Genomic DNA, 144,179 nt, shown 5'->3' on the forward strand with positions numbered 1-144,179 from the left:
TAAAGACAGAGTATAAAAGGAAAAGTCCATTTTCCTACCTCTCCTGGATTTCCAAAACTTGTGTCATCCTTGCAGCAGGGATGTGACACTCCCTTGCATTTGGGATTGTGCAGCACTTTGAACAGTACATTTGTTTAAGTAACTTACTCCAGGTAATTAGTTTCATGCAAGTTAGCAGAACCTTCTCTCATGGGTCTCCTAGGACTATCTGAGAAAAGACCAGTGTTCCTTCCAAAAACTTATATTAACTCTTGCAGTTACAGAAATTAGTCTATAATGTGTATGTCCAGCAATAAATAAGGGGACATCTTAGGACGTATTGGAGATTTGTGGGCAGTTGAAACTGTAAAACCCATCAGCTTGTCAACAAACCCTGATTCTGTGTTGGCTTTGATGTTGAACCTTCAACATCTTAGTTCTTCTTGCAAGCTCTACCCCTGGAACCTCCCAGTTCAAATCCACATGAATTTTCATGGATCTCTGGAGTGCATTCCTACCCATAATACTCCATATCCCCCCAAGTTGGAAAATATAATACTCTCTCGGTGTTATCTGAGCTAAATTATCTTTCTGACAAGAATTCTTAGGCTCTTGATTCTGTGCACAAGTCACACATTTTAGAATCATTGTAATATAAAGTACTCAGAGTGGAAAACCATTCATTTTTTTTTTGGGGGGGGGGATGGAAGAGCTGTTTCTGTCCTCTGCATCTCCCTGAATAATTATTTTAGATTTTCCTCGGCTATTCTGGAAGGTGGTCCCCTCAGAATCTCTCTGTACTAGGTCCCTACATTATATCTCATTGGAGTTGTTGATATATCCATTTTCTGGTTTCCTTGAACACCACAGAGAAGCCTGAGTTTATCAGAGGAATCCTTTTGAAGCTCACAATCATATTGTAAGCTGCTGGAAAATAGAGTTCATATCTGCTGTTCATGGTGTGTCCCCAAGGCCTTAACTATGCCTAGCATAAAGTAGGCATTTAGTAAATGTTTGTTCATTAATTTAACAAATGCAAGTTGATTACCTACAATGTGTCAGGAATTAGTTTAGATATTTGGAACATAATAGTCAATGAAAAAGATAAAGTCCTTGTTTTCTTGGAGTTTAAATTCTCATCAAGACAGACAATTTTAATAAAAATTACTTATTAATTTTAATAAAAGTTACATGGCATGTTAAAGCATGGCTTTATTGAAAAAATAAAGCAAGGGAACTAGTTAAAAATGCTGGAAGTTGTCATAATTAATAGGATGGTCCAGAATAGGTGCTGTTTAAGTAAAGACTGGCAGGAAGGGAGGGATCAGTTATCAGGGTGAGACACACAGTTAGGCAAAGGTCCTAACAAATTCAGAAAACAGCAAGAAGATCAGTGGGTACACAAAACTCAGAGGGAAAACACTAGTAGATGAAGTCAAAGTGGAACAGCTGAGAGGATAAATTTTCCATTGGTTTGAGACAGAGAAACTGCATACAGAGCAAGTGTGTTGTGTTATGTAGATGAAAAGATTCACCTGGATGTCTTAAGTTTGAGTTGATTGTTAGACATCTAAGTAGAGACGTTGAGTAGGCAGTTGGATATATGAGTCTGCAATTTAGAAGAATGAGTTGAGCTAAAGATGTGAGCTATTTTAGTGGGTAGATGGTTTTAAAGCCAAGAGACATGACTTCAACTGACTGTGTATATACAGGAAGTGGAGGGACTAGTGCTGGGGTCCTGGTTCACTCCAATGGTATGAAATCTGGGCAAAGAGAAGACACCAGCAGGGAGACTGAGAAGGAGAACCAGTAAGAAGGAATACCAAGAAGAGATCACAGTGCCTGGAAGCCAAAGAGAGAACAGATTAAATGAAGGCATTTAGCACATATCTTCTGAGTTTTTAAACTCATTTTCTTTCCTTATGAGTTATATTTTTCTCACTTTAGCTGATTGTTCATAATGGTTTTTACTTCTGATTATTTTTTTCTTTCTGACATTTTTTATTATCATCATGGGTCATTTATAATAAAGGTATTGTTGGCTCCAACAGCTGGTTTCCGGAAAGGTAACTCCTGGACCCCGTTCCATTTGTGCTAACATTCTCTGGTTTATAGGGAAGCGAAACAATAATGTGAGCATAAAAACCAGACTGACTGAGGCACCTACACAGGGCACAGAGATAACTCTGAACATTAAAAGAAACCTAGGAGCATTGTGTCTAATATATTTCATCCAAGTCTCTTTATGAGATGTGAACCTTCATGTATCAGATCAATTGCTCATTCTTAGGAACTGAATAACATACAGCAGAACAAAGCCATCAATAACAAATGTTAAGATTTTTATATTGATGAATAATATCAGTTAAATGATAATAAACAGCACTTTGTGTTTAATCTATAATTAATATAATTAGACTTACTATAAAATTTTTAGATGAGAAATTCAGCCCAAAACACTAATGAGAGCAACTTTATTGTATAAGTCTTTATAATAGATATGGGGGCACTTCACAGATATGTATGACATGGTCAATGTGCCCTGGGATACAAAGAAGACCTAAATACTGTGAAGAAAGAAAAATGATGCTTATTTCTTTCTCACAACCAATTCTGAGGTGAGTGGTCTCGTTGGCAAAGAGGCTCTGCTCAAAGAGTCATTCAGGGAATCAGGTTCTTTCTGTCTTTTTGTTCTGCCCTAATTAGGATATTGTCTTCACTAATGGTTGAATCTAGGAAGCAGATGCATCCTTGATCCAGCTCATAGGATGAGGAAAGAAAATGTGGAAAAGCATACCTCATATTTTAACAAAGTTTAGAAGTTTCAGGCATCAACTCAATTCACTTTCCACAGAAAAACATAATCACATAGACTTAGATGCAAAGGAGTTTGGGAAATGTTGTTCCTATAGGCACCTAGCCACTGCTTTCTGAGTATGGGGGAGGTGAAGACTAGGTTTGGTGGATAACTGCCCATCTCTACAACTGTCTCTCAAAGTAATTTATATATTGCAAAGAATATAATAAGATTCTATGAAATTTCCATGAAGGCTACTGTGAGGTTACAGAGGAGAAACTAAGAGTACCCCAGATGGGGAGATATGGGAGACATTTAGGAAGAGATGGAAATCAAGCATGGTTTTGTATTAGTAGGCAGATATGCACAGAGGATCCAAAAGAACATTCTGAAAACAGGTATGAAGTTGGGGATGTGAAGCAGAGACTTTTTACAAATTAAGAAATAATCCTATTGTCTAGAGGATAGGTGATTTGATACAGAGCAAATCTTGGAGACCTTAAAATACCAAGTTATGGTATTTGGAACTTTTGCACAAGCACCAAAATATAGTAGAACTTCTTTGGATGGAGAATGACATGATCCAGACCAAGAATTTTTACATGATGTTCTGAGGAGCCTGAGGTTTTTGAAGATGGGCCTCTGGGACCAGGGGAAGAGAGCACTTGGCTCTTGAACTTACAATTCTTTCATTTGCTGATATATCAGGGATGTACTGTGGGCAGTGGTTCATTGATAAACGGGTTCTGTTGTCAAAGAAAAAGCAACTGAAAACTCTTGCTTTAAGCTGAATATTAGGAAAAGTTATATAGTGGTATTGGACCAAAAGCAATAAAATAGGAAGTATATATGAACACAATTGTATGTGTGTAGGTGTGTGTGATATTTTTTTTGTGTGTATGTGTGTGTGTGTGTGATTGTGCATATGAAAAAACATGCTGTGGTTTAAATGCGAAATGCTTACCCAGGCTAAAGGTTTTCCAAATTAAAAGTATTTTGTAGATAAGTGACATGTTCTTGCAGTCTATTTAGTTCGTATCTTTTGACTACAAGAAATGGGAACATGTTACTCTTCCCAATAAACTCCAGTAATAATTAACATCTCATGAAGAGATATGTAGCCGTTCTTGGCCGTAGTATTCTCTCTAATACACGAGTAAACAAGGTTGTAAAGTATGGAGCAGGCCTCTTCTCAGCACTGTGGATGCAGAGATTCTTGGCTTCCTATGGAATCATCAAAAGCTAACATTTACAGAATGGTTTAGAAATTACCTAAGAGCTTTATAAGCTCCATAGGCTTTATCTCATTTAATCCTCTTTAAAGGGATTAGGTACTGCTTGGCCTTATTTTAAGGATATGAGTGTAAATGCCTTGCCTATATTCCCACAGCTAGTAAGCAGGGAGCTGGAGTCTGTCCTGATGCACTGTTCTTTGACTGCTCTTGATCTGTAGGCACGTTTCCTACCCTTTTTAAAAAATAAATATACTGCCTCCAATGACTTGAGACTCTGATGACATCATCATGGAAATAACAATGCTTTATAATTTATTGGTGGTGTTTTCAAGCTTAGTTATCTTATTTGAAATTCACGACTACCCTGTGAGGTAGGACCAATCATTTTATAAATGAAAAAGTAAATCAAAAGGAACTCAGTGACTGACCAAGTACACATAGATTGTTATTAGCTATTAGAACCAGAATGCACATCTCTAGATGTGCCTTTAAATTTTGCTCCAGAAATCTATATAGAATCAATAAATACTTGTTAAAGTTGCAGTGAATGAATTAAGTAGGAACAAATTCTAAGCAAACTGTAATTTTCAGTTGAGGAACTGAGGGATGTAATCATTCCGGTTGATTTTATAATATTACAGTTTTTAGCAGAAACTGTTTACAGTGATTGGGGTGTAACTACTGTAGATCAACTCTTAGATAATATGGGAAAGGGTCCCACCTTTCATATTGTGATTGCTATTAGTTTCAAGTAAAAAGGTGTTGTCTTCACACAAGACAACTTAGTGCAACCACATTTAAGTGGTTTTTAATGCTAAAGACACATTTATGACCACTTGGGGGCTGAATCATGAGGAGAAATTACTCAGTGTTACAGCAGATGTCATCATTTATCTCCCACTTGAGGTGATGAGTCATAAATTGGACTAGAATTGAAGATTAAGGCAGAGTGTATGTGTGAGACTTCACACAAGTCATAAATTCAGAGGAATGCCAACCAGACTGCCTAACAGACTTGTTATAATTGAACTTAGTGGGTCCAACACATACAGCATAACCAATGACCCTCTGTTTTTCTTCCTTAAAATTATATGCCATATATATTCTATATAATATATATTCTATATATAGTACATATATATATATAAAATGTATATATATATTATGGGCATTTCAATATGGAAATTTAGAATGAAAAAATTGGCAGCAACAAACTGAATATTATTGATTCTAGAGAAGAAGCCTGCATTGACACAATTCTTTGGACTATTTTGGGGTATAAACTTTGCCCCAACCAGAGTAGTGTAACATATACAGTTTGCCTAAATAAATTGGGAAATTCCTTGGATGACTGCAGTGTAACACAATTACATCCCTGTAGCATGAGCATGCTTAAGTTATAATTAGAGGCCATGCAAATGGGGGATGTGGCAAACATTTCATGTGTTGCTTACAAAGGTAGGGGGAAGAAGAAATCAAATTTCACGATGAGCTCAACTACTGGAAAAATCCTGTTAACATGTGTGAAGTAGTTATTGAATTCAGACAAACAATTATCCAAGCTTATACAGGTATTGTGAAAGGCCATTGAATAAACAGGCTGAAGCCATGGGTGATGGGGAGCAGAATGCATTTGGTCCAAGAACATCACCTGTTAACCCGTTAGAGGGCTTGGGTGGGAAATATCAAACTTGTAGGAGGCCTGAAATTAGCACAACAAAGGGAAAATGTATACAACATTATTGTTGGCCATGCTCTGGACAATGATCCACTTCAAGGAGTATATAATACCTTAGCACAACTTCCCCAACCAGGGGTTTCAGAACTGTACAACAAAGCTCAAAAATTCCCTGAGGCAATGTATCATATCAGAGCACCTGTCTAGAAGCCAAAGATCATAACATCCTGGTGTTACTGCTGATTCCTAACATAGATTTAAATATCTGCTTAATGAACTGTACTGGAGTTTTTGCCTCCTTCACTGAGTCCATGGATGCTGCGCTGCCATCTACTCTTCTTATATAAACAATGTCAATTTCCCATTAGCAAACATGCCTGGGAAAGAGGTTAATTGGAGATATGGAGACAGTTTGGAAAGGCTATTACTTGGCAGTCTTACAAACCTTTTTTAACATATTGCTATGGTATGAATATGTCTCCAAAATTTGTGTATTTAAAGCTTAATCCCCAGTGCAGCAGTGTTGAGGGTGGGATTTTAAGAGGTTGCAGAGCCCCTGTGAATGGATTAATATCAAGATAGTGGAAGAAGGTTCCTTATTGTGACAGTGGGTATGTTATAAAATCAAGTTTGGCTTCCTCTTGCTGTGCCAGACTCTCACCTTCTCTTACTTTCTAACCTTCTGCCCCTGGACCATGAGTCAAAAGTCCCTCAGATATGGGTGTCATGCTGTTGAACTTCCCAGCCTCCAGGAAGGTAAGTGGTAGATTTTATTTCTTTATAACTTCCTCAGTCTGAGGTGTCAGGAGCACTAACAGGACTAGGATACCTTTATTTAGAAAGAACACTGGGTGCAGTCCCCATGAAGGCATAAAATAAGTGCCTTTCTGCTGTGGTCGCACCCAGTGGTTCCCCAATTGGGTAGAACTCTTTAGCTCTTAAAAAACCTCCGTACTCTAGCCAGTCCAATGGCAATTCTGCAGCTACACCCCATACTCCTCAAGGGTGGTAAGAACACCTGTCATGGCCCCTGAAGAGTCTTACTTTCCCTCTTCCAGAGAGTTTATGAAAGTCTCAAACTGCATGCAGTAGTTTTCCTGAGAGGGTCTCTGATGAATCTAAAAATTCCTTTCTAGTACATTATTTAGCTAGTGATAGTTTAGTGTCCTTCATAGTAAAAAAGTAAATTCCCAGTTGACTTTCCTCAAAGGGCTTTGCCTACAAGTTCTCTTATATAACTGAAGTTTTAAAATTTACTTCACACATTCTCACTTGCTCCACAGATATTCAGGGTTTGGTACCAGTTTACACATGCAAAGAATGAGGCTCAGAGATGTGGACACTCCCAGGTATGTTGGGAAGAGAAATGGGAAGCCTGCTGTGACCCTTTTGACCACTAGGGGTCGTCTTGTAACCTGACGAAATACTTTGTTCAATCTGCAAACATTGAAGACACATTCAGAGACCAGAGCAAACTGACAAATGAGGGTTTCTGGCAGAAAGGGATGAGATGTGGATGTATTTTGGGACCCTTTGTGTTCTTTTTTATTTCCTTTATTTTTATTTATTTATTTTTATATAGTGTGGGGATTGAACCTAGTGCCTCACACATGCTAGGCAAGCACTGTATCACTGAGCTACAGACCCCAGCTCCCCTTTGTGTTCTTGAAGCAAAAAAAAGCAAGAAAAGATGTAGAAATCCACATTTAAACTTGGAAAAGGCTGAAGCTTTTAAAGTGCTTTTCATCATTAGGGTGTGTTCTGGGATGACATGGCTTAGAGGAGACAGAAGAGGCCTGTATTGTGTGCTTCCAGTTTTGAGTGGATACAGAGTATGGGGAAACATTGGTGAGGAATGAGGCCCCAGGGAACTCTGCAAAAATTAAAGAATGAGACTGAAGATAGCTATGAATAGCAAGGACTTGTTGGAAAGACAAACTGCTGTAGGGTGCATCTGAACAGAGTCCTAGTTTCCAGGCCCCTCTGGTCTGAGTGAGAAATCCTGGAGGGAGGCTTTGGTATCTCATTCCTGGTGTACCTAGCTTGTTGCCTTTTCCAAAGCCAGAGTACAGTCCCCAAACAAGGGTTCAGTGCATGGTAAGAAAGGAAGATAAAGTTTCCTAAGAGAACCCCACTGGGAAACTACAGGAGGAGTAAGAGCCCTCAGGGGTCCCCGGGCATTTCACTCTATATTATTAAAAAAAAAATCTATTAGATAAGGTGTGAGCTTCAACAATCCTTTGAGTCTTGAAAATCTTCTCATTGCAAATACACCAGACAGGTGTTGTGTTACAATAGCCATATGCCTGGATTTTCTGAGACAGTCTCTTGTTTCAAGTCTTCTGTCTTGAAGTCTTCTGTCCTTGATTCAATAAAATCTTCCAGTAATGCCATTATGTGATTGATGGTCTAAAAATAAGTAATATTTCTAGAATCCTCATTTACTCTTCACCAGGTGTGCTACCAGGGACTAAGGACACAGAGCAGAGTTTTGGATGCCCCTGAGCATAGTATGGGGAGGTCAGGCAGGACAAACAATTACAAAAAAGTGTGATGGGCATAGGATTGTGGGGTGCACCCAGTCTCTGAGGGAACAAAGGGGGACTGCCTAATACAGGCCATAGTCTGGAAAGATTTTACAGAGCAAGAAATACCTATCTTGAGCCTTTCAGGGGGAGTAAACCCACTGCCCAGGTAAAGGAAGATCATCCAGGAGCCCTGCACAGAGCAAAGGTGGGGGTATGGGCAAAGTCTGAGATTAGAGATCAGAGTGTTCTTGGGGGCTATCAGTGAAGTTATATTCAATTTAGGAAACAAACAAAATGCTTGTATATGGTAAGAGACTTGTATGGATGGGGAGTTTGAAGTCTGACAAGAAGGGCGATAAAGTTAAGAATGTTTATGCTAAGATTGATGAGAAGCAGGGAAGTGTTTTAAACAAGAGTATAAAATGCTCAATTTCATATTTCACCAAATCTTTGTGGTCAAGTGTGGATGTTGGGGCAAGTGAGATGGGAGGCCAAGAGTTTCTCTAGAAGACTAACTAAGCCAGGTGAGAAGGGAAGGGACCTGGATCTAAAGTGTTAGTGCCTGGGATGGAAGGAAAGGCTGTAGAAGAGCTGTACAGCAGGACTCAGTCCATCCTTCTTTGCCTTGTCCCCTTCCCTGTGCTTTCCTTGTCCATTCAATCCTGGATTATGCTGAGACAAAGAGCATAAGAAGAAGGGCAGCTGGGGAGGGCGGGCATTGTTTCCTTCACTCTGGGTCACATTTCTGCCAATTCCTTGCAAATCAGTACAGCACTGGTGAAATGCCAGCCTTCCTGTGGCAGCCCAGGAGGTTGGCAACAGGGTGTCTGCAGTTCACAAAAGCACCAGCAAGAAGACGACAAAATCCAAATGTTTACCTAACAAGGATTACACAGAGTGGGAGCATAAACAACCTCATTTTTACAAGGAGCACAATGTAGAACTACCTAAAGGAGGAGCAAGTTTTACCCCAGAATTTCTCTGGGGAATAACAGCAGACAACACAGCTGTAAGTAGGAGAAAATTACTTCAATAAGGGGAAACTTTGGCATGAAGGGATAGTCTTGGATTGGAGTGGTGGAAATAATCTCTGGACAATGTAAATGTTGAGAAATAAGGTATTTGTATGTTACCTAGATTGATATCATCTGCCCATAAATCATGAGAAGCCTTGGAGCTGGTACTTATCAGGTCCTAATAGCTGATGGCAAGCGGTAACTCACATCATCGGACAGGAGAGAGGAGGACCCCAGAAGCCTATATAAGCCCATCTTCCTCTTTGAAACCTTCCTGATACTCCCAGGGGCAGTGTTAGTCACCCAGAGAACATAGATGTCCTTTCACTATGTCACACATCTTACCATATGTATGTATGGATCACAATCAAGTCTCTTTCCTCCCCAGGATTGTGAACTTCTCTGAGGCAGGGGCTGACTCTTGTTCATTTGTGCCTACCCAGTGCCACCTACTGTCCTGGAGGAGTTTAGTAAATGTATTAAATAAATAAAGGGCACATCGTGAGGCGCAAAGAGAGAGCTGACATGTAAATTGACTGTGGTATGTATTTTTATGGGCTGTGAAGAAAAGGAAACCTTTGCGGTGCTCATCTTCCCTTTACTTTTCCAACTCTGCCTTGACCGCAAAGCATGTTTGCCTATGTTAGTTCATTTAATCCTCCTATAACTCTTGTGTCGTAGGGAGGGACATCAATTGCCTTATTATATAGATCATAAAACTGAAGGTCAGAGAGTTCAGGTGTTCACAGAACAGCAGATGACATAAGGAGCAGGAGGCAGGGAGGCAGAGTGTGACACATGGTGGTTCCTTCCTTCTATCTCTCCCTACCTCCCCACACCTGCCTGCCTATCAGCCTTCCTTCCTTCTTCTTTCAACCCTAGAGTTGAATGAATCCTGTCCCAGCTTTCAGTGTCCATATGTGATTGCGAGTGATCCTTCTGCCCCTCTCTAACCTCACTCTCCTTATCTGGATTGGAGATAACTATTATGCAGGCTTTCTTTGGAAATAATGTAATTATAATAGACGATCAGTAACAGGTACTAGTTACCATTTTCCTAACACTTTTGTTTCCCTCAATAAACATCTATGTTAGGCCAGTTTTAGATTTATAGGAAAAACCATGACAATAGTAAAGAGAATTCTCCGATACCTCAATCTTATCTAGTACTATTTTTTTTAATTATTGTTCTTTTTAGATATATGTGACATTAGAGTGCATTTTGACATATTACACATAGATGGAATATAACCTATTCTAATTGGATCCCATTCTTGCAGTTACACATGATGTGGAGTTTCACTGGTTGTGTCTTCATAGATGAACATAGGAAAGTTATGTCTGATTCATTCTACTGTCTTTCCTATTTCCATCTACCTTCTCTTCCCTTCATTCCCCTTTGTCTAATCCTATGAGTTCTATTCTTCCCTTCCCCTCCCTTATTATTTTAAGTGCTTCACATGCATTTTATTTACATAAGACTTATGATAATCTGGTGATGAATCAAACTCATTTTACAGACAAAGACATTTAACTGAGAGGCAAGTGACATATGTCCTGCTGAATGACTGTGGAGTGGTGGAATCAGAATAAAGAGGGGACTCTGATTGCAGGACTGCATCCTAACTACTCCGCTCCATGGGAGGTGAGAGTCTGGGCCCACTGCGAGTATATTATTAGACCTAGAGCCTGAGTCTGTTTAAATCCAGTCTTGCTGTTTTTCCACATCAATGATCTTCTAGGCACAAGTAATAAGATTGCTTCTTGCCCATCCTACCTACTTTTTCATTTTCAATTTAAAATTGCCTTTGTATTTATTTAATGTTGACTTCCAAATGCAAATTTGGGAAACAGTAGAACTTACTATGGATTTTGTTAGCATCCCTTTGGGGAGAAACAGCCCATAAATCACCAAATTTTATTGTTTCCCTTAGTAATCTTTAGTGTACATTGGACCTAGAGAATGACTTGATGAAAGAAGTCTATTTAAAATGTAGTGAGGTCAAGTCTATTAACTAATGTGTCCACACGTAAATATCCTCTCTTTTCCAATAAAAAAGGGTAGCAGAGGGCATAAAAGTCACTAGCAGATTCTTAGGAGGGCAGTAGGGAGACTGGGACTTCATTTTCCTGAGGATTGGAAAGAGGAGAAGAGAAGCCATGTAAAATACAACCTTGAAACCAGTGGGGGAGAGATGGTTATTTCTGGTATAGAAAATTCTTTTCAGGGAGGTCTTTTGGGTGTGAGAGGAAATAGCTGTTTTATTTCAGGAAAGGGTAAGGAAAAGAAAATTTTGATATGTTAAACATTTTGACGACTCTCTTCTTTTACTGATGTGAGAATTCAAAGGGAAAACCTGAATTACTTTCAAAGGACTTGTCTCTTAAAGTGTGCTTGGTAATACACCATGCTACTCAGAGATACTGTAAAATATCCTTTTTCTTTTTATTTTATAGAACTTTTACAGGAACTGTTGTCCTAAGTGGACTCATCCTACCCAGTTTTTGTTATTCTAACTAGAGATTCTTTAGCTGGGTCTTTGGAATGGTAATAAAGAATGAATACATAAAAACTAAATTCTTTATGCATTGAGAATTCTGCATTTTAGAGTTAATTTAGTATAAATACATAAACCCATTATGAAGATAAACAAGGTGTTTCTGCTATTGATTTCCAGATTCTTCTTCCAATAGGATGGATGAGAAACTATTTTGCCCTGTCTACTATGAAATTTTTTCCTGCTTGCTTCATATCAGTTCTCATGGCTCATTGCTTTGTGATCTGTCCTGTTCCTATTTGCTATTTGAATGTTTGTGTCCCACTGAAATTCATTATTTTTGAAGCTTCTACCTCCAGTGTGATGGTATTTTGAGGTAGGGTCTTTGGGAAAAAAATAAATTTATATTAGCTCACGAGTTTGGGGGCTCCATGATGGGATTAGTGCCCTTATAAAAAGAGAAAGTCCAGCGGTCTCCCTCTCTCCACCATATGAGGATACTGTGAGAAAATGGTTCTCGGAAATCAAGGAAGGGGGCCATCACCAGGAACCAAACCTGCTAGCACCTTGATCTTAGATTTCCAGCCCACCCAGCTGTGAGAAATCTATTGTATATTGTTAGAGCAGCCTAGGGTCCTAATTCAACAAGTCTGTGCCTGGATAATGGCTTTTTGAATCAAGGATATTATTTTCATTGCCTGCTTATGACATCCCAAAGTTAATTTCCAGTAAGGTTGGACCTCATAAAAATTGTCAACCTGAGAAAATTTTGCTTTCCTTCTGTGTGATTCAATAACACCTGGCATGAATCACCCTTCACATTCTAACTCTGGTGGCCCGTGTCCTGCAGTCCATGGTTGCTTCTCTGTCTGTTATACTGTGGCTGTTATAAAGGGAAAGTAGAGCTATTTTGTTCCTTTTAATGAGGAACAACTACTTCTCCAACGGACTCAGCAGTAAAGCTGGCTTTTAATGCTGGACAGAAATATGGAAGCCATGAAATTTCCTTTGTAACACCATTAGATATTCCCAGTGTGATTTGGATAAAGTGCCACCAACCATTTCATGTCCAATGTCCTTTCATACACACATGTACACACATACACACCATTAGAAAAATTAAGGGAAAAGGTTTTTTTTTTTTTTTTTTAATTTTCCTACTTGTGTTCAGTGTTGAATTGAGCTTTTTCCTAATACCTTAGGAGAATGGGATAATTCTCAAAGTTGAAGATAGTATGTGATGATTACTTCAAGTTTTAAAGACAATATCAATAATGTTCTGCATGTTCTCTTCAGGCTGCCTCATCACCTAGTGCCCTATCTCTCAGATTATTTTAACTGAGGATTAAAATTAGAAGAAAGTTCATGGAGGAAGAGAACTTTCACTTGGATGGTGGAAAGAGTTGATTATTTTCCTTTCTAGTTGGAGGTGGTAAAGGGATGCTTTTTCCTAGTCCCAAACCAGGTCAAAGTATGGTGTTTTAGTCAGCTTTTCATCATTGTGACAAAAATACCTGACATAACTGACTTGAAAGAGGAAAAGTTCATTTTGGCTTATGACTTCAGAGTGTCAGTCCATAGTCAATGAGCTCCATTGCTCTGGGTCTTGAGGTGAAGTAGAACAGCATGGCAGAAGAGCATGGCAGAGGAAAGCTTCTCAGCTCATAGCAGCCAGGAAGCACAGAGACAGACACCAGGAACAAGATATAGTCCCCAAAGGCATGTCCTCAGTGACTTACTTCCTCTAGCCATGCCCCATCTGTCTGAAGTTTTCATTATCTCCCAGTAGTCCATTCAAACTATTAATCCATCAAATAGATGAATCCACTGATGAGGATAGAGCCCTCATGATCTGTTCATTTCTGAAAAGCCCCACCTCTGGACATTGCTACATTGGAGACCAAGTCTTCAACACATGAGCTTTAGGAGGACATTTCAGATCCAAACCATAATATGTGAGTAGTTTAAGAGAATCATTCATCAAGATCATAGATGACAACCTAACCAAGTCTGCAGAAAAGGAAATTCTGCAAGAAGAGGAGAGTACATCTGAATTTCAAGCTGTTTGCTAAGAAGGAAAGATTTATTGGCCTACCCAGTGCACCAGGACAGAGAATGGTGGGAAAGCCTTTAGGAGAACTTAGCACAGTCTCCTCAGTCTCTTGTATGTTCAAGAAACATACCTTTCTCCATCAGCTTCTAAAGGTAAGAGCAGAAAAAGGACAAGAAAAGGCTAAAGCAGAACATTTCCTTCTGCCATTAGTTGACATAGTCAGGATGTGGTACTTCCTAAGGGCCAAATGGATGCTGAAGATGATAACTGGGCTCAAGCTGTCTTGTAGGAACCCCACCCAAGAAAATAACCTCAGAGAAAAAAGGCTGGATTGACCTCCTGGGAGTAGGTATTTTGAGGTTGGTAGGAGAGTCTTTCCTCCTTGTCAGGAAACTGTAGTGTACAGGGACCTAATAGGGCTCTGAAGCACCCACAGCTATGTCTCATGAAATGGCCAACGTTTGACCATCCATTACATATCTGCCCTTTTAACCGCTCTATCTTTCCTCTTATCTGATTGTGATGAGCTCATTGTAGAAGAGATTAATAAAGACAGAAAGAAGAGCATCTTCAAATTTTCTCAGGGTGAGCACCTAAGCTATAAGTCAATTCTGAGCCAGGAGAAGAATAAGAGAGTAAATTTTATCTGAAATCAGAAGGTTTCAATATCTGAAAGTCAGTTTTACTTACTGAAATGAGGTGTAACAAATGCAAGACTGGTGAGGAACCCGGAACCCAATGTGGAAATAAATACAAGAAACACCACCCACCGTTTTATTGAAGGATGCTCCCTGCAATTAAGTAAAACAAAAACAGGATCTGAAATGCCTGGAAATGAAAGGATGCAATGAGCAGCTAACAATAAAAATTAAGAACCAAAATTATGTCATATTTAAATACAATAAGTCCATATAGGTATTTTAATGCATAAAATATTCTCTGGAAAAAAATAATTGTGATTATGTAGGAAAGATCTGAAATGATTATAGTGAATGGAGAGATAAAAGTAAAGAGAGAAAAATAGAAAAATTGATAGATTTGGAGAGTACAAAGTAGTCCAACAAACGTAAATTTGATATTTCTGATTAATGAAACCCAAGAAAATGAATCCTCCAGTGGTATATTGTTGGAAAAATACTTTGATATGAGAGAATAATTTCAACTACAAAGCAAAATATTGAATATCAGGAATATTTAATTCAGAACAATAAATACATGTACATATTTTGACTGAAAGAGTCAATGTAAATGATCATTTTTTTGAGAAAATGGATAGGAGAACTATGTTATCAACAAGGAGAACAAAATTCAGGCTTAATGTTTCTCTGCAGCACTTTTCAGTTGCAGAACACATGGAGGTGTGACTACAAAGTTATTAGGGGAAGAAAGAAAAAACATTCTCAGAGTCTTATATCCATTTAACTGTTGTTCAAATATAAGGAAAATTGCTAATCTCAAATACATGTGAAATCAGGCGATATGGCATTCGTGAGCACTTCGTGAAAATTGACTTTGTGATAATATCTTGCTCTAAAAAAATAAACCAAAATAAAGAACTCAGGAACAGAAAATCCTTGGTAATTCTAAATGTAAAATTAATTTAAATGTAAAGGTACAGCTACATCTTAGCAAATTGAGCAAAGATAGCTGGAATGGAATGAGAAAGAGTTAAACTCTGGCAAAGTAACTATGTAATATGGGGAGAGAATGAAGGGTGAAGGGAATCAGAAACATGTCAATCAAATGGTAGTATAAGAGATACAGTTCCTAAGTTCAAATATCAATTAAGATTTTTTTAAATACTCTTAAGTCTCCATTTGGGATCATATAAACGGGCATCTTATAATGCTTTTTGATTGCATAAAATACATGATTATATAGGAAACTAATCATATTGAAACGTAGTTATCAAATGCAAAAAGAATTTTTGAAACAGAAATAAATGTGTTTTTATTAAGGCCTGAAATAACAAAATATAATGGTGGGTTTAATAATTACTATAATTTTGACGTAGTGACAAGTACTAATGATATTTTGAAATATCCATAACACATGTAATGTTATGTAAAAAAAAACCTGTCATAGATACTGTTAATACTTCTAAGGTTTGTGATCTACCTTTGTAGTGGAAAGAAATGCTAAATTCCAGTTAGGGTTTAGCAAAAATGGAGACAATTTTTTTTTTCATTAAAATTCCCAGACCTTCTGAATTCTTTCTCTCTGCAGATTTTGAATAGTCGTTGGATTTCCATATTAAGAAATTCTCTCCTGATGGTAATACAATTCAGGATTTTATAATTCTTCTATACTAGATGAAAATACTTAAATAAATGAATAGATGAAATTATATTTCCTCTGTTCTTAAATGGTGGTAAAATGAGTCACTATTGGGGGCAGGGTGTCACATTCAACTACAAATGTCTGGTTTGTAGTTATGTGTAACTAATTAAAACAAAACAAAACAAAAAAAGAGTATTGATTTTAAGTGTCCTTGTTATAGTACATTTAGATTATGGAAAGAAGGAGAAAAGGTTAGGAGAAAATGCTGTTTCCAGTTTGAATTGCCATAGGTAGGCCCAACTATGGGAAATAGGAGATGTGGTTTTGGCTCTGACAGTGTGTTCTTCCGGTTCGTTGAGGACCCTATGTTGGTTAAATGAGAAATTCCCAATGAGTTGTACTTATGGCCCCTGTAATTCCTAGTAACATGAAACATTTCAACACAGTGGAATTTGAAAATAATACATCAATTAATAACTTGCCTAAAGTGAAACTGTTGAACTTTGTCAAGTAGAGGAAGTCCCACATGATCAGGTAACAACCTGACTCTTACTGAAGGAGTAACTTTAGAGATAAATGAAGGAAAGGAAGGCCAGGGGAACAAGGCAGATGTTGGTAAAGTGACTCCTTTCTCAAATGAGAGCCATGGATGGTAGATATTCGTTTTCTAAATAATGAAGATTCTCTGCAGGATGTGGGATAAAAAAACTTCGACTTTTTGCTCAATGCATCTAACCAGTCTTCCACCCACACATTTTTGAGATTCACTTGAACTTGATGCTGTCTTCATACTTCCGTGGCCACTCCAACCTCCTGTTATTATGAGCCAATGGGTCTAACATGAATCATTTTCTTTTCCAGATGGCCTGAATACACTGATCACTCTTATACTCCATGTTGGGCTTGCTGACTGAGTCACAGATAGGTTATTTCTTAAGAAAGCGGCCTCCCTGGTGGTCAGTTGGTCTCTAGGTTTATATGTAATAATGTAAGATGAGAAATTGCTACCGACATGCTGAGTTATTTGAGGAATGTTAGTGAAAAAGTTTATATTATAGAAAGGAATGGTTCCTTTTTCTCCTTAGGACTCCTCAAAACTTCCTCTGAAAACACTTCAATGAGAACAGGAGTCAGGCAGCTTTTTAAATAAACAAAATGAATTGAAACTCAGGCTGCAGGAATCACATGGTTTCTTGACTAAGATTACCCACTGGCCAGGAATTTGTTTTCAAATATTCATCTCCAAGAACAAGGACAAAAATCTACCATTAGACACCACTAGCTGTCTATTCTACTAGGCTTCTGCCAAAGCAATGGATCAATTACCCATAGTCAATAAGGTTCTGATATGCATAGAAGATTCCTTCATAGTTTGGCAGGAAGCTAGTATTTTATAATTAGATTTGTCAAGATCTTTGATGCACAAGTCTGTGTAGTGTAAATAATAAAATAATTCCAAATGAATAAAGTAGTACTCTTAAATCTAGGAGTAGCTAGAATCTTTTGCACTCATGAGATCGAAGGAGACTTTCTGAAAACAAAGGCAGGCGTAAGAGACCCTGAGTTCACAAGTTCTTCACCAGAATCTTCTTTAGAGATATGTAAATTACTTTTCTGTGTCTCCTGATGAGCAGATCCTGTGAGGGTAGACATAGACTTATTTTTATGAAATAAATGCATAAAAGAAACTTGGTGATGAGAAAATAGAATTCTTTTGAGAAGGAAGAAAGGGGAATGCAGAAGAAATGGTGACTCCATAAGAAGAGACTGGCAAGTGCCATAGAATGCCCACGTCCTCATGTAGGGTTTGGCCAACATTGCCTGTGAGCAAGTGATGATGTTTTCCACATTAGCAAATCTAGTTTGTTGAAAGCAATCTACTTAAATTTAAATACTGCAAAAATTACATCAATTTTCTACTCCCAGTCTTCTCTGCTATTGTTAATGTTTTTGTTTTTAATGTGAGATCAACATTGAAATCAGATTTTGAGCAAATTACTCTCCATAGTGTGGGTGGGCCTCATTCAATCAATTGATGACCTTAAGAAGAGATACCGACCTTCCTGGAGGAAGAGGAAATTCTGCCAGCAAACTGGCTTCAGTTACTCCTTCTACAGTGTTCATTCTTCTGTAGGTCTCCAGCCTCCTGGCCTCCTACAGGTTTTGGTTTTGTGAGTCTCACAATTGTGTGAGCCAATTCCTTGAATAAACTATTTTCTGTCTTTGTCTCCTTTTCTCATTCTCTTTCTGGAGATCTCTGACTTACTACAAGTCATTACCAGAATCTCTTTCAAAAGGAGAGGTAGCTGGGCACAGTGTTTCATGCTTATAATCTCAGCTACTTTGGAGGCTGGAGCAGGAGGATGGCAAGTTCCAGGTCAGCCTGGGAAACTTGGGGAGATCCTAAAATCACTAGGGGATGTAGCTCAGTAGTAGAGCATATCTGGGTTCACCTTTAAAAAAAAAAGGGGGAGAGTGGGTATAGATCTCCAACTCCAGACTGCCCTCAGCATGTATATTTGATGGATGGGGCCAAAACTGGAGATTGTAATTGGCCCTATTTTTTTAATTTGAGAACTAGATGGAAAGGAGTACTAGTGCAGAGTCTGTTAATTAGCAGTGGTCTTTGTGGTTCTGGGAAATGGAATCCTGGGCCCTGCACATTCTAGACAAGTGCTCTCCTGTTGAGCTATGTCTCCAGCTCAGGGAGTAGTTGTGAATGTAAATGGAGTTGGGTACAAGGAAGGTTGTGCCATCTGCCGGGAATCCTTGTTCTCCCTGTTTTCTGTCTACCACTGGGTCATGTCATCCCACTCCCACACACACTGACTTAAAAACTTTGGCTCCCAACCTTGATTCTATCATCATTTTGTGTGACTTCAGCATCTACAGTAGATGGCCCACTCAACACAGTGGCTTTTCAGTCCCTTCCTTCCTCATATCCAACTACATTCTGTTTTCTACCCCACCACTGCCAAGTTTTACCTTGGGCCTTGTCTTCACCAGTAACTGCTCCAATTCCAAAGCCTCAGTTTTGAAAGCCACTCACACCATGTACCACCTTCTATTCCTTTAGCTTATTTCCTATAATATCCTTGTGTCTTAGTTATTTGATCAGGGAGACCCACAAATTCCTGTTCCCCTGCTGCTTTCTCACTTTACAGCCATGCCTTCCTGTTTCTCCTGCCCTCAGACTTGTTCCAGGTGCATCCATGAAAATGGCGGCACCTCATGGGCCACTGGAGTGTACAGATTCTTTAGGTACTGAGCCTTCATTATTGTGAAGGGCAGTATATTCTTGGGACAAATAATGAGGTGGCAAGGGTAGTTGAAGGCCTTGAAGGGATTAGAAAACAGATTTTTCAGCAGGTGAAATTAAGTTATATTTTCAAGTTTATCAGGTTGGATGCTTTTTGTAGACAGCAAGAATTAACCTTGACCTTATGAATCTACCGACTGAAGCAACTTTATGAAGCTATCAGCTTTGAAAGCTTGTCCTTTGCTCTACATGTGCACAAATAAGGAAGAATATTTTTATAACATTAAGGCAACTTGGGAGATTTTCTGTCTCATCTTGAGTAAAGTGATTCCTCACAACAGCCATGTTTTCTAGGTGCTAACTGCTCAGTTCCCAAATCATCTACCATAGTAATTCCAGGGATGGGTAGTTTGAATAATCTAAAAAAAATCTGCTGATATAGGCCACCCAATACCCCATATATGACTATATAAATTAAAATGAATTGAAATAAACACAACTAAACATTTAGTTTCTCGGTCACATTTGCCATAGTCATGTGCTTCTTAGCCTCAAACTCTAGAGGCTGCCATACTGAACAGTGTAGAAGACATTTCCAGCATTTCTATTATACAGTATTACCCTAGACCACCAGTGTCAAGCTGTGAACTTGCCCCAAATCTGCCTACTGTTTTTTTTTCTATCCAACCTGCATATTTTAAATTTTTTGAGGAAAAAGAATATGTGACAGAAACCATATGTGGCCAGAAAACCTATCATATTCATACTATCCAGCTCTTTACAGAAAAAAGGTTGTCAACCTTGTCTTAGATAATAATGTGCTAAAATGTCAATGTTTGTATAATGCATTTTGGAATGTAACTGCCATGGTGAAGAATCATAGTTTTTATTATGTTAGGGTATGGAATTCAGGTACATGGTTTATAGTACTGTACATTCATTCAATTAAAGAAATACTTATTGAAAACCTTTTAAATGCCAGTCCCCGGAAATTTTTAGATTGTTATGGCTTAAATATGAAGTGTCCTCCAAAAATTCATGTCTTGAAGTCTTGGTCCCCAATGCAGCAATGTTCAGAGCTGGGGCTTCTGGGAAGTGATTGGATTGTGAGAGCTCTGACCTCATCAATGGTTAATCCCTTGATAACTGAACAGACTATTGGAGGTCCTAGAAACTGTAGGGGGCATGGCTAGAGGAAGCAGGTCACTGGAGGTGTATAGCTGGGGACTATATCTTATCCTTGGCCCCTGTCTCTCCTTTCCCCCACTCCCACTTCCTGGCTGCCATGAGCTAACAGCTTTCCTTAACTAAGTGGATCTGCCATGATGTTCTGTTCTACCTCAGGCTCAATGCAATGGAGCCAGCCAACCTTGTGTTGAAACCTCTGTAACCATGAGACAAAACAAATTTTCCTCTTTAAAGTTGTTCACAGCAGGTATTTTGGTTTACCAACAACGAAAAGCTGGCTAACATAGATGAACAATATATTCAAGGAAATCAAGGAATTTCTAACTATAGAACTAATCAAACTGTAAGTATTACTGATCATGGTATTAAACACTATGGTGGAGGAGAAGAGAATGATAAATTTTGACATGGGCTATGTGTGGCTAGATAGTAAAGAATGAATATGAAAGTTGGGCTTGAAAGGATGAGTTGGAATTAGTTAAGGCTAACAGGTAGGGAGGAAGGAATTCCAGGCTATGGGAGCAGCGTGGTGGGGGAAAATCACATGGGGCATTCAAAGAAAAGTCCAGAATTCAAGTGGGATTTAATCTTAAGACGAGGAGTAAGCAGTGTACCGGGGAAATACGCAGGTGGCTGTGAGGTTGGTATTTGATGAGATGCTGGTTTTCTATGACTCTGCAGTGAAGGGACAGCCTGTCATAATATCTCAGAAGAAAGCCCTGTTCTGCTGGGTGCTCAAAGTAATAGATGCTATGCACATTTTTATGCTTCTAGATCTGGCCTCTGGACTCAGCAAGTATGATCATGGATTTGGAGCTGCAGGAATGGTGGACTTAAGGATATTTTTTTCCATGGGAAATTGACACAGCCCCACTAAAGATTTAGTTTGACTTAGCCCTTGCAAAGTTTCCACATGCTTTGGGCATAGCATGTCTTGTTTGGTGGGAAGAGTGGATTATAATAAGTGATCACACCACTGAGTAAGGTACAATCATAAAAACAAACAATTAATTTGAGACTGCAGAAACAAAACTGAATGGAGAATTTTCTCCTTTGCACAGCCTTGTGGAGTTCACTGTTGAATTTCCAGGAAACCAAGCTGAGTGATAGAGTCAATGTCAGGATCACTGTATTGTACAATAGCACGCGATTGCATCCGATGAATCTGTGCTTTTTCCAGCCCCATTTTCTGAAATTTTATGATCATGAACATTTGACAAAGGGCTTAGCTGAACCCTCTGAAAGTCTAGTATTTGATTTCTGGGAACAAAGCAAGTGGCCTGTGAGCTTCTTAAATAACATGCATGGTTGATCCAAAACTTATGAGAAAGTTTTGGATCTTTCCCTTTGCCACATGAGGACATTCAATGTTTTATCATTAGTTACATTTGTTCAAATTTTTCATTTTGTTTAGAACTCAACATTTCTTTAATCAAGAGACTATCTTCTTTAGCCAATGGCTATATGGGCCAAATATAGAATACGTTGTGCCAAGTTTAGAACCTATTCAAAATTTATGGATATGAAGTTTCAACCTGAACTCAAATCTTTTGGTGCCTGAGTTAAATTACATTTGGCAAAGAACAATTTCCAGGTTTTAAAAATGGAAACAACAACAACAAAAAACCTTCCTTGGAAACATATTTTAAGGCTTCTTGGATACCACATGTTTCTTAGAAAAAAAAAAAATCCCAAATGCTATGTTTTAAAAGAAAGACAATAAGAAACACATGTATTAAATTTCCCTTAAAGAAAAGAAAGCTTTAAAAATTAAGAGGGAATAGAACTTTGGAAAAACCTGCTGATGTTTTAAAGACCCAAATTTTTGAAAGAAAATGAGTAAATTCAGAACATATCCTTAAAATGGATGTCTTTTTATCTAATCCAAATTAATCAGCATGGATTGATCTACTGCTTGTGCTTCATGGATGAGGAAATTGAGACAATAGGTGCCTACATCATGCCATGTGGGCATCAAAATTTACACATAAGATATTGTTACAGGTTCTTGTTTGTCACATGACAAGGGGAGGCTGGTGTAATGGTTTGCTCGGGAATTGTAGACATGGGCATCTGGCATTATGATAAACTACAATTCTATGGTCAACTGAGAGGGGCAAAGAAACATACTGATTCATCCACAAAAATCTAAGTACTTGGCTACACACTCATCAGGGATTATATAGTATTCTATTTCTATTTCTAATGTCATGATATTGCATCAAAAATGCATTTAATATCTGTAAGCTCAACTATTAATGCTATCCAAAATTTAAGATGCAAAAAGAGAAGAACAAAAAGAGAATGATAATTGCAGGTGATTCCAGTTGTCATTCTAAACAGCATGCTTGAGATGGGAAATGAATTACTTCAGCCTTGGGTGATCTGAATTCCCGTGTAACTTTCTCAGAGCATCTTGCTGCATGGAGAGTAATTCTAGTGATTAACTACACAGATACATGTGATAATGTCAAATAGCCTCTCAGTGCAAGCTACCTACTACAATTGTAGCTCAGCTAAAAAAATGTTGATTTATTTTGTAAAGATGACTGTGATGGGTTCACTGAGAAACAATGTACTGGCCTGCAGTGTGGCCCCTTTCTAAGAATTTTTTAAGAGAAAATTTGATATCCTGCATCTTTCTTTTGCCCCTGCATAAGTTGGTGTCATAAATTTATTTCATATAGTTGGTATTATCACCATTCATTTCTATACCTAAATTTTGCTTTACAGGAGTTTTAATTTACTTCTATGAGATATTTCAAGAAGACAAGAATAGTGGATGTAGAAAATGTTAATAAAATAAAAAGTTTTATTCAATTGATGAATAATTAGTACATGATATTTTGTAATGAAAGCTTGTTTGGAACCCAGTCACACACACACACTTTTGACCCAGTTAGAAACACTGTAGTTATTTGTGACATAGCCCAATTTTTTTTTTTTTCTCATCCTACAGACAAGAAAAGCAATAGATCCATAGAGAAGTATCAGAGAAATAAGTTCCACCCTTTGCATATGACTTGGTTGAACTGGCCTATCCACAGTCATCATGGCAAAGCCAAATGGATAACACCTGGGGCTTAATGAGGCCAGTCTCCTAATGTCCTTTCTCTCTCTCTCCACTGCTGGGTGAGTTCCCTGCCACCTCCGGACTTCCTGTTGGCCTTGCCTCAGCACCCAACATCTCTGGATCTCTAAGTAATAAATGACTTCTGTTTCATGCATTGTACTTTCACCTCCTCATTTTTTCTCTTGATCTACACATCCCAGCTAGCTTTCCTCCAGATCAGGGCTCTCCCAGACAGTGGATCTCTTGGTTTATGGCCACCCTCAAGAGAGAGACCTCAAGAATATTGTCATCTAAACAAGCCTTGGAACTGGGTGAAGCCAAAAGAAATTCAGAGGGGTATAAGACTATACTTGAAAGGCAAGTGACTCACCGGAGACAGAGATTCAACCAAGAGATTTTATTGGGGAGCTGCCTGAAGGGGAAGAAAAGGAGAGGCAGAGAGAGAGGAAAGGAGGAGGGCTGAGGGGGAGAGGGAGAGGAAGAGAGCAGAGAGAAAGAGAGCAGAGAGAGGAGAGAAAGAAGAGGAAGAGGGCAGAGAGAGTGAGCTTGCAAGCTTCCGTTTAAGAAGGGTTGCATAGGTGATGTCGTGGGTGCTGATTGGCAGGGTGACTCAGGATCAGCGAGTGGACACTATGTCCCATGGGGATTGGTAGAGAAACCCTTTGAATTTGGTGCCCTTCGGAGAGGGAGGGGTTAGGGATTAAGTGCTGTTCTAGCCAGAGGGAAACCTAACTTCAGCAGCGGGGAGTCTCCCACACACCCAACAATACTCATGGCTTAGCACTGTTGACTACTATTAATGTTCAATTAAAAAGCATAAAGAGGGAAAGAAAAAGTGCTTACAAGGTAAGCGTGGGCAAGAGGCATGCTTTGAAGATCTATTTCTATTTTTTATTTTGGGAGATGCTTATTGAATATTTTTTGTTTTTATAATGTTTTTATTGATGACTTATACACAATAGTGGGATTCCTTTTGACATAATCATACATGCATGGAGTATAATTTGTTCCATTTCAGTCCCAGCACGTCCCCTTTTTCTTCCTTCACCCCTCCCCTTGCTGCCTGTCCTCTATTCTACCGATCTTCATTCTATTTATTTATAGTTTTTTTTTTAATTAGTGCTTTATAGATATACATAAAGGTGACATTCACTGGTGTATATTCATGTGTGTACAAAGCACAACTTGGCTAATTTCATTCCATCTTTCCTCCCTTTTCCCATCATTCCTCCCTCCCTGTCCATCCCCTTCCTCTACTCCCCTGATCTCCCTTCTATTTTCATGGGATCAAGCAAAGGTCAAACGTTTTTTTTTTTTTCCTCAAATGTGGAAGCTAGAGCAAAACATAGAAGACTCATTTTCTATACCTAGAGGAAAGTCTAGGAGATAGGAGGTATATATTTAATATTACATTTTCTTGTAGAGTTTTGCATCTGTGTGTGAATAAGGGATATTGTTCTGTATAATTGTATTGTTCTGTATAATTTCTTCAATTTTGGTGTCAAGGCAATGCTGGTCTCATCGTGAGTTCAAGAGGGTTCTCTCCTGTTGTATTTTCTGAAACAGTTTGTATAGAATTTGCATTGTTGTTTCTTAAGTGGTTTGTGGCTTTCCAATGAAGCTTTCTGTGCTTGTAGTTTTCTATTTGTCTTTCTTTTTTGCAGGCGGGGGGTGTGTGGACTGGGGGTTGAACCCAGAGGCTTGCACATGCTAAGCAGTCAATTAAGTAAGGGGTCTTCCACTGAACCACATCCCCACCCACAGTTTTCCCTTTCAAAGAGTATGAATTCAGTTTCTTTAATAGATGCAAGACTGCTCAGTTTACTTATTTGTTTTGTGTTGAATTTTGGTAGTTTATATCTTTTAAGGAATTTGTTGATTTCATCTGGTTATTAGATTTGTTTTTATAAAGTTGTTCATTAAAAATTATTAAAAATTTGCCATATGTCAAATTGGTAGAGATGTCCTCCTCATTCCTGATACTGGTGATTAATAGTATGTAGGGAGTATTTCTTATTTTTGGTCTTTATTTTCTTCACAAAATCATATGTAAACATGAGAACTTTTTATTTTTTATTTTGTCCTGTCCTGTGAAACTGAATTGACTTTTATAACCACAAAAATATTAAAAATTATTTTTGAAATAAAATAATTTGAAGTTGACTATATATACAAAAGATTTTTTTAAATGGGTATATTTATTGGGTTTTATCTGTGTGGGAGTTATTCCCATTTTATAAATGATAAAGAATGGGTGATTAGGATTTGAGCTTTAAGTTGTTTTGTTCAAAGATCATGATTTCTTTAATATAGAAGCAGCAAATATTTAGAAGGGTGTTTTTTCTGTTTTGTTTTGTTTTTGATACTTAAAGGATAAAGGTAACTTTGATTTTACTCATTTTATAGTCAGGGACATTAAGGAATACATACTGGAACATGAAACAAATCAATGATAGAATTAGAGCTAGAGTCACTATTTCTTGACCATATTTCTTTAATTTTTTTGTGACGATGTCATCACATCTCATTTTCTTTATTTTTTAAATATAAATCATTTCTTTCATATTTTATGTAATAGTTTCTTTAAGTCCTAAGATGCATATTTTCTTTTGTTAAACATCTTTTTGAGGTATGATTGACAAACAAAAAGGTATATACAATGTATTTTGATGGATTTGATTAATTTAGAGATAAGTACTTTGATTTTCTTCAAGTCTTACTAGAAATTTATCCAGTTTATTGTTTTGGTTTCCTTCTTTCTTTCTTTCTTTTATTTATGTTTTTTTTAATTGGTTGTTCAAAACATTACAAAGCTCTTGACATATCATATTTCATACATTAGATTCAAGTGGGTTATGAACCCCCATTTTTACCCCAAATACAGATTGCAGAATCACATCGGTTACACATCCACATTTTTACATAATGCCATATTAGTAACTGTTGTATTCTACTACCTTTCCTATCCTCTACTATCCCCCCTCCCCTCCCCTCCCATCTTCTCTCTCTACCCCATCTACTGTAATTCATTTCTAATCATCTTTTTGTTTCATTTGTGTTGTCTAAATGTATATATTTTTTTCATTATTTCTGCTCTTTTTCTTCTTCTTTTGTTTTACTTTGGGTTTAAATTCACTGTATCCAGTTTCTTATTTTCAAAACTTAAGTGACTTGAGATTTTTTTTTCTTTTCTAATAAAAGCAATTGATGCTGTGAAATTTATCATGAGTGCTGCTTTTGCTTAACCAACCAACAGATTTTGAAATGCTGAGTGTGCCTTTCTATTCAGTTCAACTTTTTCCTAATTCCCTATTAACTTTTTCTTTAAATAAGGGTTATTTGAAAGTATGCCATTTAAATTTCAAGTATTTTAGGGTATCCATGTACTTTTAATCTAAATGTGTTCTTATCCATTAATATACTAAGTTCCTTGTGAAGTTACTGGTAATTTTTATTGCATAAAATATGTTCTACTTTGATAAGTGTTCTGTGTGCCCTTGAAAACAATGTCTTCATAGTGTCCAGTGCACACAGAGTTCAGTAACTTGTCAGGTTGGTTGTATTAAGTCAGCTATATCCATATTGATTTTCTGTCTATTAGTTTTGTCAATTGCTAAATTAGAAGTTTTGAATTCAAACCTGGCACACGGGTGCATGCCTGTAATCCCAGTGGCTTACGATGCTGAGGCAGAAGGACTACAAGTTTGATGTCGGCCTCAGCAACTCTACAAGGCCCTAAGCAACTTAGCGAGACTCTATCTCAAAATTTAAAAATAAATAAGAAAAAGGGCTGGGGATGTATCTTAGTGGTTAAGCATTCCTGGGTTTAATCCCTGGTACAAAAAAAAAAATGTTTTGAATTCTCTAGCTATGAAGTTTTGTTTCTTCTTTCAATTCTATTAGTTATCACACTATTATATCTCAAAGTTCTGTTATTCAAGTGCATGCACTTTTCGGATTATGTACTCTTGATAAAGTGACCTTTTCATCTTTATGAAAGGATCTCTGTCCTTGATGTATTTCCTTTAAAATCCACTTCATCTAATATTGATATAGCTGCTCAATCTTTCCTTTGATATGTGTTTATCTGATATATCTTTTCCTATCCTTTTAACATTTGCCTGTCTTAAAATTGAAATGGGTTTAACATAGACAGCATATAATTAGGTCTTTTAAAAAATAAATCGTAGAGTCTGTGCTTTTGGAAATATTTAAAACAGCATTTAATGTGATATCAATATGATTGTGCTTGAATTCACTATCTTTTGTTCCCTATTTGTTCTTTTGGATAAATTGAATATTTTTTTTATAATTTTATCTCTTTTGTGGGTTTTTTATATCTTCTGGCACTGTTTTCTAATGGTTGTTGAAAGGCGAGTGACTCACAAGAGACAGAGATTCAACCAAGAGATTTTATTGGGGGGGCTGCCCAAAGGGGAAGGAAAGGAGAGGCAGGGAGAGGGAAGGAGGAGGGCAGAGAGAAAGAGGAAGAGAGTAGAGAGAGGAAAGAAGAGAGGAAGAGAGTAGTGAGAGGAAAGAAGAGAGGAAGAGAGTAGTGAGAGGAGAGAAGAAGAAGAGGGCAGAAAGAGGAAGAGGGTAGAGAGTGTGAGCTTGCAAGCTTTGGCTTAAGAAGGGTTGCCTAGGTGTCCTGGCAGGTGCCAATTGGCAGGGCGATTCAGGAACAGCGGGTGGACACTCTGTCCAGCTGGGATTGGTCAAGGAAACTTTTTGAATTTTGCACTCTTCCGCTTGGCACTCTTTGGAAAGGAGGGGGAGGGGTAAGGGATTCCATGATGTTCCCCCAGAGACAGAAACTTAACTTCAGCAGGAAGTCTCCCACACACCCCACAGTTGTTCTAGGTATTGCGGTGTTTGTTTTGTGCTTAAAATTATATCTATTTCTATCTAGCCCCCTTTGGCGATAGTCCATACATGATTCTTGTTATCCATGGAACTTCTCGCACTTCTACATGTGTGATGGACCTGACGATATTTTATTGTTGATATCACTTTGAATAGTCATACATCTTTTCAGGTAACTAAAACAATGAGAAAGATGCACTTTACATTTAAAAACCCTTACATTTTTACTACTTCCTGAGTCTTCCTTTGCATACAACCGGATATCCCTCTGGCATCATCGACTCATGCCTGAAGGATTTCCTTTAGCTTTTCTAGTAGAGCTGTTCTTCTGGTGGTGAGTCATCTCCAGTTGTTTATGTCAGAACAAAAACTTTTGTCTTTGAATCAGAGAAATTTTCAGTCATACAGATTTCCAGGCTCCAGTAGTTTTTAAAGAGGTTATTGTATTCTCTTCTGACTTGAGTTTTTTCCTAACGTGAAGTCTCCTCTCTGTCTTGTCTTTGTTTCTTTGGCTGCATTAAAGGTTTTCTCTTTTATCATTTGATTTCAAAAATTCGATTATGATATGCCTTGCAAAGGATTTCTTTGCCAAATTCTATCATTTATGTCATTTCTAAGTCAATTTCTATTTTTGCCTCTGGTTTTGGGTCATATTATCCTGGTTTCTGCATGATTGGAAGTCTCAGCTTGGATGAAAAAATTCTGAACTTCACATTGTAAATTCCTGAGATTTTAAAGAAACATTTCTTTAAAGATTGTTGGTATCTATTTTGGAGTTCAGTTACTAAGAATGTTTGATCATTTCAGAACCTGCTTTTTTACTTTGTCAAAGCAATTATAAGAGCTTTTAGCCTAGTGAACCTGCTCCATTATTAAGGACCCACCTGCTGTGGGCTTCCCTGATGCCCTATGTGTTAGGAGGTGTTTTCTCTTAGGGACTAGCTCTTGGATTCCCTTTGTGCTCCAGAGATTTCTGCCTCCCCCCCCCCCCCGCCAGTGGCACTTTTGTGACATTCTAGTTTAAAGGAAAAAGAAGAAAGTGTAACTGAGTCATAGATGTAGAGCAGACAAATTCAAATTGAAGAAAAATCTATAAAATATTTAACATAGACTGCTTAAAATGTTAAGGTCATGAAATATAGAAAATTAATGAGGAAACTGACCTGTATCTTCAGATGAACTTGGAGATATTCAGCAGCTAAATGCAATGACGGATCCTGAAGTAGATTTTTGGATTGGGGTGTTATGTGGATTAGATAATGGTAAGGTAATAATGTTGTTTCCTGATGTTGAGGATTGTACTGTGGTTGTTCTAATTCTTAGGAAATACATGCTGAGGTATTTGGGGTAAGGAACAACTTTCAAATGACTTCAGAAGTTACAGACACATGCAGGCAAATGATAAAGCAAACTGAGCAAAGTGTACATGATGGTTGAATCTGGGGATAGGATGTATAGAAATTCTTTATATCATCCTTGCAACTTTTCTGAAATATTGAAATTATATGCAGAAAAATATCAAAAATGAATTGGCTTAAACAGAGGATTGAGTTTCTTTTTATTGTAAGGTGTGCCCTACTTAGCCTCTCAGGAGAGTTGATAGGTTTAGTCTAAACATAAAGGAAAATGATTTATAATTCTCTCCTGAGAGCTCCCCATTTCTGAATCAGATTTGACCCACAGCTCAGCAAATCTCTGATGTCAGGACTGATGGGGTGGTAGCTTATCTTTGTCAGTCAAGAAGGTTTGCTACATGCCTGCATGGCACTCTCCATTACCTGTGGCATGAAACTGACACCGAAAGAGAAGCAACAGCAGAAATAGCAATCCTTTTTGCTAGAGTCATTCATCATGAGCTTTAATGGCAAAATGTTCCCAAACTCTCAGTGCAGCCTCATGAAACCAGAGCTGACTTCTTGCTAAATTCCTATATTAGTCACAGTTCTGTGGTCACGGTGCTTTTTGTTTTTTTGTTTGTTTAATAAAAAGTTTCTCAAGCCTGTAACAATTTATTTTGGGTGGAGGCAATAAAGTTTGGGGCCAAGGGAACAGAAGAAGGAAGCAATTGTCATCCTCCATCATAGGTGACCACAGATGGCACTAAGAAGGGAGAAAATCTCTCAGAGTGATGGTAGTTGTCAAATCAGTCAAGCGGGAACAATGTGGGCAGTGTTACAAGTGAATGAAAACCTTTCAGCAAGAGATGGTGGGTTTGTGCGCCTGTGCACAAGCACAGTAGAGGGCATAGGGGTGGCGAAATGAAACCTATAACAGCCCATTGTGAGCTGCTCAAGACTTTACCTACCCAGTCCTGTTGGTGGACGGCTTGTTGGCAGGGGAGAATGCAACTGATCTGTATCTTGTCCAGGTGATTAATGGGGATGCTGCAGCCACATGGGTAAATGCTGCTTCCTTCCATGGACGCTTGACATCCCGTCCCACATGCTCAGTTACCAGAGTGCATTATCTCACAATTAATAGATGAAGTTGGGACAAATCAGGGCAAGTGTCCTGGACTAATGGTAATGTTTAACAGGGCAGGAAGCTGAGCTGTCAGAGTGGCACTGGAGCATCATGTTTGGATTCTTCAATTTGTTTAAATATGGCCTGGATCAGAATCCCTCACTGCTACTACATGGAGAGTGTTCCATGAAAATTGTCCTCCTTGACATATCAACTTTCTCCTTAGATTACACCAAGCAGTTCTAGGTAAGTTGAAGAGTGGAGTAACTATTCACAGGGCCGTCTGGCCCTAAAGGAAATGACTTTTTTTCTATTAGGTCTCCATGCCCAAGTTTCTTTTGGGCACTTTTGACTCTCATCATATTTCACTAAAGTCAATCTCATTATAAGCCTTAATTTGTGTTTCAGGATTGAGCTCAGAAAGGGTGAGGGTTTAAAGGGGACTGGTCAAATTTGGACCAAGGTGATTTAAATAGTCTCTTGTCCATCTGCAAATGGTTTAGAAGTATTATTAGCCTTGTTTTCATAGATGAGCAATCTGAGGAGGCACCAAAAGGGTAAATAATTTTTCCCATGGCAAACAGGTAGTATGTGAAGGAAGTAAGACTTGGGTGCTTCATAACTCAGATGTTGACTTTGGCACCGAACTATGAAGACCCCAAACTCTTATCCTTCTTCTATTTCCCCAATAAAACACTGCCTTCTAATTCTGTCTTTCCTTCGTTCATAAATTGCACCTGAATACCCTGTATTCCAGGCACTGTGCCAGGTGTTGAGGATACAATCCCATCAATCTAATATGACTGGTGCTTTCACAAACTGGAGGACTTCGAACATAAAAACAAGCAGAGTTTGTATGTGTATAGAGGTGGTTGTTCCTATAATGTAGTTTTGGATGATCTCTATGAGCTGGTGATGTTGAGATCTGAGACCTTACAACAAAACAAGACACAGGACCACACAAAGTACTGAATGTTCCAAGAAAAAGGACCAACATGGGCAAACTCTCTGAAGCAAGGAGGAGATGGTCTGTTTACAGAACTGAAGACCAGGTTGGGAAAGTCTGGAGGGAAAAGAGAGAGAGAGAGAGAGGTGGAGATGGAATTGGAAAGTGGGCCTGAGCAAGGCCACGCAGACCCTCCTGGGATTTGATTGCTCTTCCCGTAGGGGAAGCAGGAACCAGTCTTCATGTTGTTCTCCTGCTTAAGAGCTCTTGTGGGCTCCAAGCCTCAGCATTTTGTTGCTCTTAGGTCTTTCGTGTTGCTAGTTGGTTTTGACATTCAATGGCAGTTCCTCTTGCTGGTTTTCTGGATGAGTTACTGCTGGTTAATCAGGGAGATCCTGGATAACCATCCCTGTGACTTCCCAGGCAATCTCTATCACCAGTCCAATTGTATCCTCTAACTTTTCCAGGAACTTCAGGTTTGCTTCAGTTCTCCTAGAGTCTGTCATGGTCACAGAGGATGAGAAAGATGAGCTAGAGAGCATTTCAGCAGGTTTCTGCCTCTAATCCCACCTGTACTTTGCCAAATTTAATCAATTAAGTTAAAAATGTTCCTTTGGACCCTAAAGTTTCTGACCTCTGTGTGTTTCACACATCTTTTGCACATGCTCTTTGTTCTTTCTAGAATATCATTTTTCTACATTTTGCTTGTCTTGCATTTTTCAAAACTATGTCTCTTATCAACTTTCTGTGGATTAGCTTTATCTGAGAAACAATTATTCCAGCTGATTCTGTTTCTTTTATGCACTTCTATCAGTTCCCTTACCAGCTTTCAACTGTCCAGACCACAGGGGTCATGCCCTCTGTTAATGTATGTGTTCCCTAGAGAAACTGCCCCGTTCATTAATCTTAGCATCCCCAGCAGCTGGCTCAGTGCCTAGCACAAAGTAGATTTTCAATAAATTCTAAGCAAAATGAATGTCTGCTGGAAATTCATGTTTTGCCATTAATTCTGAATTGACTGTGATGTGTGGCCCTACATAACCATACATGTCTTCATAGGGATCTCAGTGACTGCTATTCAATACCATATTTTAGTAGATTAGATATTTACAATCGTCGTTGAGTACTTGCTTTAAGTACTTTCTATACTAGGTGCTTTCTAGGAGCTAGTTGATCCTTATGTCAACCACAAAAGGTAGCTCTAGTGACCATTCTCATTTGACAGGTAAGAAAACAGATCTAGAGATGCAAAGTGACTTGTGCAAAGTCACATAAGCCAGTAGAGATAAGAAGAGATGGCAACTGAGTCTGTTGGACCCCACAGCACATGCTTGCAAGTGTCCTGATTGTTCTTAACTCTCTGGAATAGAGAACTAAGGTAACCTTGATGAGGATGCCCCACCTGTTTTTCTTTCTGATTTAGATAATGCTCAAATCACACTGTAGGTGGTGGTTTTGTTGGTGGTGTTTTTTTACTTGTTGGCTGTGATGATTGAGAAAGTGAAATCTATCCAGGGATGTGGTGAAACTCAAATTTATAAGACTTTAACCTGATGTTCTGAAAATCAGTTCTAAAGAATACTTTTAGGGAAGTTTGTGTACTACCATCAGAACCACTTCATTTGCTAAGATCATCAGGAAAACTGGGCACAGCACAGGAAAGGGAACTGGTTTGAGAATTCAAAAAATTAGAATGCAAGAGGGCTATGGGGTTAGTTGGGATTAAGGAGTCAGGGTAGAGGCTTCATAGCAAAATGTAATGAGTTTTAAATTCAAAGGCTTTGAAAAAGCATAACCCAACACTGTAACATAATTGTATTTAACTAGTGGAGATTTAGCATCATGCTTCTGCAATGTAATCCTGGATGCAAACATTGTCCAAGTTACAAACCTCACAGACGTGGTTGTGGCAGTCCAGAAGACAGGTCATACAGGTGGGACAGATCTTACAACTACAATACTGCCTAGCTGGGCAGCACCAGCCCTGAATCATGGCTATGGGTCTGTAACCTTAAGGTAGATGACATCATAGAGAAGACAGGAGAAACCCATGTGTTACACAGTGGAATTTTAGTAGCACATTGGTGGCATTCATTCTGTAGTTCATAGACTAGGACTGGGGAGCAGCCGAACTATGTTCAGTGGAGAGGCAGATGTGAACAAAAGCACAGGGACCACATGACTCTGAACTCCCAGCCTACCCCAGAATGACCAGCACTGCCACGAAGTCTGACCCCAAATCAAAGGTTTAATTAGGAGGCTTGATTGAATCCTGCACTGTCTCCTTGCATCCTCCCTCCATTTTTTTCTCCTTTTTTTTTAAAAAAATATATATATCACCAGGGATTGAACTCAGGTGTATTCTACCACTGAGCCACATCCCCAGCCCTTTTTTATATATTATTTAGAGACAGGGTTTCAATGAGTTGCTGAGGCTGGCTTCAAACTGAAAATCTTCCTGCCTCAACTGCTGGAGCTGTTGGGATTATGGACAAGCGCCATCACACCCAGCTGTTCCTGGTACTTGTTCTGCTGCTGCCTGGTCTTTGGGAGTCACTGATTCATTCATTGTCACTTGACAGTTTACCAAACAGTCACTCTCTTTCCTGGCAATCCTGAGGCCAAATATTGTTACTCTCCCCATTTTACACATGAAGAATCCCAAGCTCACAGAATGATTTGCCAAAGGCCTCATGCTGAAAGCCATCCTTGTTAGGAAAGAATTCAGATTTTTAACTCCTGTATTAGGTATTCCTCCTTTATCCCTCTCTTTACCTCCAGCTTTCTCCCTCACTTTCTTTCTTTGGAAACATTGACTTTTACAAGTTATTTTCCAAAAGCCTGTATTATATTCCTTTGTAGAACTGAGCTGGCCTTTCCTCTATTAGGGAGTTTTAGCTATATTGCCAGGCCTCAACAAAACAGTTTTATGAACCAAAGAATTTTACAAAGCATATGTGGATTATAGAAACACTAAAAGTAACATGCAAAATAATGATTATTAGGTAATATTTGTGTACTTTAATCAATCTTTTTAGCTAAGTGTGTTTTTAACACAATACCACTGATATTTTCCATAAAGAATTTTTTAATATGACCATATTATTTTTCAATAGCTTGAAGTCTTCTTCAAAGTAAACTTCTAGTTATTAACTTTGAAATTTTTGATACTTTAGTTGTTTAGTCTGTAGACCATAGTAATTTTAATAGAGTTTTTTTTTTCTTCTGGGAAGCTCAGAGCAAATTTTACTAAATAAAAATATTTCCAGTTGTAATATTTTTAATACTATAAGACATAAAATTTCCAGCCCATCTATTTGAGCAAGTACTGTTCTATTACTTTTATTTGGTGCATCTTTCCTTCTATTTTAACATATTATCAATAAAATTGTCTGTATTTATAATTATTTTATTTTGCCAAAACTAAATGTGCCTGTAGTTCTAACCATTTGGGAGCCTGAAGTAGGAAAAACATTTGAGTCCAGGAGTTCAAGATGAACCTGGGCAACATAGTGAGACCCTATCTCAAAAATAAGTAAATAAATATGCAATTTGATAAAATCAAGAGCAAAGGGCTTTTTTACTCTTGTGTTTCACTTGTTGACTTCTTTGACTAAAGCTTTCCTGATGATTTTGGGGAAAAAATTTAGACAATTGCATACAAAATATTTAATAATATTTAATATTTAATAATATAGGATGCTTAGATTGACTGTTACAATAGTTTTTCTAAATCTCAAACATATCTAAAATCCCTTTGTTTCAACAGGGAAAAGGGAAATATAGTAAGCAAGAAGGTTGGTATGAAATAGTAAGGCAGCAAAGAAAATGTATACTACTATGCCATTAAGATTTTGTAAAATTCAACATTAGTTTCATTACAATAAATGTTGTTTAGTCACTCTACACATAAAGTATTTGTAAATTTTGATATTACAATTTTACGCTTTAAGACTTTTTAGTTTGAAGTAATTATAGACTCACAGAAAGTTGTGAAAATAGTAGACTTGTGCATACCTTTCATCCATCTTCCTCTATTGGCAAAATCTTATACAGATGTCCTACAGTATTAATACCAGGAAATTAATATTGATACATTGTTGTTAACTAGACAACAGACTTCTATTGTGTTCCATTGATCTCTATATTTATTCCTTTGCCAGTTCCTCACAGTATTAATTATTATAGGTACAAATCCAGTCTCAACATCAGATAAAGTGATTGATTCCTACCTTTTAACTTTTTCCAAATCATTTTACCTATTACAGTCTCTTTCTTTGCCTTTCCAAAGAAATATTAGAGTAAAAATCTCAATATGTAACAAAAATTCTGTTATGTTTTTTACTTTCTATATATTTTTAAATAGCTTTATTGAAATTTAATACATATACCATATAATTCACCTATTTAATGTATACAATTCAATGGATTTTAGTATTTTCACAGAATAAGACATCACCATAATAAATAAGAACATCATTGTTAACTCATAAAGTAACTGTCCTTTCATTAACCACTACCCTGCAATCTATTTATTTTCAGCCTTATACAACTACTTTTCTACTATCTCTATAGATTTGCCTGTTCTCAACATCTCATACTAAGAAATTAAACATATGGTCCCTTGTGACTGAGTTTTTCATTTAGCATAATGTTTCTAAAGTTCATACATGTTATGGCATGCATCTGTGCTTCACTTCTCTTTGTTGAAAATATTTGTAGAGTCCACCTTTTATTTTTCTGCTCATCAATTGATGAATGTTTGGGTTGTCTACACTTTGGGGCTATAATGAATAACATCCTGTTAACATTCATGCTAAGGCATGTGAATGTATACTTTTATTTGTCTTAGGTATATCCCTTGAACTGGAATTGCTGGATCACGTAGTAACTCAGTGTTCTCATGGTTTCCTCAGCAACTATAGTATTTTAGATTCCCACTAGCACTAAATTAGTACCAATTACTCTACATCCTTGATCACACTCACTATTTGTCTTTTATTATAGCCCTCTTAGTTTTCAGCTATTATCATTGTGATTTTGATATGCATTTCCTTAAAGGCTAATGATATTGAGTCTACTCCTGGTACTTACTGGCCATTTGCATCTTCTTTGGAAAAGTGTTTATGTAGATATTTCACATCCTTTGCCCATTTTAAAATTAGATTATATATTCTTTATTATTGAGTTGTTAAATATAATAAAAACAATGATGGAGATACATCATTGATCCTCTTGTTCTGAGACTATACTTTCATGGACTAAGCAGCTACTGGTTACTCTAGCTCTCCATCCTGCAGACAGCCATTATGGGACAGTTCAGCTTCCAGTTGTGTAAGTTAATCTAATAAATGCCCTTTTTATAATCATGTGTGTGTGTGTGTGTGTGTGTGTAGGACTAGAATTGCTGGATCATGTGTGTGTGTGTGTATATGTGTATATATATATATCTTCTGTAGTTTATATCATATAATATACATATGTGTAATATGCATACATGTGAGTGTGTGTGTGTGTGTGTGTGTGTGTGTGTGTATTCATCCTATTGGTTTTGTTCCTCTAGAGAACCTCGACTAAAACAGAGGGTTATTGCTCTAACTAACCTGACCACATGATCAGAAGCTTTTGAAGCTTTTTGGAATTTATGGGAGGAATTTTAGAAAGTTTAGTGCTACAAGTTGGAAAGGCTTTAGATTATTTTAAGTGGACCTTAATTGACAATTCGGATGATGTCAAAAGACCAGAATGTTGATAGGTCTGAGGATAATAAAGACCATGCTCATGAGGTTTCAGAGGAGAAGGAGGATTTTATTGCAAATTGAACTAGAAACTCGTCATGTTACATTCTGACTAAGAAGTTGTCTGCATTTTCTTCAAGTCCTGAGACTTTCTGTGAAGATGAATTTAAAGGTGATGGACTTCTCAATTTGGCAAAAAAAAAAAAAAAAAAATTTCTAGGCAACATAGCATTCAGGTGATGGCATGGGTATCATTGGTGGCTTTTAGCCAAGCTTATTGTGATACTTGTTAAAGACAATACAGCCTCTTAAGAAATGTTGGCTACTTTAAACAGAGACAATAGAAAAGATTTTTTTGAGGGAATCTCAGGAATTGGCAAGACCACACTTATCTCTGGCTCCAGGGTGTAAAAGTAAAAATTTCTTTGAGAAGGGACTCAAGTGGGTTATGAACTCCCATTTTTACCCCAAATACAAATTGCAGAATCACATCGGTTACACATCCACATTTTTACAAAATGGCATATTAGTGACTGTTGAGGAAAGTTTTCTCCCTGCTTCTTGGTGTGATATCCTGGGTCACTTTCCTCTACCACATGCTTCTACAATGATTCAGACCCAGATCAATGGAACCAGGGCTCCGTGGACTGAGACCTCTGAAACCATGAGCCTCCCAAATAAACCTTTCCTTCTCTAATTGTTCTTGTCAGGTATTTTAGGTTATAGCAGCAAAAAAAAAAAAAAAAAAAAAAAAAAGCTGACTAAAACATTACTCAGAGTAACCAAAAGGTACAAATAACTCAAATGTCCATCAGCTGGTGAATGGAGATTCAAAATGGGCACATAATGAGACATTATTCAGTCATAAAAAGAAATGATGTTTTGATGCAGGCCATGACATAGATGAGCACTGAAAACATTATGCAAAGTGAAGAATTTAGATAAAAGAGGACGAATACTCTCATTGCATGTACATGAAATATCCAGAATGGGTAAATCCACAGAGACAGATGAAGGTTAGTGATTGCCAGGGCCTGATGGAGGGAGCAGGTTGAGTATATTTGATGGGTTTAGGATTCCCTTGGGAGTGATGAAAATATTTTGGAATTAAATGGAGGCAATGGTTGTACAATGGCTTGAAAGTAATGAATGCCCCTGAGGTGTATACTTTGTTATGGTTCATTTATGTCAGGTAAATTTTGCCTCAAGAAAAAGAAAATTTAAAGATCCTGGACAAATGTTAAATCAAATGGGATCCTAAGACAACAGGCATAAACCATGCAAACTTTTGTGCATTAGGGCTTAAGAGTACTGAGGGTTCAGAGCAAAGTTGAAAGATGTATTAGCTAAATGTTCTCTTCTAAATATTTCCTCATTCTTTCTTAGTTCTATCCTAAATACAGACTACAATGGCAATATTTTCCTCCTAGTCTTTCATCCACTCAGAATTTTTCTTTTTCTTTTTAAAAAAATTTTGTTTTTTAAGATATACATGAAAATAGAGAATATTTTGATATACAAACATGGAGTCCATCTTATTCTAATTAGGTCCCCAGTCTTGTGCTTGTACATGATGTGGAGATTCATTGTGATGTGTTCATATATGTACATAGGAAAATGGCAGAAATTTTCTATGGATTACCTGTGATTTCCTTCTATGGCAGAGCTTTCTGAGGAGAAATCAGAATGTGCCAGTCTTATTTATAGTCTATTGAGAAGCCAGCTGTCAGATTGTAATTTCTGAGACAACTGCCTCTTTTACCCAAGTTAATATATGACTTATACCTAGGGTCTTCATTTGCCTTTTCCCAATCACCTCACTCTAAAGCAGGATTACAAACTCAAGTGCTTTCCCTGATGAGGAAGGCAAAATAAATGTGGAGAGTAGACAGGTGAAGTATAATATGAAGATCGGTGGTTATGGCAAAATGAGACGTCCCACCTACAGGAAAATTCAAATTTGACCTTTTATAATACTGTGCTAGCTACACCAAATCTGTCTACAAGCCTGAATTTATAAATCCTTGATATTAAAATAGTTAAAGATCACTGGGATTGGGTTTTCAGAGATTGACAATGTATGGTTCCTGCTCACATTTTAGCACAGAAAATTTTAATTTATACCACTTACTTCCTTCAATTGAAGCATTTATTAAAATCACTAAAAGAAAAACAAGGAAGTGGCCAAGTCCATCGGGGTGAGTTTATTGCAAAGTTATTATGCTTACAGGTGAGGATCTCTCACTTGCACAAAGCCTTCCTAAGCTTTGGGGACCTTTGCATTTATTTATTTTTTTAAATTTTGCAAAAGTAACTGCAATTAGTGGATATCTATTATTCTTTGATTTTTAAAGAACTTCTTTCTCTGCAATTAGTTATTCCTTTGGGTTGTGCAAAACTTAGATCTTTCCCTGCTGGAAAGTTTAGTGAAGACTTGAGAGAGGAGGGGATTTTGAGTTAAGCCATGAAGGATGAAGATTTATTCAGGTAGATGAGGGCAGGTGGGATAGACTAGGCAGCAAGCACCGTACATGTGTCAGTGCTTGGCCATGGGGAACTATCTTAATTGAGGAATGATAATACCTTCATGTGAGGACTGAGCAGGTGGTGGCAGGCAGTGGGTAATACTGTGATTGATGAACAAGGAAGCTGTGGAGGGAGTGGAGGCCAGTCATAGTGACTCATTATGCCATGCTTAAGAGGTTGGGGTTTGTCATGTGGGTGGTAGAAGTTGGGAGAAAGAGCTGGCCTGAAGGATTGCTAGAGGGCTTATAAATGGGGCCTCCCTCCCCCACAAGCCGTTTCCAGTTCTAGAAATGTTCCACAGGATCAAGAACCATGTAAGCTTTTGCAGATGTTGTATTTGTAACTTCGAGGAGGTGCAAACATGGCAAATTAGAGGAGGAAGCAATAATCTATATTCAGAGAGAAAGATAATACAGTGTTTAGGAATAAAAATAAATTGAAGCATTGCACAAATGCACAGTTGAAATGATGGAAAACAGTTTCCAAAATGTCAAGGAGGAGACTAGAAAGGAGGAGGACAATGAGAAAATTGCATCAGCTTCTATTTAAATCATCTATTTCCATAGCATCACTGGAAAGATGAGATATAGTCAGGCAGAAACCACCGTTGGTTGGAATGTTCTTGGTGCCCTTCACACATGCTTCTGTAAATGTTTACACATTAAGTGCTGCATAATGTAGGTCAGGAGCATGAGGTCCAATGTGGCTGGGAGGGGCCCTTCCCAAATGCCCATATCCTCATGAGCTATTACTCCCTAGCCACTGATCCCACACTCTTGCAGTAAATGAAACATAACCTATAGTCAGCTCTGGGATTTCAGCCATGGCTTTGCACACCCATAACCCAAGTGTCTTGGCAGCAGTTGCCCTATCACCCCTGCTCCATAATTTTTGTCTGAGCATGAGAAACTTTAAAATTGTATTTGAGGCCAAGCCTTCCAAAGTAGTAAGTTAAATCCAAGAAATAAGCATGCAGCATTGTACGTGTTTCCATCAAGCTGTTGTGACAAGCAGACATTGGTTAGATGGTTACCCCAGAGGGCCCACTGATAGATTTCTCACATTAAAGAGAAATGGCATTTCTTATATTTTGGACAGATCCATATCCCTAGTTGGATGGACAGACATGGGCCATGGCAGAGAGGCCCATGACCTAAAGGTCCTATGTTAAGGAGAGTTTTATGGTGGGTGCTCACCATAAAAGCATGGATTCAGCTTGATTGCTACTGAAGCTCCTTTCAAATAGACAACAGTCATTTTCTTCTTTCTGTATGTGGTCTCAAGTCCAGGCAAAGGACATCCATTGTACAGGTAGAAATTAGGTCATTTTGTCTTTACATCCTCCTCTACCTCCTATCTTGTAGCACCTGTTCTGGGGTTGAGTCAGAAATAGAGTGTGACTGGAATACGCTGATGTTGGCTCAACACATCCAACATTTCTTGGGTCAAACTATTGAAAAGCTACGAATCAAACCCCAGATATCTTACCCCATTTTTTCAGGGAGGCCGACGTACTGCTCTGTGAGTTGGGGAAGGTAAACCAATTTTTTCTGTCCTATGTCTTTCTTGGCTCCTTCAATTCAGTACCAGTATGGCTCTTGAAGCCCATGTTCTGGCAAGATTCTCCCAGAACAAGAAACCAGGAACAAAGCCAGAGGATGTGTGTGATTAACGTTTTATGCATGGCTGCCAAAGCCAAACTGCAAGGTCAGATCAGAGGAGAGTGGAGTGAAAGTGATATTAGTTACCATCTGATCTAACCCAGCTATCTAATAGAGGAGAAAACTTGAAGCTTGGAGAAGTCAAGCAGTATGTCTAGAGTCACAAAATCATTTAATGAGAAATCTCAGTCATCCAGTTCTTTGCTGTATAACCTGTCACTCTACTACAGAGATGATTTTCTTTACTCAAGAAAATTGATGTCTTCAGTTTCAGCAAACTTTATCATCCTCTTCCTAATACTTCACTCTCTTTCTTCCCTTTAGGTGCTGAATGCTTCATCTTTTGTCTGATAAAACTTGCCTCTCAAGAAAGACAACTTGCTTTAAGGATAGTTCAAGTCATAACCCTCCCAGGCAAGTTTTGATGGAAAGATCTGTTTTAATTCATGACTTTGGCTACAGCACTCACTACAGAGCTTTGATAACCTACACATAGACAGACACCTACTAGGCCTGTGTGTAAAACCAACTCAACTATGCCAACACTTTGGAGCTTCATTCTACATAGAGTATTTGAGCAGGCATATTTTTGTGGAAGGTGAACAATCGGAAGCAAGTGTATTTTAGGGGAAGACTGTGTCTAGAATTCTCTGCAAGAAGGATACTCCTTCTGTTCCAAAACATTGCTGCAAGCAAATTCTGAGACAAATTCTTCAAATGGCTACTTTAAAATCTTTCCTGGGATGCACATCTGTCACTGACACTACTTCACTAATTTAGAGAGAATGAAACACATTCTCTGATAAAAAGTAGCCAATCACACATGCTTTATGGAATATATTGCAAACAAGCAAACCTTCTTTCATTCAGTTTATTCATCAAATATTTAAGCACCAACTCCATGTCAGACTAAAAGATGTTATGTGTATAACAGTGACCAGATAAAAGTTTCTGCTTTCTTAAAGTTTATATTCTATAGGTGGTAAATAGGGAAGAAGCAAATCTCAACATATTAGGTATAATTCTCTTGAAATAAAAATAAAGAGGCAAAAGAAAAAATACTATTTTTTGCATGGTCTTGGGATTTTTCTGGTGAGAAAATAGTTCAGCTGACCCCTTGATGAGTTGCAAAGAAAGCCAGGTGGATAGTATCTAGGTAAAATAACATTTCAGGCAGTGAGACAATGAAGTCAGAAGTTTGAGATGACAATGCAGTTGGCAGTTTTGAAGAAGAATAAGGAAGCCATGGTGGCAGGAGAGGAGTAGAGGAAACTGAGACCAGAGACATAGAGGGCCACCTGTTGTAGGACATCACAGACCATGACAAACACTTCAGATGGGAAAGATGGTGGCAAAGGCACATAAAAAAGGAGGTGAAATGGGGGAGATTCAGGAAGATGGTGAAGATCACCATTGAATGTTGCTACCTGCTCTTGATCCTCAGATTATTCATTATTAAAACCTAAAAAGTGCTTACCACGAGTAGTTAAATTTTGGGACTCTGAGAAAGGCCAAGATGTCCAAGATATCTTAGGGTAAAAAAAACATGCATGGCTTTTGAGGATGCAAGAATACGATAGCATGTTTATTAGATTGCTTTTGATTGAAGAAAGAGAAATTTAAATGGACCTAAATGTCAAAAGAGATTTAGTATTTACATGATTCAAAAGTTCACTATCATCAGGAACTTCAGGTATTTTTTGATCAGAGTTCTAGATACATTTTTGTGATTCAGATATGCATGTGGTCTCTGTCTTCAGGCTGCCTTCTTTCTTAGCAGATGGGTAGTGGAAGTGCTCATCACACTATTCAGAAACAGAAAAAGGTTCTCTTCCACCAAAGAGAATTTCTGCAAAAGTTCTGGTCTTCACAATGATCATGTTAATTTCCAGAACCATGCAAATGCTACGAGCTGATGAGTTTAGGTTGGGATGGTGCAACAATTCTTGAATCACTGTGACAAGGAAGATGGGATTTTTACTAATTTAGGCTAATCATGACTCATGCTTGAAGCTGTGGTTGGGGTCAATCCACTTGGATTCTAAGACTGGAGAGGTGGAATGTATGAAGGAAGGTAGAACTGATGCTGGGGAACCATAACAGTATTCACTATATAGTTTGAGGAAAAAAAAAAAAAAGAAGAGGTCTTGGGACTTCTCAAAAATCAGGAAGGACATTGAACTGTTATGGACTGTGAAATTATGCTTGGTTAAATTGATTATATTTATTGATAATTTAGCCCATAATTAGGGGAGAAGGTGAGTGTGGGTATGAGGATATAAGGATGACACATGCTCAATCTAAGTCTAAAGTAAGTTGCATGCAGTTTTTACTCCATATGTAGAAATGAACCCATTTAATTTTCACAAAATATTAAGTGTTATAACCAACCAATGGACATCTGATCTGCTTTGCTCTTATCTCTCTTTGCATATAGACCTGATTCCAAAATCTAGAGCCAATTACTGTCACTTTGATAATTCAATTGATTTCTTGAAGGTTTAGATAATGTGCCTGGCACATAGCAGGAGGTCAATGAATTGCAGGTGTTGCCATTACTAGTATCACGATCTCCTCATTTTAATTGAGACTGGATTATGATGCCTAGAGTGGAATGATTAGTTAAGCAGCTTTTTCTGCTCAATATTGCCTTAGTGCTCTTGACAAGACGAGGCAGGACCCGGTTGATCTTATATTCGGTCTTTCATGAACACCTTAAATGGACCTAGCTAGTCTTTTTCTGCTATGGTTGCTTCTGTCATTGTAACGTATTTATGAGGTATAATTCCCTGATTCACAAGTCACAGTGCATCAGGGCTGGATGAGTGCACCAGACCAAAGCAACACACATAGAATCTGGGCACTAAGATGCTCAAAAACCTCAGTAGAACAAACTTTGCACATTGCAGTACAAAAAAAAAATCTACTCTTGATCACCTTCTCTTCTAGGGAGCATTTGTTGGGTGCTGTGTGGTAATTACTGGGAGTGTTTGCTGTCATTTCTTTTCCCTGTCATTCAAAACACACTGGTAAGATAACATTTTTCTACTCTTAAATTTAAATGTGGTTATGTACTTAATTTGACCAGTGAATTTTGAGATGAATTTTTATTTTTGTTTAATTTCCTGGTCAAGACACTACAAGAACTTCCAGTCCCCAGTTGCAAAGATTATGTGTTGAAATTGAGTCTTTGTCAGTCTTGGAATGAAGAATGTTGGAACAGAGCCCATGTCAATTTGCAATAGACATTTGGTGTGAGCAAGAAATACACCTTTGTTGTTCAAAGCCATTGAGATATGGAGGTTGTGAGGAGGTTCGCTATGCTCTGCTTACCACATCAGCCTGGTGTACCTTGGGCTGCACTTTTACTGCTTGCTGGCATCCAGTGAGACAGAACACTCATACATACAAGTTACATCAAGCAGGTTTATTACTTACAGACCAGCAGCAAGGGACAACAAAAGCCTTGGATTCATGGTGAGCTGGTCTCTGAAGGAATGGGAACCTGGTTAAGTTACTCCCACCAGGACACTACAATATGCACAGTTAACACCAATTATTATTGTATTTTATATGCAACAAGTCAAAACTCACTCTGTGTGCCCTTTGAAGGTATTCTCTTTTTAACGGGACATTCTCTACTATTATTCATTACTTTCCTCCTTTCCCTGACATTAAGTAGAATCTAGTGTTGGATGCTGGAATCAGATTCACTGTATTTTAATCTGACTTCATTACATATTATTGTGTGTACCTGGGTAGGTGAGTTACCTGACTTCTCTTCCTTTACCCATTTGTGGGGGGAGATGAAGAAGAGCACAACCAGATGCAATGGTGCAATCAGGTATCTTCCTCATCTGCATCATATAGAGAAGAAATAAATAAGGAAGGGTTGTTGTTAGAATTGACCTCTTGAAGTTAACCTATGAAGAGAAACTGTTCCATATCTTGTCCCTGGACATAATAGATGCTTGAGATGTTATAATGTCTATAACCATTTTTTTAAAATCTGAATTTTCCTTCAGAATTCTTTTGCAATAGTAGTGAAAAAGGTGGGGACAATGTAATCAAGGATTTGATTTTCCACTTGCTAGATAATGGCCTTGGTTAATTTGCTCTCACCAGCTGATTTGGTTTTTTTCCATAAAATGTTCACACTAACAATATGTGCCATAATTATGTGTTCCATATTAGTTTTATTCTTCTCTCCTGTTTGTTGATTCATAGACTTCTTAAGGCAAAGAGATAGTCCATATGGATTTTTGTTAGAAGGGTGGGGAAGGAGGAAAGGGGGGGGGGGAGAGAGAGAGAGAGAGAGAGAGAGAGAGAGAGAGAGAGAGAGAGAGAGAGAATGCTGAGGGAAAGGAGCTAAGGACAAAGTATAGTCCCCAAGGGCATGCCCCTAAGGACCTACTTCCTTCAACTAGGTCCTACCGCCTACTGTTTCTATCACCTCACTAGATCTATTCAAATTATTAATCCATCAATGGATGGATCCACTGAGGAGTTCAGAGCCCTTAGGATCCAATCACTTCTCCAAAGCCCCACTCTGAACATTGCTGCATTGGGAACCAATACATGAACCTCTGAGGGGCATTCTAGATCCAAACTTAACAAGTGGATAATAGTGAATGCTTTGGCTTCTAGCTAGGAAAGAGAAAAAAGCATTTGATGAGGATGAAAGCCTCCAATCTCTGCTTTGATCCTTCTAGCAAGGGAGAGATGGGTGAATGGGTGATGAACAGTGAACTAAGGGTAACGTAGTCTGCTCTGAGCTTTTTACTCTGGGATCCAGAAATGAAAAGTGTGCCACTCCTTGATTGCTTTCTTTATAAAATATGATAAGGTATTAGGAGGAGATGGGAATAAGTGAGATAAAAAGGACATTGTCCCTTTATATAAAAAGTTGATAACCCACTTGGACTGATATACTTCCTCATAAACTCCCAACCACATGACGACATCTATCTATAGTGGCCAAGGGAAGGAAAGTGTCCTTTGGGACCTTATGCAGAGAATCCATGAAGTCCAAGCAGAAGGCACATGAGCCTTTACTTTGGATCAGAGTATAAAATGTATAAAAAGTACAAGTCTGTTTAATTCCAGGAAAAAGTAGAAGAAAGACTTAATTAGAAGACATATTCCCCAAAGCAAAAAAAAAAAAAAAAAAAAAAGACAATTATAATACTTGCTTATTGACATGATGATGCCAATTACATATGAAGCAAAGTACCATAGCGTTTAGCATAATTTCATAAAATTCAAATTATATTGCTAACAAAAGAGATGATTAGCCACAAGCATAAATAACTAGGTAATTTATAGGGTATTCTTTTGAGGATATGGCTTAAAATCAGGAACTTAATTTTTGGTAGCAAATGTTGCAACAGAGACAAGCTTCTTGGACATTGATAAGTGGCCCCCAGGGTAAATTTGGAGGTTGAATTTCCCTCTTCCACATTAAGGTGAGAGCCCCCTCCTCTGGAAGTCTCTTTGAAGCATCAGTACTGGAGCCTGTATCTATGCAGAAATAATCTAATCAATAACTCCTAGGAGTACAAGGAAATATTAATTTTGCCCCTAACAATACAAAGCCTCTCTGGATAAAGGTTTATTGTCCTTGATACTCATTTGGTTTGACTTTACAAAGCTGCATGCCAAAAGTGCAGAAACCAAATCTTTCCTTCATTCTATTCCCTGATTATAAAATGCCCAGAACTGTACAGCCGCCTTTGGGCACTTTATAAATGTTTATTGGAGCCAGAGGGATTGAATTACACATAAAGTATTCTGCTTATCTTGTAAGAAATTATTTCTGATCTCATAACGGCTCTTAGCCCAAGGTGTAACTTAACTTTTCTAGCACAGCATGGACTTCAGAAACTGGCATTGCAAAGGATTAGGTGTAAATGAGACCAAGGTAACATCTGGAAATGGTGGCCATCTGGTTCAAGGAAAGTGAGACCCATTACTGGGCTCTGGAAAGTTGATTGGATCCAGACCCTCTGTTTTACTTTGCATCTGAGCTATTGGAGTCCTGTGGCAACTTCCCCATATGCACAGAGCTGTATGGTGTCCTGGAAGAAACTTGACAGCTTTCAACCATGTATCCAAAAGAATAGGGTTCTTAACCCAATGTCCCAGGTGCTCCAGGGCCCAGTAGCTATTGGTTTCCAGGACTCAGTTCTGTAAAGAAACAATAGGAAAGTTTACCAGGTTTTCTGCAGGAAAAGATTATTCATCAAGTGATGATTATGAGAAGAGTATGGTTGAAAACTTTAAAAACTATGGGCAAGGGGAAAAATGTCTGTCCTTGCCAAAATATCTTTATGACTCTCCATGAAAAAATTCCCCTATTTTACCCTTATTCCAAGTCAGAGTCTCTAAACCCTATCAAACTGAATATTTCTTTCTTTCATGATGGATATTGATACTTCCTCCTAATCCATCATGAATCAGAAGTATATGTGTTAAAAACGGTACCTGTGCTTACATTCATTGAAGTCACTCTAACCATAAAATAAAAGGAGAATATGAGGAGAGCATTTGATAAAATATTATGTATTTGAATGTGTACATTTTGGGGTGCAAGTAAAGTATAAGACATAATTTTACCTAACTAGCCCCAAGCTGCATATACAGATTTATGCTGATGTTTATTTTGGCTACTCACGTATCACAAATGAGATTATACAGGTGATGTGATTTTCCAGAGATGCTGAGCCACTCTTGGTAAAACACAATAAAATTATTTTTCCTCAGTTTCCAAAGTAGTTGAATTCTTAGAAATTCTATATTAAAACTAAGAAATATGCATGATGTTTGTATTTAAAATGGAATTAGGGCCTAGGCTTATTTAATTCTTAACAGAAATTTAATGTATATATGACAAGATACTCAGAAATGGGAAGCATGAAAAAAATCTTCATTGAGAAGGAGTGTTTAATACATTGTATAAGAATTTGCATCTTTGACCACATCCAGTAAGTACTAGAATTAGTCCCTAACATACAGTACCACAATTGTTATAACAACCAGAAACTCTCTTGTCTCAAAGAGCCTAGAATATAGTTGTTAGCTCAGGCTCTCAGAGAAATGCTACAATGGAATTGGACATGTAAGATTTATCCTGAGGGAAAATTGTGAGTGATGAGGCTGGGAGTACTGTATGACCTCAGTATAGTTCTGACCTCTAAGAAGAGAGAAGGAGATAAGAAAGGAGGGAAAGAAGCTCTAGGTGGTAGCACAGTTCCTTAAAAGTTTTCGCAGGGTTCATGGGAGACAAAGTTGCCTTTCAGAGTCTAAATCCCTCATCTCTCAGGACTGAGCTAGCCCTAGTTTTCCTGAAAACTTAAGTCATTGGCTGGCAACAGCCCCCTGGGAAGACAGTTTTGTTGCAAATCCAGTGGTGGGTTTCAGAGTAGATTCCCTTCTGTGAGAGATCTGGGAGGTGTGTTTTCATGCCACCAATGTTGTTCTTCTCTACCTAATTTTACCTGTATTTCAGCTCAAATTCCATTTTTCTTCTAAAAATTTACTCAGAGACTACTTATAAACCTTCATAGTAAGTACATTTGACCTGTTCTACCACCATCCACACACTAAGTTTAAACAGATAATACTTAGCAGTCTTAGGTTTAGCACACGTAATTACAACCTATTTTGACCCACTCAAGAGGTCCATAATGTGTAATGATTTTGAAACTTGACCGAGATCTTGTTTTGATCTTCAAGAATTGTGAGGTTGGGGCTGGGGATGTGGCTCAAGTGGTAGCGCGCTCGCCTGGCATGCGTGCAGCCCGGGTTCGATCCTCAGCACCACATATAAACAAAGATGTTGTGTCTGCCGAAAACTGAAAAATAAATATTAAAAATTCTCTCTCTCTCTCTCTTTAAAAAAGAAAGAATTGTGAGGTTGGCTTATATAAGTGAGGCATGGGGCTTGTGACTGAATCCAGTTGACCACTTATCAACTGTATCTTTATTTATGAATATAGCACTCAGCAATTTTTGAGGGTAATTATTTTTCCATAAAGAAAAATGTTACTGGTGCTTATAATGAAAGTGAAAGCAAGCAAGGAGTTATAAGGAGGCAAATGTTCTCCTCCATAAATTACCATAAAAGAGTTATGATATATCTAATTTGTATCCTGTACAATAGAAAAAAAATCTAGCAGAGTCACTTTAACTTTTTTTTTTGACTGAATTTGTGAGAAAAAATACATGATGTTTGTCTTTATTTGGGAATGCAAAAAGTCTTAGGGCATGATTCTTGATGGAATCAAGGGTCTTTTGTGATGCCCTGGTTCTGTAGCATACATCTTGTTTTGACTCTCCAGATAGCTTGTGAATTCCTGAGAGTAGGAACTACCTTATTATTTTAGAGCTCCAATTCTTTAATAATATCCAAAGATTTCAGGTACAAAAGTAGTTCATGCAAAAAAATAAAAATAAATAAATGCATAAACTACAAAATGAACTGTATGTAGCAGCTGAGAAGGATATTGGTTATTTGATACTGGTAGACGTTGGTTTCTCTCCAGGTTCAACCTAATTGTTATTGTGGAAGTGTCTCATCTTCCCAAAAGTTGATTGCAATTACCTCTCCCCCTCATCTCTATAGGTGAATCATACTTAGAGGCAATTGGGCCAGAGAATGCTCAAAGAGGGAAAGTTTTAAACCATGTCACTGGAGAGACGGGCCACTTCTTGGATACTAGTTAATTTTCACAAGGCATTTAAGAGAGAGTATTGGAGGACTGTGATTATTTTCAAATAGAGTAGATACAGCTTCTTATTTAAAGGTGAGTTGGAGTTTTTAAAAATGCAAATTGATGATCTAGACCTTGATATGGGTAAGTGAAACTCTATAGACTACTGTGGGGTGCAGCAGAATGAAGACAAAAGAGGAGAAACAGAATACAGGTGCAAGCAAACCTACTTGGGCCATTCTCTGAGCTTCATACCTTGAGAAGTTCACATGTAATCACAGGGATGAGGAACTAGATATATATAATCAGAATTTCCTTATACAGTACTGGTTTTGAGACATGGCTATGCTAGGGTCAGTGCACACCATTCTCACTTCATATAGATTGAGCTAAAGCATTCCTTTAGTAACGCTATAGATAAGGAACATACCTGGTACCACATTCAAGATTCTGCTACTCTGATTGGGCTAATTCAAACAAGTTGCCTCCCTATAGCAAATTCTGCTTTGATAAAGCTGATTTCTGTCTTGGTGGACTATTCTTTATATTGATTTAAAGGAAAGCAAAAATTCATCTTTTTTTCAGTCATGATTCAGTAGGTCAGTACTAAATGTTAGCAAGGTTATCTCTGATCTGTAAACTTTGTAATAGAAGAGTCTGTTCAAGTAAATTTTACAATTCTAAAGCATTTAATAATCTTCCCAGTATAGTATTCAATTAAATATTCAGTCATAATAATAATAACAGTAAGATAAATAATTGAATTACCTTTTTAGGTATCATCATTGTAAGATCCTCTGGGACTCTGAATTTCAAGCAGTTTGTGTCTCTCTAGGGTCCTCTTAAGCATTTAATTTTTTTTTTTTTGCCATGAGTCCTTAGAATTCGAATCATATAATAAGGGGATAATTTCAAAACTGAAAGGAAGAAAATCAACCAATCTCTTCAATTTATAAACCATATAATCAGATTACCTCAAGATGACAAATATGATATTATTGTAAAAATGACTTTCTAAAAAAAAACCTTTTTAGATAAACTTAATCCTCTTTTTTCATTGCGTTCCACCATTAGTATGGTTACAGTCTTATTTCTTTCCTTCAGTAAGGGGGCAGGGTATGATGAAATGTCAGATTCCCATATAGTTCTATGTTTTTCTATATCTTTTTCCTTGTAAATTGTGGTAAAAGCATTTTAAAGTGATTGGTGGAAAACAAAGTACTGTATACTATTTTTTTATTAGTGCATTATAGTCATGCATAATCATGGAGTTCATTTTGACATAATCTTACATGCATGGAATATAATTTTTTCCACTCCAATCTCCAGTACTTCTCCTTTTCCCCCTCTTTTCTCTTCCCCTGTTCTCCTTTCTCTCCTATATTGGTCTTCCTTCTATCTATTTATAGTTATTTTTAACTAATGACTTTTAAAGATATATATAAAGCTGAAATTCATTGTATATTTATATATATATACAAAACAAAATTTGGTCAATTTAATGTCACCTTTTCTCATCACTGTTCTCTACCTATCAGTCCCTTTCCTCTATTTCACTGATATCCATTCTAATTTCATAGGATTGCCCCGACATTTTTTTTTATCCTAAGTTTGGTCTAGCTACCATATATGAGAGAAAACATTTGCCACTTAATTTTCTGGGTCTGACTTATTTCACTTAGCATGATATTCTTCAGTTCATTCATTTACCAGCAAATGGCACAATTTCATTCTTCTTTATGGCTGAATAAAACTCCATTGTGTATATTACACCACATTTTCTTTGTCCATTCATCCATTGATGGGCACCTGGGTTGGTTTCATAACTTGGGTATTGTGAATTATGCTGCTATAACATTGATGTGCTGGTATCACTATGGTATGCTTATTTTAGCTCAAGAAATAAAACAAAGAATCAATTAGTGAGGCTGCATCAAATTAAAAGCTTCTGTACGGCAAAGGAAACAATTAAGAGCATGAAGAAAGAGCCTATAGAATGGAGAGGATCTTTGCCAGCTGCTTCTCTGACAGAGGATATATATATAATATCCAGAATATATAAAAAACTCAAAAAACTTAATACCAAAAAACATCCAGTTAATAAATTGTCAAAAGAACTAAACAGACACTTCTCAAAAGAAGAAATACAAATAGCCAACAAATATAAGAAAAAAAAAATAGTTCAACATCACTAGCAGTCAGGGAAATATGAATCGAAATTATACTGAGATTTCATCTGCAATTAGAATGGCAATCATCAAGAACATGAATAACAAAAAATGCTGGCAAGGATGTAGGAAATAAGGTACACTCATACATATGTCATTGGTGGTTCTGCAATTTAATACAAGCACTCTGGAAAGTAATATGAAGATTCCTCAAAAAACTAGGAATGAACCCAGAATGTGACCCAGCTATGCCACTCTTTGGTATATATCCTAAAGAATTAAAATCAGAAAATATTATGTACTTGTAATAGACTTCAGAGATCAGCAGGTACTGGTTAATGATGTCACCTTCCCATTCAAAGATGACAGCAGCCACAAGCCTGAGGCTGCCTTTTCTTCTTAGCTTTTCTGAGCCAAAGATACGTATTCCAACGTGATAAAGGTCTGGTTTCTAGTTATTCCTTTTTATTGTCGTTGTTAGCTGTTTGCCGGCTTCTCTGTGAGCATCCCCAGTGCAGGGACCTTGTCGTATTTGTCTTTAGATCTCCTACAGCACATGACAGAGTGCCTGGCATAGTAAGCATGTAAAATTCAATTGACTAGAAGGAGGGCAATAAAGTCATTGCCCTTTCAAAATAACTATGTCTCTGGGAAGTGTTAAGTCTTTGGTTTCTTTAGGAGGTTTGCCAAAGATGGGTGGTATTTCTGAATCCCAGGCTTTCCTTTGGAGTTTACAAAAGAGAGTGATTCTGGACTTGCTTTAGAGTAGGCTTCTCACAACACTAGATTTGGAGGATATTGGGGGACATGTATAACTTTTGAAAGGATAGGTAATTTCATTCTGATATTAGAGGCACAATATAGTCGAGGCCCCAGTTGTAACTTTCTTGAAGACTTGTGACTCTCTGATGAGAGAAAATAGTAAACCTGGTATAGCAGGTAATGTGAGAATTTTAGTATCTACCTGAGACACATGCAAATTCTAGCACTTACCTGTGTGACTCTAAAAAGAAAGGATATGCTCTAGGGAATTTTGATGTTGTATATCATGTACAAAAGTATGAACTGAGCTCACTTAAACCCAAAGGAAAATTATTATCTCAGGCATCTCAGCAGTTCAGACCCTATAGTCAAGTAGTTTCCCTGAATCTTCTCTTCTTTCCCTATGAGGTGTAAGTTGACTTTCCTCATGGCATAAAAATGACTGCAGGAATCCAGTAGAAGTGTGGAAACTCTTCTCTCCCAAAAGTCTGAACATCAATTTCTTTGAATCTCATGGACTTTGACTGGAATACTTTCCCATCTTTGAATCAATCTCTGTGTCCAAAGGGAGTGTTACAGTCTGTATTGTGTCCCCTCTCAATAGTAACTCCCCCATGATTATATGTGGAATTATGGTTTTAAAAGAGGTAATTAAGTTTAAATGAGGTCAGATGGGTGGGTTCTAATTCAGTATGACTGGTGTCCATATAAGAGATTAGGACAAGTACAGAGGGAGGATTCTATGAGACACAGAGGAGAAGAAAGCCATCTATAAGCCAAAGAGGGAGACCTCATGAGAAACAAATCCTGCTGACACCTTGACCTTGGACTTCCAGCATCGAGAACTGCAAGGGAATAAATTTCTATTGTGAAATTACCCAGTCTGTAGTATTTCACTGTGGCAGCAATAACAAATGGAATGAAGAAAGAAAAATTTCCCAAAGGAAATTATAGTTTCTGTTCCTAGATAAGAGGGAGAACAAATACTGAGAAGCTAAATTCACAGGCCTATTATACTTACTACACTTACTACATAGTCTCATGAGGAGGATTAAACAATAAAAAAAATATCTCTATCTATCTATTGCAAGGCCTGGCTTGTATATCCAATAAAACATTCATTGTGACACCCTTTCCTTTTTTCCTTCTAATTAAAACCTTCTATTTTTTGCTCTATAATTGCACTGAATTGGTTGTATCGGAGACCTTAACTTTCTAATTTCTCAGGATAAGGCCTGTGATTTTCCTCCTTTCTATACACTATTTTTCTGCCCCTTGGAGAACATCTTGTACATTTTTGCAAGATTCCTTCATATTTTCCTGGCACATAGAAGTTTCTAAAAAATGAAATGTTTAAGGAGATTTCAATCTCAGAGTGGAAGAGATTGAAAATCAGCTGGAATCCACACGAATGACTTGTCTACTGGGGGCAAGTGAAATAAGCTCATGAGGAAGTTGTAGATAGGAGCTATATAGGCTGCATGGTTCTCTAATGAAGCAAGTGCTTGTGCAGTGAGAAACTTGCCCTTCTATGATTCCATTAAGGAGTGGGATTGGCAAACACATAGGGGTAGAGTCAGAAGATTCAAGTCCTGATTCTGGCACCAAAACTGAGAGGTGTTGCTTAAAGGTTTACATGGATCCTCAGTGTCTTCACCTGCTATCTACCTTACTGCATGTTCTAGATAGTTTCTATTTATCTCTCAACCAGCTCTCACCCCCTGAACCCTGCTTTCTGCCTGGGAAGGTTTTTTTACCTGTAGGTTCCTGGTCAGGCTTAGCCAATGGAAGCAGTAGCAGAAGAGCAGAGGAATGGGGAAGGTCAGCAAAGGGGCTTCTCTATCTTCTTCTCTTCATCTTTAGTCTTCATCACAGATCCTGCCAGATGTTACTCAAATCTTCTGCCTCTGGGTTCCTATAATCATGCCCCCCCTCTACTTCCTTCAGACTTAGGGGTGGGAAGAACACCCCAGCATTACCAGTCCTGCCTGTGGGACTGCACTATTTCTTATGACTTCCTTCTGCCCAGCCCACATGCTTCCAATAGTTTCTTTACTAATCTGCCTTAAAATGCTCCCTTGGCATGTATCATCATTTACTTGTAGGGGCCCTGGCACTTGATGTTGATTGATTACTATTTGAGTAATTTATCATACCTTACACAGCTTTTAAATATGTTCTTACCTGATGTTATTTTAACTCTTAATGTATGTAGTGACCAAATGCATGTGCTCTAGGTTTCTAGAAATGTGACTTTGTTGCATGAATTTTCTGTCTGAAGTTGCTTTATTAATAAATTGGGGATGACATTATTATCTATCCTATAGATATATTGGTTTTCTTCAGCTGTACCAGGACATGTGATGTACCTAACATGAAATGAATCTAACATACTTGGCTCATATTATTGTTCTATAAATGTTCCTATTTGATTCTGGTCCTAAGATGATATTTGTCCATTCCTACTGCTTGCATAATGCCACAGATTGTATTAACTAAAAGCAGACACTGAGATAGAGTTTGGTATACAAAATGTTCATTAGAAAGTGATAACTGGTAAGTAAAAGAACACAGGACTAGTCAGGAAGAAAGTGATCTGATGAAGCTTCAGTCTACACAGCGGTGAGGTGTGGATTGGATGTTGCCCATTGGAGTGTTGAACATGGAGTCCAAATGGATCAGCCTTTATTTCCTTCCTGAACACAGTCACTAGCTGTTGACTCTACCTGAAATTGCAAAACCTGAGGCACCTGCACCTGAAGCTAGTGCTGGAGAAGCTGATGACTGGAAGCCATATGACAAGGGACTCCAGCCAGGCAGTAGCTCTTCCTTGAAGAAGAAACTGGGCCATACAATTCTGTCTACCATAGCATCTGAATGCAGATCCATGCCATGTATATTCAGGGAAGAATTTTACCAGGATTTTGGTGGGCTTCCTTTCCTGTTATGGGCTGAATCTGGAATGTCCTCAAAGGCCCCCATGTTGAAGGCTTGGTTCCCAGGGCAGTAATGTTCAGAGGTGTGGCTATTGGGAAGTGATTGAATCATGAGGGATCTGAATTTATCAGTGGATTAATCTATTATCATAGTTGGCTTGTCTATTGGGAGGTGGTAGAAACTGTAGGAAGTAGGGAATGGGTCCATGGGGTTCTGCCCTTGGGGACTTGTCGACAGTCCCTATTTTTCTCTCTGCTGTGAGTTGTTTCTCTCTCTGTGAGCTGTTTTTCCTCCACCATGCCCTTCCACCATGATGTACAGTCTCCTCATAGGCCCGGAATCAATAGAGGCAACTGTCCTTGCACTGAAACCTCTGAAATCATGAACAAAAATAAATCTTTCCTCCTTTTTTTGATTTTATCAGATAGTTTGCCAGTTCATGTTGGCACAGGGATAGATAGCTAACTAATGTACGTCCTGAGGAGAAATTAGAAGAGGGAGGTAGTGATATGAATTGTAGTCCATGCTGCTGCCTTTGGTATCAGAGCCATAGTTGGTACTCGTCTTTCTTCTACAGTATCCAGTCTAGGTTTCTCTCACCTCAGTTATTTACTCTGCCTCTATGAATTACATATTAATGTGACCCAACTATCATGCTAAAGAACCTATGTAAGTACCTTGTCACTATGCCTTTTGTAGACTAAGGTTGCTCTACCTGTACTCTTAGAGTCAAACTGGGCAATATTGTACCCTTTATGTAAATGGAAACCTCTAATCGTGTAGAACCCCTGGTTTGGGAATAGGAAGAACAAAGATTCTCAGTGGGTAATAGAGTGGTAGAAAACAGACCATGGCTGCCTTTCCAACGGTGATTCCCACACTTGTGTCTTTGACCTGTCAAAGACACAGGCCTGTAGAAGTCTTTGATTAATCTGTATACTGTACTCTAAAGGCACCTCAGCATTGCAGATTGTGGTCTGTGGGCTGGCACTTTATGCCTTTAGAAGGCCATTCTAGTGCTCTGACAGGGTGGCATTTTTGGGGTGCTGTGGTTATGGTAGTACCAGTGTGTCCCTTGGTCATTGACCCACTCCTGCTCCTCTTTTGTTGTAAAGAGAGTTTCCCGGTCTGATTTGATTATTGGTGGGATCCCATGCCAGTGGATCAAGTACTACTTAGTCAGATAGCAACGCTGACTATGGACAGGAAAGGCAAACTCGAACTCATGGAATGGGTGTCAATTTCAGTAAGAAAGAACAGTTTATCTTTCTAGGATGAAAGGATCCAATGTATGCAACTCATTACCAAATAGCCAGTTTGTGTTCTGATAGAGTGGTACCATGTTGGGGGCTCAGTGATAGTCTCTGTGTCTGTCATTGTGGATGTGTTGTAGAAATAGCTGAATCAATCTTGAAACATGGGATATATGCTGTTGAGAAACACACTCTGAGTTCATGTGCCAGCACTGCAGTGGTCAATGACAGACGGGCTGATGTTAAATGACTAAATCATTCCTTCTGGTGGATAGTAACAAACAAAAACATCTTTGTTGCTTCATGCTCACTCCATCCACATGACTGAATCCTAGCCTCTATATCCTTGATTCTCTAATCTTTTCCATTTCAGACCTCTAATCAGCTATACAGGCCATTTAGCATGACCCAGGAGTCCACATGTATCTTAACTTGGGTCTCTTCTATTTCCAACAGAGAAAGTGGATGACCAGGTGCACTTCCCAAAGCTCTTCCCATTGGAAAGATTTTCTCTTTCTTCTGTCATTTAAAGCTATGCCTGAAGGCAGTGCAGCTGCATTCACATAGAGAGCCAATTTATCTGTAAGCCAAACTCAGTTTTTAAAAATCTTCCTTCAGCTGGGTCATAAGGGATCCTCACTCAAATGCAGATGTGAGATAAAACAGACATGCTTATGTAACAATGATTGGCACAAGAGAGCCTGAGCTACCTCCATGTTCATGCTTCCCAAATATATTGCTTCCAATATATGATCCATTGTTGTTGAGTCCATCAGACTTTACAATTTGGTATACCTGACGGAACCCAACTCATGATGGGCGCTTTGGATTTCAAGGTCATTGTGTGGCTCATGTTAAGGCATTCTGTCCCTCCCATGGTCTAGTAGCATGCCAGGGGGTGTTTTTCAGAAAGCAAATGTGCCTGTGTTCCCCCTAGTGTAACTGTGTTCCAGAACTCCAAGTGCCTATGATGAGATTATGAGATTATTTCAATGGGTTTGTTACAAGTTCTGTATGACATCTTTTTCCAGAACTGATAACCTCAACATTTCAGTCTCCGCCAATTTGTATGTTGCATTCCATGTATTAGGGTTCTAATTTTTCCCCAAATAACACCATGACATTGGTTTAACTTTCCTACCTTGGTTGAACGTATAACCACATTTAGGTTTAGCCTTGTCTGATCAGGTTTGGTCTTTGACATTCTTGGGTATGTGACTGCATCCAAACTGGCCTCCACCTTTCATACCTTGCTGTCTATTTATTGAAATTGATACTTATTAATTTTTAACTTATTTTTGGATGTTCATTATCTTTCTGTAGCACACCTCAGTGCTTTGCATATTAATACCTTTGTCCTGATAGCTCTTATTTCCTCCTCATGTCTCAAATGCCTGAGACAGTTCACCCACTGCTGCCTTCCTTGCACTGGTTTACTTTCCTATTTTGTCTTCTGTGAAAGTATTAACAGTTGAACAGTCAGCTTGGCCAGGAACTATCTCTATGCTGGTTACCTCATAGTGAGGAGGGTCTCAATTGCTAAAGGTGAATGATCCAGTTCCAAAAGCCCCATCTTGACATGGCTTCCTCAGGCCACTTCTGGTAATAATGTCCAATTGGGTTCTTTATCATTTTGGATATACAATATTCATATGGCTGAATACCTATGCAGGAAATGTATTGAGGAGAAAAGGATTGGACAGGAAAGAAAGTGAACTGCAATGTGGGCCTGATAAAGCCTCACTTAAACTGGGAGAGAGTAAAAATTACACACTGGATTTCTACTTTAAGCCAATTTGACTGAGCTTTTAGGCCCCTGCAATTTTTAGCCACCTGGTAGAGCCTGCAATGGGAATGATTAGACTTTGGACTAGTTAGCTCTTGGTAGCTGAGGCAAACTCTGTGAAGGCTGAAATCTGGAGGCTGCTTGCTCACTGCAGCTGAGTAGCAAGTCCTTTCTTGAAGGGGGATCTGAGCAGCATGCCTCTATATCTACTGCATATGGTGCTGTTCAGGAATTGCCTTCATATAAAATAGAATCAAACAGACAATTGCAAGATCACTTCCTCATGAGTACAGTGATATCATCAGAGTGTTGTCCTAATATTCTCCTGTGATGGAGTTAATTGCCAACCTGTGACAGAATGACTTGAATCACTATTTCCCCTGAAGTGTTTCCCCATCATCCTTAGTTCCATGAGTAACTCTGAGCAAAGGTGCACAGGTCAAGTTGGTTTGGGAAGCACTACATGCTACATCCTTCCTGCAGCTTCACAGTAAAAAGTTTTGAAAAGTCTTACATTAAAGACACCTGTTTAGTTTGTTTCAGCCAGTGTTTCTAAACTTATTTGATTATGGGAATGACCTTCCCCTTTTGTTGATAACATCTGTCAATACCCATGAAAATAGAATCTTTGGGAACACACTTATGACAACAGTGGGCCAGAGCACTCCCAGTGGTGGGACCCAAGGAATCAAGTCATCTCTGTGATGAAGAATCCACATATTCATTGTTATATACAAAGCCAATATTTTTTTCAGCCTTAAAAAGAAAAACAACAAAAAAGTCCTGTCATTTTCAACAAAATGGATGAAACTAGAGAACATTATACTAAGTGAAATAAACCAGGCACACAGGACAATATGGCCTATTTTCACTTATTTGAGAAATCCAAAATAGTCAATCTCTAGAAGCAGAGAATAGAACAGTGGTTTCCAAGGGACAAATGGGGAGTTGTTCAATTGGTATAAAGTTACAGTTACACAAGATGAATTAGCTCTAGAGATCTCCTGTATCACATCATGCCAATAGACCACAATACTATATTATACCCTCAAAAATTAGATGAGAGTAAATCTCAAGTAAGCGATATTAACACCATACACTCAAAAGATACAAGGGAATTCTGAGGGGGTGAGTATGTCTATTACCTTGATGTTATTATGGTTTTCCAGGTGTATGCATGTGTCCAAACATACCAAATTGTGCTTATTAAATATGCACAGTCTATTGGATGTCAATTACACCTCAGTAAAACTTTTTAAAAAATCAACATTGTGTTACAATGGTAAGAATAAGCTGTATTCATCAAACTTGACCCAAAACTGTTGGGAAAGTTCCTAGAGGTGTAAGAGGTTTGAAAAAGGAAATAGTGACTATTGAGGAAGTTGCACGTCCCTCAAAGGGAAGAAATGAAGTACTTATGTAGATAATTCCTAAGCAAGGAGGAGGATGGCAAATGGCAGCAGTCAGAGCCTACAGAGTAGACATTCTGCTTGTGGTACTTGGCTGCAGAAGCTAGGAGCTATTCTGTTGAGAGTGGACAGGCTTCCCTGTGAAAGGCAGATGGCAAGTGGTCCTGTGGTCAAGAGCCGGACACATGGGCAGATGTCCAGGCCAAATGCATGCAGTGGCCTCTGGTTTTTCCAGCTGTTGCCTTTGGTCTGTTCACATAAACAAATCTCACATCAGTTTAGAAAAACATGTTATCAGTAAGCACCATGAATGGAGCATGTACTTGGAATTGTTAGTGCATTACATCACTTTTGAAAACCATGGCAACACCTGTTTGCACAATATTTGCTGATTAGCTGACTTAAAAATGTGTAGATAATCAATTGTGAATGATGTCTAACTTAAAATTGTAATATTTTCCTCATAGATGGTCACTTTTATATACAACAAATGTGGAGTCCACAAATATTAAAGTTTATGAACATCTCACTGCAGTAAGCAAAAATACCTTTCAAAAGCACCAGGAAAGAATAAATGATTGGAATATTTAGAAAGAGTAATCATGTTGAAAAGTTCACAGAGAAAAGTCAATGGCAGCCCCAAACTGAGAAAAGAAAACAAACCTATTTTCTTCTTTCTCCACATTTTATTCCTAATTAAGATTATCCACAGGACTATACAGCCTTTTTAAGAAATTAATTTACATTATTTTCTTAATGGACAAGAATTGTTATTGTATGAAACTAAATAAGTGGGAAAACTAAGTTGTCCTGTTTGCTCCTTATCCCTCTACAGTTGGGTTTACAAAGAATTGCCTTCTCTTGAGTAAGATGTGTTTACTTGACATTGTGGTTTGGGGTATGAGGTGCCCCCGCTCCCCCGCCAAGCTCCTGGATAGGTGTACGAATAGTCAGAGGTAAAACTATTACATTATGAGAGATGTAACCTAATCATTTCATCCTAGTTTGAAGGGACCAAGTGGTAACTGTAGGGAGGTGGGGTGTGACTGAATGAGATGGTTTACTGAGGGTGTGCCCTGGAAGGGTTCATCCTCCCTTCATTCTCTTGGCTGCCATAAATGGAGCAGCACTTCTCTACTATTCCTTTTTGTCTTGCTATTCAGCCTTATCTTAGGCTCAGATCACTGTGAACCAAACCACTGAAACCATGAGCCACAAAAACCTTTCCTGCTTTAACTTGTTCTCATCAGCTATTTTGGTCACAGTGATGAAAAACTGATTATGACACTTGATAATTCTTAGTGGTTGGCCAGTAGCTTTCCACATAAGATTGACAAAACTCCATCTCTCTTTCTATATGTAACTTTATGGGATCGGTAATTCTCAGCTCGTACTGCATCTCTCAAGGACCATGTAAGTGCATTTTAACATTGGAACATGGACAGAATCCTTGCATGCCACCTTCGGGTTTGGTGCATAAATATCTTCATGTAGGATGCAGAGGATCCAATGGAGTACTCTGAGGCTGCAGGCAATGGGGTGCTGCTGGGAAGGCCATCCTCTGACAAGGGATGTGAACATTGCATTTTGCTTCAGTGAGAAGTACATACATTTTGTTAAGCTTCTGAAGTTTTAGAGTGTGTTTGTTATAGCAACCAGCATTTCATGCTACCTAACATACAAAGAGCCATCATTGTATTGTCATGAAAAAAAAAAAAAAATATATATATATATATATATATATATATATATATATATATATATATATATACACATATATAAAACTAAGGGGGTAAGTAAAGACTAGAAAAAAATGTATTTCTTTAACTAACTAGAATGAATCTCAGGAAAAGGTTTTCTTCACTTATTGGTTTCCCGCTCAATTAGTCACATTAATCCCTATGTATTACAGTGAGTAAATACACTGAGACTCAGAGAGGGGCATTGATTTTCAGTGTCACAGTAGTAAATGGTGGAATTGGGCCTTTCCAATTGACAGGAAATCCAGAACATATTTTGTCTCTTTCTATTATACCATAAGCCAGTACATATTTTGCCTATTTTGTTATGCCAAAAGCTTTGAAAAACTAACATGGGATGAATATTGGGGAGGTGGTGATTGGGACAAACAGCTAGGGGCCATATCCAAACACAACATGACTGGAACCTTGGATAAGTCATTTCACCTCTCAGTTTTCTCATCAGGAAAATTTAGATGTTGGCTTTAGAGTGGTTTGTAAAATGTATTACATAAGCCTCCAGGATTTCAAAGAATCACAGGACAGAAATAGAAGGAGAAACCAAGTCTCCTGGACTCTGGGCCACATATGCTTTTCAACCAGGGCAGCTATGCTTACCTTTTTTGTACCTACTATAATTTAGACTCATTGATTTTATAGTGGATAAGTTCCCTTTACAGGGAGGTTTATATATAATAAAGTTTTATTTTCAATATGTAACTACTAATACGATTTTGAACGTTAGAAGTTGGATGTCAACTCCATGCTTGCAGGATTCTAAGCAAAACACAGAGAGGCTGCTGAAGGAATTGCCTGGCTTAGCTCTTTGGTTATTAGGTTTTGTCCAAGGCATTCTCAAGCCTGACAACTCCACCTCATTTGATGGACTTCTTTTTTAGCTGTGCTCTTTTGAAATGTCACTTTCCATGATAACCTACATAGGAAAAAATTCTATTATGCAAAAAGCCTCCACTCTGAATGACATCACCACTTTGCTTCACCTTTCCTGAACTCTTCTATTTCACTCCAAGCCGTTTGCAAACATAATTTAAGATGAATATTGCCTCTTTCATCAAGACTGGAATTTGAGGCTTTCCTTGAAATCACCTCAGCCTATTCTCTGGGCCAGGGGTGAAGGACGACAGAGTGAGGCCTGAGCATGTTGAAGTGTTAGCTTCCTTCATTGCTCTTCAGCCCCTGCAGGCTCACATTTCCCAGCTGCCCAAACTGCCAAAGCCTCAAACTCCTGTGGCCTCCTGTTGTATTTCCTTCCATCAGATTTAAACTTATCTTTAAATCTTATTTCTTAACTTATTTAAACTTATCAGATCTGAATTAACAAAAAACAAATATTAGCTTCTATGTGGATTTCCATTGCCAGACCTACTTTTAATTGATGGTCAGAAAGGCCAGACTCTGTTATCTTTGAGGCTAAGGGGGTCGTTTATGAGGAGCAGGGGTTGCATGAGTTATCCTCCAGAGGGTTCCTAGTAGTTAGGGCATCTGTATTGTGAAGTCAGACATCAATGACGTGGCTGCTATTACTGGAAATTCTTAGCTTGTATCTGGAGTCTTTGGAATAGGTTTAGCATTATTTTAAGAACAAGGAATTGGATTAATCATGTAATATGAACTCTTAGTAGAGAAATTCTTAGTCATGGTTCAGTAGAAAAGGAGGATTTCAAACCTTCAATCTAGGTGTCTTGTTACAAGAAAGTTCTACATCAACTCACTTTGGAGAAGTATAATTAGAAATGTGAGGAGCTAATAGTTCTATTACCCAAAACCTAAAAGATGAAAATCTGAAGCCCAAATAGGTAACAGTACCAGAAACAGGTGGTTCTGGTCCTTGATTCTGCCATGAGTAAACAATCAGTAGCAGCTGTATTTGTATACCTGATTTAAGTGCCAAAAGTCTCACCAAAGGCTTTTTGGTTTGGCTCTCATAAGAATACCTCAGAAAGGCCATTTGGTGGTTCTGAGCTCTCTGATATTTGGTATTAGAATGTTACTATCACCAGGACTCTCTCTAGCCATCTTTTGCTTTACATTTCCCTCAAAACCAGTTTCTACCCCGTAGGAGACCCTCATCATTATACAGATTACATGTATGATGATGTGAGGGGGAGAAAAAAAGAAGTGTGTCACATTAGATTGAGTAGAGAGAAGAAATGGGAGGGGAGGGGAGGGGAAGGGAGGATAGGAAGGACAGCAAAATAAAATAGACACTAGTATTGCTGTATGTATATAGGTGACTGTATGATCAATGTGATTCTGCAACCTGTACACTCAGAATAATGAGAAATTATACCCCATTTGATTCAAATGTATGATATGTCAAGATCATTGTACTGTCATGTATAACTAATTAAAACAAATTTAAAAAAAAAAGAAAAAAAAAGAGGTATTGATGGATGATAGATAGTAATGGGGCAGCAGAAGAAACTCTGAACTTCATTCTTATGTCATGTTTGGCAAAGATAAAGAGTTTTCTTCAATCTCGAGTTTAACAAACCTTGAAGTCATCTGGTTGTCATAATTTGAGTCACATGTCTACTCTTGACCTGTGTCCAAAACTGGCCCACAGTGAGTTATGTGAAAGGCTTTATGTTTGTGGCAGGGCAGAGATAAGTGGCCTGGATGCTCTGATGACCAGCTTCTGCTAGCATCTCTTGGAGTGAAGAACGCTTGATTAGTCCGCCATGGATGAATCACAAAGTAAGCTTTCAGACTCTGCCATTTCCCAGAAAACTGTTCTCCTTTTGAGAGAGAGTGCTTGACCTACTACTCGAAACTGGGTGTTTGACCAGGAGCCACCAAGTTAAAATGTGGCCTGTGCTGTTTATCATGATGTTATTTTCCCTACCAAGCAATAATCTTGGGTATTCATAATAATATTCTATTATTAAGTGAAAGTGGGGTATACTTTATTGGACCCAAGCAGACCCTGAAGGCACAAATAAGTTATATAAAGAGATGGCCCAAATATTCATAGCCCTACTACAGTGCCTTCTCTCTTCAGCCTGCACCTGTGGCCTCATGGGCAGTTTTCTACTATCAGTTGACAGATGAAGGGAAGATTCAGGCCTGGTTTATGGATAGTTCTATAGGATATGCTGTCACCACCTGAAAGTAGGCAGTTGTAGCTGCGACTCCTTTTTGAGACATCCCTGAAGTATAGTGGTGAAGGGAAATATCCTCAATGGTCAGTACTTAGGGCAGCATATTGTTCATATACTTTTCTTGGAAGAAGCGATAGCCAGGTTTGTGATTATATGCCAATTCATGTGATGTAGGCAATAGTTTGGCTGGATGATCAGGGATTTTGAAGAAATGTGGTTGGAAAACTCCTGTCACAATTTAGAGAAGAGGTATATGGATGGACTACTGTGGATTAGCAAAAACATGAAAATCAATGTGCCCTATGAAAATGCTCACTAAAGGGTGATTTTAATAATCAAGTGGATAGGGAGACCTGTCCTGTGGGTACCAGTCAACCTTTCTTTACAGACACCCCTGTGCCAATGGGCTTATGAGTAGAAGTGGCCATGGAAGATGGGGATTATACACGAATTCAGAAAAGAGCATATTCCATCCACCAACGCTGTCCTGAGTAGCCAACCTGGCAGCAACAAAGACCAACAATTAGCCCCCAATATAATATCCTTCCCCTGGGTGATTAGCAAGTCAATTCCTTATAAGTTCCTTCTATCTATCTCCACTTAGTTTGGAGTCTCTGGAGAACCCTGAATAATATATAGGGTAGGAATGAATGGTAGGAATAATATACAGGACAAAAAAAAAAAAACAACATAAACACATTCTCCAGTGAAAATATCTAAGTTCCATTTTTTAATAAGACAGTAAAGATTTTTTTCCAGAGGGGTAGGGGATATTGTCATTGATGGTGTCTTCTATGTTTCATACTCTTATGCCAAAGTCTAAGGAGAGCAAAAAAATTATACCCCAGAACAAAAAAGCAAACATAAAGGAAGAAAGTAAAGAATATTAATTTGATTGAAAGTTATAATTCATAATGGATTATTTTTTAAAAATATTTATTTTTTTAGGTGTAGATGGACACAACACAATGCCTTTATTTTTATGTGGTGCTGAGGATCGAACCCGGGTCCTGCCCGTGCTAGGTGAGTGCTCTACCGCTGAGCCACAATCCCAGCCCCCATAATGGATTATTGATTCAAGAAAAATATGAGGATTTTCTTTCTCCATTAAATAGTCTTGGCACCTTTGTTGAAAACCAATTGGCCATAGAGGTATGGATTTATATACAGACTTTCAATTCTAGTTCAGACATTTTTGAAACTCTAGCCAAAGCAATCAGGCAAGGAAAGGAAATTAAAAGGATACAAATAGGAAAAGAAGAAGTCAAATGATCTCTGTTTGCTGATAACATGATCAGCACTTATTTAAAAGACTCAAAAAACTCCACCAGAAAATTTCCGGAACTGATAAACAAATTCATCAAAGTAGCAGGATACAAGATCAACATACATAATTTAATGGCTTTCCTATACTACAATAATGAATCTGCTGAGAGAAAGAAATTAGGGAAATATCCCATTTACAATAATCTCAAAAAAATTACTTGGGAATAAATCTAACCAAGAGGTAAAAGACCTCTACAATGAAAATTATAGAACACTGAAGGAAGAAATTGAAGAAGACCTTAGAATATGGAAAGATACCCCATGTTCTTGAATAGGCATAATTAATAATTATCAAAATGGTCATATAACCAAAAGAGTTATACAGATTTAATGAAATCCCCATAAAAATACCAATAAAATTCTTCAAAGAATTAGAAAAAAATAGTCCTAAAATTCATTTGGAAGAATAAGAGATCAAGAATAGCCAAAGACCTCCTGAACCAGAAGAGTAATGCTGGAAGCATCATAATACTGGACTCCAAATTTTACTATACAGGTATAGTAATAAAAACAGCATGGTACTATCATCAAAATAGACACAAAGACCAATGGAATAAAATAGAAGATAAAGAGACAAATTCACATACATGTAGTCATCTATACTTGACAAAAATACCAAAAGCATACATTGTAGAAAGGATAGCCTTTGAATAGACAATGCTAGAAAAACTGGATATCCATATGTAGAAGAATGAAACTGGATCCATATCTTTCACGCTGCACAAAAGTCAATTCCAAGTGGATCAAATAACTAGGAATTAGACCAGAAACTTTGCAACTGCTAAAAATAAACAGGCTCAGCAGAGCCCAGACAGGCCGAGGACAGCCCCGTTCAGCCATGTGGAGCCCAGGCCAGCCCAGGCCAACCCAGGCCAGCTCAGGAAGGCCAAGAATAGCTTTGCTGACCCCCATAGAGCCCAGACAGGATCAGGTCAGCCCTGCCAATCTGTGCTGAGACCAGACAGACCCAGGCACCAGACTGCCCACCATTCTGAGGACCATGACTGTACACCACAGTACTGCATCTCCAAACAGGCTGCCCAAAGCCATCATTCAGCTTGCCCACTCAGCTCTATCTTAAAAAGTGAATGCTGCCATCTTGGTACACCTTCAATGCCATCTTAGGTTACCCCTGTGCTGTCACCACCATCTTTAGTTGCGGCAGCTGCTATCTTAGGACACTGGCCAGTGGCTAGAAGCCCAATACCAAGGGACTTACAGGTTTGATGCTACCCTATACCCTAGCTATAGACATGGCCACTTCCATCTAGGGACAACAACAAGGACCAGGAAGATCATCACCAATGTCCCTTCAGGCTTGTTTATACCAGAGATATCCTTGCTAGGTGTGCTAATAGTCACCATCTTGTTGCAGAGGCAGGGGATAACCTTGCACTGGGTAACCTCTTTTCTCTTTTCTCCTGTTAAAAGCCAACTTCTTTAGATTCATCTTTCATTCTTCGTATGATCTAATACATCTATATTCTTACCTCCTACCTCATAAACATCACACCCTACATGCCTCCCCTCTGTTTCTCTCTTTGTCCACCATTAGAATCTGTAGACCCTTTTGCAAACCTACTGTTTATACTGCAGATAATAATTGAACACATCATTCCTGTTTATTGTGACAAAACTGTCATCTAAATAGGAATTATTTGGTTTAAGGCTGTATGTGGTTTGCATTAGGTGCTGTTAATATTGATCACTGCCTTAAAGTTGAGATATCAGTAATCTGCAGGGATACTATATGATTATAGGGTAGAAACTGTAATACCTAGGATCCACATGGCTATAAAGAAAGACACATGGAAAGCATGAAAATACAAAGGAAGAAAATGCCTAAACAAACCAAGATGATACAAGAATAGAATCCATTGATAGCACAGTAGATGAAATATCAGATAAGGAGTTCAGAATGTTTATAATTAAAATGATCTGCAAATCAAACAAAGACATAAAAAAGCACTCAAACAAAGAGATAAGAAAGCAAATACAGGTAGAAAAGATTACTTCAAGAAAGAGATAGAGATACTAAAAATAAAACAAAACAGAAATCCTTGAAATGAATAAACCAAATAAAAAACTCAATAGAAAGCATTACCAAAAGACTAAACCACTTGGAAGACAGAAACTTAGACAATGAAGACAAAATATACATTCTTGAAAATAAGTTGACCGCACAATTAAAATGGTAAGAAACAATGAACAGAACATCCCAAGAATTATGGGATAACATCAAAAGACCAAATCTGAGATTTATTGGGATAGATGAAGGCACAGAGATACAAACCAAAGTAATGCACAGTCTCTTCAATGAAATAATATCAGAAAGTTTCCCAAACATGAAGAATGAATTGGAAAATCAAATATAAGAGGCTTACAAGACACCAAATATACAAAATTACAACAGATCTATACCAAGGCACATTATAATGAAAATGACTGGCATACAGAATAAGGATAGAATTTTAAAATCTGAAAGAGAAAAGTTTCAGATTACATATAGGGGGAAACCAATTCATATCTCAGCAGATTTCTCAACCCAGACTCTCAAAGCTAGGAGATCCTGGAACGATATATACCAAGTTTTGAAAGAAAATGGATGCCGACCAAGAATCTTATATCTAGCAAAATTAAGCTTCAGATTTGATGATGCAATAAAAACTATCCATGATAAAAAAGTTAAAATAATTTACAGCAAGAAAGTCTGCACTACAGAACATCCTCAGCAGACTATTCCATGAGGAGGAAATGAAAACAATAATGACAATTAGCAAAGACAGGAATTACACTAAAGGGAAAACCAATCAAAGAAGAAACTAAGTCAAGTAAAAAACCAAAACAAACCAAAATGACTGCAAATACTTCTATAATAACCCTGAATATTAATGGCTTAAACTCATCAATTTAAAGAAATAGAATGGCAGATTGGATTTATAGAATTTTTTAAAAGATCCAACAATATGCTGCTTCAAGAGACTCATCTTATTGGAAAAGACATCCACAGATTGAAGGTGAAAGTATGGGAAAAAGCATACTCACATGGACCACATAAACAAGCAGGGGTTTCTACCCTCATATCAGATAAAGTGGACTTCAAACCAAAGTTAGTCAGAAGAGATGAAGAAGGACATTTCATACTGCTTAAGGGAATCATACATCAACAAGATATAACAATTGTGAATATTTATGCCACAAATAATGGAGCATTTACATACATCAAACAGACCCTTATAATTCAGAATCAAATGGATTACCACAGAATAATACTGGGTGACATTAACACACCTTCCTCACCACTGGATATATCTTCCAAACAAAAACTTAACAAAGAAATTATAAAACTCCATAATACAACCAATAATTTAGACTTAACAGACATATATAGAAAATTTTGTCCATCAATGAGTAAATATACTTTCTTTTCAGCAGCACATGGATCTTTCTCTAAATAGAACCATTTGTTATACCACAAAGCAACTCTTAGCAAAGACAAAAAAAAAAAAAAAAATAGAGAGTACCCTGCAGCCTATGAGACCATAATGGAATGAAAATATAAATCAATGATAAAATAAAAAATGAAAGTTACTTTGACACCTGGGAACTAAATAATATGCTATTGAACAATGAATGTATAGCAGAAGACATCAGGGAGGAGATAAAAAAAATTATTAGAGGTAAATGATAATTCTGATACAACATACTAAAATCTCTGGACACTATGAAGGCAGTGCTAAGAGAAAAGTTCATTGTATTGAGCTCATTTATTAAAAGAAGAAAAAGTCAACAAACAAATGACCTCAAATTACATCTTAAAGCCCTAGAAAAAGAAGAACAAATCAACACCTAAAGTGGTAAAAGACCAGAAATAATTAAAATCAGAGCTGAAATAGATGAAATTGAAACAAAAGAAACAATTAAAAAATTGACAAAAAAGCTGGTTCTTTGAAAAAATAAAATTGATAAATCCTTAGTCTCTAATGAAAAGAAGGAGAGAGAAAACTCAAATTACTAAAATTTCTGACGAAAAAGGAAATATCACAACAGATACCACTGAAATACAGAAGATAATTAGAAACTATTTTGAAAATTTATATTCCAATAAAATAGAAAATATTGAAGACACCAACAAATTTCTAGAGAAATATGAGCTGCCCAAACTGAATTGGGAAGACATACACAATTTCAACAGATCTATTTTGAGCAATGAAATGGAAGACACTATCAAAAGCCTGTCAACCAAGAAAATCCCAGGACCAGATAGCTTCTCAGCTGAGTTCTACAAGACCTACAAAGAAGAATTAATACTCATACTCCTCAAATTATTCCATGAAATAGGAAATGAGGGAACCCTTCCAAACTCATTCTATGAGGCTAGAGTCACCCTGATACCTAAGCCAAAGACACATCAAGAAAGACCAATATTCCTAATGAACATTGATGCAAAAATTCTCAATGAAATTCTGGCAAATCACATGCAAAAACATATTAAAATGATAGTGCACCATGATCAAGTGGGGTTCATTCCAGGGATGCAAGGTTGGTTCAACATACAAAAATCAATAAATGTAATTCACCACATCAAGAAATTTAAAGGTAAAAATCATATGATCATCTCAATAGATGAGGAAAAAGGATTTGATAAAATACAACCTTTCATGTTCAGAATACTCGAAAAACTAGGAATAGTAGGAACATACCTCAATATTGTATAAGCTATATATGCTAAGCCTGAGGCCAACATTATTCTAAATGGAGAATATTGGAGGCATTCTCTCTAAAAACTGGAACAAGACAGGGATGCTCTCTCACCACTCCTATTCAATATAGTCCTTGAATCTCTACCCAGAGCAATTAGACAGACAAAAGAAATTAGAGGGATACAAATAGGAAAAGAAGAACTCAAACTATCACTATTTGCAAATGACATGATTCTATACTTAAAGGATCCAAAATACTCCACCAGAAAACTTCTAGAATTAATAAAGAATTCAGCAAAGTAGAAGGATAACACACATAAATCAAATACATTTGTATACATCAGTGATGAATCCTCAGAAAGAGAAATTAGGAAAACTGCCCCATTTAAACAACAACAAAAACTTGGGAATGATTCTAACAAAAGAGGTGAAAGACTTATACAATGAAAACTACAGAACACTAAAGAAAGATATTGAAGAAGACCTTAGAAGATGGAAAGAACTCCTATGTTCTTGGATAGGAAGAATTAATTTTTTTAAAATGGCCATATTACCAAAAGCATTATACAGATTTAATGCAATTCTAAGTAAAATTCCCACAACATTCCTCATAGAAATAGAAAAATTAATCATGAAATTTATTTGGAAAAATAAGAGCCCCAGAATAGCCAAAGCAATCTTGAGCAAGAAAAATGAAGCAAGAGGCATCACAATACCAGACCTTAAACTACACTACAGAGCTATAGTAACAAGAATGGTATGATATTGGCACCAAAATAGACATGTAGACTATTAGTACAGAATAGAAGACACAGAGACAAACCCACATAAATATAGTTATCTCATGCTAGACAAAGGCACCAAAAACATACATTGGAAGAAAGGTAGCCTCTTCAACAAATAGTTCTGGGAAAACTAGAAATCAGCAAAATGAAATTAAACCACTATCTCTTACCTTACACAAAACTCAACTCAAAGTGGATCAAGGACCTAGGAATTAGACAAGAGACCTAATAGAAGAAAAAGTAGGCCCAAATATTTATTATGTTGGATTAGGTCCTGACTTCTGTAACCAAACTCCTAAAGCACAAGAAATAAAATCAAGAATTAATAAATGGGATGGAGTCAAACTAAAAAGCTTCTTCTCAGCAAAGGAAACAATCAATAACATGAAGAGAGAGCCTACAGAGTGGGAGAACATCTTTTCTACACACAATCAGATAGAGCACTAATCTCTCCAAGACATAAAAAGAACTTTAAAAAACTTAACACCAAAAAATTAAATAACCCAATGAATGGGTTGTGGAACTGAACAGACACTTCTCAGAAGAAGATATACAAACAATCAACAAGTATATGAAAAATGTATAACTTCTCTAGTTTTTAGAGAAATTCAAATCAAAACTACACTCCAGTTAGAATGGCAATTATCAAGAATACAAGCAATAGGTGTTAGAGAGGATGTGGAAAAAAAAAGGCACACTCATATGTTGCTGGTGGCACTGCAAATTGGTACAGCCAAAGTGGAAAGCAGTATGGAGATTCTTTAGAAAACTTGGAATGGAACCACCATTTGACCCAGCAATCTTACTCCTTGGTCTATACCCAAAGGACTTAAAATCAGCATACTATAGTGACATAGCCACATCAATGTTCATAGCAGCTCAATTCACACTACCTAAACTGTGGAACCAACCTAGATGCCCTTCAACAGATGAATGAATAAAGAAACTGTGAATATATATATATATATATATATATATATATATATATATATATATATATATATATATAAAATCGTGTATATATATATATATATATATATATACAATGGAATATTACTCAGCATTAAAAGACATTAAAATTATGGCATTTGCAGGTGAATGGATAGAGTTGGAGGATATCATGCTGAGCAAAGTAAGCCAATTCCAAAAAAACAAAGGCCAACTGTTCTGTCTGATAAGTGAATGGTGATCCATAATGGGGGGGCATGGGAAAAAATGGAGGGACTTTGGGCAAAAGGGAGGGAGGGAAAGGGAGAGGGTATTGGGGCAGGAGAGATGGTGGAATGAGATAAACATCATTACCCTAGGTACAATTATGACTGCACATGTGGTATGAATCTACATCGTGTATAACCAGAGAAATGAAAAGTTGTGCTCCATTTGTGTACAATGAATCAAACTGCATTGTGCTATCTTGTATAACTAGTTAGAACAAATAAAAAAGAAAGAAAACAGGCTTGACACTCCAACATATTGGCATAGGCAATGACTTTCTAATAAGACTCCTGAAGTGTAAGAATTAAAAGGAAGAATCCATAAGTGGAGTGGCATCAAATTTAAAAGCTTTCACACAGTAAAAGAAACAAGAGTGTGATGAGAGAGCCTACAGACCAGGAGAAGATCTTTGTCAGCTGCTCCTCTGACAGGGGATTAATATCCAGAGTACTAAAAATATTAACACCAAAAGAAAAAAAAAAGAAGCCCGATTAATAAATGGTCAAAAGAACTAAACATACATTTCTCAAAAGAAGACATACAAAAGGCCTACAAATATATTTAAGAATGTTCAACATCTTTAGCAATCAGGGAAATGCAAATCAAAATAATTGAGATTTCATCTTATTCCAGTTAGAATGGCAATCATCAAGAATACAAATGATAATAAATATTGACAAGAATGTAGGGAAAATGTACTCATACATTGTTGGTAGAACTGCAAATTAGTACAAACAATCTGGAAAGCAGCTTGCAGATTCCTAAAAAAAACTAAGAATTATATCACAATATGACCTGCTCTCTTACTCCTTGGTATTTATCCAAAAGAACTAAAATTAGCATACTATAACAATAAGTCACTTCACTGTTTACAGCAGCACTACTCACAATACCCAAGTTATGGAACCAGCCCAGGTGCATATCAGCAGATGAATGGATAAAGCATATGTATTACTTAGCCATAAAGAAGAATGACATTATGGCATTAACATAAATGGACAGAACTGGAGAACATCATGCTAAATGAAATAAGACAGTAAAAATATAATGGCTCAGGGAGCTGGGGTAGGAGGATCACAAGTTCAAAGCCAGCCTCAGCATCTTAAAGAGATTATAAGCAACTTAATGGAAACCTATCTCAAAACTGTGGATGTGATTCAGTGGTTAAGTACCCCTGGGTCCAATCCCTGGTACAAAAATAAATAAATAAACAAATAAAAAGAGAAAGTCAAGGGTCAAATGTTTTCTCTCATATGTGGAAGCTAGACCAAAGTAAGGGGAAAAGGTTGGGGGAATCCCATGAACATAGAAAGGAGATAGAGGAGTATAGGAAGAGAAGATCAATGGAATGAAATTGACCGAACTATGTACATATATGAACATACCACAGTGCATTTCACCTGTATTTGTGTCTATAAAACACTAATTAAAAAACTACAAATAAATAGAAACAGGACCAGTAGAGTAGAGGAAAGAGAACAGGATGAAGGAAGAGGAGAGGGAAAGGGGAAGTGTTAGGGACTGAAGTAGAGTTTGTATGATTATGTCAAAATGAACCCCAATGTTATATATGACTACAGTGTGCCAATAAAATTAAAAGAATAAAAAAACTGACTTTGAGCTTAACAAAATTTCATTCTGCATGGAGCCAAGAAGGTTTTGGAACTTTTGGTAAAATTTCCAGTCAATATTTTAAGACATCAATAAATGCCCAATATGGAGATCTTTCAGCATTTGATTATACTCTAGTAGCATCTGATTTACTATCAATATTAGACTTTCAAACAAAATTCAAGCATTTTCAGATTTTCATGAAAATTCATATGTGCCAAATCTGAACGACTAATTTTAGGCCCTTTGACCTAGTCAGTCTCAACATGGATTATGCCTTCCTACTTTGTTTTGCTGCTACCGACTTTCTTACACATTACCTGCTAAGGTTTAAAAAAATACCTTTCTGGCTTTTATCAATGGGAACTAAGTTCTTAAAATGGCTATTATCCTTACTGTATCTTCAGTAAGATCTCATTTAGGTAGAAGCCAATGTGTTTGGTGAGTTTTTAGGGGGATTTTTGTAGAAGAAAAGAAACTTGTGGCTTTGTACTCCAGGCTTCTGAAAAAAAAAATGCAGCCACAGGATGAGTTGGAAAGACAATCAAACTGTGGTTAGCAGATTCTTTATATCCTTTTAGAACAGGTTATATGCCTGATTAGGTTTGTGATTGAAGATGCCTCTGGAGAATAAGGACTCCACTTGGCATCAAGTGTGCATGTCTTGTTATGCAGCATGCTAGATATTTTTTGATAAAGGCCACTTCCTGGACTTGCCACGAAAACCCTATTTAAAAAAAAATGTGATCCTTAGCATGGCATCAAACACCTCCATCCTCCTTAAATGGAGCTGCTTCTTGGGAGTTCCTACATAGCAACTCAGAATGGGCAGCGTGAGAAACTGTATCGCCTTTATCTACATGACAACTACAGTACACTCTATTATTAATGGCAGCAATTGTGCTTCATTTTAAAAGGATTAAAAGGATGAAGTGGGTAGAAATGGAGGAAAAGATCTTCATATCACATCCAACTCATAATTTATGTCTTTCAAATCATTGTATGGTGGAGGAAGGAAAGGAGAGGGGGGAAAATGGCCAATATCTGAGACTGAACTATTGAGATTGAGATTTTCATGGCACTGTTGAAGAAAATAAGTGACTATGTATTGATTCCCCTCTGAGAGTACTGTGACCATTAATTTGCCTCCTGATACGTGGATGCTAAGGGCTAAGCAGGTAGGGGTAGATCTGGACAAGCCTTTGGAACATGCCTCCTCTCCCAACATTCCCTGGTGATGATGTTAGAAATGAAGCCACACTTATAAGTGGAGCCAGCTAGCTCTGGAGTGGTTCCAACCCAGCAGCCACGCTTCATGCCTGCTGCTTGTCCAAATGCTCTTCCATCAGCTGCCCAGTGCATGAATCCATCCCTGGATTTTATTCCTCTCATTTAAGTCTTTGATTACCTCTAAAATGAAAATACAGATAGCCTAACTGACTTAGACTCATTTATATATTGGGTGAACAAGCATTTGAATCTCAGGGTTCTGATGTTTTAATAACTGGTTCTGATTTGGTTGATACAGTGCACAGGCTGGAGAGGGGCATTCCTCAGTCCGGTGAGGCATGGATTGAAGGACAGCTACTCTCTATCTTTGCCTCCGTTTATCAGAACTGATAACTGACTTGCATTTGTTTCTAAAAGGCCAGATTCCATTTTGGCTGATCAATCACTGGGAAAGTCTGGGGGAAAGAACACTGAGTTTAATTTGGAACATCTCTCAGTTACCAGCTGTGTGATTTTAGACCAGTCATTTGATCTGTCCAAGCGTCTATTTCCACAGCTGTAACATGGCTAATACTTCTCTTGCACATTGATGTGAGGATTAAATGAGCCAACACATATAAAGCACTATATAAATGTATTTCTATTATTATCTGAGGTATTTAAAACATCAGAGGTGAAGTGTAAAATCTTGCAATCCACTCATTAGCTCTGTCAGTGGAGAGAAGAAGGGATTAAATCTGGCAGGTACTAAGCTTCAAGTCTGATTTAAGTTCTTTCCTCCCACTCCTGTATTTGCAAAGAGTTTTTTTCCATTGTTGAGAGTCACTGGAGCTTAGGCCAATTACTTGTGTTGACAAGTCATTAAAGAAAGTCACAAGCACCTGGCTCTGAAATCTAGGCACCCAGCAGCAGTAGCAACAGCAGCTCCAGGGCCTACCAGGTTGAATGCAGAGTTGGGAAAGCCTACCTACCACTACCTTGGACACATTTAAATCTGATAGAGGTAGGGCCCTGAGCACTATTAACTTTGCTTTCAAGAGTAAAGAGGACTGGCCAGGCACATGACTGTAATCCTAGAAACTTAGGAGGCTGAGGCAGGAGTCTTGCAAGTTTGAGGCCAGTCTCAGCAATTTAGTGAGGCCCTAAGTGAGACCCTGTTTCCAAAAAATAAAAGAGGCTGGGTATGTAGCTTACTGGTAAAGTGCCCCCTGGATTCAGTCCTCGGTACCAAAACAACAACATCAACAACAACAAAACAAAGGTAGAATCAAGAAGATTGAAGATTAGTGAGATAATTTTTGTTTGTTTTGTTTTTATGGAAGTATAGTTTTTGTTAGTTATGTATCCATTTTGAACACATAGCTTACTTGTAAAGGTCCATTGAGATTTACTTAAATATGTGAATAATGACTATTCATAGCCTTTATTTGTCCACTACATGATAACATTGACAAATATTGGAAAACTTAGGCATTTTTTCATTGTGCAAGGATGTCTTCTAAGTTAAAAGATTTTAACACCAATACAAAATGATTAAAAAATGAACTTATGGCCAGTGCAGTGGCACACACCTGTAATCCCAGCGGCTTGGGAGGCTGAGGCTAGACAATTGCAAGTTCAAAGCCAGCCTCAGCAAAAGCAAGGTGCTAAGCAACTCAGTGAGACCCTGTCTCTAAATAAAATAGAAAATATGACTGGGGATGTGGCTCCCCAGTTTTATATATTTATGTATACATTTATATAATTATATACTTATATAAGTATAAATAACTAAAATAGAATATATACATATAATCCTACACACATATATACACACACCACATACATAGACATATATATTACATGTCTGAATATACATATATGCAAACAGATACTCAATAGTTTGCTGGAAATGTTTAGTAACTGCCTCTCCAAAAAGCAAAAACAATAACAAAAACCTCCTAATTTGTAATGCTTGGCATTGTCCATGGTAATCCCTCTCACTGTGGCTGGCCTGAAGCTGCCATGATGATGTCACTGAACATGGAGTTGGGGAGATATGCCCCATCAGCCCTCAACAACCAGCCTGGAGGGCTCAACACACCACTGGATAGATCCCCATGAAGTATATCCATGAGATGGATATATGCAGATGTACATAGAAATCACACTTTGGTTTTATCACACAATCCCCCTTACTAGGGAATTCCAGAGCTGTCTAGGTGCAGCCTGCAAGAATTATGTTTGGTCTATCCTGTCTGAAGTCTGCTTTTTCATCCTTAGGATTCTTCACTAATCCTCCTTGGTAAGAAACTTTCTGCAGGGTCTTGTGTAGATCAATTATGGAAAGGATTCAGGTGGGCAAAGTGCCATTATTGCAGATTGTCCAAGAGAGTTTGTAGGTGACTCACCAATAGCTTACACAGGAGCTACTGCTATAAAGGGGAGAATTCTGCAGTGAAAGCAAATAGGATGTTAGTCATTGGCGGGTCACATGCATGCATGCACACGGGCACAAGTTATCATTCTGCCTTGTTTTGGTGGAGTCTGTGCTTGTTCTCTTCCTGCAGGGCAGACCTACACCATGCATTGTGACTTAAGCTTGCCAGGAAGTCCTCTTTCTCCCTCCGCTCCTCTAAAGAATCTTCCTGTCAGCCCGGAATTCTTCTTCACTTTATATTATCTATTCTGCCACTGAGGATCCTTTCATTCCCATGAATGTTTTCCTTTAAAAAGCTCAGACTACCTGAGAAAAGAGGGCTGTAAAATGGGAGCACAGAAGTAAAAGACAGGAAAAAATTCAAAAATAAACTTGATTACTGTAAAATTTGGCTTCAGACATCCTGCCAGGTGACAGCCTTATTTCTCTGGCTTCCAGCAGGTGTACTCCCCACTTGCTGATCCACCCCCAATTCATCTCAGTCTATACTTTAGTCGAAGCTAACTTGGAAACTTAGTTCCCATACCCTGAATCATTTTGAGGACTTTAGTAGCAAGTCATCAACAATTTACTAAATTCAACTTTGAAATTGGTCCTACTCTTGAAAGCTCACACTTTCTTGGGGGAAGACATGAAGAAAACAGACTAATTACTTTGCAACAATGCATTGCACACTTTGTTCTTCTAGACAGTTTTTTTTTTTCCCAAAGGGCTGATGAAACTTAGAGAAAATATTATTTAACAGTAATCAGTGGGCATCCCAGAATTAAATGGGTATGGTTTCAAATACTAATTCTGATGTTTAGTAAGAGTGAAATTGTGGGCAAGTGTCTTAACTTGACTGACAATTAGTTTCCTAATAATGCTAATTACATAGGCCATTAAGGCTTTTTACCCTGGAACACAATTTCCACGAAGACAAACTCTTAATTTTGTTCACTATGCTATTTCTACTAAGTAAAATAGTATCTGGTACATAATAGGTGATCAGTATGTATTTGGAAAATAAGTTAGGTAATATGCTGAGTACAATGTGTATAGGCACTTGATAAATAGTAGCTATTCTAATTTTAATTATATCCTCAGAGGAGGAAACAGTAATTCTGTCTGTGGGATTAGGGAAAGGTTTATAGAATTGTCATCTTGAATGAGACAGAAGAGTCATTAGGCAGAGGCATCCCAGGGAGAGGAAGCAATGTGGAATATGGCAGCCATGAATGGTCTGATTTCACAAGAAAGCATGAAAAGGGATGTGGTGGCCTAAAACTGACTACAGTCACCATTGGCTTTGCTGACGATCTGTGTGAGCTAACCACTGGGTTCCCATTTTTGTTCTCTAATAATAGTGATCACCACTTATATAGAGTTTATTACATACTATGCACTCGTTAACTAATTAGATGTTTATAATGATCTTATGACATAGGTACTATAATCTATTTTATGATGAGGGAAGGAAGGCAAAGAGGGGTCAACTAACTTTCCTGAGGTCCACAGCTTGTAAGCAGAAGGGTCAGGTTCTAAACTCAGACTTGTTAGCTCCAGAATCTTTTCTTAATGCCTTTGCTTGGTAGTTTCTAAGTAATAGTCATATTTTGTGTTAAACAACAGTGTTGTTCACCAGTATCTCTAGACTTACAGGGAGATGGAATGCCTTGAAGTTACGGATGGCTATGTAGCCTCCTTTGGGCAACATAACATGAGCAGAAATGGTCTTCCAAGCTTCTCAGGGACTCCACCATCTGCATGGGGCTTGTTTGTGCCAGATGGTTCAGCAACAGGGATGCAGAGCCGCTTATCTGTCAGCCTAAATTTCTGAATGGCTGCATAGAGGGACAGCTGCATTGGAAATATGGCTAGGAACACAAAAGTATAAGAAAAAGAATTAAGTTTTGTTGTAGTAGGTTTTGGGATTACTACATTATAATCCACTCTCTCTTGACTAATGCAGATGTCTGTGCCCAAACCCTTTTTCTGCTTTGGTGGCCCAGTGCTTCAATTCCTGAGCTCTTTCTTCCCAACCTTGCTTCAGCCCTCTCTTTTATTTTTTTAATAATATGCTTAATATTCCATTCCTTACCTACTAGAGTACACACTTATTTGTGCTCACTGCTTCTAGCTCCTCAGCGCTGATCTATCTCAGAACCCCTGCCTGTTTTTTGACCAGTCAGGTATCTGCCTGTGTTGCCTGACGTTACCTTTATGGTACAGTAGTATGTCCAGATTAAGCATTTTATGAAATTTCCCAATTTCTTTGTTCCTTGAACCACATTGTGAAGTATTTCTTAGTATTGTAATGCTTCCTTAGTAAGCCTTTCTAGCTAGGTACAATCAGTGATTTTCAACCAAACCTGTCCCTTTGCCCTTCACTCCCTCACTAGGTCATTCTGGCTTTCCCTGATACTGCTTCTTATTTGTTGCCCCAGGTCTTTCATTATTGTGTTAAAAAAAAAAGTCACTACAAATGTGTCTGTAATGCCCATGTTGGCAGCTCAGAAACTTCATGAGTATTAATAGAATAGGCTCAAGTTCCAATCATCCTCTTTAGCATCTCTTGTTCCTTGGATCTTTTCAGTGTTCTTCCTATTCCAATACTTCCAATAAAGTTTAAATGAATATTTTATACATGAAACCTGGACAAAGAACCCAAATAGAAATTTTATATAAATGAGTGTGAAATCTTGCTTTAGTTACAAATAATTGAGGCAGATAGAATTCTAAGATGTCCTCCGGGATACCCACCCCACAATGTACATGCTCTGAGTGATCTCTGCCCCTTTGGTATGAATGGGACTTGTGAATGCAGGGGGTTATCACTCCCGTGATTATGTTACATTTTATAGCAAGGTGGATTTTGTAGATGTATTAGTGGTTCATAAGCAATTGACTTTCAGTTGGTCAGAATGGAGATTTTTGATGGGTAAGGCTGAAGTAATCAAGGGAGTCCTTAGAAGTAATAGTGGCAGCTGCCCTGTTGGCCTTGAAGTGAGAAAGACCCATGAACTACCCATGGAGGGGCCATGTGGCTAGCCTTGAAAGTGTTGTTCAGACAACAGCCAGGAAGAAAAGCCACCTTATTCTTACAACCACAAGGAAGTGAATTCTTCCAACCACTGAGTGAATTGGGGAGGGAGCTCTTGGCTCCAGATGGGAACACAGTCCTGGCCAATCCTTTTACTTTAGATTTACATCATCTTGAGTGGAGAATTCAGTTAGGGTTTGCCTGCAATTCTTACCTGAGAAGAAATGTGTGCTGTTTTAAGCTGACAAATGTGTGTAATTTGTTATGCAGCAATAAAAAACCTTTAAAATAACTAGATACCTGATTAGATGCTAGTACAAACAGAAAAAAAAGAGGTTTATTAAGTAAAAGGTCAATAGAAATGCCTTTAAGTCCCTGAAATAATAAAGAAATCTTAGATTGACCTGTGAGGGGAGATTTCAATTGTTGTTCCCCAAGAATAATTCCTTATAAATTACATTTTTAATTTAAAAATGATTACAGTTCTTTCAATGGACTTATTTTACACATATGTGATGTACAATAAACTGCATATATTTGAAATATATCATTCCTCACTTTGAAACATATATACCTGTGAAATCATCACAAAAATAGAAATTTGAACAAAATTAGACCTGAGTCCATGCTAATCTCTTTGTAATATTACCTTCCACAATAAGCAATAGCATTGTCAAGGTGGCAACATAGATCAAGAATTTTTTTTTCTTTTTTTTTATTGGTTGTTCAAAACATTACAAAGCTCATGACATATCATCTTTCATACATTTGATTCACGTGGGTTATGAACTCCCATTTTTTAAGAGAGAGAGAGAATTATTAATATTTATTTTTTAGTTTTCGGTGGACACAACATCTTTATTTTATTTTTTAATATGGTTCTGAGGATCGAACCCAGCACCCCCGCATGTCAGGTGAGCACGCTACCACTTTGAGCCACATCCCCAGCCCAAGAATATTCTTTTTCAGGCTAGGTGCGGTGGTGCACACCTGTAATCCCAGAAGCTTGAGAGGCTAAGGCAGGAGAATCACAACTTCAAAACCAGCCTCAGCAAAAGCAAGATACTAGGCAACTCAGTGAAACCCTGCCTCTAAATAAAAATACAAAATCGGGCTGGGAATGTGGCTGAGTGCCCCTGAGTTCAATCCCTGGTACCACCCCCCACCCCCCAAAACAAGAATATTATTTTCAGCTCTCTTATCTTTATCTTCACACAGTACATGTTTCAAACCAATCTCTTTTATAGATCTCAAGTCTGACCAATCTAGAACCCATGAAGGAATTGGCTATAGTAGAAGGGGGCAGAGAAAAAGACCCCTATGCTCCTATTTTCAAATAAATGGTTGTTACTACAACAGTTTAGATACCTGGATATATGTGCAAATGAGTTTCAATATCTAAATATGTCAAATTTTCAATCCTGTTCAAACACTAATACAACTTATATAATGCATTTGCCAGGAAAACAATTGTTCTTCTCATCTGTGTCAAAGTCCAGCCATTGACCCTTCCATACCTCTGACCTCCCAGCATTGTTTATACATGTCCATTAGCCTATCATTCACCATTTCTCTCCCACATTGTTTTTGGAGCTACTCAGAGCATATAAAATTAGTAATGGAGAATAGCAACAGTGTTCACTTTTTTCCCTTGGTTGTTAGATCATTTAGTTAGGAAACATTTTTCAGAACTGGTCTGACTTTAAGAATCATTTCACTTTTGGAATACAAAATAGTAAAGACTGTATTTCAATGAGGTATACAACAGGCATCAATCACCTTAATTTTTCAAGTTTCCTGGAAATCAAAAGTTCAAAAAGAAAACAGTAAAAAAATTTATATTAATTATCTTGGTAATTCCTATTTCACTTACATGAAGACTGAGGTCTTTATAAATACCTTCAGGTAATTTTAATTGTGAATCTTGTTTCTCTGTGTGCAGGAAGGGACTTTTACAACTGGATACTGAACAAGCCTTTAAAAATTGGTTTTTTCCAATACAAATTCTCACTTTAGATGAGATGATATTTTAGGACTGTAAGTGATGTTTCTTGCTTTACAGGGTTTCACAGTTCTTCAAAGCACTTCACTTATATTATCTCTTCTAATGCTTTTAGTATCACTCTGTAGTAGTTCAGGGCAAGTGGCTTTATTCCCATCTAAAGATGAAGGAAAAGCCAAAGGTCAGAGAGATGAACTGAATTGCCCAGTGCTGGTCAGTCTGTTGCTAAGATTAAAACCCAGATATTTTAGGTCTTTTTTCACCCAATACTATTTATGTTTATTTTCCTGATGAGTATAATTTTAATAAATCATACAATATAGTAGTTAAGAGGAGCTATGGATTTTATTTTCTTATGGTGCATTCTGAATGAAAGAATTCCTTATAAGTAATTTCTCCATCTCAGACAAATCAAACCAGCACAGTTACCTGAAAATAAGCATTTTGCTAAAACACCATTCAAGACAGTTCCAAAATAGTTAAGGAACACAAATATCCTCTGCTGCTTAGTTGTCTGTGCAGGAACAGACAAAAACATCGCAGCTGGCAAGTTCCTGCAGGCAGAGTACAGAGGAGAAGAGGTCCCCTCCACCTGTGTTTATTATGACAAACACTGCTTAATCTTCCACCTGAAATTCCAATTGCCAGATTTTTTTTTTATTAAAAACTAAGAAAATAATGATGACAACATGAAAATAGGAAGTAAGTTCCTAAGTGGACCTCATTGTCTACAGAATAATTCTGAACAAATCTCTGCTCTGGGCTCTTCCTGTCAGCTCCTCAGCAAGGAGAAAGACAGAAGAATGGCCCTGCAATTTCCATGTGAATAGGGAAAGCCATTTCCCAGATGCACTGCTCAGGGTAACATAAATGAAACTGTTAAAAGACATTCATGAGAGGGAGGGAAACCTGGGAACCAACAAAAGGCAAATAGGAATGTTTGCTTTCTTGGTCAGACAGAGCCCAAAATAAAACATTTGTAAGGTCAAGAAAGAAAAAGCTGCCACACAGAAGTGGGGGGTGTAACTCTAAGACAGGAGGAGGAATTTGTTGATGTCTGGTTGTCATGGGCTCTGGGCATCCAATCAGCCTGTAGGATGTCATGACAGATGGAGAAAATAGATGGAAAGGAAGAGGGAATCACCAGTGGGTGTGTTGGGGAGGACTGAACCTTCCTTGGGAGTCTTTCAGGCTCTTTTTAGCCTCCCAGGCTGACATCAGGGCAATGTTCTCTCTGCCAGAGAATGAAATGGCCTATTTTTGGTAACTTCGGACTCTAGTCTTACCAACTTATAGACACTTTCCCCCTACACCTTCCTTCCAGCTGGGTTCTCTCCTCCAGCCTTCATGCAATGCTACATGGCTTCAGTTTCCTTAATTTCCTCTTATTCCAGCTCCATTAACTATCTCACCTAGACCACCCGACTTAGCCAAATGCCTGCAGAAAATCTGCAACTGCTAGTGAATCTCTCTACCCCCTTCCCTGACCATGCAGAGGCTAATGTGACCCATCACAGTCATCTAGCCCCTCCCCATTCCAAAGATGAACATATAATACACTTATGATGTGTCCTAACAATTCTACCCTTAGGTATTTACCTGAGAGAAATGAGAATTTCCCTCCACATGAAGATCTGTATATAAATGACAGGTACCTATTATCAGGTGAATGAATACACAAAATGGAGTACATCTGAACACTGGACTGTTCAGCATTTAAAAAGAAAGAACTATATATACATGAAAAAAAAAAAAAACAACACGGACAAAAGTCAAGATCACTTTGCTGAGCAAAAGAAGTCAGGCAAAAAAAAAAGAACACCCAGCCAGGTGCAGTGGTGCATGCCTGTAATCCCAGCGGCTTGGGAGGCTGAGGCAGGAGGATGGCGAGGTCAAAACCAGCCTCAGTTAAAACAAGGCTCTAAGCAACTCAGTGAGACCCTGTCTCTAAATAAAATACAAAATAGGGCTGGGGATATGGCGAAGTGGCCGAGTGCCCCTGAGTTCAATCCCCGGTACCCACACCCCCAAAACAGAATACCCATGCATAATTTCATTTGTGTGAAATCCTAGAAAATGCAAACTCAGCTATATGGATAGAAAGCAAATAATTGATTGCTATGGGGAAGTAGTGGTGGATTGAGAAAGAGCCCCAAAAGACATTTGGGGGTGATGGAAATATTAATTATCTTCATTATAATGACAGTTTCACTGGTGTATGTGTATGTCAAACTAATTAAAGTGTACATTTTAAATATCTGCAGCTTATTACAAAAAAATCATACCTTAATAAATTATGTCAGAAAGGGCAATAAAAGCAAATTAATTTAAAAATTATATGCCACCATATCTTATAGAAACTGTGCTTGAAATGAAGTGACAAAACAATCAGAAAAGCACCATTAGAAACTGCCTCCTGACTGTCGTCACCCTGTCTACCCACACTGAGCACCATCTGCTGGGTACCGTGGACAGCATTTGAAACTCCTTGAGGTTGCGGCATGGCATAAACTATGAGATTAGCACAGAACACACTGAGGAATATTTAAAAGACTTTTATGTTCAGTGCAGACGTTGGGTTGTAATAAAGCTTATCTGCAGCACATTTTTCACTGAATTCAAATTCCTGAATAATGTTGGTGTTAGAAGATGAGACAAATACTAATACTACCCCTATTGGATGATGTGATGTTATTGCACCAGAATTTTACATATAGGAATGAGGTTTTGTATTTATGTGGCCAGATAAGAGTGAGGAAGAAACCAGTGGGATTCTGTGCTCTAGGAGCAAGTGGTTGTGGAGAAAACATGATACAAATACCACCAAGAAAGAGTTGTGTTGTAAATCGTGCACAAGAATCAAGGGAAGATTCAAAGTGAAAAGTGAGAAGTCCTCTGCCTCTGTGGGTAGGCTGGACAACAGCTTCAGAGTTTAGAAACGGGTATTTGAACTGGAGATGGAAAGGATATTTTATACAATTTTAAGTTTTTTAATAAAAATAAAATGTTACTATAAGGATATAGATGCACTCAGTCATTCTTCTCTAAGGCTGTCTACGTGTGGAATTCATACTCTGTAATGAAAATATAACTGGATTAATGATATTTAAAAAAATAAAAAGAATGATTGGAGGTGGGAGCATGAGGGTCTTAAGTAGTATTTAAAAAGCATTTTGGGCAATTTTATCAAAGTAGATGACTTTAAGACAGTTGTACATGAGACAGAGAAAGAAAAAAAGGCAGCGATGGAGAATTAGAAAGATACAAACCCTGAGATATAGACGGACAGATTGAACTAGTGAATGCAGTGTTTGCATGGATTTAGAAACCTGTCAGGAGCATCTTTGGGACAATTACTATTTTTCTTTCTCTTTCTTTATGTGTTTCCTTCTTTTACTTAAAAATCCTCCTGAATGTGCCACAGAGTGGTCTTGAGATGACATGAAATCCATGTGTTAAGCAGAGAGGAGAGTCGACCTACCTGCTGTGCTTCTGTGAGGCGTTCGGGAGAGATCTGCTAGTTTCAACCTGCACCTGGAGCCCTAACAGTAGCGTCAGTCATCAAGTAGATGTCAACAGTGAAAGAATTTTAAAAGCCTGTCTGTCTTGCCATGCCACCCAGATTCCATAAGCGCCATGAGAAGCAAATTTCTGACAGCTCTATTTTTTTCTTTAATTAATCTAAGAATGGTGTAACTTTATTAAATCTATGAAAGGCGAGAAAGAAAAAGGAAAAAGAGGCAATGAAACCCCTTTTCTTTCATATGTTTGGGAAACTCTTTGGCTACTGGAGTAAAATTTGTTCTAACATAAAACTTGATAAAGGGAATGGGAATATGGGGAAAAAGCACCTGGGAACAGAGAAAAGAATATACCTTTCATGAAATACTTATGTCTTGATACCCCTTACTAGTCTGGAGTGATAGGACAGTTTCATCCTAGAAACAAAAGTAAATATAAGTTGAACATCCTTAATCCAAAATCCAAAATGCTCTAAAATTCATGAATTTTCGAGGATGAAGCTGCTGTTCTCAAAGTTTTGAATTTTGAGGCATTTTGAACTTCAGATTTGTGGGTTAGGAATACTCAGTTGGTAAAGTGTATGAGAACATTCCAACATTTGAAACACTTCTGCTCCCAAGCATTTTAGATCAGGGACACTTAACCTATACTTATGTTAAAGGGAGACAATAAAATCTGTGCTCTTAGGAAAGGGTACAAATATAAAATCAGGCTGCTTTTTTTTGGGAACTTTTCTTCCAAAATCAGTTTTCAGACCTCTGCATATTTCAGTGTCTTCATCTCCCCTTTTTCTTTTCCTTTGGGTAGCAAGAACCTGAGCTGTGAAGTTAGGTCATTGGCTTCAAGTCTAAGCTTACCACTTAGTGCATGCATGAGCTTACAGATACTTAATCTCTTTGAGTCCCAGTTTACTCATGTGTTAAGTGAGGACAAAAGATAACATTCATGACATACGGATTTTGAGAGAATGTACTGAGGTAGTGCCTTGTGCATTGGAAGTACTTGAAAGTGTTAGCCTTTTACAGTTATTTCACAGCCTCCCCTAACTGTTCTTTCTTTTGCTTGCTGCATTATGTAGGCATCCTGAGAATAGTATTCACAACCCCACTATCTGATTAAATAAGGACTCAAAGAAGACTAGGTCTTGCTAATTTTTTCTGCTACGGTTACTCACATGGACATTGTCATTAGCTCAGTCTGGTAAGATCAAACATTTCTTGACCAACTATTATTCTTCCAAGTTCATGCCATAGTCCTGGGGTGGGTGGGGACTGAAAAAGGAAAAAGAGAAGGAAAGAAGGAGGAGGAGGAAATTTATACTCTAATCTGAGGCAGCAATAAATGAGGACATTCCGAAATTATTAATTAGAATGAGAAAAGAGTAGAGTCTCTATGAATTATAGATATTAGTATTATAAACAATACAGTTTTGTAAAAAAATATAAAATAAGCAAACATAAATACTTAAAGGTGAAAATTGAAAGGGGGAAGAAAAATAGAACACAAACAGTTGTTGTCTTTAGGTGGAAGAGATTGAGTTATGTCCATTTATACCTTTGCCTACATCATGATACTTCAAAGCCAGTGGAAGCCCTCTTAGTTATATTTCAGTTGTTAATGGGCATTTGGATTTTTTCTTTCTTTTTTAAATTTATTCTTTTTAGATATGCATATCAGTAGAGGATATTTTGATGTATTATACATACATGGAATATAACTTACTCTAATTAGGTTCCCATTCTTGTGGTTGTACATGATGTGGAGTTTCACTGGTGGTGTTCATATATGAACATAGGGAAATTATGTCCTATTCATTCTACTGTCTTTCCTATTCCCATCCCCCCGTCCCTTCACATCCCTTTGTCTAATCCAATGATCTTCTATTACCACCCCTACCCTTGCTATTGTTGTATGTTATCATCCCCATATCAGAGAGAACATTTGGCCTTTTTCTTGTGTGTGTGGGAAGGACTGGCTTATTTCACTTAGCATAATAGTCTCCAGATTCATCCATTTGCTGGCAAAAGTCATAATTTCATTCTTCTTTATGGCTGAGGGATATTCAATTGTGTATATATACTACATTTTATCCATTAATCTGTTGAAGGGCACCGGGGTTGGTTCCATAGCTATTGTGAATTGAGCTGCTATAAACATTGATGTGGATGCTTCACTGTAGGATGCTGATTTTAAGGTATATACTGAGGAGTATGTAACTGGGTCAGATGGTGGTTCCATTCCAAGTTTTCTGAGGAATCTCCATACTGTTTTTAGAGTGGTTGCACCAATTTGCAGTTCCACCAGCAAAGTATGAGTGTATCTTTTCCACCACATCCTCATCAACATTTTTTGGTACTTGTATTCTTGATAAGTGCATTCTGACTAGAGAGAGATGGAATTTCAGTGTAGCTTCAATTTGGATTTCTCTAATTGCTAGAGATATTGAACATTTTTTCTTTTTTTTTGACCATTTATATTTAGTTTTCTGTGAAGTGCCTATTCAGTTCCTTTGCCCATTTATTATTGTGTTTTTCCCCCTTTTTTAATGTTAAGTTTTTTGAATTCTTCATATATCCTGGAGATTAATGCTCTATCTGAGGTGCAGGTGGCAAAGATTTTCTCCCATTCTGTGGGCTCTCTCTTCACATTCTTGATTGTTTTCTGTGCTGTAAAGGAGCTTTTTAGTTTGATAATACCTATTTATTGATTCTTGATTTTACTTCTTGTGCTCTAGGAATATCATTGAGGAAGCTGGTTCCTAATCAGACATGATTGAAAGTGGGATTCTATGGGCTATTGTGAATAACACTGCCATGAACATAGGAGTGCAGATATGTCTCTGGGATCATGATTTCAATGTTTATGGATATATATATATATATATATATATATATATATATATATATATATATATGTATATATCCAGAACTGAGATTGTTAGATCAAATGTCAGCATTATATTTAATTTTTTGAGAAATCTCACTAATACTTGTTATCTTTTTATAAAGTAATAGCTATCCTAATAGAAATGAGTTGATATCTCATTGTGAGATTGATTTGATAATGGGTAAAGAAAATGTGGTGCATTTGTACAGTAAAATATTCAGGCTTACAAAGAATGAAAATTCTACCATATATACCTAACACTATGGATGGACTGGGGTACCTTGTGTTCAGTGAAATAACGTCAGTCACATATGGACAAATGCTGCATGATTCCCCTTAGATGAGGAATCTAAAATACACAGAGGTATAGAATGGTAGTTGCAAGAGGAGGAGTATGGGATACTGGAAGTTGTTTTTCAATGCATAGAGAGCTACAGTTGTACATGAATAAGTTCCAGAGATCTGCTGTACAATATAGGCCTATAGTTGATAGTAAAATATTACATACTTAAAATTTATTAAGAAAATATATTTCATGTTAAGTACTCTTACCACAAAAACAAAACAAAAAATCTAAAGAAAATAATAGGACACAAGGGAACATTCAGAGATGATACACATTCATCATTTGGATGTTTGTCATGGTAACAAGATTGTTTACCTATTTCTGGACACACAAAATTGTATATATTCACCATGTGCAGTTTTTTGTATGCTAATTCTACTACATTTGTATACTAATGGAAACTGGAGATGCAGAAGATAGTAACACTTCGAGAGCTATTGTGTTAAGAAGAGGAATGTGTAATATTTCCACAACACTTTCACTTTTCCTCATGCTTTATCCAATAGTCACATGCTATTTCTCTATCAAGAAAAAAAGAGAAATGTTTCAGGGCTTCAAAAATCTTGGTATCAGAGGAACAGACCAGTAAAAATCTTCAGATATAGAATAATTACACAAACATTTGTTTAACCTTTTGAACTCTTCAATGTAATTTAAACCATTTCATTCTTGGTTCAATGTGACTAGATAATCTATAGACATTCATTTGAATGAATAGGTTGATTGGTCCACTCAGTCATTTGTTCATTTAGTCAACCAATATTTTGATGTGATCTGATGAGCTAGCACTAAGGATAATAATAAGATAAACAGAACATACTTCTAAATGAAGGAGACCAAAAAAAAATAAACCTCTAAACAAGCACACAGGATGGTTTCAAATGCTGGAAGAAATAAAGAAGATGTTTAAAAGAATTTTTTAAAACACAGGATTGACTGCTAAGATCTTTCTTGGGAAGAGACAGGTGAGCTGAGACCCAGAATATAAAAAGAGTCAGTTTGTGCATTGAGTTTACAAAGGAATTTTTGAGAAAAGACCATAACAAGTATAAAGTCCCTGAGGCAAGAAGAAGCTGCAGCTGTCTCGGGGGCAAAAAGATGTTATTGTGGCTTGAGAAATTGGAGGAGGCAGAAAGAGGTAAGAATTTTCCTCTCCAGGTTTCCAAATATCTGGGTCTTTGGACCTCCTTGCCTAGGGAAATCTTATAGAAAATTGCTAGAAAAATAACACTATCTTGGTCTTTTATATAAGGTTTAGCTTATGTGATAAGACTGGAAGACTGAATGAGTAAGGGTGGTGGAAAAGTGTCTCTTCTTTGTTGTTAGATACTTGAATGGACTGATGGATGGGTGGATAGATAGAGTTCCCAAAGTCTGGGAGGTAGACAAAGGTTAACAGTTCCAGAGGTTGGGGGCACATCTGTTCCTTGCATGTTGGGGCGATGTCATGACTTCCACTGGAAATAGTTAAGTGGTGACCTACAAAGGCCAAATGCAAGCCACAGGGAATTTAGCCACATCAAAGGTTCTTAGTTATGGCATGGAGAAATCATCTGGATTACCAAACCTGAAGGAACCATTCAAACTGAGCTAGTAGACTCTCAGAACTTACTAGTATAAACCAATGTCCAAAGGGTCTCCTCAATTTCTCAATCTTTTGGCCTTGAGAAGGACTTCAGGAACTCAGCCCAGACCCTGAGAGATGAGTAGGGCAGATGGGAAATAATGACTAAAACTTGACAAAACAATGGAGCAGGATGTGGGCATAGAAATAAATTAGCTGTTGGCTATTTTCTGTTGTCCCACCACTGGATCTCTTGTGCTCTATTTCCCCTGCTCTGTGTCTCCGGAGGGAATTACTAATGATACTTGTCACCCACTTTCTCTTGGTCTCTGATTTTTTTAATTGGATTTAGCCAACAGCAGATGCTGGCAGATACAGGAAGATCAGGGTAGTGGGTTCCATCAATGAGAGACACTGGCAGGTAGATATTAAGCCTAAGAAGAGCAGGAATTCAGGCAGTTGTCCCAGCTCATGTTCTCGTGGACATTATTCTGAAAATGGCTGTTGTCCTTAGGTCCCAGCTCCTGGTCATCAACCCTGATTTTACTTTCCCAGTTTTCTTGATGACTCTGGTAACATTTCTCCTGTCCCCAGCTCACTGAGGCTTAGGAGAGGTAAATAATTCTTGCTGTTACTAAGCCTTATGCATCTCTCTTTAGTTAGTTTCCCTAACTCTGCCCATAATCTATTATTAGTCCTTCCATAAAATCACTTTAAGATAAATACTTTTTACTGGGATATCCAATTTTGGGGAGTTAACACTGATTCAAGTGGATCGAAAGAAAATCAGGTTGATATTTCTTACAAACTCAAGTTTGTGAACTAAGGTTCATGTCATTCTCCCGAGAATGGGAGTTAGCCTTCCTCGTTTTACAGAAGGAAAAGGTTTAGTAAGTTCTCCAAGCCACAGAACTAGTAATGGCAGAGCCAGGACTTATACTCAGTAATTTTGACTCCATGGCTGATGCTCTTTCCAATATAGAAAACATATCAGAGCTAAACAAAACACAGTTCCCTTTATCTCACTATAGATTAGATATGGTAAAGCCCAGGCTAATCAGCAAGGCACTTTTTCATCATTTCAAAACTTATGACTTCTAGATCCTTTCTCCTTCATTCCAAGACTAATGTCCTCAAGATGTCTAAGCTTTGAAAGAAAAGACAAGATGATTTTCCAAAGAGAAAATAAATTTGTTCACACAGGAAGAGCTCTAAGAAACTTCCCGGTGCTACAATGTCAAATAGCTTCTGGATTTCCAGCAAGGTGAACATCATTGTTCGTTTCTGCCCAGCCTCATGAGCTCTGGAAGGAGAAATGGGCTCTTGTCCTATGAGCAAAAATCAATATGGATTCTGCAGTTCAAGTTTCATTTTCAGTTCTCTTCAGTGATGTATCACAGTCAAGCCTACTGGGCCCTTTAATAGCTGGCCTATTAAAGAAAAGGCATGTGCAAAGACAAATGTTTTGGTTTTTCTTCCTTGTAGACAGGATAGTCCCATAATCTCAATTTGTATACTTATTGGTCAGGGAGTTGTGTGCACAGTGGTTTCAAAGATAAAGTAACTGGGCTTGCATTTGGTTTGGAAAAAATGCTACTCTTTAAATCCCTACTACCTCATACCTGGCCCTGTCAGTCATGTTTTTGAAGGTCAAGTCCTTTGCAGTCATTTAAATTTATGGAACTTGGTCTAAACCCACTGGAGAGAGAATATTTCCTTCATTAGTAGATGATCATAATCATTGTGCTAAGAATCAGATTTTTTTTTGTTCTGCTGTTCTTGGTGCAAGTCTGCAAAAGGCCTAAAATTATTTTTAATTTTCATTTAAAGATTTTTACTCAAGTATAACTTATACACAGAAAATTGAAAAATGCTACATGTACAGCTCAAGTGTCACAAAATGAATATTTCTACTCCATCATGTCAAGATGTAAAACTTACCTGTATCCTAGAGGGCCCCTTGGAAACTCCTTCCAGTCATAAAATCCTTCCCCAGGATAACAACTCTACTGGTGTCTATTATCTTTGCTACATTTTGCCTGGTTTTGGACATTGGATAAACAGAATCATGTAGTATAACTTTTGGGTCTGGTTTCTTTTGCTCAGTGTTATGCTTGCCAGTTATATACATTTTTTAATGTAGCAAATGCATTTATCTTACAGTATCATATCTATTGTATGGTTTTATCAAAAGGTACCATTTTATAACTGGTGAACATTTGGGTGGTTTGTTTTCTGCTATTGCAAATAAAGCTGCAAGGAAGATTTTGACAAGTTTTGTTGCACATGTGTATGTATTTCTGTTGGGTGTCTTCCCAACAGAAATGGAGTGGAATGGCTGGGTCAAAGGTGTGCATATGTTCAGCTTTAGTAGATACGTTGAGTTTGCCAAAGAATTTATTTAAACTCCCTTGAATAGTGTGTGAGAGTTATAGTTTCTCTACATCTTTGCCACTGCTTGGTTCTGTAAATCATCTTAGTTTTAACCATTCAGATGTGCATTTAATTTGTATTTCCCTGATGACTAATGAAGCTCAACACCTTTTCCAATGTCTTTTGGCCTTTTGAGTATCCTCTTTGGTAGAGAACCTGATCTGTTCCTTTCTCAATTTTTCCTATTGTGTTGTCTACATTTTTCTTATTGATTTAAAAATTCTTTATTATGAATGTTTTATTAGTGACAGATGTAGTAAATATCTCCACAAACTGGGTACTACATTTCATTCTTAATGATTTCTTTCTTTTTATTTTTTGGACACTTGTTTTAATCTCTACCTTCATATGCTTTTTTACCCTTTTGGATGTTATACTGATTTTTCTATTCTACACATACCAAACAAAATGTAGCTAATCATATTTACAGAATTCCTCAAAATAAAGCAGAAATAAACAATCCATTATATGGTAGACCTAGAAACAAGGCCATGACCAGGACTACTGTGTCAAATAGCCCACTGGTTTTCAGAAGAGTGAACACTGGTATCAATTACCACCCATTCTCATGGACACTGGTATGAAAAATGGACTCTGGTCCTATGGATCATATACAGTCTGCCTTCTCCCATTCAAGTTTTCTTTAATACCCATCAGTGGCTATTATGACCTTTAGTAGTTAACCTATTTTTAAAAAGGTATGAGCCAAGATAACTGTCTCGTTTTCTTTGTTGACAGAATAATTCCAGTGACCCTGGACACTGACTGGCCTGGGAGTTATGTGCAAAGGTGGTCTTATGGAACCTGTGAGGTCTGTAGTAACACCAGGTAGATCAGGATTGCATTGTGGGAAAATCAGGTAGTGTTGGAAAATTGATTAATGAGGGGGAAAACACATACATTTAGTGTCAAATATGGTATGAGGAGAAAAACATAACTTAGTAATGTTGTAATCAAGATTTTTTTTTAAATAGAGTCTGTTTTTAGAAATCCATACTAAAAATTTTACAGATAAAGTTGTATGATGTTGAAGATTTGCTTCAAATTAATCCATATTATAATAATATTGAGCATAGTTATAATTGTTGAAATTGATGATGGGTATAGGAATTTTCTTCTTTTTCTTTTTTCTTTGTTGCCTTTACCTAACCACTTTTTAAATTAGTATTTCATTTTTATTGGTTCTTTTTACTTATACATGACAGTAGAATCTATTTTGATAAAACTAGATAAACATCATGGATTATATCTTATTCTAATTAGGACTCCCTTCTTGTGTATGTACACAATGTTGGGATTCATTTAGGTATTTTCATATATGTACATAGAAAAATTATGTCAGATTCATTCTACTATCTTTCCTATTCCTATTCCCCTCCATTCCCTTTATTCCCTTTTTTCTAATCTACTGAACTTCTATTATTTCTCTCCCCTCCTTTATTAGCTTCCCCATATCAGTGAAAACATTCAACTTTTGTTTTTTTTTTTTGTGATTTGCATATTTCACTTAGCACGAAAGTCTCCAGATCCATCTACTTACTGGCAAATGTCATGAAGTCATTCTTCTTTGTGGCTGAGTAATGTTCTCTCTTATATATATCACAATTTCTTTATCCATTCATCTTTTGAAGGGCATCTAGGTTGGCTCCATAGCTTAGCTATTGTGAATTGTGCTGCTATAAAAATCGATATGTCTATATCACTATAGAATGCGAAAATACTATTCTCTCTGGCTTTATAAATTAAAAGTTAAGAAGGCAAGAAAGTGAGAAGAGAGGATATGCAGGTGTTTAGTCTAGGCAACTCTTTCAAGGAGTTTTGCTATAAAAGGAGAAGTCTGAGGTATTATCCAGAGGGAGTTAGAAGATTAAGCAAGAAATTTGTTTTGTTTTTAATGTTATCTCCCAGATTAGAGCATGTTTGTAAGTTATTTGATAATAGTCTAGTATAAATAGTATTTAGTATGCTAGAGTGAGAGGAAAAATAATTACATGATTTTTTTTTTTTTGTGACAGCAAAAGGAGGAAGAATATTCTAAAAGGTGGCAGTGAACTTGAGATGTTCTAAGAGAAGTAAGAAGCCTGAGGGCTGGCAATGAAATGAATTAAAGGTATCTGGGCAGGAGAGTCAGATTCCATAGGACCTGATGGGCCTTTGTAGGAAGTAAGTGTTTTATTCTACTACTAATGGGAAGCCCCTGTATGACTTTAAATAGAAAGACGTCATTGAAGGGGTAAACTTCAAAATGATCTGGCATGTTATATGGAATAGATTTTTATGTCAGCGTGTGTGTGTGTGTGTGTGTGTGTGTGTGTGTGTGTGTGTGTGTTTTGAGGTATCAGGTAGTTATGGAAGCAGGGAGAAATTTTGAGATTAATTTGGTATTTTAGATTAGAGATAATTGTGGCTTAGATTGTAGACATAGAATATTATAGGTTAAATATGTTCCCTCAAAATAGATATGTTGAGGTCCTAATCCCTGGTACTATAGAACCTGGCTCTGCTTGAAGATAGTATTATTGCAGACATGTTTAGTTAAGATGCTGTTACACTGGGGTGTTGTGGGGCCTTAATTCAATAAGCCTGGTGTCCTCATAAGAAGACAACCAGGTGAAGACAGGAACACACAGGGAGACTGGATTACAAGTCAGAGAATAGTAGGGATATGTTACAAGCCAAAAACTGCAGGCAGCTCCCCAGATGCTAGAGAGAGGCAAGGAAGGATTCCTCTGCAGATTTTCGAGGAAGCATGGTCTTCCAAACACTTTTAGTTTGAACTTCTAGCCTCCAAAAGTGTGAGACAATAGGTTTATGTTGCTTAAGTAACATAGATTGATTTCTTTTGTTGTATAGCAGTCTAACAAAATATGGAAGTGGTGAAAAATTGACCACTTATTCTGAAGAAAGACACATAATATATATGATATATTATTAATGTATATTAATTATATCATATTGTTAGTTTTAATTTATCATTGTATATCACAAATATATTTTATATATTGATTAAGGCATGTATCTAGGAAATTGCAAACATTGGAGAACAAAGAATTGAGTGTTCATGTTTGAAGAGGCTATCTTTCATAAAGACTGTATAGTTCCAAAATTAATTAATAAGATTTATTTTGTGGAACTTAACAAAAAATTCTCAAATTTATATATCTAGAAGCAACAATGGGAACTTCAATGAGAAGTACAAAAATGGGACTTGCTAAGAAGGTAGTAGACATTAAGAATATGTCTAATATAATGCTGGTTAGATTAGACTGATTAGACTGATATGGCATTGATACAATGTCAGAAAGAATAAGAAAATGAACAGATAATGAGACAAAAAATTAGCCCACATAAATATGAAAATTGATGCATTGTAGTAATATATTAAGCAGTGATACAAATCAGTAAGGGAAATATCAATTATTTAACAAATGATGCTAGAAGAGTATGAAAAATACTGATATATATAATTCTTACTGATGCCATAACAAAAAAAAATTCCTAAAGAAAAATATAACATTAAAACATCTATTAGAAAATATATTTATTGCTTAGTAAATGGAAGTACTTATTTTAAATACACTTATTTTTAACTGATACATAAAACAGAAAAATTGTACATATTATGGGGTACAATGAGATGTTTTAATGTGTTTATATTGTATAATGTTTAAACATACCTCCTCAAATATTTATAATTTCTTTATGGTAAAAACACTCAAAATCCTTTTTTCTAGCTTTTTTTTAATGCATCATATCTTATGTATATTCACCCAACTATCCAATCAAACACCAGAATTTCTTTTCCCTATTTAACTGTAACTTAGCACCCATTGATCACCCATTGCCCACTCCCTGATTCCCCTCTGCTCTCTGAAGCTCCTGGTAACCACACTCCGCTCCCAACTTCTATGAGATCAACCCTTTTATATCCCACATTTGTATGAGATCATGTAGTACTTGTCTTTCCATGCCTGAATCATTTCACTTAACTTCAAATCAATTTGTTGAAGAGATTAACCTGTACCCAAGTTGTGTGTTCTTGCCAACTTTGTCAAAGATCTACTGACTGTTAATGTGTGGAGTCTATATTTCTCTTTTTTCCCCAGTGCGATGCTTTTTTGATTACCATAACTTTGTAGTATATTTTGAAATCAGTATATTTTGAAAATGTGATGTCTATAGCTTGATTCTTCTTTGTCAAGATTTCTTTGTTTTGGATCTGTATGGTTCCGTATGAATTTTAGAATTTCTTTCATTTTAATACCATTTGAATTTATAGGGATTGTGTTAAATCTATAATTAACTTGGTAGAACAAACATTTACTAATACTAATTCTTCCAATTATGAACATGGAATATTTTCCCATTTTATTTGTATCTTCAGTTTCTTTTATCCATAGTTTATAGTTTTCAACATAAAGATCTTGTACCTTTTGGTTATTTATCCTAAGAATTTCATTTTACTTTTTGATTTGTATATGATACGTACTTTTTGTATATGGGATTTTTTTCTTAAATTGTTTAGGTAGTTTATTATTGTTATGTAGAAATGCAGCTGACTTTCGTATGTTGATTTTATGCCCTGAAAGGTTACTGAGTTTATTTATTCTAATGCTATTTCACTGGAGTCTTAGGAATTTCCTATATATAAGACCATGCTATGTGCATAGATAATCTACACTTCACCTTCTCTTGCTCCTACATTTTATATTATTGATTCTATGGTTTGTATCATTCATATAACATGAATCAATTAAAATTTTTTGTGTTTATAGTTAATATGCTTTCCTTTTCATTTGTATATAAGTTAATCATGGTTTATAGATTACTATTACAGTATTAGAGCATCCTTGGTTTAACCATATTATTACCTTTACAGTTAATTTTACATTTCATATATTTTGTTGTTAGTGTAATTTTATTTCAACTTGAAGAAGTTCTTTTAGCATTTCTTGTAAGGCAGGTCTATTGATAACGAATTCCTTAGCTTTTGTTTGTCTAGGAAAATCTCTTATTTCTGAGGGATAGATTTTTCTGAACATAGTAGTCTTGGTTAGAAATTCTTTTTTTTTTCCTTTTGGCATATGAAATATATCGTCTCTTTATCTAAGCCTGTAAATTGGTTTTTGTGAGAAACTCACTGCTGGTTTTACAGATTTTCCCTTGTATATATCAAGTCACTTTTCTCTTACTTATTTCTTAAATTCTGTCTTTGACTTCTAATAATTTGATTATGAGTCTCAGTTAAAAGTCACTTTACGTTTAATCTTTTGGTGATGCTTTATGATTTGAGAATGTGACTGTTCATTTCATTTTCTAGGTTTGGGAAGTTTTCTGTCCTTTCTTTAAATAAGCTTTCTCCCATTTTTCAGTCTCTGATTCTTCTGGAATTCTAAAACTTACATATATTAATTAACTTGATGGTATTTCATAAGTTCCAGAGACTTTATTCACTCTTTTTAATTATTTCTTTTACTTTCTCGCTCCCTTGGACTTTCTTTTTCAGTTATTTTTTATGCTTGATTGTGTCTGTTATTAAAACACTTGGTGGAATTCTTTATTTCAGTCATGGTGCTTTTCAGCCCCAAAATTGGTTTGGCTCTCTTCATGGTTTCTGTCACTTTGTTGAACTTCTTGTTCTATTCATATATTATCTTTCCAATTTTGTTGAATTGTTTATGTGTGTTCTCTTGTAGCTCAATGAACTTTTAAAGATGATTTTTAGAATTCCTTTTTGGGTAGTTCATAGATCTCCATTTCTTTGGGGATTTTCATTTCCCTGGTTATTTGTGATCCTGTGGACTTGTATTAGTGTTTGCACATTTGAAGAAGTAGGCATCATCTCTTCAGTTTTTAGAAACTGACTTTAGCAGGGAAAGCTCCTTAGTAGTCAACCCATGTGGAGATTTGGAGCAAGTTGGCTGATATAGTCCACAGGCAGGCTTACTCATAGGGTCCCAGGAGGGTTGGCTTGTTTTTTTTTTTTTTTTTTTTTTTTTTGTTAGCAAGTAGGCAACTTCTGGTTTCACAGGGGCCAGCCTCTTGCCTGGATCTACATAGGGGAAACTGGTACATTATTCTGTATTTTTTATCTCTGCAGGCCCAGATTCTGGGTCCACTGAGATAGTCTGTCAACTGGATCTGTTGGGGGTGGAGCTTGGGCATAGAACCATCCTGATGCCTAACTCTACAGGGGCAAAACTGTAGTTGTGCTGATCTGGTGTGGTAACAGGTCTGGTGCCTGGGGTCTATGAATATGAGCCTGATTATGAGTCAGGACGTGAAGTACCCTGGAAGTAAGGTCCACTGGGGCCCAATGATGCTTGGGTCCATAAGGATGAGCCTGACACCCGGGACCATGGAGGTAGACCTGGATGCTGCGTCTGTGTAAATGTGACACAACATCTACCGAGAGTAGATATTGAACCCAAGTCCACAGGGGCAGGCCTGGGGATAGAGGGGAAGCCTGGAATCTTGATTCCTGGAAAGCTGGAGTGAGCCTGAATCCTGGATCTGATTTGCAAGGCCGGTCTGGTGCTAGGGAAATATACTAAAGTCTTGGTTCCTGAATGTCAACCTGGAGACTGAAGCTGTGGGAACCTGCCTAGAACCAAAAGTCAAAGAAGTAGTTTTTCTACTAGGGTTCACTGGAACAGGTACTGGGGGCCAAGAAAAGTTGTGTGCCTATTTTACTATCCTTCCAGGAGAGGATATTCTCTGTTCTATGTTGTGTAGGCTAGAAGGAGGAGTGACAGTGGTAAGATGAAACTATCCTTTCCACTGTCTTCAGTGCAAATTCTTATTTCTGTGCTCCACCCAGATGGCACAGTCTCTCACCTGGATCCCTCGGCAATTTTGAAGGTATTTTTGTGTGTGGATGGTTGTTCAAATTGATGCTTCTGTAAAGGGATGAATATTGGGAACCCCTATGCTGTCATCATACTGATATCACTCTCCTAAATATAAATGATTTTAATTACTTAAATTTTTTAGATTAATAAATTTAAACTAAAATCTTCTCTCGGGTGGGGAAATAATGATAAAGAGGTTAAAAAATACTAGAGTATGTAATCTAATTGAGGAGTTCTTCATCTTTTCCAAGGAGGTGGGGGAGAACTTAATACAGTTTATCTCTTTAGATAACAATTCTACATTTTAAAAAAATATTTCAGTTGTAGTCAACAAGAGAAAAGGGATAGATTTTCAAGATTATAATATTATTTGAAGACATTGATCCTAGTCACTATTACAGATTAAATTCAACCTAGTTTATGTTTTAGAAACACAATATGATTTTGTGAAAGCCATTAGGACCTATGTTTGCCACATTTGATGACTTCTCCCACCCATTCTTACCCTCTTCTAAGTTTTCCCATATCATTTCCAAATCAGCATGTACAAAAGTGCCTACCCCTCCTCTCAGTACACACTTCTGCTGGTACACACTCATTCAGACAAAGGTGTGTGTGAGGAGGGAGAATGGAGGCTAAAAACGCAGTAATGACAGGGCTCCTTTGTGAATGGGCTCAGGAGAAAGATGTACTGTACATGCCAAAGGATTTCACCGAATTCTTGATGGATGGGAAGGACAATGGAGGGAGGGACTTGTAAAGGATTTATGGGGGCCAGGATTAGGGGAGCGTGTGAGAATGCCTCCACTAAGCCAGTTTGAGGTAAAAGAAACATGTGGAACACTTCAATGAGACATTAACTAATGCTTCTGCACAGGTGCAACTGAATGGAGCTAACACCTTATATCAGATCCTCCTCATGTTGTTCAGGATGTCTGGGGATAAATAAATAGAGGTGGTGCAGACAGGGAGGCCAGGCAGGGGCGGGAAACCATTTCTACATTCCTCTGTCTGTAGGCTTAGAAATGTAGCTGGACTCCAGGATGGAATTTGTGTTCCTGTTTCCACCCATCCTGTTAGCCACCGACTTTCCTAGTAAGTGAGTAGGGTCCAGGACGTAAGACTTGTTGCCATTTCTCTTTGTTCCCTTTGGGTTGCTAAACATTCCACTGTTCTATAATAGGGGGGCGGTGGGGGGTTAATTAGGTTATAAACATGGGGGCCGGGATGTGTGCCTCAGATAATTACACTTGAAGAAGATGCACCTAATGTGAGATGATAAAGTAGGGCAGATGAGAAAAGAGATTGATTCTGTTTTGTTCTTGGGGCTTTAATATTCACCATTGCTGTAATTCTCAAAGCCCCTCCACGAAGTGACTTTATTTTTCTGGTTTTATAGGTAAGAAACCAGAGCTGCAAAGAGTCCAAGAGAATTCCAGCGTAGGGCTTCAGATTGAAAATCAATTTTTTTGGACCAAATCTTAAAACTTTATTTAGACTCTACTGGGTTTTACAGTTTCAAGCTGTTGTTAGGTTATTAATCAAGTCAGTCTGTGTGTTAATGAAATAGAAAAATAAGTAAAATATAGGGTATACCCCGTGTATGCTTGATTTCACATAATGCAACTTTAATGCTTATATATTGTGCCACATAGACATATATTTCTTCTTGACAGGCATAGGCAACAGAATCCAAAACTTTTACTACAGGAGCCCCTGCTGTATCCCACCTAATTCTTTATCATCTCTACTCTCAGTTACAAGTTACAGGGCCTCTAAACCTGCCCATAAAAATAACCATGGTCCCTTCTACTTATTTGAATAGTACCAAGACAGTCCCAAAGGGAACCAGGAAGTTAGTTAAATATATATTATAAGATAAAAGAGACTTGTGGCTTCCTTTTGAGTTTTTCCCTGGAACTTGTGGGAAGTGGAGAGCCTATTAATTCTCTGCTAGTTTTCACTCTTATTAATGATGCATAGAATAGGAAACAGAAATAAGCAAAGGGAAGTTAGCTTGGAAATGCTACTGGGGCCATTGCAGGCCATATGAAGCTTTGATTTTTGAAGGTTATTTGAAAGATTAAATTAGAATGTAGCTTAAGATTTATTCATCTTCAGGGAAGATGTTTAGAGAAGAGATATGGATAAAGGATACAGCACAAGAGATTATAAGATTTTGTTCTCTGCATCACTGATGAACAATTTCCCTGCTTATTTTTTAGTACAAAGCAGACCACTGAGCATTTAGAATACCAAAATCCTGATCACATCATTTGGGCTACCATGTCTTTTATAAATAGTAACTCCATTCACTCACATGCCAGATGCAATTTGAACACTAATATGCAAGTAATATCTTCTTGTTCTTCTCTTCTTCATTTGGCTAAGAAACATTATTGAAGACTTACTACCGTATGCATGGCCCTGTTCTAGAGGCTGTGAGGCTTACAGAGATATAAGAGAAACCACGGAATAAAGTGGAACACAATTCTACTGAACATAAAATAAGGAAGACTATGTGCTGGATAAGGGAAATTTAAAAAAATTCTTCTAAAATAAATGCCACAAGAGTAGGTCAAAATTAAGGTAAGTAATAATCACCATAGTGCATGTGCTAACTAAAAAGTTGTGAAATAGTACAGAATGTTCCATATATTCTTTACACAACATCCTCTAATGTTAACATCTTCTATAATATTTGTACACTGGTACAGTTTTATTAACCAAATTATCTGCTTTATGTCAATTTCACCAGTTTTTCCACTATTATTTTCCTTATTTTGTTCCAGGATTCAGTACATCATACTGTCTTAATTTAGGATGAGCTTAATTTTGATATTGTTCCTTTTATTGTTGCTTTTCCAAGTTTAATTATTTTATAGTGGACAGAAGGAATAATATAAGAGGTACCACCTCTGAGGATATTTTGCTGCACTGTCATCTTGGTTACAAGATGGAATTTGATCAAAATGGAACTCATGGATCATTCTGCCAGTCAGTTAATGAGGCTGGTTTTGAACCTGAATAACAAAGACTCATAAGCACACTCCACTTCAACTTTGGAGCATAGTACTTTTAGACCTCTCTACAGTTATTGATAGAGCATTACCTTAAACAAGGAGACTTGAAAGGTGCCCAAAAGCTAATCTTGTCCAAACCCTCTTATTTACAATTGAAAGAACTGAGACCTAAAGAAACTTAAATGAATTACTCAGGATCCCTGGGTGAATTAGCAGCCAATTTGGAATCTACCTTTGGCTCTTTTCCTCCTTTTGGAGAGACAAATTGTTCCATAAGTTGTAGTAAAAAAGTAAAATGTTTTTAGAAAAGTGGAGAGAACAGTTCAGGAGAGAGTTAAAGCACTGGTTGAAGGTACCCTCTTTCTCTCCACCCCCCAACTTAATACAGTTGTTATCAAATGTACCTTCTGTGGTGAGAACCTTTGCAAGTCTACATGTGTGGCCTTTGGAGAATGCTTATCCTCTTTGGTGGATAATTGCCTGTTCTCAGCTTTCTACCACATCATTTCAGAGAAGTTGGACTTCTCAAGTCTCTGGAATTTCTCAACGACTACTTTCTATCTCAGTTTGGGGGTTGGTTGAGCTCTCTTTCCTTCTTGTTCTTTCTTTCTTGTCAAGTTTTGTTGTACCTGTGTAAAGTTTTCGTTTGTATTTCTCTACGTTACTAAGAAAACTAAGCTGTGGCCAGGTACTTTGGAAAGAATGCCCCTGGAAATCACAAAGTGATTCCTTGTAATCCACTATGATTAATTTTTCCATAAGAATTTAGAGTCTATTAGGCTTGTTTTTATAGCAGTTACTGAAAAAGGATATCTGTCAGGCATACCACATATTTATTGTAGAAGCTGTTGTTAACGAGCCGAAGTCAACATATCACTTTTCGGGTTTAAAGTGGCAGGTATCAAATGAATAACCAGAAACAAAACTTGTCAGCTTTGTCTGGGAATCTATTGTTCAACACACATTAAATAAAACAAAGTCCTTCTCTTTCAAAGAGATGAGAGCTCGCTTTTTTTAAACCTATCACCTAGCCTTACCCTATGCAAGAACAAAATAAATAAGACTCTATCACCTTACAGTGTGTAGAGCTTTCTAATGAAATGATGACTTGATGTCCGACTAGAAATGGAAGGACTCATAATCCATTTTTATATAGACTGTTAAGTGTCTAGAGGCAGATGTAGAAAGAACGTTTACTTTGGAGTCAGGCATACCTGAATTTAAATAGAGGCTCTTCAACTTATTTTCTGTATGATGTTTAGGAAAGTTATTTATTCCTTTTAGAGATTCAGTTTCTCCTCTTCTCATAACCAAGTGGAAAGTGAAAATGAAAATACTGGCTATTCTATGCCTTGTTAGCATTTTTCTTTTCCCTATAGCCATAGTACCTTTAAAATCAGTTATCCTGAGCTATCAAGTGCCCTACATTGCATATTTAATTTTATATATGTCTCAGCACTTTTTTCCATCTAGTTCATTCTTCTATATTATGTCTATTCAACAAGGTTCAAACACCTTGAGATTCTAAGCCATAGTATACACTTCTTGTGTTTTCTTGTCCCCAGCATCTATTGTGGTGCCCCTCCACAATGGAACATTAAAAAAATGAAGAAACAAACTGAATTGAGTTGGATGGAACTATCTTATCAGGACCAAAGGGAACTCTTAATGAAGAAATATATTTTGGAGTACAGAGGATAAGGTTAATGTTCAGTCATAGGCAGAAATGATCCCTTAGAGATACCCATAACCCAATCCTTGGAACCTGTGAATACTTCTACTTTAAATAGCAGAATAGTTTCTGTAGATGTGATTCAGTTAGATTTTTTTTGGATTATCTGGGTGGACTAACCTAATTTCAACTTTCAGAACTTTAAGATAATAAATTTGTGTTGTTTTAAGCTATGAAATAAGTGTTCATTCACTCTGGCAACAATAGAAATATAATACACTGTTCTTCTACAAAGTCCTTAAATTAAAAAAAAAACTAAAATACAGAATGCATAGTGAATTGTAAATGCAAATGAGTATGTTTTATTCAGTTCTTGGAAATTCAGAAAGAAGCTTAGTGTCCTCAAATGAGGAAAAAATGAATTCAGAGAAATACCAACAGCAGAATCCAAGAGAAGGTCAGTATTTTACTTATAAAATCAAATTCACATTCCAAAGTTTCATATAGACTTTGGAGTATAAAAAAAACCTCATTGAGCAAAGGCATGGAGATAAAAGTAAGGTCAGTTTTTAAGAGCCTCAGACAGAGGGATGGGCTCAATCCGAGCACTGCTATTTACTAGTCCTATGAATTTGAGGAAATGTCAAAATCACTCTAAGCCTCAGTTTGCTTACCTTTCAAGTGGCAATATACAACATGCTTTACTAATGGGATAACATGAGATACATATGAACTCTCTGCAGAATTCTGTCAACAGAAGAAAACATTAACTTCTAGCAATTTTAATTTTTCCCACTGTAATAGATTAGATATTCACATACTATTCACATACTGAAATACAGTAACCACAGGTAAACAATTTACTTGATTGATATGATTACTATAATGAAAATGATACATAAACATTAATTGAATATACCTATTTTTAGAAAGTTATGGGAGAATGTCATTGACTGATGATAGAAAGACTGTGGAAGAAGCATGATTTTTTAAAAATATTTTTTTAGTTATATATGGACACAATACCTTTATTTTATTTTTATGTGGTGCTGAGGATCGAACCCAGTACCTTCCACATGCAAGGTGAGAACTGAGCTACAACCCCAGCCCAAGAAGCATGATGTTAATGAGATATTTGGGGAAGTACTCTATTTTGTCATTGCAATTTCTATGAATCCAAGTTCAATGTTATAAATAATTGGTGTCAAAATCTCAACACTTGTTGAAGATTCAATTTAATAAAAGAAAAAAATCCATTCACTCAATAAGCAAATGGGTGAAATGCTTTATTTTGAGAGGATAATTTAAAATCCCTCATATAGTATATTGTATATTGAGATAAAATTATGGAGTTCTTTTGTACAAAAAAGACAATATTATAAGGCTTAAATAAGAGAAGTCCTAGGAATTCTACATCTTTCTCATTTAGGACCAATATCAGCCCATGCAAGGATAAATAACAGAATGATAGCCTCTTGAGAGCTGTGTAGTTGTCATGAAGCTGGTGTTATCTCAAGAATTTTTCACAAATAACCTAAAACAGTCATAGCAAATATTGCTTGCATAATCCTTGAGAGATTTTTAATCTTTTCCTTTCAAATGTATATAAACTGGTATCTCCTTATAGTTTTCCTGCATTTCCCAGATCATGAATGAGGCTGAACAAGCTTTCCTATGCTTGACTATGTAAGTTTCTTCCTCTCTGAAATACCTGTTCATACCTGTTCCTGGCATTTGTCCATTCTTCTATAGGGTTATTTAAGCTCTCCTTTTTTATTTGTAGGGAGTTTATATGAACTTGGTATTTAATTGGTATAATAAGTTGGAGGTTGTCCCCAAAAGGTATGCCCACCTGGCATCAGTGCACGTGACTTCATTACAAAAAAGGTTCATTGAATGTATTATTAAGTGAAGGACCTTGATATGAAATAATTCTGGATTAATCTGGTTGGCCCTAAATCCAATAAAACATCCTAAAAGAAACACTATACTAGAAAGTATAACAATGGCAATTAGGGAGGATAAAGAAATAACAGAAATAAGATTGGAAAGAAAGAAGTAAAACTATTTATATTTATAGATGATAAAATTTTGTATTTAGAAAAAACCTAAATAATCTACAAAATGGTATTAGAGATAATGAACAATTTTGGCAGAATTGTAGTATATAAGATGAGTATACAACTGAACAACCCAACATTAAATTAAGAAAGTTATATTTACAATCAAAACAAATAAAATACTTCAAAATTAAGTGCTTATTTTCTAAAATTTTTTTAGCTAAAATAAAATACCTAAGTTTAAAATACTTTTAAACTTTTTATTTTGTGGAAATGGAAAAGCTGATCATAAAAGTCAAATGGTATCATAGTGGGCCTGCAATAGTCAAAGCAATGTAGGGAAATAAGAACAAAGCTGGAAGACTCCTCCTATTTTCAAAACTTAATAAAGTTACAGTAATCAAAATAGTGTGGCACTAGATTAAGAACAGACATTTAGATAAAAGGAATAGAACTGAAAGTTCAGAAATAAACTAATATATCTACAGTAAGTTTAATTTCAACATGAGTGCCAAGCCCATTTAATTTTTTTAAAAAAGTGGCTTAAAAAAATGGTGGTAGGACAACTGAATGTCCACATGGGAAAGAATAAATTTGAATCCCTACCTCACACCATATGTCAATCAAGTCAAGATAGCCTAAATATAAGAACTCTTAAAACTCAATAATAAAAGCTCCAATACTCTAATTTAAAAAATAGACAAAAATTTGAATAATATTTCCCCAAAGAAAACATATAAAAGCTGCCAATTAGTACATGAAAAATGCTCAAGATTTTTGATAATCAGAGAAATGCAAACCTAAACCATTAGGAAATATTTCTTCACACCTGCTACAATGGCTGTCCTAAAATGATAGATGCGAGTCAGTATTGGCAAGGATTAGAAGCATAGGACCTACACACTTTGTGAGTAAGAATATAAAATGTTACAGTTTGGTACTTCCTCCAGAAGGAAAGCATAACATTACCATGTGACCCAGAAATTCTATTCCCAAGAAGAATCATACCAATGTGAATTGAAAAAAATAAAATAAAAAACTGTGTTCAAAAAATTCTTGTTCATATGTTCATGGTCATGTTCATATGTCCATATGTTCATGGTAGTGTAATTCATAATAGCCAGAATGTGGGAACAAGTCAAATATCCATCACCCGATGAAAAGTGAAATAAAAAGTGGTGTATATATGCAGTAGGATATTATTGAACTGTAAAAGGAATGAAATATTACTATATTCCTCAACATAGATAAACCTTGAAGACATCATGCTAAATGAAAGAACCCTATCACAAAATATTACATTTATTTGAAAGGTCAAGCATAGGTGAATTTATAGAGACAGAAAGCAAATTAGTGGTTGCAAGGGGGTGGGTGTGAGGGAGAAGAGGGAGTAACTGTCTAGTAAGTGTAGTGTTTCTTTTGGGAGTGATGAAAATATTCTGGAGTTATATTGTGTTGATGGTTGTGCCGTGTCATGAATGAACTAAGAGTTACCCATGTTTTACAGTTTTTAAATTGTTAGGATGGTGAATTTTGTGTTATATTAAATTTGATTCATTGAAAGAAAGAAAGAAAGAAAGAGAGAGAAAGAGAGAAAGAGAAAGAAAGAAAGAAAGAAAGAAAGAAAGAAAGAAAGAAAGAAAGAAAGAAAGAAAAAGAAAAGAAAAAAGAAAGGGTTATTTTAGAATCCACCATCCCAAGCAACTAGAAAGGCAAAGGGTTGTGCAATGGTTCATGGGAAAATTTATGGGCCCTGCTTGGAGCAGGCACACTGTCCATTCATACTCCCTTAGAGCACAGTCCCACACTGCACCCTGCATCATGGCAGGCTGGGGTATGGGGCCTAGCCATGGGTCAGCAAAGGAGGAATTGGGCTGTGTTGGAAAGCCAGTGGTTTCTGCCTAAAATCTTTGGAAAGGGTCTCAAACCTCACTGATGTTTCTCATGCCCACTGATGTTTGATAACTGCTATTCTAGAAACTCAGGACCCACAGTTTTCTCTCTACCATTCTGTTTGTAGGTTTCTATGACTGGGGAGGAAAGCAAAGCTCCAAGAGGAATCAAAAGTACTAAAGGAGTTTTGAGGGGAAGGATGTTGACCTGCGATTGAAACATTAGAGGTTATAAGTTTGAACATGTTGAGTTTCTGAGCTAAACAGAGAATGTGAAAGCAAAAGGAAACAATCTCTTACTGATTCACAGGAAATCACAAAACAAAGAATTATAATTGCAAATAGTTAAAGATTAGTTCCAAGATACACAATTGTACTTTAAACCCATATTTCTTCTTTTCATGATGTGAATAGATATTTTAATACAAACAAAACAATGGTCATTACTTCAATGAGTGTTTTGTAGCATAAGCATAATTGAACACAAGTGCAAGATATTTCTTTCCATGTGCTATGCCTATAGCCAAAGCCTATTTTAACAGTACAAATTACAACAGTACAAATAGCCAAAGCCTATTTTAACCTTACAGGCAAAACTCCTTATCTACTCTCAGTTTTCCTCAGTTAAAAGTAGAAATCAACTGAAGCTTAGATGGGGATAATGACAGTCACACCACTGAGTCAGAAATCTGTTTGGGTCACTACTAATAGTGACAAAAATAACAATAATAACAAGCAAAAAACAACCAAAAGTTTGGTAGGTATCCAGGTAGCTAAAATTAAAGATGCATCCCAGGTAGCTAAATTTAAGATGCATCCCATAATATCTACATGAGGAAGGTTAGAATTGACCTTCCTAAGGGAGATAGACATGAGTTAAAATGAACCCTGAAATGAAAGTATTCATTGCAGATCTGTAGACTAGCTGCATTAGTTATCTTCCTGCAGATCCCTCCTGCTTCTGTTGACCTCAGACAAAGGCTCTCTGCAAGCAGAGGAAAACAGGCAGAGGAAATGGGAGAGTAAGGAAGGGTACATGATGGGGTCAGGGGTGGGGGAGATGGAGAGACAGATATACAGAGAGTATCTATAGAATAAAGGATCTTTAAAAGCTGAATCAAGTACCCGCAGCTAATATTGTACTTAATAGGGAAAGACTAAATGCTTTCCTTGTAAAATCATGCATAAAAGAAAAGCACTTTCAATGCTTCTGTTAAGCACTGTACTGAAGAGGCTAGTCTGCACATTTAGGTAAGAAAAAATTAGACACTCAGACTGGAGAGAAAGAAGTAAAACTATCTGTATTTGCAGATGATGTGATTTGCATATAGAAAATTCTAAGGAATCCCCCACTAAGACTATTACTAATAAATGAGTTTGGCAGGATTGCAGGACACAAAATCAATATGCAAAAATGAATTATGTTTGTATACATTGGTAATGAACAATCTGAAAATTAAATTAAGAAAACAATTCTGTTTATACTATCAATAAAATGGATTAGGGTTAAATTTAAATGAGTGTAAGATTTGTATATTATATACTATAAACCCCTGTTAAAAGAAATAAACAAAGATCTGAATAAGTGGAAAGATATTCCGTATTCATGGGTCCACAGACTTAATATTGTTAATACAAAATTACTTGTCAAATTGGCTTATAGACTCATTGCAATATTCCAACTAGATTTTATGTAGGAAATAACAAGTCAATCTAAAAATAATGTGGAAATTTGAGAAACTCATAATAGCCAAACAAACTTGAAAAAGAACAAAGTTATAAATAACACTTTCCAATTTGAAAACTTACTATATAGTTGCAGCAATCAAGACAATATAATCTGACTTGAGAATAGATGGATTGGAGCTGGGCTGTGGCTCAGTGGTAGCGCACTTGCCTGACATGTGTGAGGTGCTGGGTTCAATTCTCAGCACCGCATATAAATAAATAAAATAAAGGCCTATCCACAACTAAAACAATGTTTAAAAAAAGAATAGATTGATTAATGGAATAGAACTGTACATTCAGAAATAAACCCCTCACATTTATTTTGACAAGATATCAAGATAATACTAAGGGGGCAGGATTCATTGATTATCAAACAACTGGAGAGCCCATACACAGGAATGAATTGGAATCTCTTCCTTACATGATATGTGTAAACTAAGGCAAAATGGATCACAGGCCTATTGTAAGAGCTAGAACTATACAATTTGGAGAAGAAAACTTAGGAGTGCATCTTCCTTTTATTAGACAGTGGTTTCCCAGGTATGACACTAAAGCATAAACAACTAAAGAAAATAGTAGGTATGTTGGAGTTGATTAAAATTAAATCATTTGTATTGTCAATGACATTATCAAGAAAGTGCATAGAAAACCTAGAGAAGGAGAGACAATTATTGTACATTTAATTAGACATCACTCTCCAGCTGGGCACAGTGCTGCACACTCCTATAATTCCAGTAGCTTGCAAGGCTAAGGCAGGAAAATCCAAAGTTCAAAGCCATCCTCTGCAACTTAGCAAGACCCTATTTCAAAATGAAAAATAAAAAGTGCAGGGAATGTGGCTCATTGGTTCAGTGCCCATAGGTTCAATCCCAAGTACCAAAAAAAAAAAAATCAATATTTAGAATATATGAAGAACTCCTTTAATTCAATAAAATAAAGACATCCAATTTAAATGACAGAGAATTTGAGTAGACCTTATTTTTCCAAAGAATATTTACAATGAAAATATCTCTAAATAAAACACTAACACTAATATATAGAGAGGTATATTCACAATGACCAAAAAATGGAAACAGTCCAAATGTCTGACAGCTGATGAAAGTGTATATCAAATATGGCGTAACCATACAGTGAAATGCTATTCAGATCTAGAAAGGAATGGAGTTTCGATTCACATCACAGCATGGATGAACTTGAAAACAGTACATTTAGTGAATGAAGTCTGTTGCACAGGCCACATTTATATGAAATGTCTATAATAGAAAACCTAGAGATAAAGTACATGAGTATTTGTTTACAGTTGGGTAAAAGTCACTACTAATGGATATGGAATTTCTTTTGCAGGCGTCATGAAGGTATTGTTAACTTGATTTTTGTGGTAGTTACACACACTACATAGACTATGTCCTATTTAATTCTGCACATGAAATGGGTGAATTTTGTGTCCTGTTGCTATATATATATATATATAAATTTATTCATTTCTCTCTAAAAAACTTTTCTTTTCATCAGGCGGCAACAAAACAATTTGGCTATGTTACTGACATATTGGATTTTTTTGCATTTTGTGGAGCATTGGGGTTAAGTTAAGCCTGAGGAAAATCATAACATAGGAGAAAATTACTGGGTTAAATACCAACCTCATGAGCCTGTCTGTCTATCCCTGCCCTGGGTCTTCCACCTCTGGGCCTGCAGCCCTTAGTCAGCCTCTCATGGCCCTTCTACTTGTTCACCCTTGGGTCCGTGGGCATTTCATGGGGCGACTTCTGTATTTTATTTTCTGTATTTCATTTAAACTTGTGACCCAAGCAAATTATAACATTCAGTTCTGGTTTCTTCTCTGTAAAACCAGATGAAAATAACAATGAGAAATTATCTGTTTCACCAGGCTGTTGTGAGGATTAAGCAAGATGACGCCTACAAGGGATATAAAGGACACCAGCCAAGTCTCTCTGCTCTCCCTCAGGCCTCAAGCTGCCTTGTGTGCTCACAGACACTCATTTTTTTTTTTCCTACCTGGGAAAAACTCTTGTGTGTGAGTCAGCTTTCCATCACTGTGACCAAAATACCTGATGAGAACAACATAGAGAGGAAAAATTAATTGTGGGCTAGCAGTTTCAGAGGTCTCAGTCCTTGGTTGGCAGAGTTCATTGCTCTGGACCTGAGGTGAGGCCAGGGACAAAATATAATCCTCAAAGTCATACCCCCAGTAACCTATTTCCTCCAGCTACACCCCACCTACCTACAGTTCCACATAGTAATCCCAATTATTGATCCATCAAATGAATTAATCCACTAATGAGGTTACAGCCCCCATGACTGAATCATTGCCTAAAAAGCCCACTTTTGAACCTTGCTGTGCTGGGGAATATGCTTTCAAAACATGAGATTTGGGGGAGACATTGCACGTCCAAACCATAACCCTCTGATCAGCCTCTTGCCATGATTAAGTGAGGGCAAGAAAGGGTTGCCCTTTCTCTGAGCAAACACAGATGAGGTTCAATGGCCTGAGGCAGGATTTCTGTAGAGCGGGGGCGAAACCGTGGAGGCAGCTGGAGCCACCAGGAAGCCCCTGCCAGGAGCCAGTTCGCACCCAGAAGGCCTCCCCGCTGTGGCCCATAAATCGCGCAGAGAGTATGCCAGACTGGACCGATGTGTGGTTTTGTGTGTCTCTGACAACCATTCAACTGAGTTATTACCAAGTGAACGTGAACATATGCATTTCACACGCATGTTCTGAGACCCCTGGAATTTGTCCAAACTCATTAGAATCTGAGACTGAAACAAAGTTCATGACCCAAAGATAAGAATCTGGAGAGCTTTTGGAATACCTAATCCCTTCTATGTTTTAATCCACACCCCCTTTTAGAAAAAAAAATAAAATAAAACCCCAGGGCTTTCTGTTGTTGTGTTATTCACATTGACTAGACACTTCTCACATATTTAAAGGGAGGAGCCTTGTCCAGTTCCCACTCTGTAACTAACATGCTGTGTGACCTCATGCAAGTACTTTAACCTTTCTGATCATTAGTTTTCTCAGGACTAATAGAAGTCTCTGATTTCTAAGGTACTTTTCAGCGTTAACATTTTATGTGTCTAAATCTACCCCATCACGCCTTTAACAGATCCCTTAGGAAGTGTCTGCCCAGCCTTTGTGATGCCCACAGATTCCTACAATTTGCATTTGTGCCATCTCCACCTGTTTGATACAGAAGGGAGAGGGAGAAAAACACAAGATTGGCATCTGTTCTGTGAACAGGATATTTCATGACATAGAAGAAAGAAGCAGATGGAGATTTAAATCTCAACTCTGCCAGTAACATTCTGTGTGGCTCTATCTCCGTTCTATAGTAAATACATAAAGTACTTAGCACAGGGAATTCTATTTATATTTATTAAATTTAAATACATATTAAATCCATATAATGCACTTGATGTAGTACCTGGATATGATAGGAGTTTACTACATGCTAACCACCCATTTCCCTGCTTTTGCTGTTTCTGCCCCTCACTGGGGTTACCGGGTGAATGGGTGGCAGCTGCCCATCTACAGGACTGTTGGAAGAATCTGGAATTTCCAGTGCTTTCACCCCAGGCTCCCCTGTGGCCCATCCCATTGGATCAGGCTCATTTGCTTGGTAAGAGCTGACCTGAAATCAGACCTCAGACAGTTTCCCTGGAAATCCTGTGCAATCAGGGGACAATCATTGCTGCCATTGTTGAATGATTATTTCAAACTGGACCCTATAAGCCGGTAAACTGGATGGACTGTGCTTTGGACATGAATTATCTAGGGTACGAAATTATCTATAAATGCCACAGTTTACAGCTTATAATTCCCAAAAGGTGGGTAATGGGGAGAAGCTGTCGATTTGCATATATTTCTTCTTGCTCTTCTTACTGTAACAGTAATGGGGCATTCAGTTGAGAACTGGGTCTTTTCTCTTAGCTCTTTTTCTTTCCAAATTTCTGATGTACAAACTGTCCTGCCCAATAGGCAATATTTGCCTGAAATTCTGCTACCAAGAATCTCTCTCTCTCTCTCCTTTTTGAAGTAATTGTTAGAGGACCAAATATAAGCTGTTTTCTTGCCTTTAGTTCTGGGATTCCTTAGTCTTTTGGTAACATAGGATTACTTCCTCTGCTGTTTGGAGATACTTTGCTCAGTAACATGCTCACAAGCACTAAGATATCTCAACCAACACCTTGCATTTAAATAATCCAATCTTGTTCACATAATCAGAGGAGCCTGGGGAGGTGAGTGGGTCAAGGTAGATCCTGCATCTTCAATTTCATGCACACTTCTCTGGCAGATTAGCTATTTACCTGATAAATTCAAGGGGCTAAGGAGCACATTGACAGAGCTTGGCGCCTGGCAGTTTTTTTTGGTCCTTATAATATCCTGCCTCATATGGATGTGGCTATTTCACCAAAAAGTTATTTTATCCTTGGTTGTTAGAAACTTTCCAGGCAATTTCCCAAGGAAATGTTTAATTGAGAGAAGGATATTATAAAATAGATTGGAACTTCCTTTCCCAGAGGCAGCTGGGAAATGTGTATTTCTTGCCAAAACATTCTCTGAAACTGTTCAAACCAAAATTTAAAATGGGCATAAAATTACTCTTCTCTCTTTCCTCACCTCCTCATTTCTGTAGATTTCTGGGAAGGGTGAAGGAAGATTTTATAACATGCCAATATATTTGTCTCTCTGTTACACTTGAACATAACATAGATTCAGTCCCTCCAGATGTCAATTTGTTGGCTGAGTTTTAATCTTGACTACAGATGTTCTCTACGTTTTTGTCAACTTATTTAAAATATTCTGTTGTGCTTATTAAATGCGATGCATGAAAGAAACATTCACATTTGACTAATTTGATGATGGCAAAGCAAGTAGTAAGGACAACCCACAGAAATCTAGTTTTCTCCTTGGCTAGGAGAAGGACAGTCCACCCGTTTCCAAGGCGGTGCCTAACGCCAGGAAAATGGCAGGTGAATGCCACCCTCTTGCAGCCACCCTGCTGAGCCAGCAATTCAGGCACCTAACTTTACCCAAAACACTATGGTTTGACAATTTAGGAACACTACAGAACATCAAGACAGGTTTGGTCAATACATATAAAATTTTAATGAAATTATTTTAGTTTTGAATATACAAGACATCAGTGTGGGGTGAATATTTTCTTTATATGGCTGTCCCAGGAGGTGCTGGTGAAGTTTGCACCATGTGTTAATGAGAAGGTTGACAGGAAAATCAGAGTGCAACACTGTCAGAGCAGGTGCTATAGCTGGATTGTCCCCTATAGAAGTGGAGAAGGCAAGGTCTTTACTCCCCAGCTCTCACCTGCCATTGGGGGAGGGTCCTTCTTCCAGAGTTGGAGGGGCAGTAAGCCCCTGGCTCTTCCAGCCTGCCCTGGGTCCACCCAGCATATTCTCATAATCAGAAAGTTGTAGGTACAATAAGATGCCACCCATGTGTCCTTGAATCTGATCAAGTGGCCACACCTGGATGCTGGAACATCTGCTGGTAGGTCATGTAGGATTTGGGAAAAGGAGTAGCTGTGAATCATGAAGTCAGATAAATGCTCAACAAGGTGGCCAGGGCCCCTTCTCCATTTAATATTAATCTACAGTCAGCCCAATGCCATGGAAGTTAAGTTCAGCTAAAATGAGCAGCATTTTCTTTTGTGTATATTCTCATTTTCCCTGGCTTTACTATTCTCTTCCATTGCTTAATGACTACCATAAAGCCCAGCACATACAAGGTTCACAAGTTTCTTGTTTTCTGCAGTTCCTCTCTCTTGTCCCCAGGCCTATACCTTGGGGCTGCCACCTTCCTTTGCCTCCAAGTGTTTTCCAGAATTTCAACTAACTCCAAATCTTATGAGTTGGACTGTTAGGATTCCAAGAGGTGATCTATTTTGGCCAACTGTCCTATTTTCCAAATGTCTCTCAACTCTAGCTTGTCAATTCTAATTCTTATTTGTTTAATCAGAGTAAGTTTTCTGCATCCTCCTTAATCTTTTTTTTGGGGGGTGGCGGGGGTTGGGGGTAGCCTTGGGGATTGAACCCAGAGCCTCCTGTACACTAGGCAAGCATTCTACCACTGAGCCCCAGCCCCAACCTCTGCCTCATAAATCTTAATGAAGTTTCATCAGTGTGTTCTGGTCCTAGGATCTTAGTTCTGTTTGACCAGGAGGGTTACTGGCACCAGCTCCAACCCCAGCTTGTGACTCTTTTCCCATCCCTGGTGCCCCCTTTATTCTGACACTGATAAGCTTCCAACTCCAGTACAGATGTGAATTCAAATTTAAAGGATGTATTCAGTGCTGGAAAGACTTTACTTTCCTCAAGTACTAAGAAGTGAAACAGAGTCTTTCATTTTAAGAGAAACAATGATCTTATTTTTGCCTCATGTATTAAGCCAGTCAAAAGTCATTTATAATTCTGCTGTTCACGTAAATCTCTAATATCTCTACATTTTCTGTTGATCTAAATTGTATCTATGTTTTTTCCCCGCTATAGTAAATACTTTATATTCAGCCTTCAATATATGGCAAAGAGAGTAGGAAACTGAAATAAGAGGCTGCAGTCCCAAATCCACATTTTAAGATTTTCTACAACTCTTTTTAGCTGTTGGCTAGGTCAGTGCATGAAAAGCAAACAAACAACACCTAAGATGATTTATTGCCTTAGGGATAGGGACTGTCTGTTCTGTGGACATAGCCATTGCTGGTAAAGGTAGAGTACTGTGCCTGCCAGAGATGAGAGCACTCCATTAATAATGCATGACGGAGAGTCCTGCAAAGTCAAGGGGGCTGTTTGAGATGCCCTTGTATGTCTTAGGATCTTCTTGAAAGCCACAAACTATGTATGAAGACTTTCTTCCCAACTCTAGGACTGACTAATCATGTAAAAACGAACAAGATGTTCCTTGTTTCCTCAATTATAAAATTGGGTCAAATATGCTCTATTCATCTAAAAGATGGATGGAGAGCATAAGATAATATGGACAGAAATTAGTTATCACATAGAGGAACACTATTAATATTGAGGTTGACTTTTTTTTTTTTTTTGAGATTAACTGTTAAGGAGGGGTATGGGTTTTAAGATTGTTACAGTAGCTAGGAGGTAGCTCAGTGGCAGAGCACTTGCCTGGCATGCACTAGTTTCTGGATTCAATCCCCGGCAAAACAGTGCCAAAAAAAAAAAAAAAAGGAAATTTCATCCATTGCAGTCATATTACGTTCTTCCTTCCCATGTCCTGCCAAGAAATAACATTGAAATTTCTATAAGGTATGAAAGATCTGACCTGATTTTTTTTCCTTTTAGCTATTAATCTGTTCTGGAATTCCCAGCCTATAGTTCTCCATCAAAATTAGCAAAATGTCAGGACCTGGCTTTGGCAGGAGTGAGATACACTTTGCTCCTCAATAGCCAATTGCTACTGAGATTGATTAAGATTCATTTATGGCTATGAAATGTACTATGGTATTCAAACAACTTTTTCCATTAAAATAGACATCTTTGGCAGAGTTGAGAGCTGCTGTGAGCAGACCCTGACCTGACCCTGGCTGAGGAAGAGAAGAGTAGCAGTGTCTGAGAAGTGCCCATGTTGCCCCAGGTGCGCCATTTTTCTAATTCCTTACCACACTAAGTTATGATGCTATTTGGTCAAGTAGAATGAAAGTACTAATACCACCCCTTAAAAATTAGTTATTTTGAGATAATTTCAGATTTACAGAAGTTGCAGGAAAAACACAGAGAACTCCAATAACCCAGTTGTGAAGGGCTCATGGTGCCCTCCTCCTCTCATTAGATTCCTGTTGTCATTTTTCCTTATGTGACGTCATCTTTCCTCACTGTATGTTCCATCCAAACAAGGACTGCTTCCTGTACAACCACCAAACAACCGTCCCTGTCAGGAAATTCACACTATCAATTCTAACATCTAGTCCTCAGACCCCAAGGGTCCACAGTCATCCCAACGAAGTCCCAACATTTCTGGTCAAATTTCCCTCCCAAATCATATGTTGCATGGGGCGTTCTCTCTCATCTCCTTCAGCCTGGAGTATGTCCTCTGTGTCTCTTGTCTTTCATAACCTTGATGGTATTAGAGTACCATGAAAAGTACATTTTGTAGGTTCTTCCTCAACCTAGATCAGTGCAATGCTTCATCATCTCTAGACTTGGGTCATACATTGCTGGCAGGGATATTACAGAGATCAAGCCCTGGTCTCAGTGCTTCTCAACAGGGGGCACATGATATCTACCTGCCCCCCCATGGTATATCATACATAGATGGGATATAATTTCTTGATCAGTGGGTCATGCTGGTGTCTGTCAGGTTTCTCCACCATAATGTAGTCATTTTTCCCTTTTAATTGGTAAGTATTCTATGGGAAAATGCTCCAGAACTATTCCAGTATCTTCTGCTTTTTAAAATCTTTACTTAGCATCTGTTAATATTTGCACACAAATTACCTACCATTACAGTGATTGCTAAGTGGTGTTTTCTCTGTCCGTAATTTCTCATACATCTATTGACACTGTGCTGCAAGTAAGAGCTTCCCTATTTACTTAGCCACTTATTCAATTATTCATTCATTCATTTGATTTGTTACTTTTTAAATTTTTTGAATTTGTTTTAATTAGTTATACATGACAGTAGAATGCATTTATGCACTTTGATATATCATACATAGATGGGATATAATTTCTTATTTTTCTGAGTGTACACATTGCAGAATCGTCAGGTTGGGTAGTGGTAACTCCAATGAACAAGTGATTGGGACACATGAGTAAGAAGGGGCTCTTTGCACTCTTGAATAACGTTGACTATTAATCATCATAACAAAATACAAAAATAACCCAAATGTCCATCAACTGACAGATGGATAAACAAAAGGCATTATATCCACATGGAATGTTATTTAGCCAGAAAAAGAATGTGATACTGATACAAGCTAACAACATGAATAAGCCTTCAGAACACTGTGCTAAGTAATCCAGATACAAATGCAACATATTGTAAGATTTCACTTACACAAGATGTCCAAAATAGGCAAATCTTAGAAAAGAAATTAAGTTAGTTGCCAAGTACTGGGGGTGGGAAGGAGAGAATGGAGAATGATTGTTAATAGGTATAGGCTTTCTTCTGGAGTGGAGAAAATGTTCTAAAATTGATTGTAGTGATGGTTACACAACTCTGAGAATATAATAAATGCCTCTGAATTGTGTATATATATATATATATCTCTTACATACTGCCAGTGCTACAGTTGCCCCTAACCATTGTTGTAAGACTAACATGTTTATTTAGCTCTTATGAAGATGGAGGTACATTTTGTTAAGTCAACTATAGTTCCGTCAAACAATATGTGTTAACTCATTAAGTACCTGTCATGCGCCTTATATGCTTTTTGGCTCTGGAACTAAGATGGGTTACTGTGGATATGTTCCCAATGAACAACAGAATAAATCTTGCTGAGTGGTCCAAGACATTTGCTGAATTTAGGAGCATGAATACGCTTCTTCAAGGGTATTGATACCCTTGACCAAGGGCTTGATTTCCTTTCTGCCACTGGGCAATTGTTTCTTCTGAGCCCAGGTAGAGCCCAGAGAGATAAGCATTAATTACTTCCTCCAATATAGAGGCCACATCTCTCAGCACTGGGGGACTTCACTGTTTTTGTGCATGGCCTCCTTTGGCAGTCGGATGAAACCAAAGAATCCCTCTCAGAATGCTTTAAATGCGAGAGATAAAAGACAGAGTTACAAAGGAAAACAATTATGTTGAAATAGACTTTCATGTTGGAAGACTCTAGGTTAAAAACCCCTATGGGTGAAGAATCTTTTTTGATAAAGAACAGTGGTGCTACAAAAAAAAAGAGATTTAAAATATTTATATGGATCTTTATAGTGCTTTTCCTTTGAAGAGTTTATAGAGTTTTATTAGAAACATTTGAACAATGGTAATATCTCCTCAATACAGACACAAAAATCTGCCCATCCCAGAGCCTGCTGTCATGGAGGGCCTCACCTCTAGCGCTCTCCCTTTCCTGCAGCTCCTTCTAAAGGAGTGACCACAGCTGTCCTGGTTCTCCAGTACCTGACCATTGGGTAGGGGCCCAAAGTTTAAAGTGGAATTACTATGAAGAGCAGAGATTAGAAAAGGCCAGAGGTTTAGTGTAAGATTAAGTCAAACCTCTAAAGACTGTAGAGGATGGAGAAGAGAGACAAAGGCAAAAGTAGACCCAAGCACTCAAGTATGGATCTAGAGCATGGGTGGATGAAAACTGGATATCTTTCTGATCTTCTAGCTATGTCATGACATAGTCCTGATATAATTCAAAGTGTGTAATTCCAGGGAGAAGTAAGTAGAAGTCACAAAATTTTCCAATACAGTAAACAGCTATTATTTCTTCTACATATTTATAAAAATTCCCATTTTTACAAATAAACCCTAGTCATGAAAAGCAAACTTAGAAATGTTCTATAAATTAGTTGGACAGTTAGGATAGTTGTTGTTTTTAGAAAGTTCCTGATTTCTTAAAAAAAAAAAAAGTAGGTGGGGGGACAACAGATAAGTCATTCTCATCCACAAAACCAGAGTGGCATTAATTCTGTGCTCTGCTGCCCCTTCCTTGTTAAACCAGTCTGTCCTGACCAACAGAGCCACCTAGTGGCTATTATGGGAAATGGTCAACCCCAGAGTTTCTTTACCCCTGTGCTTCTCAGTCTGCAGCCTTTGAGGGTCTCCCCAAGAGTTTGCTAAACAACATAAACTGCTGGACCACACTTCCAGAGCTTCTGAGTAAGTTTAAGGTGAGGTCCAATAATGCACATTTTGAACAAGTTCCCAGGGGAAAGATTAAAGAAGTGCTGCTCTCTAGGGATTCTGAAAACCTCTGCTGTACAACAGCATTCTTCCCTCCAAGGAGGGTTTGCGCAAGGTTGTACTTCATGACTTTGAACTGTCTCACTGACCAGTTATCTCACACTTTAGATCAATCTCCCTCTTTTATATGGATTCACACCTTCTTTCTTGTGCAGTTACATTTTTGTGCCATGTCTTGTCTAACATTTATCTAAGACATCAGAGGAAAAAACTCCTTTTCTTTTCTTCTAATTTTCATTCAATCATTGATTCTTTCTTTTTCTTATTTTTTTCCTTTTTTTATTGTAGTTGATATTTTAAAAGGAAAAAAGAATCTGATATAGTTTGATATGCATGAATAGCTAACACATCTGATTGAGTAAATAACACCATAGGATTTGAAGTTTGCTAATTACCAGTATATTCTGAAGCCATGGAAAATGTCCAATTATTTATATCATCACTGAAGTTCCCACTTGCTTGCACATCTTCCTTTAATTACAATGTGTTTTTATCAAAAATATGCAGAGCATAAAAAGTTATTTTTGTTGTTATTAACTATTTTATTGCAAACATAGAATTTTATAACTACATTATGGGTCAAGAAGATTTAAAGGAGTTCATAAGCATATTTTCTAACCTTATTTCTCTGTGAAATAGGTTCTGGCTTCCAAATAAAAATCAACTTATACATTGATCTTTGAAAATGACCTACTTATAAGTTGAGGATCAACAATGCTGATACAAGGATTTGACAATTCAGTTGTGTGCACTTCCGGAATCTGTGACAAGGGAATTACTTAGAAAAACACAAGTAGCAGAAAGACAGATACATAGTGCTTATGATTTTTAGTTATAACCAAATGGAGGATTTGGGCTACCCCAAAGCTTCAGAATGGCTAGAGTGGTATTTTTAAATGCCTTATCTTTTTATTTCAGCTCAGGAACATTTTGAAAATAAAATCAAACAAACAGCTGTTCCTCCCAGTTGGTTTCATCTTTTCATGAAAACAAAACCCCAAAACTTCAACAGACATTGATGCATGTGCAGGTCCTGTGGAACCAGCATGCAATCCATCAGCCGTTGCCCCCAGAGATTATATCTCTCAGACTCTAGAATGGAAAGCTGAGTGTTCCTTCAGTGAGATGAAAGTTGTGTGGAGGATGCCCTCACGCCACCTTTGTCAGTGTCTCCACAGCCAGAGTGACTTTATAGACCACGTGAAAAAATATGGACGACTAATTTATAAACAAAGACTTCCTTTGAAGTTAGGAAGACAAGTGGGTTCAAAACACTTGTATGTGTGACTAACGTGGGGCATGCTTTTTAAGTTTTTTTCCCCCCTCTGGAAGCATCCAGGACTTTTGACACACTAGAGCCATAAATGTGGAATTTATTTAGTAGGAACTTTGTGTCCATTGTCTCTTACATCTCTGAACCTCTGGAAATAAGGAAGACTGTTAGGTGAACTGAGGTGTTCATGGTTCCTATGTCTGTTTTTAGGTTTCTTCCACAAGGAAAGATGGATTCATGATTCTGCTGCCTTCAATCCTGAGATCCAGCGTCTGCAGCTTAAGACAAGGTAGAGTATTGGTTTATAGAAAACAGGTACTCCAGATAGTAAAGGTATTGCAGACAAATTTCCCAAGGAAACAAGTCCTTGAAGGAAATGCAGGAATCAGTACCCTGTTACCTCCCACATCTTCACTTCATGGCTCTTGGGACTCAGGGCTCCAACAGTGATGGGTTGTTTGCATCTGTTTGGAATTGAAAATCTCTGGAGATAAGGCTACGTGACTCACTGAGTCTCAATAATTTGATACTCAATAATTTGATACTGGGATGCCCCAGAGTGTTCTCTTCATAGGTTCTTGTAAGGTCTCTGAAGCTTCATTCCCCTAGGGCCTGATGCTGCACTGAGCAGAAACAGAGGATGCCAATCATGCTGTAACCATTGTAACCAAATGCCTGCTTGCAATTCAGAACCAAACTCATTAAAAACAAAGTTTCATCTCATCAGAAAATCCCCCTTAAATCTATTAGGTTCATTGCATATGTGGACTAATTCTCACCAATACCCAGTTTGAATCATCTTTAAGTCAATTTGTTTATGATAACCAAGCAGTCCCAAGTCGAGGACAACCATGGGATTCTGGGAAGCATGACTAAGTATCCTACTAGGAGCAAGGGATTTTCCAGTCCCTTCTCTGCCTCTGAGGCAGGATTTCTACCATGTCTTGGCATTTTCATCACTGAGGCCTTCCTCTCCCAGCCAACTCCAACATCCAGTGCATCTCTCTGCCCAGCAGGCAGCTTGTCTGTACTTATCATGGTAGGACTAATATCAGCATATGCAAAAAACAGCTGCTGCCTTCGGGTCTCCAGCACCCAAGAACAAACATAAGTGCAACAAATCTAATCTAAAATGCCTGTCCCAAAAGTTTGAAAATAACTCCTTACATTGCTTTTGTTTCCATTTTATAGCCCCAGGAGGGAAATATCTATCAAATTTAGTATATGCATTTTACTTTGTGGGACTTCGAGATTCAACCATATCATTTGTAATGAAAACAGAGAAACCTTTAAATACAATTTTTTTTAAGAACCTTCTCTCCTAGAGACATGGCCTGAACCAGTGCCAAAGATTTCAGGCTGGTGAACAAGCAAAGGAGTCAGATAAATCAGAATGAGTGTAACAGATCTGATCTATTTCAGCTCAGATTAACCTCTTTACTATGTCTTCAATGGCCTAAAATCCTAGGTCGCAGGAATGAAAATGTCTAATAGTACGGAACCTCGAGGGGAATAAGTAGTAAAAAGGGGTGAATTGCATGAAGGAAAGTGAGATGTGTGACCATGACTCTGTGTGGCTGGGCCATGGTGGGGGTTGAGAGAGGAGAGGGAGACATTCTTTAGTGTGCCAATCTGAAAGGCAGATTTATTTCACTTGTATATAATAATTCCAGATCTCAGTGACAATTTACATTAGTTGGCAACAGCTGCTTATAGGTCAGGTAACAATAGCATTGAATAACCTCATAATGAACAACTGTGGATTTCACATTGGTGTTAATTGCATTTCATGCTCTTCCAAAGCCTGGAGCAGGCTGTGTGAAAAACACAGAACCAGGTTCTGCTTTTCTGATTTCCTCTCCTAAGAGGGGAAGGCACTTTCCCAATCTTCAGAAGGAAAGTGGAGGGTGGGAAAATGATCAGGAGTCATGGGCCAAGTGCATCTTTCTGGGCAGAGGTTCGTGGATGTTTCTCAAAATGAAGGACACCTAGCCAAGCAAAAAGAAATTGTAGAAATGGGCAGAGAACACCATTTTTAAGGGCTGGTCAGAACTGGGAGAGACTTTGTACTGGTTGAGCAAGGGAATTAACAAGCAGGGGCTCTCTCCTCTGTGCCAATCATGTGCTGGGTTTAATTGTGCAGCTTCCCTATTAAAGTACAAAAGGTCAGATCCACATCCAGGTTCACAGGCTGTAGGTGAAGAAGCGTGCGGAATCTGGTGTTTCTCACACTCCAAGGTGCATACGAATTACCTAAGCTACTGCCAAAATGCAGATTCCATATTTATGTGTATGGGGGGAGGAGGGGTGATGCTAAAATTCTACATTTCTAGGAAGTACTCAGATGATGCTGGATGCTGTAGGTCTTTGGATGGTGCTCCTAATATTGGGTTATTTCAGGTATTTCAACAGTTCTGGGACTTTATAACTCTTTGTACCATTGAAATTCTCTAGGACAAGAGATGAGTTACACCAGATGGCACCCAGTAATGCTGAATTCATCTATGCAAAGGCCAATGGGCCTACTTTCTGACTTTACCTTAAAGTTTGCTAGGGGTTCTCCATAAAATTTGTTGATCTGTGAGTACTAGCATTGCTTATATTTTCACAGTAGATATTTTCACATTTACCCATGGGTGCTCCAGAGACAGCTATGATAAGGTTTCAGATATGTGGTAAAGTCTGTGACTCCTCTTCAGCACTGATATTCAATAAGATTACTTAGAGGCAGGGAAATATGCATTTCCAACACACAAATGCACTTTTCCATTTGAAGATCCCTTTATCATTTAAATATTTTTGAGAAGGCAAATGATAGAAGTGGAAAGTGAAAGTCTCTCAGTAGGGCATGAGATTTAGCATAGAATATTCTCACAGTATACAACTCCTCAGTTCTGTGATGAGATCAAGGTGGCACACTCCTGTAATCTCAGCAAATTTGGGAGGCTGAAGTAGGAAGAACGAAAGTTCAAGGCCAACTTGGGCAACTTAGTGAGGCCTTGTCTCAAAATTTAAAATAACAAAAGGGCTGGGGTGTAGCTCAGTGGTAAAGTGCCCTTGGGTTCAATCCCCAGTACTAAAAAAAGAAAAAAAAATTATTTTTACATGAATTGTTACAAATCAATATACAAAGCTTACACAGGTGTTTAACATTTTGTTTCATTGCTTTATCCATATGAACTTTTATTGGGAAAGATATGAATTATTAGGAACTGCTTCTATTTCCTCTGAAATTTAGGTTGCATTAGAGATGCCTCAAAGTCTATCAAAGGGCTGCTTACCCAAAGGTAGGTGAAAATTCATGACTTGGTAGGAGGTTGCACTAGATACATGAACTTGAGGATTTTTCAACACAGTGATAGTGGGAGCTCTAGAATAGAAGAGATAATTGAGTGAAAACTTGAAGTACCTTCTTCAAGGAGATTCTCTAGCTCAACTGAGATGCCTTTTCTTTTAGCAAGTTCCCACCGCTAGACAAAACATTGAGCAATATTACTCAAGTTGAAAGGGGTTTTAGGGTCATCTGATATAACTAGAGTGAACATATGATTTATCTTCTTACCCCGAATGTTTTTGATAGTGTAATAGAAGAGAATTAATAATTATGCTAAGGAAACAGATATAAACTAGAACTGTCCTGGGAAAACTGAGATGTGTGGGCACTCTAAATATAATGAAGGCTTTCTGTAATATACACATCTACCCACTTGTATCTCAAGCAGTTGGTTACTTGATCTCTTTGCTTGAATGCCTGGGTAGGGATTCTTATTTCTGCACCAAGGAACTTATTCCACAGTGACGTTTAGATGGGTTTCATTATTTTCTTCTTCTTTGTGTTGCTGGTATGGTATCTGCCAAACATGCCTTTCAGTTCTTGCCACCTATTGGGGCAATCCAGGACAGGAAGATTTTCTCTTTTTGTGTGACTGCTCAAAGGATTGAGTGGTTTTCTCACTTAGGCTGAGTTCTTCAAAGCCATTTTTATTTCTCTTCTATTTTGTGAACTAAATGAACTGAAAGCGGTGATGATTCATTCTCAATGTACATATATTTCCCAGAAACAAGTAGATTTACTCAGTCAGTATTCTGACTTTAAAACTGTTAGAAGTTAGTTAGGATTATTATAAAAGTTGCCATAGATTGTATCATGAAATAGCCCATGAAGAGCTTTGGCAGAACATTCTTCATTCAGTTGTGAGTTGGGTAGTTCCTGCTAGTGGGAGAATGACTCATTGACTGATGGGCTAATGATCTAGGCCCTCTAAAAACAACCAGAGTCTCAGGAGATGTCCCAGTTGGAAGATATACTGAAAGATACCTAGTCCAGCTCCTCCTCTTATATTTGAATTTCTAAGACACCACTTCCAGGCTACTGTGTACTGTATCTTTAGATAATTCCAATGAATGGAAAACTTACTGCTTTCAAGATAAACTATCCTATCTATACCCAACTCGCAATTGAATGAAGAATGTTCTGCCAAAGCTCTTCGTGGACTATTTCATGATACAATTTATGGTGACTTTTATGATAATCCTAACTTACTTCTAACAGTTTTAGAATAAGTCAGAATATTGAGTAAATCTACTTGTTTCTTGCAAATATATGTACATTGAGAATGAACCATCACTGCTTTTAGATCTTTTAGTAAATACGAGTTGACCATGTACTGTTTTTTAGACATCAATCAAGCATGGTTCAGAGTCCTATGGAACTTGAGATTTGGGAGAGAAAGAGGGTAAAATTGTCACATAGTAATTTATTTCATTTACTTGTAAAATTCATGTGGGAATAAAGACAAAGGGAGACCAATTCAATATCTACATCACAGGGAAGACTCTTCAAAGGAAGTGGCAGATGAATGGATGAGCTGTGTTTCTCAAGACGCAGAAGCTGGTGAAAACCACCCAACAGAATGTATATTATGTGCAGAAATCATGTGAGTCATGAATTAGATGACTCAGTTGTTCTCAGAATTTATTTCACTCATTGATTTGCAGATTAAGTATACTGGCAAATTTTGTATTCGGAGTGAGATCCTTTAGATTCATTAGCACCATATTATTTTACAGTATATGAGGTTGGCTGACAAATTCTTAAATTCTCCCACGAAAGCATTCTTGGAGGTCTCAGTTTTTGTGTTTGTAATATAATGATCATGGATTAGATGCTCTCAGGATTTCTTTTTAGTGCCAAAATTCTGTGAGTGGCATGGGTGCAGCAGTGAAAAGATTCCTGGATTGGGAGCCTGTGACCTCTCCTATATCCTGACCTCTCTAGGAATCAGTTGTCATAACTGAGGAACGTCCTTCTTCCCTCTGAGGATTCCTTCTGTCCGGTTAGGAGCTGCAGTGAATCACAGTGAAAGTCGCTCCTGGAACTGGTGTGTAATCAATCATATCATCCCTCCCTTTTCCTGCACATCCTCTGTATCCTTTGTAAGGGAGACACTTTTCTCTTTCCTTGTGTGCTGTCCAGTGTCTGTGTCTAGACTTGGGAACTGGCTTTGCGCATGCTGCACTGTGACCAGTGGTCAATACCAATGGCTAGAGGGAGCTCTGGGTAAAAGGGAACAGAGGGGGACTGGGAAAACCTGAATAGGAAGCATCAAGCTTATGGCTACATGGAGAAACTCAGCATTTCACCACATTTTCAGTATCATTAATGTTAGAAGAGTAATTCTAAGGTTCCCGGATTACACTAATAACTCTCTTATCTAAGTGTTTAATTGGGAATCATAATTTCTATTTTTAATTATAAAACATTTTAAACATACTGAGAAAAGATAGAGAATGTACAGACACCAGTGTACCTACCAACCAAATTTAATGGATATCAACCGACATTAAATATTATCTTCAAATATTTTGTTGTAAGAAAATATAATATTAAAAATATAATGAAAGCCCTAGCATACCCCCTCTCATACACTTTCTTTCTTCCTAAAGTTGTTATACATCATTTACAAAAAAATTTTTTTTAGTTGTTAATGGACCTTTATTTTCTTTATTGATATGCAGAGCTGACAGTGGAACCCAGTTCCTCAGACATACTAGGCAAGTGCTCTGCCACTGAGCCACAACCCCAGTCCATCATACATCATTTTATTGTATGTGTGTGTGTATATATACACACACACACATACATACACACGCACACATATATGCTGTTACAACACATGTGCATTCTTAAACACATGTGTACAGAGTTGTATTTGTACATTTTTAATGTTATATAATTGGCATTATTCTCTACGAATCTTTTGTGACTTTTTCTGCCGGACACTATTTTGTTTGATATTTGTCCATGTTGATACTTGGAAATTTACTTTACTCAACATTGGTTTGGCGTGCATCCCACTTATGAATAAGCTTTCTATTTTATTTTTGAACCCCTCTATTGAGGATATTGAGGACTGTTTTTATTTTTTAAAATTCTGGAAAGAAAAATTTCCACTCTATTTAAGAAGCCTTTCTCTGTGCTTCTGGTATGTTCCTAAATATGGCCCTTTTGTAGCATTTATTATATTGTTTTGTTGTTAATTATCTTTGTGATTGCACAAAGCTTCTTGAAGCCAGAGAAAATTTCAATTTATTCAGGCAATTTTACATTGAAGGAGCAGTTAAAATTACCAGTTATGTTCTAGAGACTTTTTTGAATAGTTTCAGAGCAGAGAGAGAACCCACAGAAAAAGTCTGGAACTAGAAATGCCTGAAGTAGATTGAGCACACAAAGGAGTCTTATTTTGTTTATAATTAGGCTAATATTCCATAACTGAGAAAATACATAGAATTTTGAGGTTCTGGCTTCTCTTAAAATGAAGAACTGTAGTACCACTTTGTACTCTTTGTTGAAAATTGGGCAGAGCTGTACAATGGCTATGCCATTGGATGGGGCATGCTCTTTTTCCCTGGCCCACTTTCCTCATTTAGGGTATCTGTCTAGGCTTCAGGAATCTTCAAGTTTGTCATTCTTCATATAGAGGATGATATTCTTTGATATTCTTCATATAGAGCCAGAAACTGACATCACTGAGTTCACAGGGGCAGAGCAGAAGATGAGGCTGTGACCACCTTGTATCATCTTGTGTGCATAGTACTGGCAATCTCCAAGTGATCACACAGGTTTCTTTTAACGCCTCTGAACAGTGTGTTTCTGTCAGCTTCTGCCTGTATTTTACTTAGTTTTTTTGCTTTATATAAAGTGTCTGATTCATAATATAGTATTAGTGTCTTCCATAACTTCATTATATGTTTGGGCAATTCAAAATGGTCCCCTTAATCCCATGCAATCTTTCTTCCTCAAGTTCTACCCTTGCAGATATTAACAATCTTCGTTTTCCTTTCATTTTATTTTGTACTTGCCTGATGGATTTTTGATGATCTTTTTGTTTCCCCATAACTTCTTAATGTCATTTTTTTTTCTGTGTTTTCCATCCATGATTCAGTTTTGTTTTGAAGGCATTTAGCTTTTGGTAAGGAAACAAGACTTTTTATTTGCTTTGTATTTTAGTAAGGAAATTTAAGCAGATGATAATTTATCTTTAATAACTTCTAATATTTTATGTCTTTTGATTTGGGTACTTCCTCATTGTTTCACATGTTTTTTCTTAGTTAATTTTATATTTATGAGATGAAATTGTTATTGTGGTTGGCTTAATTTTTATAATGGTGGTCAGGATACAAAATATTCAGATTCTCAATGTAGTTTGGATTGATTTCAAATTTATAAAATACATGATTAAATGTTTATTTCTTTACCAAAGGTAAAGATAAAATAATATTTGGTTGGTCCATGCCCAAGTAACAACTTAGTGTGCCTTACACCCCTTGTTCTTCCTATTCAATTCTCCTATCAGTTTAATCAGGAGTTAAAAAGACACATTTTATTACTATGTCATTCTTATATTCTTATAATAATAATATTCATATGTTTTATTTTATTTTGGGGGAGTACTAGCAATTGAACTCAGGGCACTCGACCACTGAGCCACATCCCCAGCCCTATTTTGTATTTTATTTAGAGACAGGGTCTCACTGAGTTGATTAGCACCTCACTTCTCCTGAGGCTGGCTTTGAACTCATTATCCTCCTGTCTCAGCCTCCTGAACTGCTGGGATTACAGGCATGCACTACCATACCTGGCTAATAATGATACTTTAAAATAAAGTTTGTTGTCATTTTACACTATACATTTTGTTGGTTTTCTTGAACACTCTAAGATCTTTCACTGCAATTTGTCCTTTCCTTTAGTCTACTCTGTGAACAGAGAAGTCTGTGGGAGAAGTCTGCATAGTTTAGAAGTTGTTCAGATGCAGGGCTTAAATGCTCCCAGTTTTCTGGTTTCTGTTATCTCCTGCAACTTGGAGTACACACAGTAGGGATCCATGAGTGGAGTGAGGTGCAGCTTAATAACTAATGTTAATGTCATTTTAAAGAGTTAATAATAGGAAGAATATCCAAATGTAAATGCAGAATGAAGAGGGTGTGAGAAGATTCTACAAAATAGGGTTTGATGGTGTTTGTGTAAGTCTGGTGAGACAGAACACTTGAACACAATAAGGTTTAAAGACCATCAGTTGCCTAATTTGCTTACCTGTCAGTTTTCAAAGCTCTATTATCATGAGGTATTTTCTATTTGATAACTCACAGGAGGTCACTGTTGGTCGACACCTGGGTTTTAAAGACCTGGCTATGGACTTTGTCTCTATCCTTTGCCAGATGTTCAGTTTTAGATGTGTCATGCTATCTATCTGAGCTCCTGATTCTTAATCTGTAAAATGGAATAATTATGCTTTCTTCATAGAAGGGGAGTAACCAACATAAGCACTAGGGCCAGTTCTGATGTTCATTAAGTCTTAAATTAAAAATATATATATACACAATTTTATATATTCTGTTTGAAATATTCTCAAATTTATCAAATCATCAATTTCCAAATATTCTCTAAACAGTGCCCCAAAGTTTAGAACAATATATGAATTTCAATTCACGTGGTTGGAAATGAGAAGGGAGAACACAGACACAGTGGTTTGTTTTAGGCACTGTAGTAACCAAGATGTTTTCCAAATTGCATGCTCAACCATTCTGTAATTTGATAACTCAGAAATCTTTGAATCTGCTGCCTTATTTACCTGTGTCTCCCTGACTTGTGTTGACCTCTTTCGAAATGTGCAATCCATCATTGTTCTCTCTCCTACTCAGACTCATTGTTTGATAGTGTTTCCTTTTACTTCCCCCTCATGCTCTGGCTCACACTGACCTATATTTCACTTTGAGAATTGCTTTTTCTGCCTGGATCACCATTATTAAGGCCTCTTCTGAAGCTCACTATTTACCAGTGCTTTTTCCCTGTCATGTCTCGCTAATGTACACCCTGAGTTTTCTTGTTCTTCCTAGACATCCTTGTCTCTTCTCTTGTCTTCAGTGACCACCTAAGTTGACTCCAAATTTTATATCTCCATCCAAGGTCTTGATCCTGACTGTGGACCCTACAGAAACCTTAACTACATCATGAAGCAGATACAATCCCAGGCAAAGACGCCAATACCTTGCCCATTGCACCTTGGGCTGTACCAGTTTCTCTAATGGCACAATACACTCCCACTTAAAAAAATTACCTGAAGCACATTTATCATCTACAGATTGGCAGAAAGGGAAGCATAGAATTCATGGCAAGCTGGTCCCCTGAGGTCTAGGAAAGTCGCCCAGAGTAGATGGAGTCTTGTCCCCATTTGTTCCCCTTGCATCACAGCTGAAGGACCTGGAAAGCACACTCCACTCTGGATTTTGTTCCCTAGGAGACAAGAAGCACCAGGCTAATGCATTGCAGGACCCCTGTTCTAGGAGGGATTGGAATGGAACCAGACTGCTCTGGCCATTCTTCTTCACCTAAGGAGTCTGCATTCTCAGCACGTTGTACAGTTGTTCTGAGACCCACAAGAGAGAAAGGAGAGGAAATCAGGTCAGTCCAAGGCTACCTGGAGGACTGCCCCACACCCGTCCTCTCTACATACTTCTCATTATGTATTCTCTAGCAAAGAAAATGGTACCATGTGCCCGTCCAGGAGCACCAGGCAGAGGCTCCATCCTGGATTCCTTCTGCCTCCATCAAGGTTATAAAGCCTTTCCAGAATCCAACCTGAAGAAGAATCAGGTACATCACATTCTATTCATTCCCACCACAAGTTGGTTCTATTCCTTCTCATTTCTGTCCAGACTAATGCCGCAGCTCATTTTCTTTCCAGCTCGGGCCGTTCTGATGTATTTTATTTTCATGTTACGCTTTGGATATGAGGCGACCCTCCAAAATTCAGAGGTAAAACGATTGGCTCATGAGAGCTGTATCTTAGTCAGTCTGTCCTGGTTTGAATGGACTAACTGGGTGGTGACTGGAGGCAGGTGGAATGTGGCTGGAGGAGGTGTGTCACTGGGCTTGTGCCCTGGAAAGGTTCATCTGCCCTGCTGCCCCTCCCTGCCCCTCTGCTTCCTGGCCACCCTGAGGTGAGCAGCTTTGCTTTGCTGCCATCCATCTGCCATGGTGTCCTGCCTCACTTGAGCCCAGAACAATGGAGAACCTCTGAAACCTCTGGAACAAATAAACTTGTCCTCCTCTGAGTTGGTCATGTTGTATATTTTGGTTACAACAATAAAAAGCTAACACATTTCACTTCTAGGGGGTTGTTTAAAAACTTAATGGCTTTTTCTTTATTTTCCCTTTCTTTGAAATCCCATGCGTCTTCTTATAACCTTTAGGGCAAACTCCCAAATCCTAAGTATGGCAAACAAAACCCTCTACCACCTAAGCATTGCCTCTTTCCTGCTTCACCTCTCACCACCCTCCTGTCTTCTGGGGGCTCTACTCAAGCCATAGTTCATGCTCTTTCCTGAAGATTCCACACTTTACCTTACTATCTGACTCTTAAACATGTCACTCTCTGGCTGGAGTGTTCTCCCCTCTCTATACCAGATCAATTCCATTTAATTCTTTAAGACCAAGCTCAAGTGTCACCTCCACCAACCAAGAAGCCGTCTGTGAGCCCTCATGGCAGACGTTGTATCAGTAGAAAACCAGGACTGTGAGCGATGTGTCCCTGTTACATAGGCTTCAGTACCAGGGAAATTCAGTGTAGCTGCTTGCATTCCTCCTTCTCTGCCTGGACCTTGGAGGCAGTGAGGTGTTGTGCAAAGTCCCTGAGTTGAAGTGTTGGACTGATTTGAGATTGAATTATAGGGTACCAACCACTTTATGATCTTGGGCTAGTTTCTTGATCTTCGTGAGTCTCAGTTTCCTCCTGTGTACACTGCACATGGGATTGTTGTGAAGATTAAATGAGCAACTTTTGTAAAGTACAAGACTTAACATAAGCACTTGCTATGAATTTATTCCTTTTTTAACTTTCTAGTACCATGTTCATGAACTGAAGATGGGAGATGAGAGCCTGCATTCCATTCTATGCTCACTCTAGGGAAATTTAACGTTCTGTATAGGTATAGATCTGATCCCAAAGGTAAAGAGTGAAATCTTTGGGATTTGATTAATTCAAACGAATATCTGGATTCTTCATACTATAACTGGATCACGTCTAGATCTCCCCTGCATGAATGTGTAAACACAGCAAAATCTCAAGGTCTGGCACCCCAGCAGCTGGGAGCACCTGTCTTCTCACCCAAACTTGCTGAGCTCTCTTTCATGGCAGCCCCTCAGCGTTCTTTTCAAGATCATGACTCATTTCCAGTTGCTTCTTCTCTTTTCCAACCCAGCGCTCATCACAAATGCACGACGCACAAAGGAGGGATCAGATCTTCTAAATACAATGAGGCATGTGAAGCAACCTTGCCTCCTCCCTGCTGTCAGTTCTTGCTGTGTCAGAACACAGTCCCACAGTAGACAATGCCACCTTGTGGTTCTTAGGAAAATCATTCCTGGAAAATTCAAGAAGCTCATTGTTCACATCTCATCTCTCCACCAATGTTCCTTCCTTTTATATTTTCACAGAATAAATCACCATCCCCTAAAACTGCACCACCACCCCCGAAAAAAAAAAGCCAGATTATTGATAGAGCAGCAGATCACTCCAAAATGAGAAATTCCCAGTGCTGTCTTTAAAGAATCCTGGGACAATTATGCTTTCAACAGAAGGATAGGGGTGGGCTGGCTCTGTTGCTTGTTTTCCTTGGGAAGCAATCACACATCATCATTGTTGTTGTTGTTTTTGTTATTATTATTATTATTATTATTATAATGATGAGATAGCCTGGAGTATGGATTCCCACGCCACACTCTCATCTTGTGTGTCAGCAGTTTGAGTACCGAATCCCGTGCAGAAAGCCCTCATCCACACTTGTCCGAAAATGTTTCCTCTGGGTTAAAATCCGCACATAAAGGTTTCAGCAGCAGCAGCTGTTTGGGCCTCTTTGGAGTTATGGGAGAGCTGTGGGTTCAGTTATATTTCCTTAGAACATAAAAATAGGAGGTTTTGGTTTGTTACCTTTGAAACCTCAGGGAAATCAAACCCAGAGCTCATTTCAGATGCTGAAGGGATTAATCCGTAGTGCCCTCTGAGCCGGAGGAATGACTTGATGCCCTGGAATAGTTCTGCAGCAAAATTCTGTCTCTCTTCTGTTCATAAGTGACCAGAAACAGCATTTTGAACATCCTGTGATAGAATTCACAGTACTCTTGTGTATATAATGTCAATTAATGTTTCTTTAGTTTTTTTTATAACCCAATTCCAATGGAATCTATTAAAAGCAAACATCAAAACCGTTTTAAATTACTAATATTTAAAAATGTAATTTGTATATGATGGCATTAAAACACATTGGTAACATCTGCGGGAATGAATAGACTGTTTTATAAGGCAGTTTGCACTATTGGGACCTCAAATATTCTCACAAAAATGCATTTATTCAGAAAATGGACATTTTTTTTGAGAGCCTACTCAGTCTCAGACAGTCTGTGAGGGTTGGATACCTACCCAAGGAGGAGTAAGATGCATGTACTGATCTCAAGAAGTTAATAGTATAATAGGAGAAACAGGCATATACGTAATTACAAATGCATGTGGTTAGTTCTGTGATAGGGAATTGGGGCTATATGAGCAAATGGAGCAATATGGCTGTCTAATGCTAGGAATCACAAGCAACAACAAATGCATACTGTTAGTTCTGTGAGTATCTTTCTCCTTCCTGATTAAGGTTGAGAGAAAGAATATGAGTTGGGTTTGCAACTGAGGAAAAAGCAGTAAGTAGTTCTACTGATAGTGTGCAAGTTCTGGGTTGGAACTTTGTCCTCAGTGAGGCATTATTAAGGGGTGGTGGGACCTTTAAAATGTGGTGTGGGAGTCGTTAGATCATTAAGGGCATCAATCTCGGAGAGATTAAGTAGCTTTTTATAGGATCCAACTTAGTCCCTGAGTGAGGAGTGGTTTTAAAGGAGTAAGACCGGCTCCTTACTCTTTCTAGCTCCTCTCTAGTTATGTGATCCCCTCTCACAGATATTCCTTTCATGATGCCATCTACCATAATGTAACAGGGCCAGGGAGTCCCTCACCAGAGCCAGCATCAACCTGATTGGACTTCAGCCTCCCAAACTATGAGTTAAATTATTTTCTTTATAACATACCCATAAGATTCATAGATATTTTGTTATAGCAATGGATAAGGGACTAATGAATCCACACAAGTGGACATATAGATTCAGGAGACTTTTGAGATGAATGGCAATGTGGGAAGGGCAAGGTCACCAAGGGAGTATGTGAAAGAGAGAGAGCAGATGGTGACAGTCTATAATTAAGACTTTAACAAGAGAAAGCTTCAGGAAAAGGAAAGCCAGAAAAACAGTGTCATTAAAGACAAAGAAAGGGAAGTTAAGATTTCCAGAAAGAGAACGTATTCAAGATTATTAAATGATATAGAAACGTTTCATAAGATGAGGATTGAAAGTGCCCATTAGATCCAACAATCCAGAATTTATTAGTGACCACATGGTAACAGTTTCAGGGACCAGCAAAGGTAGAGGAGAGTTTTCATAGAATTGGTGACAGGGATGGTGAATGAAGGATTTCATCTCACTCCAGTCAGAATGGAAATTACCAAGAATGTAAGTAACAATAAATGACAAAAATCACATAAATGAACAGATTGGTGGTTTCAGGGAAGAGGGATGGGGAAGGAAGCAGGAGGGAGGGAGGTACCATTACAAAAGATCATCTGTGAACTTCCTGTACCTTGTTAGTAGACACGCAAACCTATATATGAGATAAAGTTGCTTAAAACTCAAGCCACAGAATGGGATAAAATATTTGCAAAGGGCATACTGATAAAGAAATTACCCCCAATACACAAAGAACTCTTAAAACTTTGCAATAAGAAAATGAGCAACCTGATTAAAAAATGAGCAAAAGACTTAACTGGAGACCTCACCAAAGAAGAACAAATAAGCATATGAAAAGATGTGCAACATCATATGTGATTAGGGAATTGTAAGTTAGAACAACAATGAGCAATCCCTCCACTATTAAAATGGCCCAAATCCAAAACAATGACAATATAAAATGCTAGTGAACATCTGCTGGTGGGAATGCCAAATGGTACAGCCACTTTGGAAGACAGTTTGGAGGATTTTTCCCTCACAAAAGTAAACATACTCTAAACATAAGACCCAGCAGTTGTGCTTCTTGATATTTATTCAAGGGAATTAAAAACTCATGCCCACCCCAAAACCTGCACATGTTTAGAAGCAGACAAGAGGTTCTTTAGCAGGTGAAAGGATAAATACACTATGGCACATCCAGACAATGGAATATTATTCAGCACTAAAAGAAATGAGCTACGAAGGCATGAAAAGACTTAGAAGAATCTTGCATGATATTGCAAAGTACAAGAATCTAACTGCAAAGTTACATATTATATGGGTGAATTATATGTCATGTGGAAAAGACAAAACCATAGAGTCTAAAACTATTGATTTCTAGAGGTTAGAGGAAGGAAGGGATGAATTTGTGAAGAACACAAAACTTTTAGATCAGTAAAACTATTCTGTATGGTGCGGTAATGACAGGTGTCATAGTTCATTTTAAAAAACCCATAAATATACAGTGTCAACGAATGAACACTAAGGTAACTGGATTTCAGGTGATAAAGATGTGTCAGTGTAGCTTTATCAGTTGCAGCAAATGTACCACCTGTAATGAAGGATACTCACAGTGGGGCATTCTGCTTATGTTGGAGTAGGGGACAATTTTATCTGCATATAAAAAAGTTATCAAAAAAGCACACAGAAATAAACATACACACAAAAGTTCAAATAAAAGTTGGGAAGTCTGCATAAGATTGGTGAGTTGTAGCAACTGCAGTATCCTGGTAGTTTTGCAAGATGTTATCATTAGGGGGCTCTGGGTGAAGGGTGATAGGATCTGTTTTCTTTTCTTTTTTTTTTTTAATTCTGACACTTTTTTTAAAAGAGAGAGAGAGAGATAATTTTTTTAATATTTAATTTTTTAGTTTTCGGTGGACACAACATCTTTTTTGGTATGTGGTGCTGAGGATCGAACCTGGGCCACACACATGCCAGGCGAGTGCACTACTGCTTGAACCACATCCCCAGCCCAAGGATCTGTTTTCTTACAACTGCTTCAGCATCTACAATTACCTCAACATAAAAAATAATTTAATTCAATATGTAAACCAGATCAAGTCTTAATCCTAGTTAAGAGCATTCAACTTCTCATTCTCCTTAGAATAAAATCAGACCTTTTTCTGTTATATAAGGTCTTGCACTATCTGTCCTTTAGCAGCTTCTCTCTCTTTCAACAATGGCTTTGACTATAATGGCTTCATTTTGTTACCTGCGTAGGTCAAACTGTTTTCCTCTCTAAGCCTAATCTGTTCCTTTGCCAGGTTTCTTCTCAGGCCACTGGTATGGCTGCTTGTTTTTGCACCTAAGTTCAAATATCACCATTTCAAAGGGTACACTTCTGATCATTCTATTTAAATGATTTGCTCACTCAATCTATTTACCTTTATTCCCTTATTTATTCTAGTCATAAGTTGGGACTCTGCATTTTTATTTGCCTTTCCCCCTTTAAACTACTTCTAAAGAATGCATGTTCCAGGAGTTCAAGGACCTTTCTCTGTCTTGTTTCCTCCTGTGCCCAGTACTCAGTTCATACTAGGTGCTCAGTAAATCTAAGCTAAATTAAATTTTAAATGCATAGACATCTCAGAGAAGATTAAAATGGGGAGGGGATTAAGAGAAGGAAAAGAATTGTAACTTTATGACCTTGACAATATAAGCTGTTTAAACTGCCCTTTCACAGAGAAATAATAGAAAATATATTGCTTGGTGAGAACCAAAATCAATTTCCTAGCTTTTCCGAACACTTGTATAGGTGATTCTGAAAAGCAATTAATGACATATTCCCTACTCCCTGTGCCCTGGGCCTGAGAGTGAGGTCAGTGTGTTCTCAGGGCACACAAGTCCCTGTGCTTCCCAAGATGAAAACCCAAAGACAGAAAGAATTGCAAAGCATGTGCTTCTGTGCTAGGTGGTAGGATGCTTTATTCTAGTTCATTGTTAGATCCATTATTTCCTGCTGCTAGTCTGATAGCTCCTCATTTCATCAGGTTTGGTGCCTGGAATCTGTGAAATAATGGTAATACATGGAAGAAAAAAATGCCCAAAGTTTTAGACAAAATGTGTTTACTCCCCACAGCCACAGTTTGGCGTGACTCCATCGTAAAAGAGTTGTTCATAAGCAAAGCTCAGAAGTGGAGCCCAGCTTTTGCCATCCTCACGCATCACACTCCACCTCCTGATGTTTGCTGCTGCGGCTGGGCCTCTGGCTGGACTTGGAAAGGTTTCTCCATTTACTGCAGCCTTCAGGGTACTATAGCAGGATACCACAGATGTGGTGGCTTACACAGTAGAAGCAGTTCTCATTATTCTGAAGGCTGAGAAGTCCAGAATCAAGGTGCCAGCAGATTTGGTAACAGGTCCTGATGAGAAGCTGTTTCCTTGTGATGACCTCATGTGGGGTGGAGGGGAGAGGAATCAAACTCTTGGCTTCCTCTTCTTATAAGGACACTAATTCCATCATGAAGTCTCCACCCTCATGACCTAATCACCTTCCAAAGGTCCTACCTCTGATAATATTGTGTTTGAGATTAAAGTTTTAACATATGAATTAGATCCACTGTGGTATATTTATATATGTACATAGGAAAATTATGTCAGATTCCTTCCACTTTTCTTTTTTTCCACTGTCTTTCCTTTTCCTATACTCCTCCCCTCCCTTCATTCCCTTTTGTCTAATCCATGAACATCTATTCTTTCCCTCCTCCACAATTGTTGTGTTTTAGCATCCACAGAGAAAACATTTAATCTTTGATTTTTGGAGATTGGCTTATTGCACTTAGCCTTATTGTGTCAATGTCTTCTGTTTACCAGCAAATGTCATAAAGTCATTCTTCTTAATGGCTAGTAATATTCTATTGTGTATACATACCACACTTTCTTTATCCATTCATCTGCTGAAGGGCATGTAGGTTAGCTCCTTAGCTAAGCTATTGTGAATTGTGCTGCTATAAACATTGATATGGCTATGTCACTATAGTATGCTGATTTTAATTCCTTTGGATATATACCAAGGATTGGGATTCCTGTGTCAAATGATGGTTCCTAGATTTTTGAGAAATCTCCATACTGCTTTCCAGAGTGGTTGCACAAATTTGCAGTCTCACCAGCAAAATATAAATGTACCCTTTTCCCTACATTCTTGCCTATGTTTATTATTACTTGTATTCTTGATAGTTGCCATTCTGACTGGAGTGAGATGAACTCTCAGTGTTAGTTTTCATTTGAATTTCTCTCATTGCTGAAATGTTGAACATTTCTTTCATATATTTGTTGACTATTCATATTTCTTGCTGATTTCTTTGTTAGGTTAGATTTAGAAACAATTTTTTGAAAGAGTTATGCTGCTTTAAAGTGAAATGATGTTTTATTCTAGTTTGAAAACTTCTCTAGCACACCTTTGGTTTTTCCACCTGGCTTAATATTCAAGCATCAGTCTTCTTTGCTGAACATCGTCATGATCTAAACTTGCAAACATCAGGGGGCCCCAGGGCTCAGTCTCTGGTTGTCTTTCTTCCCTGCTCATCTACTATGTGTCCTGTTTATCTCCTTGATTTTAGATGCTCTCTTACAGTCATGTACTGCCAGCCTTGGCCTCATTTCTGAACCCCAACTTCTCTATCTGGCCATCTATGAGGTTTTTCTTATGAGTATGCACTAGAAGCTTAGTCTAACATGCCTAAAAATGAACTTTTGATTCAGCTGTCTATCCCATGTTCTTGATTTTTCTCCATCTCACAACTCATCTTATCCTTCAGAATCTGTTCTATCTTCAAAATATACCCAGAATTTCCCTCCACATTTATGTTTCCCATTGTCCACCACGAGTTCCTGCTGTAGACCTTTGTAACTGCCTTTCCTTCTGCTGTACCAGGTATCCACATCCTCACCCCCTCACTTCAGGTCTTTGCTCAAACATCACTTCCTCAGAGATACCATTCCTGATGCTTCCATCTAAAACAAGAAATCCTGTCACCATTGCTCTCTATTCCCTTCTACTGCTACATTTTTCAAATACTATCACATTTTGTAGTATAATATACCATAGTCTGCTTATGCATTATTTGTCTATTCCACTAAATGTAAGCTCCAAGGGGATATGGAATTTTTCTATTTTATTCTTATATTTCCAGCCCCTAAAATCATACTTGGCATACGGTAAGTGATTAATGAATAATTAAGTTGCTGAGTAAATTCTCTCATTTTTCAAATAAGAAAATTGAAATCTTGAAGATTGAAGCATAAAGAGGTATCAAAATTCAGCAATTGCTTATGATAAATAGAAATTTAGCACTTCCCTTTTTGTCTGGTTAATTTAGAGAGCTGGTGTTTCTGGAGGCAAGAGGCACAGAACTTTACGGAAACTCTTTTTTTTTTCAATTCACCATGATCAGCAAATTACCAGATAGTTGAGACAACTTGCAAAGCAAGTTGAAAGAGTTACGCTGCTTTAAAGTGAAATGATGTTTTATTCTAGTTTGAAAACTTCTCTAGCACACCTTTGATTTTTTTGTTTCCTGCTGCTAGTCTGATAGGGGCTCAAGTAGAGAGAATTTTTCAAGTCACTTGGAACCTCGAACAGAGGAGAGGCAGAAATTGTGGAGCAGTATCTCAGCATTCGCTGTCCTATGTCTGAGGAGACCACCTCTACTTGGAGACACAGTGGCCTGAGAGGAGCATCTTTGGGAGAAAATTAAGGTAGAGGCCATATCCCATTTATTCCCTGCGAACAGAAAAGGATGTGGCTGCCCAAATAAGTAACCAGCCAAACCATTTCAAATTTAAAACAGATGACTGAGGGTTAGATGTTGAAAATAAGAAGTACATTTGTACGATATACATTCCATCCTATCTGCAGCATTACACCAGTGGTTCATTTAACCTTATTATGAAGCAATTTATGAAAAACCATATGCATATAGATGCTTTGTTCTTCACAGGACAATTATTTTGTCCTAATTTTTTGATAATTAAAAATATTCTAATATGCTCCCTGTCCTGTAGACCTTCCTCCATTGAGAAATAGTAGAAGTGCCCACTGCTCAATGGGTTAACTGATTGTCTATGCTAAATTATCAATGAATCTGTTTAATTGGGTTATCCTGACTGCCAGGCTGTATTACAGTCTACCCCTTCCTGCTACACACACACACACACACACACACACACACACACACCCTTCTTCCCATTTGCAAGAAGTTGTTTGGGAAAGTGTTCTTCATACTTATTCTCATCTCATGCTAATGGAAATCATAGTCTTCTTGGTAGCATTATGACAAAATAGTGGAAGACCAAATAAACCTGAATCGTAAAGTAGCACCCTATGTAATATCTCAGTTGAATTCCTATGAGAGAAAACTATTTTCTTTCTACTTACTCCTGGAAAAGAAGTGCTGAGAAACTTGGTAGACCA

This window comes from Marmota flaviventris, chromosome 13, assembly GCF_047511675.1.
Source record: "Marmota flaviventris isolate mMarFla1 chromosome 13, mMarFla1.hap1, whole genome shotgun sequence".
Taxonomy (NCBI): Eukaryota; Metazoa; Chordata; class Mammalia; order Rodentia; family Sciuridae; genus Marmota; species Marmota flaviventris.